Source organism: Podarcis melisellensis (genome assembly GCF_964234715.1).
Source record: "Podarcis melisellensis genome assembly, chromosome: 14".
Lineage (NCBI taxonomy): Eukaryota > Metazoa > Chordata > Lepidosauria > Squamata > Lacertidae > Podarcis > Podarcis melisellensis.
Window position 1 is genome coordinate 12,102,328 of NC_138546.1, and position 133,857 is coordinate 12,236,184.

General features: G+C 44.6%; 1 protein-coding gene across 3 annotated transcripts; it reads right to left on the reverse strand.

Moving 5' to 3' along the window:
- Positions 1-55,377: 55,377 nt before the first annotated feature.
- Positions 55,378-118,308, reverse strand: PDGFA (platelet derived growth factor subunit A). 3 transcript variants are annotated; one of them, XM_081889369.1, is made up of 7 exons: positions 117,605-118,308; positions 115,194-115,290; positions 78,657-78,761; positions 77,014-77,201; positions 60,191-60,317; positions 58,039-58,115; positions 55,378-56,243 (listed from the first exon to the last, which is right to left on the reverse strand). In XM_081889369.1, exons 1-6 carry the CDS (start codon positions 117,665-117,667, stop codon positions 58,060-58,062), a joined length of 636 nt encoding a protein of 211 aa, XP_081745495.1. In that variant the 5' UTR covers positions 117,668-118,308; the 3' UTR covers positions 55,378-56,243; positions 58,039-58,059. The 3 variants fall into 3 exon arrangements, with proteins under 3 accessions (XP_081745495.1, XP_081745493.1, XP_081745494.1); XM_081889367.1 differs by lacking the exon at positions 117,605-118,308 and adding an exon at positions 115,827-117,567; XM_081889368.1 differs by lacking the exons at positions 58,039-58,115; positions 117,605-118,308 and adding an exon at positions 115,827-117,563.
- Between the last annotated feature and the right edge of the window lie 15,549 nt (positions 118,309-133,857).

A 133,857-nucleotide genomic window follows, 5' to 3' on the forward strand; every position in this document is an offset into this window, starting at 1 on the left:
ATTTATATTTCAATTGGCTCAGCCACATTATTAAAAAAATATATCTCCACCCATTGGTTGGCGGTTGGCGCATTCCAAATTTAAGTAGCTATTATGAAGCAAGCCATATGGTGGGAATTGGTGTCCACCAATAAGAGAACCCAGTGGTCAACTGTGCTATACATAGAAATTGATGGTTTTCCTATAGGGGTAATAGCATTAATGGAAAGATAAGCTTCGATCTACATGTGCCAGGTTCTGCCCAACTTTGCCTCTCAGTCCTACTCAGAAGCCATGGCCCAGCCAACTACTTTGTGGTCCATCAGGCCACAGCCTCTCCAAGCTCGTCTGCCTTAAACCAACATTCACATGGCTTTCTTCTCACTTGCAGCCTATCCAGCGCATGGCACTGCCTGTCTGCTTCCTCTTCCGAAGAAGAAGAAGAAGAAGAAGAAGAAGAAGAAGAAGAAGAAGAAGAAGAGGAGGAGGAGGAGGAGGAGGAGGAGGAGGAGGAGGAGTTTGGATTTGATATCCCACTTTATCACTACCCTAAGGAGTCTCAAAGCAGCTAACAATCTCCTTTCCCTTCCTCCCCCACAACAAACACTCTGTGAGGTGAGTGGGGCTGAGAGACTTCAAAGAAGTGTGACTATCCCAAGGTCACCCAGCAGCTGCATGTGGAGGAGCAGGGAATCGAACCCGGTTCACCAGATTACGAGTCCACTGTTCTTAACCACTATACCACGCTGGCTCTCTAAGTCTTGATGTTGCTCCTATCACAGCAGGGGGAGCCCAAAAGCATTCAAGAAGCATTTGCATTGGAATAGTGTAGCACCACCTACTGGCTGGAGGTGTTGCATACATCACCCCATGAATTTCCCTTTTTCTCCCCCAGGCTGGTGTAGAAGATCATTATATAGATTCACTGGTGGAAAAACAGTTCTGTGACACTTTTTTTAAAAGCCCAGATGGGAGGGACCTCTTTTAGAGGGGGAAAGCCAGTGGACCTACCCACAGAGTGAACCTAAAAAGTGATTTCCAGCCCTTTGACTTTATGATAGAAACTCAAAATATGAGGAGAAACACCTCCTGGCATCCGGATAACTGCTGTGATTGATGGTAAGTTCCTTCTCAAAGAGTAAACCTAAGTACACATCTCACTTTGGCTAACAGGAACTGTCTGTTGAAGCTTTTCAAGTTCCCAAGGAGTTACACTCTTTCACCTGTGCAAACACCCCACAACCTTCCATTTCAGTGGGGTGGGCTGGGTGTCTAAACATTAGTAAGTTTAAAATCAGAACCATCCCAAGAGGTTCCAGATGCAGAAAATGTGCCCCTACTATAGACAAAAGAATAGCAAACAAACCCATAGTCATTTGCTTTCTTTTTATGGTGTCCAGAATCATTTGCATGGCAGAAAGTGTAAGGAGTTCAACCTACACTCAAGTAGGACCCTGGCAGAGACACATGCCCAACTGGCATGTTCTCTCCCTCCTGGTCGATCGTTCAGGAGCTTCATAAACTTCCTTCAGCCCAAACATCACAGCAACCGATGCCAACCGTCACCGGCACACTTAGGGATCCGCAGAGTTTGCACATCATGTGTGACAGACCTCGGCAACTCAGCATTTTGGCTAATCTACTTCATATACATATAAACACACACAGAGCAGTGCAACATGGCTCCCTCTCTCTCTAGCATCAGACAGCAAAGAGAAAAAGAACGAAGGACAATAGTCCCACTTCACGGAACACAGTAACACAAATATCCTGTCTCTGTCATTTCCCACTCTGTGAAGTCAAAACATATATCGTCATGTGATAGATAAAAATCCTATGACTGCAATAACGGAGCCAGGAATTCTAACAGAAAGATCTTCATCTTCCTCGTGACAAGTTGAAGGGAGCACCTAGGCCCCACCTGAACTAGACATTTGAAGAAGTATCATGCTGCTTTAGACAGTCATGGTTTCCCCAAAGAATTTTGGGAATTGTAGTTTCCTGAGAGTTGCTTGGCTTTCATAGATGGACTTGATGTTGGGGGGAGGGGGGTCTGAAAGGCGTCGCTTTGTCCTGGATCTTTGGCAAGTCTGATTTTTTAAAATTGTGAGTTTTGGGCATTTTTGTAAAGAAAAGCTCAACAATGTTGAGCCTTTCCTTTAAAAAGCTCAACAATATTGGGGTCCTCCTAAAAACAGCTGAACAACTTTCAGGGTGTCCTGGTTTTTACTTTTTGAAAGATGGCAACCCTATGTTAGGATACCCCTATTCCCCTCACAGAGTTACAATTCCAGAGCAGTTTAGCAATCTATCCCTCTGGGAAACGACGACTGGCGATTATAAGCCATGTGTTGGGAATGCAGAAAGAACAGTGAGATCTTCTGACCACAGAGTCACAGATGGTGGGCGTTTGTCCTTCCAGACAAGTCTCTCAGCCACCACAAGTGCTCACAAGGTCCACTTCTGTGGCCCATGTGTTAGTCTCCACATGACAAGAATATAATTTAAGTGTGCATGAACATCCACAACTATCAACAGTTTTCCCCAGAACAATGTTAACAACGTTAACATGGACAATAATTTCTAACCAGAAAGAAGACACCACAGTACATCCATCCCTCTGGAAAGTCCTCTTCTTGTGATACCAGAACTTCTCCCCTCAAATGCCTGTCCCCTATACAAACACATATACACACAATAGACACATTTCAAGTCACTTATCCCTTTGTGTCTTGTCTCCCTGGTATCTCCTAGTCACCCTGCCTTCTCCTACAACTTCTTCTCTTGCTGTAGGTGCCCAGAAGTAGGTACAGATATGTCTACAAACTACTTGGAGCTGGTCCCTAGACAAGCCATTCCAACTGGGTCCTTGCTTAGTGAAAGAAGGCATGGATTCTTTTGCCAGGATGACTCAGAGTGCCACTGAACAGTACTTAATGGGAGCAGGAGAGGAAGGAAGTTCAAATGACTCACACTTCCTGTTTGAATGCTTCTTTGGGCCAATGTCAACTTGAAGAATCAGTGACTCACATATCCTTGCTGCTCTTTACACTTCCGGATCACACCTAGGTGGCAATGTGTGACTTGGCTGTGAGTCTTGGAAGACCAGCTCCCTGCCTCACAGGCCTTTCCCCACCTGGCCTAGGATGGTGCAGAATGGACTGACTCCAACTACAAAAGCTGAGGCTGCTGAACAGACACTTGGGTTGGGCTGTTGTTTGCGGGGCTTTGTTGAAAAAGAAAGCCAATAGACAAATCCCATTTCTGCAAAGGAATGAGAGGAAAAGAGGGAAAGAAATGTGGCTTTGTTGCCATGCGTGGCTTCTACTCACATGAACTGGACACCCCTGGGACACAGCTCCCTATATTTTCCCCTGGTTTAATGGCTGGCGTGTGATTTGCGTGGTTCGTTTCTTTCCCCCACTCCTTCCAAGTTATCCCTAATCTTAATTTAATTTGTCATGAAAGTGTGGAACTTTTGGAAACTCAACATTAATCTCCAAAGATTAAGAAACTTTCTATGGGGAAAACTTTCAAGGGCCAAAGAAAAAGAGGGGAGGGGAATCCATCTAACCCCTGTAATTACACACTAGCGTGTTTTTCAAAGGCCTATTGGAAAGGAGGTTTAAAAGGAGATAAATTCAGACTTAAAAAATAAATACATGAAAAATGACTTAAGGAATATGTCAATGTGATTTAAAGAACGTTTTTAATGTGGGCTGCAGAGTTCCCAATTGGGAGGGGGGGTCCTTTGCCATTTCCACTGAAGTTGCTGGAAACTGGGGGGGGGGGCTAAGTAGGGGGATATCTGAGCCAATCCTTTATTCCTTATCCTAAGGGCACAAAATGCCTTTCATGTGGCTATTGGCCCAGTGAAGCTTCTATCTGCTCATATGAAACCACCAAGCTGGCAGTTCCACGAAAACCCCGAGCAAATAACACTTCTTCATGTTTTCGCTACTGATGTCCAAAAGTGACATATGAAAGGACTTCAGCGCACGGCTTGAGGGTCATGGAGGAAGAGATGAAGCGATCAGCGGAGGAGTAGAAGCCACAGAGGCCAGGGTAGTTATCCAAAGTTCAAATAGTTTCAGGCCGGGCTCTCTGAGGCCATATCCCCATGATACATTTAAAGAACTCATTGTACCACTTAGACAGTCATGGCTTCCCCCAAAGCATCATGGGAACCTGTAAGGTGCTGAGAGTGCTTAAGAGACTCCTATTCCCCTAACAGAGCTATGATTTCGATACTCTTAACAGACTACAGTTCCCAGGATTCTCAGGGGGAAGCAATGTGCTCTAAATGTATGGTTTGGGTGTGACCCAAGCCCAGGGCGACATGTTCATCTATGCACACATCCCTCTCTATCCTCCATCCAAGCAAGAAAGCAGCTTTGCCAGAGTTCAAGGACATACTCCTGCCAGACAAAAACATGCAAGGGGGACATAAGGCAAAGTCGGTGAGGGGTGTTTGGCTGGGGGGAGAGTCCTGAGGACCAGAACTCCACAGCCAATCAGAGCATGTGCTGCCTCAGTAGATGATCATGCCACTCTATCTGGTTGCTAAGCAACACTTCTACCCACCCACCCTTTTGGCTGGTTGAGTTACTGATAACAGAATTAACCCTTGGAGTGCAAACTGAATGCTCCCTGCTGTTGCATTTCCAATGGCAACAAGAGAACACATTGGATGGTCACGGGATTGTCCTCAAGTTGCTTCCCCCAGGACAAAGCTAAGCTGTGTCTTCAGCTATTAAATAATCACATCCTTGTTGTGTGCGGTTGCCTTAAATAAGTAGCTGCTGCAGGAGGAGGGTTTTATACATTTGGTCCCCTGGCTAAAATCCAAACTTATTCACAACTATGCTAGAAAACATTTCCATGGGCTTGATTCATCTCTGTTATATGTCACGCTTTAAAAACAAACAAAAAACAAACTACAACATTCAAATGCACCCATAGCTCAATCACACAAAAACCATGCATGCTTGAATATCTAATAATTCAAATACTTGCAGTGTTAAAATGAATGCTTAACAAGTGGTCAGCTTTCACCATATGGCTGCTGTCAGCAAAGGGCTTCCCACATCCCTTTTCTCCTTATTGAAATGAAATGACAAGTGTAGTCTATTTTTACATCACATATATCTATATCTATATATACAACCATCTGCATCTCAAAATAGAAACATCAAGCCAGAGTGATCAATTTACATTTAGAACAAATATTTCTTTAACTTGGGTTTGAGTGAGCAGCTATAAACATCGCAGCAGTCCTCTCTCACCTCTAGAAAAATCGGAGAATTGTAAGGCTGCAAGTCAGGGCTGTGGGGACTAAAACCTCTGACATCCCTGGTCACTGGCCAGTCTGGCTGGGCTGATGTGGGTTTGGAAGCCCAGCAAGATCTAGAACAGGCATAGGCAACCTCGGCCCTCCAGAGGACTAAAACTCCCATGATCTCTAGCTAACAGGACCAGTGGTCAGGGATGATGGGAACTGTAGTCCCAAAACAGCTGGAGGGCCGAGGTTGCCTATGCCTGATCTAGAGGGTCACAAATACCCAAATACCCCTGCTTACTACAGTAAGCAGGGGAGGCGCTCCTAGTGAACACACACAACCCTGCAGGAATATTCCATACACAAGTTAAGCAAGCCTCCTGTTCCATTGTGACGACTCCTCTATCTACTGTTACCTCCTTGGGCAGAAACTTTTCTCATTGAAAACGCTGCTCTGCAAAGCACCAGCTATTCTATTAATAATAATAATAATAATAATAATAATAATAATAATAATAATAATTTATACCCCTGCCCATCTGGCTGGGTTTCCCCAGCCACCCTGGGCTGCTTCCAACAAAAACCAAAAATACACTAAAATGTCACACATTAAAAACTTCCCTGAACAGGGCTACCTTCAGATGTCTTCTGAATGTCAGGTAGTTGTTTATCTCTTTGACATCTGATGGGAGGGCATTCCACAGGGTGGGTGCCACTACCAAGAAGTCCCTCTGCCTGGTTCCCTGTAGCTTTGCTTCTCGCAATGAGGGAACCGCCAGAAGGAGCTGGACCTCAGTGTCCGGGCTGAACGATGGGGGTGGAGATGCTCCTTCAGGTATACAGGACTGAGGCCTTTTAGGGCTTTAAAGGTCAACACCAACACTTTGAATTGTGCTTGGAAACGTACTGGGAGCCAATGTATACAATAGTTGTATACATTGGGTTGTAGCCTATTATGATGATTATTATTTATTACATTCATATCCCGCCTTTCTTCCAAGGAGCTCAAGGTGGTATGCCCACATCTCCTTCTCCCAAATTTTATCCTCACAACAACCCTGTGAGGTAGGTCAGGCCCAAAGCCACCCAGTGAACCTTCATGACCGATGTGGTCCAAGGGAAAGCAGAGCAAGGCGTTTGGCACCAGTTGGGCCACAGGAGTTGACGGAAGGGGGCATACAAGGCGTCATCCAACCATCTTAAGGGCACCACTCTGGATTTGTGTAGGGTTCACTCCTGAGCTTTTTCTTCTCCTGAAGATATCCCACAAGGCAGTGGAGGTTTAGGATCAGATATTTCCTTCTCCTTGATGGGCTACCTTCCCAGGTGGACGAGCCCCATCTGCCCCTCACTTCCCTCTACAGCATGTGCAGAAACTGCCATCTTGATCATTGGACCCACCTTTGGCCTCGTTCACTCAATCCACCAGGGCTTGTTTCTGCATGTAGGGGAAGTCCCTATCTCACTAAGCATTTGAGACCCATCAGCTGACCGCACCTGGTTTAGCCGGCCAGTCGAAGCCGTTCCCTGGGATGTGGCTGTTTCACATGTTGTCAGCTTTTAGGAACCACAAATGAGAGATGAGTGCAGGATAGGGACCAAAGGTGGACAGACTACCCCAAAAGGGGCATGACATGTCCCCCAGCAGAGATACTACTCCTCCCCTAACAACCCATACACCCTGGTAGACTTAGGCATTCAGATCTGTCTGCATTATAGCAGGGATGTCCAGTTTACAAGAGACTGTGATCTACTCCCACTATAAAAAAAACTGCCAGTGATCTACCCCCATTGGATTGACAAAAGTTGTTGAGCTTTTTTTTAGGGACCCAAAGTTGTTGAGCTTTATTGGGGGAGGGATATCGCAATTGACCCTGATCTACCATGGACCCACTGTGATCGACCAGTAGATCGCGATCCACCTGTTGGACATCCCTGCATTATAGCAACGATCAAGCAAAAAACCATCATAAATAGAGTTTTTGCTTCTCTCTTTTTTGTCATTTGCAGCAGGGTACGTGGGGCTTCTGAGGAATTCCTGAAGGGATGAGTCATTGAGCAGACATATAAATTAAGCAGCAAAAATCACGACAGATTAGAATTAATAGCACCGTTAAAGGATTTAAACACTCAGGCAGGCTGATACAAAACTTTTCCAGAAAGCCCATCAGCCCTTAACAGGATCATACGCCGCAGAACACAGGGGGTGAGATGCCTGCTACTGTAAATTGTTTAATTGGGAAATCAGAAAGACTGCTTAGATGTCTTCTTTTGGTGTGGGGAGGGGGATGTAACAAAGCAACCACTGTTTGGACTACTGACAACAAAGGCATGAAGATGAATGATAAGTAACGTCTATGTGATTTCTTTTATGGGGAGCTTTGCTTAAAAGGCAGCGTTCTTGAAGCAATAGCTTTCCCAAAGTCTCTATAAACATAGAGAGAAAGAGGGAAGGCTTGGAACTTGGTGAAGCCATGGCTGTAATCCAATCCTCCATGTAGATCAGGGATGAGGAACATCAAGCCTGAGAGCCAAATGCAGCCTCCCCTGAGGCTCTCTGTCTGGTCCACAGGGGCAACCCCAGGCCACAGCCCTCCCTGGTCCTGATTTGCATCCTTCTTGAGTGTTTTTCCCCCAGGCTGGAATGCGTCCTTGAACTCTGATTGTGCTTCTTGTTTGTCTGGAATACTTTGTCCAATTCTGGGCACCACAATTTTAAAAGGATGTTGACAAGCTGAAACGTGTGCAGAGGAAGGAAACCAAAATGATGAAGGGTCTGGAAACCAAGCCTGATGAAGAAGAAGAGAAGAGTTTGGATTTGATATCCCGCTTTATCACTACCCTAAGGAGTCTCAAAGCGGCTAACAATCTCCTTTCCCTTCCTCCCCACAACAAACACTCTGTGAGGTGAGTGAGACTGAGAGACTTCAGAGAAGTGTGACTAGCCCAAGCAGCTGCATGTGGAGGAGTGGAGACGGGAACCCGGTTCACCAGATTACGAGTCTACCGCTCTTAACCACTACACCACACTGGTTCTGGATGAGGAAAGGTTGAAGGATCTGGGTATGCCTAGCCTGGAAAAGAGGAGGCTGACAGTAGATACGATAGCCATCTTCAAATATCTAAAGGGCTGTCAAATGGAAAACAGAGCAAGCTTGTTTTCTCCTGCTCCAGAGGGCAGGACTCGAACCAATGGATTCAAGTTACAAGAAAAGAGATTCCGACTAAACATACAGAAAAGGCTTTCTGACAATAAGAGCTGTTTGACAGCGGTACAGTCTCCCTCGGAAGGTTGGGGACTCTCCTTCCTTGGAGGTTTCTAAGCAAAGGTTGAATGGCTATCTGTCATGTATGATCAAGGGGGTTGGACTAGATGACCCTTGGTGTACCTTCCAGTTCTACAATTCTAGGATTCGTGGGTTCAGCCTCAAGTTGGGCAAAAGATTCTTCCATTGCAAATATTCCTGTATTGGAGAGAATTGGACAAGATGGCCTTCAGGGCCCCTTCCAATTCTACGATTCTAAGAGAGCTCAGTGTTATTATCTATAATCAAGTAAATGATCATAATTACATCTAAATCTACATCTCTCTATATAAAGTAGCATATGCAGATTGCATGCAAATCTGTGTCCTCTTCTGCCTTTACTGTGTGTGCATGAAGGGTGCATTTTGCATACTGCCCAACAGTCCCTATTTGAGTGGGACATCCTGAAATTACAGAAGCCGTCCCGGATTGAATCCAGGAATGTCCCAGTTTTTGGTCCAGTGCTTTGATGCAAGTTAGCTGGCTTTCGCCAAAGCGCCTGGCCAAAAGACACTTGTTTTTTCGTCTTTCTACCTCCCACAAGAGCTCAGGACCAAAAAATAAAAAAATGAGCATTTTGATCAGCAAGGTGTTGCAAGATATGATTTCCTCTCTTTTGGCAATACCTAAATGGCCCTCCTACACAGGACTGGACTCTTCCAGCTGCATTTGATAGGTGCCTCTAGGAAAGTAAAAGAGCTAAACTTGTGCCAGGTAAGATGATATTGGTGGCCGAGCAGGAATTCCTGGCAACCCTATAGGTGGAGCCTTGTTCTTTGTGGCTTCAGAAGGTTGGATAAGACCCCTCCTCCTCCTCATGCCCTAATACCCCTTTTGCCTGTCAGAGCGGCTGTAACATGGAAGTCACACTGACCAGAGCCATGCTTAGATAGGGAGCTTTGCGGAGATACAGGCCCCATCTGCACTGTGCATTTTGAAGCAGTATCATACCACTTCAAACAGCCATGGCTTCCTGCAAAGAACCCTGGGAAGAAGGATTGATTGCTAAACCACTGTGGGAATTGTAGCTCTGTGGGCAGGAATAGGGAATCTCCCAACAACCCTCAGCACCCTTAAGAAACTACACTGCCCAGGATTGGGGCCTCAATGTGCAAATTTAAAGTTCCGCTATGCGCTTGTCTCCCTCCTGTAGAATATGGACAGTCCGGAAGCACCTTTAGTAGCCTGCAAATTAGCACAGGTTGTTCCTCTTGAGGTACGCACTTAATTTGATTCCTGGAGCTGAACCAGACCCCTTTCCTCCATTTCCTTTAGCTCCCCTTACATCTGTCCGTGTTACAGTCTGTGGAACGCTGAAACGGCATGCCGTGAGCAGGGAGTGTCCAAGATGACTTAATAGGTCAGCCCTATCTTTAAGCTTTGCTCTTCAAAATAGAAACAAGCCTCTCGTCAAAGCCTTTTGAAGGTTGCAAAAAAAAAAAAAAAAGATGGAGAGTTCACTAACCTTTCCTATTCTTGTGGGGTTCCTCTTCTGCCACCATCAGAGTATTTCAAGAAATCCAATGTGACAGATCCAGGCACTTAAGTTGTCGGGAAAGGTCATAATCTCCCCAAAACAGAGAATGCGGCACTTCCAAAAACTCTTATTGAATCCCTTGCAGCATATTTCAATTTTTTAAAAAACCTCTTTGTATCTCAAGGGCCACCAACCAAGCCAACAATATCTCTGGGGATCTTTTTTGAGGGGGGCTTGGGAGAGAGAACCATTGTTGCATGCAGATAAACGAGACCCTAGTAATATGTTAGACCCTCCAAGTATCCCTATTTTCCAGGGACAGTCTCAGATTTACAGAAGCCGTCCTGGTTTCTGATTTGATTCCGGAATGTCCCACTTTTCTTTTGGATGCCCGTATTTTCATTGGAGAAATGTTGGAAGGGTATGATATGTTCAAAGCACAGTTCCTATGCGTGTTTACTCAGAACTAAGGTCCACTAAGTTTTATGGGGCTGACTCTCAGGAGAGTCTAGGATTGCAGCCTTACAATGATTAAGTGAGACAGTTTTCAGATCTGCTTCACATGAGACAGCAAGCCAAACGACGGCTCACTGAGACCACACAACTGTGAGAGCTCCCACAGAGGAGCTGGCACTCATTTGGGTCCTCCTCAGACCTTTGTAAGATTCTGCCGTGCTGAGCTGAGCCAGAGTTTGCCTTAGCGTGTCACCTGAACCAGAACTCTAGTTAGCTTCTCTGCTCACCAGCTTGCTTTGTTCTTAACTAGAACTGGAGAGCTTAACTACAGCTTAACCTTTGGCCTAGCTCAGCACATTACTAAGGAACAAAGCAGTCATCATCACCACCATCATCATCATTCTTATTAATTTTATACTTCCTTTCATCACAAGAGGTTCACAGGGTAAAAATACAATGTAAAAACACAAGTAAATAGTTAAAAGAAAAACAATACAACAATAATCTCCCCTCCTTCAAACATATTTAAAAGGCTGTAGAATATTAATCAGCCAAAGGCCTGGTTAAAGAGGAACATTTTGCCTGGTGCCTAAAGAGATATAATGAAGGTGCCAGGCAAATCTCCCTGGGGAGAGCATTCCACAAACGGGGAGCCACTGCAGAAAAGGCCTGTTTTTTTGTGGCCATCCTTCAGACCTCACGTGAAGGGGGCACATGAAGAAGGGCCTCAGAGGATGGACGTAGAGTCCAGGTCAGTTTATATGGGGAGAGGTAGCCCTTGAGGTACTGCGGTCCTGGCTTCCATCCAGGTAACTAATGGTTTCCCCTGGGAGGTGTAGTTAAAGGGGATAGAGAATTGATATGAGGCCTCTCTTCCCCTCCCAAGGCTACAATTCCCAGAGTTCCCTATAAAGAGGGATTTATGGCTAGAGCATTCTGAGAACTGAAGCTGTGTAAGGGGAATAGGGATCTCCTTAGCATCTTTAACAAGCTATAGCTCCCAGATTTCTTTGGGGGAAGCCATGACTGTTTAAAGTGGTACCATAGCCGTTTTTCTCAAACTTGGGTCCCTAGCTGTTGTAGGACTACAACACTCATCATCCCTGACCACTGGTCTTGCTAGGTAGGGATGATGGGAGTTGTAGTCCAACAACAGCTGGGGACCCAAGTTTGAGAAACGCTGCATAGTGCGAATGTGACCACAGTATTGAACCCGGCTTACCGGGTTGTCCTAACCAGGCCTAGGTCCAGCAACTATATCTCCAGCTGATCTCCATGGGCTCATTTCTGCCTTTGCTGGTGATGAAACTTGAGGTGAAGAAGAGAATTTAGGAGTCATAAGCCAGCCAACAGGCTCTCTTCCTTCCTCCTCTTCTGAGGGAGGCTCTCTCACCCCACCAACTGTCTCTGGCTTTCATTCCTCGCCTCTCCTTTTTTGGAGGAGAAGCCTCTCCAGGCTAAGAGGAGGCTTCTAACCACAACCTGTTTGAGCAGTTTTCCACCTGACCTGTGTGCCGTGTTTTCCTTTTCCGTTTTTAGCACCTAAAGCCTATTCAGATACAAGTGAAGAGGGAAAGTCCATCCTAGACCTGGCAACTCTTGTGCCATGTGAGGGAGACTTTGTCAATGGAAACCTTCAAGTGTGGTCTAGCATAGGGTCCCCCTGGAGGATCACCTCAGGCTGGTTCTTCTACCACAGCCTAATGAAAAACAAAGCAAATTTGCCAAATACACCAGTAAACTCCAGTGTACTCTCATCCAAAGCAAGCTAACCACCCCATGACACTGTCCCTAGAATTTCTCACCACTTGGAAGTGGGGAACATGCATATAGTCCTGGGAAAAGCCCTGCTGGGTCAGCTAGTCTTGTACAGCAACCTGTTCTCACAGCGGCCAACTAGATGATGATGATGATGATGATGATGATGATGATGATGATGATAATAATAATAATTTATTATTTGTACCCCGCCCATCTGGCTGGGTTTCCCCAGCCATTCTGGGCAGCTTTCAACAAAGATTAAAAATACATCAAAATGTCACACATTAAAAACTTCCCTAAACAGGGCTGCCTTCAGATATTTTCTAAATGTCAGTTTACAGTGGTACTTCAGGTTAAGAACTTAATTCGTTCTGCAGGTCCGTTCATAACCTGAAACTGTTCTGAACCTGAAGCACCACTTTAGCTAATGGGGCCTCCTGCTGCCGCCGCGCAATTTCTGTTCTCATCCTGAAGCAAAGTTCTTAACCCAAGGTACTATTTCTGGGTTAGCGGAGTCTGTAACCTGAAGCATCTGTAACCTGAAGCGTCTGTAACCAGGGGTACCACTGGAGTTGTTTATCTCCTTGACATCTGATGGGAGGGCGTTCCACAGGGCGGGCGCCACTACCGAGAAGGCCCTCTGCCTGGTTCCCTGTAACTTTGCTTCTCGCAGTGAGGGAACTACCAGAAAGCCTTCAGCACTGGACCTCAGCATCTGGGCAGAATGATGGGGGTGGAGGAAGCAGGATTCAGCAAAAGAGCATGCTCCCTTCCAGTGGTTTCCAGCAACTGGTACTCAGAAGTATTACTGGCACCAACTGTGGTGGCCGAGTTTAGCCATCGGGGCAGACCCTCCAAGTGTCCCTATTTTCCAGTGACATTCCTGGAGCACCACCACCTCTGGCGACAGAGGCAGAACACAGCCAACATAGCTAGTAGCCTTGGCCTCCATGGATTTGTTTACCCCTCTTTTAAATGCCGCCCAAGTTGGTGGCCATCACGGCCTCCCGTGAGAGCAAATCCCATAGTTTAACTATAAAACGTTGTCTGTCCTGAATCTTCCAAGGTTTAGCTTTGCTGGATGCAACAATACTCAACATTACATTGGTCCATCTACTGTAGCTCAGGGTTGTCTGCAACAGAGATGGGGAAATTGTGACCCTTCCGTTGTTGCTAGACTACAACACCCATTGATCCCAGTCAGCATGACCAATGGTAAGGGATTATGGGAGCTGTAGTTCAACAACACAGGCCCCTTAGTCTGTGTTGAATTGCGGTAGCTCTATGGGGCTTCAGTCAAGGGTTTTTCCCGACCCTGCATGGGGATGCCAGTAACTGAACTTATGACCTTCTGAATGCAAAGTATGTGCTCTATGGATAATCCCTAGCTTTTCCCTTAAGCATTTGATAGCATTTCTATATTATAGGTATTGTTTCAGTCGTGCTGGAGAAGTAAAACTCTGATTCTAAACCTCTGCTACCTTGAGGCTATACTCATTTGTGAGAAAGGTTTTAGGAGTAAACCCTGATGAAAAACCTGTACCTGCTGCCTTGCGGGACACCTTTGGGAGAAGAAAAGGCTAAGGAGTAAAGACTACAGAAATCTAGACTGGAGTCGCTAAGGTGCTTGGATAACGTCTTGTATAACTCCTTCCAGGATTGCTGCAGTCAAGCTCGTGCGAAAGGTACAGGCAACAACTGATTTTTATGCACGTCCATTTGATATTGCAGCAACCCAGAAGTGGCCAGGAAAGAGGGCAGGGCAGGGCAGGGCAGGGATGCAATGGGGTGTAATGGGACAGGCCAGGCTTATGTGCACTCTGCTGTCTCATACAATGACCCAAAATGCAACCTCCGCACGAATCGAGGGTTGCTTGTATTGCTCTCCTTTCCTTTGGACCACATCAGTGAGGCAGTGAGTCATAATGTGAACAGCCCAGGACCTCCATACACACTGCCCTGCCTTGCGTCCCAGAGAGGTTTCTTTGGTATGCTAACACAGCAAAAACATGGGAGGCAGCAGTTATGAGTTACTGATCTCTGCAGCCACAGCAGGCGCTGTGATTCTCCAGCGGTTTGACTTCACTCCCGGAGACACACTCCAGTGTCTCTCAAGACAGACAGATGCCAACAACAGAATTTCAGCCATCCTTACAATTGCCCTGCCTAACAGCTGTAAAGGTAAAGGTAAAGGGACCCCTGACCATTAGGTCCAGTCATGGCCGACTCTGGGGTTGCGGTGCTCATCTCGCTTTATTGGCCGAGGGAGCCAGCGTACAGCTTCCGGGTCATGTGGCCAGCATGACTAAGCCACTTCTGACGAACCAGAGCAGCGCACGGAAACACCCACCAGAGTGGTACCTATTTATCTACTTGCACTTTGACATGCTTTCAAACTGCTAGGTGGGCAGGAGCAGGGACCGAGCAACAGGAGCTCACCCCGTTGCAGGGGTTCGTACCGCCAACCTTCTGATCGGCAAGCCCTAGGCTCTGTGGTTTAACCCACAGCGCCACCCGCGTCCCTTCCTAGCAGCTGTAAGGCAACTGAAAAAATTATTATCTAGAGAAGTTGTGGAATCTCCTTCCTGGGAGCTTTTCAGACATACACACACAAAATTTTGGACAGATATATGCTGGCAGTTGGTGGTGCTTTAAGGTTCAAGACACTTCATTTTGTGATTGAATCCTTTCCAGTTTTCTTCAGCCAAAATCTAAGATGAAGGCAGAAGAACCAATGTGAAACCCGAACTGCATTATCCAGAGTGTTGAAGTTATCTTCCAGCCAGCTGAAGTAGCCCCACCAGAAGGTCCATATTCAATCTATATTGTAGCTTGACAGACAACCACATCTTCCTCTGGACCAAGTCCAGACCCACAAAAGGGGCGGGGTGGGAAGATGAGTGTAGGGGTTTGCCAACTGGCACCCAGCTCATGTGAGCGGTGGGCAGAGAGATACGGCTGGCAAAGAAGAATATGTGCTGGCAGAGAGCCTTCCTTTCACATCTCAGACAACGAGTGAGGAGGCACATTTCCCACTGAGGTCGCCGTTCGGTCAGGGGGATACCAGTTTCTATAAACATGCTCACAAATAGCTACGCAGCGACTAAATTAGCCTGCTCATCAGTCAGCAGGCCCAACGGCAGCATATCTGCTTACTGAGGGAGAAGGGAGAGGGAGGGATTGCTTAAATTCTTCCAGGGAGGTTCCCTTGACAGAATTGCTGTTTTATAGGGTGGGAGGATTCCCCCTCCCCCCCCCCATCTTGAGGGTGCATTCCTTTAGGCATGGTGTTATGTACTAAGCTTGGATCCTAGAACAATAGGAAAGTAGGATCCTAGAATGCAACAACTGATTGGCCTGCAGGAAAAGACCAATCAGGCTCCAGGAGGGAAGCAGAATCAGCCAATCAGATGGGACTCATTGTGTAAATAAAGTATATAAAAGTGAAATATATTCGGAGTCGAGTGTGGATTTCATGCTCTTTATTCAGCTCATAGTAGTGAGGAATGAAAGTTTCCCCAAAATATCTGTTTTATATACATTATTTACGCAATGGGCCGCACGTGATTGGCTAATTCTGAGATTCTCCTGTAGGCCAATCAGGTTGCGGATTCACTTCCACCTGGAGCTGGATTGGGTGGCTCCTGCGGACCAATCATACTGCTGCATTGTTCTAGGACCAATCAGACTGCTGCATTCTGAACCCTATTGTTCTAGGACTAATCAGACTGCTGCATTCTGGACCCTATTGTTATAGGGCCAATCAGACTGCTGCCTTTTGGATCCTATTCAACTCAGTACATAACAAAAAGCCTGAGGTTTAGGGGACAATTCAATCACTGTTTTACAAGCTGCAATAAAGAGCATGAAATCACTACAGGACTCCGAGTATATTTCACATAATCTGTTTCAGAGTGCTTGGTGGCTGTGGGTGGGGCTGAAGCCAGTGGTGGGCAGGGCCAGAGCAAAAGTAGGTGGGGCTACTCATTTTCTCTCCCTTTCCTTTTTCTGCCTCCTCTTCTCTCTCTCTCTCTCTCTCTCTCTCTCCAGCATAACATTTCCATCTCCTTCTCTCTGACACCCACATCCTTTATCACCTACTCTGTCTCCCTCTTTTCTCCTCACACATCAGGCTGCCATAGGAAGGAATACGGGTTTGTGAGCAGACCCTAAACCAGGAGTGATCAGCAGCACCACACCTCGCTCCATCGCTCTCTCTTTTTGCTCCCTAATGTGGGAGAAGACTAGATTAAAATGTAAGAAGACCCCTGCGCTCCATCCTGTTTCCCACAGCATCCAATCAGATGCCTTTGGAGAGCCCACAGGCAGGGCTGGACCACCCTTCCCTGCCGCCACTGTTATTCTTCTTACATAACAGCCCTTGGCCAGCCTGTTGGGTTGGGCCATTGGCCCGCATCCTGTTTTCACAGAGGCCAACCAGATGCCTGTGGAAAACCCACAAGACAGATGGGATTATAGCAGTCCTCGCCACACATAACGTCTCTGACAGTGGAGACAGAACATAACCACAGTGGCTAGTAGCCAGAGAGAGCCTTGCCCTCTGTGAATTTGTCCAATCCCCTTTCAAAGCCATCCAAGTTGGTGGCCATCACTGCCTTCTGTGAGAAACTATGGAACATCTGCTCATATTCCATAGTTTTACTATGTGTGGCATGCAGAAGTATTTTCTTTTATCTTCCAACATTTAGCTTTATTGGAGGCCCACAAATTCTAGAGGGAGGACTTGTCACTATCCACTGTCTTGCCAACATGCATAATTTTACAAACTTCTATGATGTCATCCCTTCCTCACTTTTTCTCTAAACCGAAAAGTCCCCAACACTGCAATTTTTCCTCATACAGGAGTTGCTTCAGCCCTTGATCATTTTGGCTGCTCTGCTCAATCTGGCCCTGGTATATAGTTATCATGGCCAATACCCACAGTTAGATTTCTCCAATCCCATCTGAAGGCATCTAAGCCCAAAACATCTTGTGGCAGCCAATACCATCAATTGATAGCTTTGTTGTCGTCATCAATAAGTACTTTCTTTTGGTCCAACCTGAATCTACTGCCTAGGAAATTGCCTTGTATTAGAAGAGACTATTTGTCCACCTGGCCCAGTATTGTCTACTCCGACTAACAGTAGCTCTCCAAGGTAGCAGGTAGAGAGGTCTTTCGTGTAAACCAGTGATGGGAAACTTAGGACCCTCCAGACATTGCTGGACTTCAGTTCCCACCAGCCCCAATCAACATGGCCAGGGCTGATGGGAGTTGTAGTTCAACAATATCTGGAAGGATACAGCGTCTCCATCCCTGATATAATCTCTTCCCCTGAACATTATGTTAGCTGGCAAATATCATTAACTATTGTATTTTAATATTTTGTTGGAAGCCGTCCAGGGTGGCTGGGGAAACCCAGCCAGATGGGCAGGGTATAAATAAAGTATTATTATTATTATTATTATTAGACTTTATTGTTTTTGCTGGAGGTGTCAGGGTTTGAACTTGAGACCTTTTTACATGCAAAGCATACAGTACTCTAATTACTGAGCTATGACTCCTGCTGAGCCTAACTTGTTGCTGCTGTGTCAAGCTCAGCCCCATACCAGGAGGCCAATAAAGCCATGCCATTGGACCATCTAGCTCAGAATTGTCTTCAATGACTGGCAGAGGCTCTCCAGGATTTCAAACAAGGTTCTCCTCCAGTCCTACCTGGGATTGAACCTGGGACCTTCTGTTTGCAAAGCACACTTACTTCATGAGTAACTGATGGTTTCTTCATAGAATCATAGAGTTGGAAGAGACCACAGGGATCATCTACCCCATCTACTTTTGCCCAACTGGACCCTGAGATTAAGAGTTTCATTCTCTACCAACTGAGCTATCAAGGGTTGCTCTCAAGCCCAAGAGAATGGGGTCTAATATGCACAAGATCTAAGCCTCCCTTTTCACCGTCTCCAAAAGTTAAACGCTATGGCAGGAAAGTCAATCAGGTGGATTTAACTATTCTATAATTGGCAAATGTTTCAAGCACGCTGGAATGGATTCTGAGACGGAAGAAGATGTGCTGTTATGAAAAGAGCGGGGAGAATAAATTCAGCCATCTCCAACACTGATATTTCATTTAATAGCTTTTCTCCGAACTGGTCTTTCTTGCCTATAAGAGATAATTTCCACAAAGCCATCTCGATTTACCCCACATCCCGAAAAACCGAGCAAACGGGAGATGAATTGTTCAAGCTACCTTTTTCGAAATGTATTAGAAGTCATCTAGGTTGCTGAGCCGTGAGAGATGTGTGATAAAATTTAATAGTATGAAAATGGATCACATCTGTACCTCATTTTCCACTGCGGTAAATATTATATCTGCAGGTAGCAATTTAATGGCAATGGACATCTTATTTTTGTGCTCAAGGAAAGTGGGGGAAAGAACATCAAAAACTAGCTGGCACCTGCTGTGGTTAAGATAGCAGAAGGGGGTGTGTGTGAAATTTTCCCATGAATATTATTTACCAGGGCTGCAGGCTTTAAAGTGCTAGCCCATGCATATTTATTCGGAAATGAGTCTTGCTGTGTTCAATTGGACTTGCTCCCAGGTATGTGAGCACAGAGCTGCAACCATGGTTAGTTAATAGTTAGATTAAAATTAAAAACCTTTCGGCTGAGGGGCGGGGGAAGTGCCCCTGATTAGAATATTAGAATTACAGGGCTGGAAAAGGACTTCAGGAATCATCAGATCCTACCCCCTGCTAATGCAGAAATTCCTCTGCAACAACTTTCTTGATAAGTGGCCACCCAGCTTCCACTGATACCCCTCTAACAAAGATAAATGTTTTGCTCAATGGTACAGAAAGGAGAGGCTCAAAGGCAAGGTGGGACTGGTTCCTGGGAAGCTGCTCCAGTAAGAGGAAGCTGGACAAGTAGGGAGTGCCCAGCTCTGCCTGGGTATTTTTTAGAAACCCTAAAATATTGTCATCTTTAAATGGATATTGTGATTCGCCCCGCACAGAGCGCCCAGCCGTGGGGTAATAACAAGAGCCATAATGAAGCCTATATTTAAGGCTTCCTTAAGGCACCACGCGGGTGGTGCTGTGGGTTAAACCACAGAGCCTAGGACTTGCCGATCAGAAGGTCGGTGGTTTGAATCCCTGCGACGGGGTGAGCTCCCGTTGTTCAGTCCCTGCTCCTGCCAACCTAGCAGTTCGAAAGCACGTCAAAGCGCAAGTAGATAAATAGGTACCGCTCTGGCGGGAAGGTAAACGGCATTTCCGTGCGCTGCTCTGGTTCGCCAGAACCACATGACCACATGACCCGGAAGCTGTACGCCGGCTCCCTCAACCAATAAAGCGAGATGAGTGCTGCAACCCCAGAGTCCGCCACAACTGGACCTAATGGTCAGGGGTCAGTAGATGTGGACTAGGTAACCTATGAATGTCTATTCTAGGCATAGGCAAACTCGGCCTTCCAGATGCTTTGGGACTACAACTCCCATCATCCCTGACCACTGGTCCTGTTAGCTAGGGATGATGGGAGTTGTAGTCCTAAAACATCTTGGAGGGCCGAGTTTGCCTGTGGCTGGTCTATCCCAATCCTACAATTCTACGATCTTGGTTTTCATATAGATCAAATCCATCTTCTCGCACACTCCACAGCATTCCATCAATTACACAACAGCAGCAACTTAAGAAAAATCAGGTTTCATTGTTTCTCAACTGAGGTGAAGGGAGGCCAGGCACACAGCAGCTGTAGAAAGTGTGGAGTGAGTCGTTAAGCACTTGGTTGGTATCAATAGCCATAGAAAAGTCCGTGAAATTAGTGGGGTTTCCATGGCTCCATAGCCAAGCATCAGAGAAGGCGAAGAGCTTGCCATGTGGCTCAGAACAGCATTTCTTGTGTGTACGGGAAGAATGAACCCTCATCTTGAATGCCATTAATGACCGTAATCCCTACATGCTCTGGGGTGCATATGAGAGCTGGTGTAGCACAGCAGCTAAGAGAGCGAGATGCAAATTCAGTGGTTAAGTTCAGCCATGTTTTACATGTAGAAGGTCCTCAGGGTCAATCCTGGCATGTCCAGGTTTAGCTGAGAGGGACCCCCGTCTGAAATCCTGAAGCGCTGCTGCCCCTCAATGTAGATGAGCTAGTTGCACCAATGATCTCATCCAATACAAGGTAGCTACCAAAAATCGCAATGTAAAAACAAAATGTCTTATAGCAGGGGTCAGCAAACTTTTTCAGCAGGGGGCCGGTCCACTGTCCCTCAGACCTTGTGGCGGGCCACACTATGTTTGGGAGGGGGGATGAATGAATTCCTATGCCCCACAAAGAGACACATCTTAAATAAAAGGACACATTCTACTCATGTAAAAACACACTGATTCCCGGACCGTCCGCAGGCCGGATTTAGAAAGTGATTGGGCTGGATACGGCCCCCCAGGCCTTAGTTTGCCTACCCATGTCTTACAGCTTCCTAGATTGTGCTACTACCTACCTGCGCTTCTTGACAAGCTAATTAGCTGTCAATATTATAGCTAATTGGTCTGCCACATTTTCCATTACATAGTAGCTCAGCATCTATGTGTGGTAATTAGCATGAACACACCCATTTCTTGGCCCTGAATGAAACTCACCTGTCCAGAGCAGCTAGATTAAAGCAGCGTCCTCTGTCATTAAGTTCTGCCCACTGATTTTAAGATTACCAGCAACTTGAATTGTCAAGGGACTCTGGTTCTGCAGTAGTGTACGTATTTCTGCAGCCTGCAAATTTCTCCTGCCTTCTTTTCACAACTGCCTGGCAACAACCCCGTCTGCCAGGGAAGTTAAAGGCTTGGATCTAACAATGAAGTAAAAAATGGTGATTGTGTCATTTAAAAACTTAAATCCTTTAATTCTTCGGGCCACTGAAAAAGTTCATGGAACAGCTGCCTTTTTTTCCAGACCACTAAGATGTGTTCCTTCTTATAGGCATTTTCCACTGCATTACATATCCTGCTATGGATGGAGGAGAAATTTGATTCAGTTCAGGTTTTCACATGAGTCTTCCTAATTTGCACCATCTGAAACAGTACAAGAACTGATAGGTAACCAGCCTCGAATAGCCAACAAGCTTAAGTCTAATTAATGCATAAAGGGGTTAAGACCATAGAGTAAGCTGTCCAGCCAGGCTTAGCTCATCTTGGGAGGAACTAAGTAACCCTTGTCCCCCACACCAGTCTACCTGAGAAGCTCAGTGTGTGAAGAAACTAAGTTAGTTGGTCCAGCTTAGCCACGTGGCTCTCACAAGCCACTCTTGAGTTCCTGTACCAATAATTTAGGAGCTTTCACCACTTTGCAGTGAAGCCAAGTTTTACTGCCTGTGAAACTTTTCTGACTGATGTATGGAAGAAGCTGACCTTTGAAGGGTGTGTAGGTAAACCATTTTTAAACTTATCAAATGTGTAAGTTTCCTATGCTGGGGGAAGAGGAGGGTTTGGGAACTCTGAAGGGCATATTTTAAAGGTCTAATAGCCTATGTTTTCATGCTTTACTTTGTTACACGTTTTATGATTTTAGATCTCTGCTGGGGTTTTCTCACCAAAGACCACTTGTCCCAGCCTAGATCTTGGCATCCAGGGAGTTCTCCTTTTCATACCTATTTTTTCCTTAAAGCAATATTTTAAAATCATATTTCTACAAATGTTACAATGTTGTTGTCCAACCCAGTAATGTATACAAAAATGCAAGTATTAGGGAAATGCATGAATATATTACTGAGAATAATGCAGAAAGATGCATTGCATTACAGAGCACTTCCTTGCAAAAAATCTCCATGTTAAGCAAAATCACATTAAAAATGTATATATTAGAAGGAATTTGCATAAAATGTTGCTTACAATCCCTACATATCACCCAGTAGTGGCTAGGAATGGAGGAGGCATTTTATTCTGTTCCCATTTAAGGGCAAATCTACCTAAATGGCAGGCAGAGCCGTCCATTCAAATCTTCACTTTTCTGGATTTTGCAGTGAAGTTCTTCATCTAAGCAACGTGTATGAAAACACATTAGTGAAACATATTAGTGGAAAAAATACATAGATGCACTGTCTTGGGGGTATTTGCTTTGCAAAAATGTGCGTACTGGGGGAAATTGCCTACAAAAATGTGCATGATCAGGGGAAAAACATTAAAATGCTGTTTCCCATCTTTTCACCTGCCTCCCTCATTAGCAACTTTCAAAGAAATTAATAATAATTTCCTGTTTATTCAGGCATTTACTGCCCATGGCAACCATGAAATGAACACCTGTGGGGATGTGTGGTTTCTTTTAACTGTTTTTAGATGTTCTAAAAATGTTTTTAGACAGTTTAAAAAAATGTTTTAAAATGTATTTTTTCAATGGTTTTAAATTGCACTGTTTTAATAGTTTGCCTTTTGTCACCCTGCGCTCCTGGGAGGTGGGGAGGAAGAGTGGGATACAAATTTAAGGAATAAAGATTACCAAGCATTTGAAAACACTCAAAAGTGCAACTCAGGAGCTACATTTACCATATTTGGCAAAAAAGGAAAACACAGAGGAGAACAATAGTGAGAGCTTTAAAGGCCAGTGAGTGTTGGTCAGATTTCCCACACACAAACGCACACACAAACACCTTGGCCCATTGTGTTTAAACCAGAGTTTTGAAAGCAGGATGCTGAGTAAATTACACAGGCCTCCAGAAGGCAGGTCAGATTTGGAAATAAATGGTGCCTTTGGCTCCAGTGCCAGGTGACTCTACTCATTTGGCAAATAGGAGCGGTTGCATAACACTTCCTAGAAGACTCCACATTCAAATTTGGCCTGGGAATTATTATTATTTAAATCAGAAGCTAAAATGAGCTGGGAATAAACAATATCCGTACAATAGAGTTGGGCAAGCAGGAGATCAGGATCTACTGGCAGTTCATATGGTTTGCAGTAGATCAACAAGGGCCTCCTCTGACTCCCAATTGTTTAGCAAGAGCCGCAACGAGAGCAAAGTCACTTTCACCCCCAGCCGTCCTAGTTTGTCAGAATCTCTGCTCTGTAGTAGCTCCAGTGTATATTTCCGCTTGCATATGGAAGTGGGCTCAGATAGGACTCCTGTAATGATAGTCCATTAGAAAGAGTGGGGCCAGGGAGAAGAAAGGGAGGGAGGCACAGCCTAGCCAACCACAGACTGTCTGTCCTGCGCCAGCCCCCACCTGCCTGCCTTCCTCCTTCCAACCAGATCAAGGCATGCCACTGCCTGCCAGCTTCCTCCTCTAAGTGTTGCCTTAAAATCATAGAGTTGTAGAGTTGGAAGGGACATTGAGGGCCATCTAGTCCAACCCTCTGCAACGCAGGAATATTAAACCTGTGACCTTGATGCTATCAACACCATGCTCTAAGGTCCATGAATAATCATAGTTTAGATGTCCCGGGCCCTAAGGAAGTCAGATTATCCTCCACCAGGGCCAGGGCCTTCTCAGTGATGGCTCCGACCTGGTGGAATGCTCTGTCCCGTGAGACCAGGGCCTTGCAGGATTTAATTTCCTTCTGCAGGGTCTGGAAGACAGAGCTATTCTGCCTGGCTTTCAATTTGAACTTAGCCTGATCTTTTATTCCCCTTCCTTCCTTCCCTTCCCTCCCCCTCTCCTTTTTATGAAGATTACCCACTCTGGGATCCCACAGCTAATTCTCCCCTGGCCTAAATAGGACCAATATAGCCAGCTAGCCCTGGTGATCATCTAATGTTTATTGGATGGATTTCCCCCCTAAATTGATTTTTGAATTCTGAATTTATTGTTATTCACGTTTCATACTGTATTTTATGCTGTTTTTTGTTGCATCAATTAAGTGTTTTAAATTTGTTGTTAGCCGCCCCGAGCCCAGTTTTCTGAACCAGGAAGGGTGGGGTATAAATAAAAAATTATTATTATTATTAATAACCCAACTGAGCTAACGGAGTCCTTTGTAGAACTGAACAGGGGGGAGGAGGAGGACAAAACCATCCTGGCTCCCATCCCAATGTTTCCACGGAGCCTGTGTGTAAGTAAGCTGTATCCAGGTCAGATTACACATATGGATTAATAAGGCATAACTGTAGCGTTCAAGAATGACGTCAGGGGCCTGAGACAGGCCAAAAGTATATCTGTCCAGTATATCTGAAGGAGTGTCTGCACCCCCATCATTTTGCCCAGACACTGAGGTCCAGCACCGAGGGCCTTCTGGTGGTTCCCTCACTGCGAGAAGCCAAGTTACAGGGAACCAGGCAGAGGGCCTTCTCGGTAATGGCGCCCGCCCTGTGGAACGCCCTCCCACCAGACGTCAAAGAGAACAACAACTACCAGGCTTTTAGAAGACATCTGAAGGCAGCCCTGTTTAGGGAAGCTTTTAATGTTTGATGTATTGCAGTGTTTTAATATTTTATTTTATTTTTGAAGCCTCCCAGAGTGGCTGGGGAAGCCCAGCCAGATGGGCGGGGTACAAATAAATTATTATTATTATTATTATTATTATTATTATTATTATTATTATTATTAAAAGCTTCCAAGATGTCGCCATGACTAGTCACAACCACACCCGCCAGCTTTTAAAGGGGAGACAGGTGTACTCATTTGCAATACCTTCCCTTCCTTCAAGACTAGTGTGTTTGGAGACATCCGAGTTCCCAAGGGACTTGTGTCTGTTGCCAACAGTAAAGTTTCCCAATTTGTAGCTGTTTGCTATATGGGACTGGCAGAAATGACTGGCAGAATCCGAGACCAGGGGAGAGAGACAGCAGAAGAAGATTGGAAGAAATTTAAGGACTATCTTAAGAAACATTGTAAAATTAATGAATGTTAGAATGACGTTGGTTTAGAAATTACGTGGTTTCCAGCGGTAATGGATAAGTAAAATGAAAAGAAAGGCTAAAAATTAAATGAAAAACAAGGGAAAGGATTTGCTGAATTAATAAATTAGAAATTGGAATACAGAGAGGGGAGGTATGAGGAAGTCGGGGAAGTAAGTTATAAGAAAAAAAGGGATTGAAATTATACTTGTCTTTTATTTTTGTCTGTTTTTATTATTGTTTTGTTTTGTTATTATACAACTTTTGAAAACTTAATAAAAATCTTTTAAAAAAAGTTTGTAGCTGTTTGCATGGGTTTCATTTATTGCTCCGCTTTCCACCTTGCTAGCATACTGCTGTTGCTGTCCTGTAGATGCCCATTATAATTCACATACAGCACCAGTCTTCCAGTCCACGGATACATTTGCCCTCAAGGGGAAATTGCACTTGAAACCATTGGCTGCAGATGCCATTGTACCGAGAATATTTTATCAATGGGTAGAATGAAGCTCGGTGCTCATCTAATTTGAACTCCGGAGGCAAACTGAGCTGTTTTTCCAATTCTCCCGATTCCTTATATGGCAAAATGTTGGAAAATGGGGAGTTATTTATATCACACTTTTTGGGGTTTTGGAGGGGAGGCTGGAATGTTTGCAGTTCAACCGAAGTATCACGAATGACATGGAAATCTTCAAACAGCAGTTGCTTTAGTCCCATAACGTGGTGAATTGCCATCTCTGTGGTAATTAAAATGTTTGTGGTCATGGCTCTGAATACTTTAAAAGTACAAATCATAGGCTATATAGATAGGCAGGGAATATGATTTATTTGCATGCTTTTCGAATTTTATGCTTTCTTCTTTTCTCGTAAGAGACATTAGAAGGAACATGTTTTGCAAAGGGTTCTTGGTTCCATATGGACGTAATACTGGCTCCCTGTAAACCATGGTTTGCAAATCAGGAGGGGACTCTCAAACATGCTTTAGCAACACATCTGCTCTGATGCAAACCATGGTTAGGGGAAGGACCATAGCTCAGCAGTAGAACATCTGCTTTGCATCCACAAAGTCCCAGTCCAAAATCCTGGAGAGCCACTAGCAGTCAGAGTAGACACTATTGAACGAAATGAACCAATGGTCTCATTCAGTATAAGGCAGCTTCTTATCTTCTTATGTTCCAAATGCCAACCAGGGTTTCCTGCCTAACCTGAATTTGGAAAAAGCGGTTTTTAATGTGTTTTCAGAGTCCCCAACCTCAGTTTCAAAGGAGCTTAAAATATTTCAGCTGTCTACTAGTGCTGGACCTGAGGGGTCCCTCTGCTCCTGTTTATTACAGTCTTTTTTGTGAAATCAGTTTCAGAAACAAACTTTATTTTCAGCGGGTGGGGGAATCTCGTGGGGTTTATATTTTATATTTTTTTAAAAAAAAAAAACCCTCATCATATTTACTTGAATAGAAACCAGTGACCTTTTCTTTAATAGCAAGAGATTTATCGAAGCCGACTTCGAGGGCATGGTCTCAGAAGGTTCCAGAAACCGCTGCCCAGTTACCCTTTCCAAATGTCAGCGACTTTCTGCTTCATGAGAAAATAGCTCTGTAGGGCGAGGGAAATGTATTCTCCGTAGAGTTTCTACTCAGCCTAGATTTTTCATTGTCAGAAAGGGTAAGGTGGAACTACATCTATGCAATGTTAAGTTGCGCCCATTGTCTGTTGCGCACAATTCAAGGTGTTTGAGGCTTCCAGATGTTCTTGGGCTCCCAATTCCCACCAGCCCCAACTCCCATAGGCAATGATCAGGCATGATGGGAGTTGGAGTTCGGCCACATCTAGAGGGCCACAAGGAATGCCAGCATGCTGCCCTCCAGATGTAGTTGACTCCCATCAGCCCTAATTGGTATATAGCTTGTTTTGAGAGTCCAGAGTGCTTTGAACTCATTATCCCAGTAAGTAGGAAACTCTGAGATGTTTATACCAGCAACCAACCACCTGGGTGCCAGCTGTATCTTTGCAGAAGATTCCAGGTTCAGTCCCTGACATCTCTCAACAGAGCTGGGAAAGCAGTTCCCCTGAAAACAATGCATTTCTGTATGTTATTTTCACCAATGTTTTAATTTATTAATTATTTAATTTAATTTTTTTTAAAAAAAATTATCTTTATTGTCATTGCCCCCTCTCGGGGACAACGAAATTACTTGGCTGCTCCATCCACCCAGGTAGGGCACTCCACACAAAATCAAAACAACTATAAAAACACTAATTAAAACAATACAGTATAATACAGCAAGGAAGATTAGATGACTTTCAAAGTCCAGGCTTCCCATTCCGGGCCGAGATCGCTCTGGAGAAGAAGCTATTCTTAAGACGGCTTGTTCTTGTCTTCATCGTCCTGTATCTCCGTCCTGACGGCAGGAGCTCGAAGAGACAGTGACCAGGATGCGATGGATCTTTTACTATGTCCAGTGCCTTCCAATGGCACCTTGTGGCATAAATCTGCTCTAAGGTGGAGAGTGGGCAGCCAACAATGCTCTCTGCTGCCTTAACAACTCTGTTTGCCCTTAACAACTCTGTTTGCCCTTTTATGGGCACTACCCCCAATATAAACATTTTTGTACTGGGGAATTGTACTGCAAAGTTCAGAGAGTTGATGGTTTTGAATGATGGCTGTGTTTTGGTTCATGCATTGCCTTGGGAAAGGTGGATTCTGTAGGTTCACTTTTAAATGTGGAATGAGTCAGGATATGCCCCCCACCCACCCACCCACAATAAACAGCTTTTATTGGAAGGGCTGTGGACAAGCAAGAAGCCAAGGTGCAGAGTCTCCCCAGTCCCAAAGTGAGCCCTGGGCACTGCAATATATGGCAACATCCTTGTCATTCCTGATTTACACTCAGTTCCTCTTGGCATTACGATTCCTGCATCCTGTTTTCCTTTCCCCACCGCAGCTGTGTGTTAAGGTGAGAGCCCAGTGATTATTTTTCAACCCAAGAATAACTCATGGAAGCATTTTTGGTGTCAGTGTGTTGCAGTCTCTCTCTCTCTCTTTCTCTCTCTATATATAAAGCACATATTTCCAGCTGGATTAACAGACAGGAAAGGGAACATAGCCTCACCAATGACCCAGTAGACATCGAATTCACTGGACCTCTTCAAAACAGGCTAGGGCATTGGCCTTTTAACTGGTGGGTGGGAACACAACTGGCTCATGATCTGATCTAAGTTGGGTCATAATAGCAGCATCATACAAATGGATGGAGGGCAATGGGTCCCCCAATGGATGTTTGTGTAAACAGTCCTGCTAGATCTGAAATAGTGGAACCCAGCGCATGGGAATCCAGGGGGCAAGGGGACAGGGGCTCTCCCACTCCCAAATTAAGCATAACCCTCAGATTTCCAGCTTGCTTTTGGTTTAAGTACATTTCCAGCATTTGTAAAACCTAAGAAGTAAGGTAAAATGTGCAGTCACTTTTATTCTCATTTTTGGTGAGAAATTAGCCAAGGTGACATATGGGGGAATAATGTGGGATAAGAACATAAGCAGTCAAATACAACATTTCCTGTTTGCCTAGAGTGGACATGCAGGGGGATGTTGGTCCAGCCAGTTGAACTTCCTGTTACACCTGGTCTGGAGCATCCTTCTTATGCATGTGACCAGGTAGGTGGGCATGACCCTTGCAGACCCCACAAAATGGGCCAGTCACGCAGCCATCTCCCTCTCTTGACTCATGCTTTAGCTTTGCCTTTCTCCCTCCATGTCCCACATCCTTCTGGTGCAGGTGCAAGTGCCTGCCCATTGGTGGTAAGGGCTGGAGGAGTGCCAAAGGTAAAGGGCACCCTCTGCACTCTCTCAGCCCTCGCCGCCAATGGGCAGGCACTTGTGGGCACAGAGAGTGCTACACACACACACCCAACCCTCACTGCCAGAGCCAAGCAAGGCACAATAAGGATCTCTGTGGGGAGCACCTGGTTCATGCCCCCCCCCATTTTTCACCTGGGGACACAGCCCCCCGCCCACACACACACACACACTATACCCCTGATCTGACATGTTAATTATGGTGTTTCTGTCATATGCTGAAGATGTAGCTCTTTACCCTGGCTTTTGACATTTTTTTTACAACTTTAATATTTTTGGACCCACCTGGTTCTTCTGAAGGTGATTTACTTTAAATCAATTTTAAGGTTTTATTTTAAATTGTTGGGACCTACCCTGGGACCTCGGAGTTGAAAGACAGGTAAATCATCGTTTCATACAGGACTCGGCAAAGGCTGAGTTCCTCACACATTTCCACACACACAGAATCCATTGATCCATCTCTGAGATGATGGGGTCTTTTCATAAAACGGCCCACACTGTTAGTGCATTAGGCATATTGACGTAGTTCCATGTTCAGAAGGCCTTGAGATAACTTGCAAAACTTCTATATCTGATTCAAATCAAACTGAGAAATTCATGGGCCTTCCCTGCCCCTCCGAGCTCCCTTCAAACAACAGTAATAAATAAAGTATGTTGCCAGCTAGTCCTCAGGGATGTCTCCGTTTTTCCATGAACATAACCTTTGCCATGTTGGGATATACACTGTTTGCCTTGGCAGCCTGAGAAGTCTGCAATTTCACCATGGTAACCATTATTTTATTTTATTTTTAGTTTGGGTCTGGAGATTTGGATTGTTTTGTTTTGGCTGCCTCGTGGCATTGGGACAAATCCAAGCGCACCTCTTCATCTGCATGGACCAATCGATTCGGAAGAATTGAACTCTGGCCTCAGTCTGTAGCTTGAGCTGTGTACACCCCATACAGTGGTACCTCTGGTTACGAACTTAATTCGTTCCGGAGGTCCGCTGAAACCGTTCTTATCCTGAGGCACACTTTTGCTAATGGGGCCTCCTGCAGCGTGCAATTTCCATTTGCATCCTGGGGCAAAGTTCGCAACCAGGAGCAGCTACGTCCGGGTTAGTGGAGTTCATAACCCGAAGCGTTTGTAACCAGAAGCGTTTGTAACCAGAGATACCACTGTACATTTAAATGATGTTACTCCCCCCCCCCAAAAAAAATCCCAGATTTTGGTCAAGGACAACCTCCACAAAAAAATGCTCAACAACTCAGGGTGATCTCCCCTCTCTTAATTTTGGGTTTTTTAAAAAATAGGGGTCATACGTGGGGGCATCTTATACACAGAAAAATACATCTCTAACACACACACACACACACACACAACATCTCTCCAGCCCATATGGTTGTGGAACTTCAAGAGTTATACCAATACATTTGATTGAACCAATAGCAAAGTGGTTTCCAATCTAGTGCTATAAAGCAGGGGGTCTCAACCCTGGAGACCTCCAATGATTTTAACACAGCCTTAAGACCAGCGACCATAGCCTGGGGCAAAATATACACTTGTAAGATTAAAGTGTCTAGGAATTTGTTCTGAGCACCAGAACTGATTGGAGCTCACAGTCTTTCCACAACACAAACGTAAGCACATACAAAACTCCTAGTAAACACCACCACCCCTTCCATTGGGGAGGGGGGATTGTTTTTGCTGGTCTTCTTAAACTAATGCAAATCAGAAATCTTTCCTGAGCAACTTCAGGTCCCTCAGAGATTTATCAGTAGCTCTCAATCTCCTTCCTACTGCAAAGGACACCTTTGCCTTAAGGTGCGCAGAACGGTTTTGATAAACAACATTCTACTCCATCGAAGTTGCCTGCTTTGCTGCTAATTAAGTGCACAGCAAAAAAGCAATTTTGTGAAGTGGCGTTGGGAGCACCATGAAATGAGCACATCGTTCCACCGTATTGGGTGGACTTATTTAACCACTTGTATTTTTAGAACCACCGGCATGCTCGGTCAGGTTATGCTTGTGTGTTTTAATTGCCTCGGTTCTACCATCACGAGCACATGATTTCTCTGGGCTGATCTATCTTCCTTTCATTTCAGATTTGCTGCTCGCCGATAAGCAAATAAATAAACACAGCTAATAAACGGCAAATGCTCCATGCTGTTGTCTATGCTCCCTTTTGTTTAGGGAACTGCAATCCCCAATCTGCAGGCTTCAAAACATGTTGCCATGGGAATGATGATTGTGCTGGTGTAACTTTAAAAAAAAAGTATTGCAGGATCATTGGGACTGAAGAGTAAACAAGGAGAGAGATTCGGTGCTGGCAGCAGGATGTGGGTATGATACATGGAAATCTTGGAACAGCCAGGATATGCTGAAAGATAAACCCAATGTGTGTTTGTGTATGTGTTTTTATAAGTTATCATCAAGGTCCACTGGAAATAAAGGGAGCATTGGTGCTGGGTGCAGAGCAAAAAACCCTCTTTTTAAAAAAATGCGAACACATTTTTAGAAAGTATTTCCTCTTAGCAACGATGAGATGGTTTACAAGAAATGATGCCCTGTCTGCGCTAACAACAATATCATTGCTTCAGATAATTAAGCCAGAGTAGTTGAATATAAGCCACTGTAGCCTATGGACAGGCAAATCTGTCGATTTCAGTTTCTCTCAGTTTCTGATTGTTCCAATCTTGAATTCAGTGTTCCACATTTCCAATCAGCTTTAAAATAAAATAAAAAGTCTTCATGGAAATGAAGGAGGCCAGCACAATTTGCCCAGACAGCTTCCCAGACCTGGAACTGGCACTAGTCACTGGTTTGGACTTTAGCATCCCTGACGCACTTCCAGTGCCTGTCTGCTTTTGAGGTAAGGGAAGGTACATTCATGTTTCCCTCCTTGCTGTCTGGAGTGTCAGTTGGTGTCAATCAATCAATCTCTTTATTACAGTCAGTGATCAGTATTTCGAAGAAACTTTGTACAAATACATAAAACAATACGCAACAGATCAAAAGAGAGAACCATACAAGTAAAAATTGCAAATAACTATATTGTACCATATAACGCCAGGCACAAAAAACAAAATGATAACTTTACTAAAATTAGACTGTGGAGAATTGACCCTCATGGTCCCTTCCAGCTCTACAATTCTATGATTCTAATTTTACATGCAGCTGCACGGTATTTTGCTTCCTTGGAAGATATGGGTGTTTTCTGATCTGAAAGGAGTAAAAAGTTATAAAATGCACCTAATCATCTTGGGAACTTCTATATTTCACAATAAAAAGAGCAATACAAAAGAACACAAGTTATCACTTTTACCTTTCCAGATTCACATGGGCATTTCTGTTGAATGTGGAGGGTTTTTTGAAACCTCTCGTCCAGAACTGCTCATGGGATAATATTTAAATGCGCCAGAGTAAAGTCTCTGCAATGTTTTTGAACAGAGAGCGTGTAAAGATAGTTTATAGCGCTGAAGTGCGGTTGGGTCAGTTGGTGCCATCACCTCGGTGCCTTGATTGTGCGCGAAAGGATGGAAAAACAAAGCTTCAAAGCTTATCCTAACCAAAATGATAGATGTTGTGGGACATTTCCTGACTTCCTTCCTGGGCCAGTGGCAGAGTTAGGCGGAGATGGACAAGGGAAGCCACAAGCTTACAGCCTGTTGCCAAAAATACTTAGTGTATAAATCATCCCAATCAATACCAAACAAATGTTGTTTAGGAAGCTGCCTCTCCTGCAACCCATTAGCTGGTTGGATGCTGAACCAACTGCCCTGACAGACAGGCATCTCACATCACCCTGATTCTGCTCCCCTTCAGACCTTCTCTAGCTGGTGCTATAAATGGACCCTTAACATTGGGAAGTTTCTCACTCCTGGTCTGTCATTGCAGCAGGTCAGAGTTCTCAAGAGCAAGGTTTTCGATTCTCATTCACAAGAAAGGTGTGTGTGCCTACGAGATGCCATTTGAGAAGCCGTGAATGAGAAATGAATCAGATGCTCAGATGTGTTTACAAAAGCACCCTCCTGCATGAGAAGGGGCAGAAAGGGAAGGGAAGGGGGAAAGGGGTGTTGTGCAACTATTGAGAAGAAGGAATTGCTGTGATTTGGCGCTTGGAAGGGCAAACAGACCTCTGTGGGTTTAAACAACCTATGCAATGATTTTAGCCTGTTGCTAAGGAACCGTAAGGCATCTTACATTAAGGTGAACACTCCTCTGCCTTTACCAAAGCTGACCAATACGAAAGAGGCAGAGAGAGAAGACAGAATCATTGTGAACAGAGGAGCCCCTGCATTGATTTATGTTTGCATTTTTTAAATGGGAGGCATTTCTACTAAAGTTTCCTGACGTAGGTGACCCCCAAAGCAGTGCTAATACTATAATGGCATGATAGCAATTACGAATAATGGTTTAAAATCAATTGAAAAGCATTTCTTTCGGGGGGTGTAGAAAAGCAGCAGCATGTAAAATAATAAGAGGGAAAGAGCCTAACTATTCCACAGACCAACAGGAAGACCTTGACAGAGCTGCAAGAAACCATCAGTGAAGGAACAAGGTGGTCCTCTTTCAAGACGGAGATCCCAAACCTGGGTGCAGCCACACATAAGGCCCTGTCCTGTATTTTGGCTCAATTATCACCCACCAGTGGCAGGGCATGGTGAAGCTGGTTCATCTGGGAAGAGATGGTCCTTCAACTTTGTCTGGACAGGTTCATCTGGGAAGAAATGGGTTCATCTGCCAACCTGGATGGCTTTAAAAGAGGACTAGGCAAATTCATGGGCAATCAGTGGCTGCTAACACAAATGACTGTGGTCTCTCTCCACTGCCAAAGGCAATATGCTACGGAATACCACTTGCTGCAAAGAGTGCTATTGAGAAATCAGCCCTGAGTGCTCACTGGAAGGACAGATCCTGAAGCTGAGGCTCCAATACTTTGGCCATGTCATGAGAAGAGAAGACTCCATGGAAAAGACCCTGGTGTTGGGAAAGATGGAGGGCACAAGGAGAAGGGGACAATAGAGGACAAGATGGTTGGACAGTGTTCTCAAAGCTACCAGCATGAGTTTGCCCAAACTGTGGGAGGCATTGGAAGACAGGAGTGCCTGGCGTGCTCTGGTCCATGGGGTCACAAAGAGTCGGACACGACTAAACAACAACATTTGGTAGAGTGCATGCTTTGTATTCAGAAGTTCCCCTGTTCTGGGGAGTGGGGAATCTGTGGCCTCTGGATATTGATGGACTCCAGCTCTCATCAGCCCATCAAGAAAGCTGCTAATGGCTTCTAGCTACATGGCAGTCGGAGGCATTGTGCTTATGAAACCCACTTGAAGAAAACTATAGGAGCGGGTCCTGCATGTGGGCATCCCATAGACATCTGGTTGGCTACTGTGAGAACAGACTGCTGGACTAGATGAGCCATTGGCCAGATCCAGCAAGATTCTCTTACATTCTTATGTTCCTAAGCCTTTTGGGGTTTTCATATCCAGCACTTTGAATCGGGATGAGAAGCAGATCGGAAGTCAATTATATGTGTACATTAGGAAGAACTGTATGTAAAATTGTGTGTACTGGAATGCTGATAAAGTCTTAAGAGGACTTTTATTTAAGGAAAAGAAATGGGAAGTGTAAAGAACTGACCTTTCGAGAAAGTGAGAAAAACCTGAAACGGACAGGTTTGCTTGTTGCTTATTCACTCAAGAGACTGAAGCCAGTTTGGACCTTTGATCAGTTTGGACCTTTGATAAAAGGGACTTGTCTGTCCTTCTTCAGATAAAAAAGGGAGGGAGGGTGTGAGAGAGAAGAGGGGGAGAAGGAGGAAATTATTTTGGCTCTGGCCTCACCAATCACTGGCTTATTTCCCACCCTTTGATATCACATGGCCTATGACATCAAATTGCCCCACCCACTTCGGCTTCTCCCCGTTCACAGAAAAAAACAAACGTGGGCTATCCCAGGATAAAATTTTATGAATTAATTTCTCAAAGCAGCAAGGCACTGTATCTCCCCCCCCCCCAGCAGACTATTATACCTATGCTACAATTATCCAGCACTAAGCATTTCCTGCCACGGTGCATTTGAAATGCTCTCCTTGTATGTATTAATAACTGTTCTCTGCTTCAACATCCTCTCCTGCCAACTCTGCTGCCATAAGATTCATGTTTGTTTGACAATCATGTAAATGAATCCCTTTCACTCAAATGAAGCAATTAATATCGTTTGGTACTTGAAAGGGAGGCCTTTTTTGCATTAAAAAGAAAAAAAAGTCTGCAGATGAGTTCATTATTCTGACAAGATGAGGTGGCAGCTTTGTGAAAGCAATCTTTGCTTAGCTCATAGTTCTTTCTCCCCCCGACAGCGAGCAAACATGAAAGATTAAAAACATTTCATGGATTATAATAATAGAACGTTGGTTTGCAGCAGAACTGCTTTTGCCCTTCAAAACATTTAATAAACATTACAGAGCAAATTGAGAATCCGGATTATTGACCTCCTAAGAACTGCCCAGTTTTCTTCAGCTCAAAGAGCAGCTGGAGGAAGAGGAGAGGACTGAGGAGGAAGAAATAGCTATGAGAGGAGGGAGGCCCTCTCCCCATCCTCTGGGCCCTCCAGGAAACTCAACAAACATGCTGCACCTGCAACTGGGCCTGGAAAGTATACCTGAATGAGAAATTGCTGTGGGCTACTTGAGGCAGTGGGGACGTGGGTGGCGCTGTGGTCTAAACCACAGATCCTAGGGCTTGCCGATCAGAAGGTTGGTGGTTCGAATCCCCACAATGGGTTGAGCTCCCATTGCTCAGTCCCTCCTGCCAACCCAGCAGTTCGAAAGCACAAACGTGCAAGTAGATAAGTAGGTACCACTCCGGCGGGAAGGTAAACGGCATTTCTGTGCGCTGCTCTGGTTCGCCAGAAGCGGCTTAGTCATGCTGGCCACATGACCTGGAAGCTGTCTGCAGACAAACGCCAGCTCCCTCGGCCTGTAAAGCAAAATGAGCGTCACAACCCCCCAAGTCGTTCACAACTGGACTTGAATGTCAGGGGTACCTTTACCTTTACCTGAGGAAGTACCTATCCTCTTGCGCCTGCCTGTAAAAAGCAAGTCTGGAGTGAGAGACTAGAGTGAGGTCCACTGTCTCCAGGAACACTTCGCATTGTGAGATATTTGTAGGTGAGCTGAGAATTCGTTTGAACCCTGGACATGTAGAAAGGTAAACAATATTGGGAAATGATTCATAATGAGTTGGAGGGGAAATGTTTAAATTTACCTTCCCAAAAAACCGGGGGGGGGGAGGGAATTTGTTTGAACTCTGGGTGAGAACCTAGAGACTGAGAGGGAGGATGTGTCAGAAGAAAAATGAATTGAATAACTGAGAAACTTTTTGTAATAGATAAAGATATAATGCAGTAGAAAACCCTGTGGGAAGTCCATTTATGAAACAATGTAACTATTTGATAGGAAGATTATTGTGAAATTGTTTGGAAAATTTAATAAAAAGTATTATACAGAGAAAGAAAACGAATTGGTCTTAGTAACTTTTGTACCCGTGTATCCACATTTTTATATGTAACTGTATTTTTGTTATATTTTGTTTAAGTTGTCTGTTGTTGCTTCAGTTTTGTGTACACTGCTTAGATACATTTTTAATATATTAAGCAGTATAGAAATTTAATAATCAATCAATACCTTGAGAATGTCCACCAATCTTGCAAGGTGGTTCATATCAGCCCTAGTACTGAGAAGAAGAAAAGCTGAAAGCTTCTTAAAATGAGCTGCTTAAATTATTACTGCTGACTGTGATCATGAAGAATATGAACTAACTTTCTCCAGCTCGATTCCTAGGAGTTCTGCCAATTGGCAGCAAACTGTTTGATTTTTCCATCCATACATAAACATTTTTGCCATAAAAGGATATAATAAAGATAATGAGATGTGTTTAAAGCACGCTATTAGCTCTCTCTTCCCCCACCATGCTAATTGCAGTTCCTATCAATCCACTAGTAAAGATTTGTCTACCAGTATCACACACTCACAAAACAGTCGACTCTCATTTGAACTTGCCCAAATGTTAAGTGTGTCCTTTGAGGTCCTTGTCCCGACCCCTCACCCTCTGAGACTAGACTAGTTCTCCCCAGCCTGGTGCGTTCCAACAGCCAGCCAAGTTATAGGAAGGGCCATGGGAGTACTTGCTTTGCATCCTGAAGATCCTAGGTTAAATCTCCAGCATCTCCAGATAGGGCTAAGACTATCCACAGTCCAAAACCCTCCAGAGCTGCTGCCAGTCTGTGTAGACAATACTGAGTCAGTTGGACTGGTCATGTTGTGCGGATGCCTGATGATCGTCTTCCAAAGCAACTACTCTATTCCGAACTTAAAAATGGAAAGTGTAATGCTGGTGGTCAACAAAAGAGGTTCAAAGACTGTCTCAAGGCAAATCTTTAAAAATGTAGTATAAACACTGGCAATTGGCAAACAATGGTCTGTGAGCGCTCCAGTTGGAGAACAGCCTTTACCAAAGGTGTCATGGGCTTTGAAGACACTCAAACTCAGGACGAAAGGGAGAAACGTGCTAAGAGGAAGGCACGTTTCGCAAATCCTCACTGTGATCAACTGCTGCCCGGAAACCAATGTCCCCACTGTGGAAGGACATGTGGATCCAGAATTGGCCTCCACGGCCACTTACAGACTTATTGTTAAAAATGTGTTTATGGAAGACAATCTTACTTGGCTACAAGTGATAGAAGAAAATGAAGAAGAAGAAGAAGAAGAAGAAGAAGAAGAAGAAGAAGAAGAAGAAGAAGAAGAAGAAGAAGAAGAAGAAGAAGAAGAAGAAGAAGAAGAAGAAGAAGAAGAAGAAGAAGAAGAAGAGATGGACCAATGGTCTGACTTGATACATGGCAGTTTCCTATGTTCCTGACTGGGACTGATGGGAGTTGTGATATAGATTGGGTTGAATGACTGGTGACTGTGAAGATAGATTTTTCACTGATGCCTCATTTATGGAATGTTCTCCTTTGGGAGACTCACCAAGTGCTGAATCTTGTGTCGTTCTGGCTTCAGTTTTGTTTAACCAGTCTTTTTATAATAGGGGGGATATGGAGTCATGACAGCTAGATCTGCTCTCTGGTGACAACATGCCCATGAAATGTTACACTGCCTTTGGGACTTCCAAATCACATGGGGTTGTGGTGTGGATAAGAAATAGTTTTAAATCTGTGGAGAAAGAGGTTAAGAAAGACTCCGATGGAAATAGACATTTTTAAAAGGGGTGGTTGGAGAGAAAGTAATTGTGTTGGGGAATACATTTTGTCCACATGTAGATCTATTGCCATTTGTAGAAAAGACGTTAATGGTTTTTGGAAGACTTTCACGTTGGTGAAATAATTTTGGATGCCATCCTAAACCTAATAATAGATTCCAAACTTGACAGGACAGAGCCTGTACCAAAATGTATGCAATGACAAGGGAAGAGACTAAAAATTATGCCCCAGTGGTTTGGTTATAACTGATGTGTGGTATGCAGTTCTTCCTGGTCAGCGAGTAGGAGAACTCATGTATACACTAGAATTGATTTATGTCTTAACATTTGATTCTAAGGTTTCCCATCTTAAAACACTTAGAGATAGATTCCATAATAATTCCTTTTTTTTCCAAAAAAACAACCACTTTATTAAACTTTTTGAAAAAATCAAAACAAGAGAAAACAAGTGCAGAAGAGTGAGTTCCTGTCGCTGCTACAGATGGGTGAAACTGTCAGTTTTTCTTTCTTTCACTTTTTCATTTTCCCAGTCTTCAGTTCTCCACGCTAAGTTTGCAACTGAAAGGAGAAAAATCTCATGAGATTTCACCAACATTTTAGTGTGAATTTATCCTAACATGCATATTTTGGCATGCAATTTTGCCTAAACATTGTGCAAAGCAATTTCCCCTCATAGAATGCATTTTGGTAGGCTATTTTCACCAATATATGCATTCTTATGCTCACTTTCCCTCGTCGTACATGTAGCTTGGCTGGAGAATGGCATTACAAAATTCAAATGATTGCGAATTTTTAAGGATTGCTGTGTTTTGGTTCATGCATTGTTTAAGAAAGTGAGACCTGGGTAGGTTCACCTTTAAATACAAACTGAATTGAAATTCACCACCACCACCACATCTGTAATTCTTTCCCATCCCCTGCTTGCCTCAGTGTGTCACATTCCCAGCCACACCCCTCACCAGGATCCTCTTCTTACTCCCTGTCATCCTACCAGTTTATGACACCCATGTGGTATAAGGGTCAAAGTGCTGGACTATGACCTGGGAGACTGGGGTTCGAATCCCCACATAGTCACAAAGCTTACTGGGTGACCTTGAGCCAGTCAATGCATCTCAGCTGAATCAACCTCAGAGGGTTGTTGGGAAGATAAAATAGGGAGAGGTGAACCACGCACACCAGCTTGAGCTCCTTTGGCAAAAAGGGTGGTATATAAATCTCATTAATAAACAAACAAAATAATTGCCATTCTACTGTGTGATCTGGATTGGGTGGTGGTGCAAGGCGAACAAAACTCCATTCCACCTGCCCCCGTACTGTGGGTGTTGTGGGTGGCGCTGTGGTCTAAACCACTGAGCCTCTTGGGCTTGCCGATCAGAAAGTCGGTGGTTCGATTCCCTGCGACGGGGTGAGCTCCCATTGCTCTGTCCTAGCTCCTGCCAACCTAGCAGTTCAAAAGCACACCAGTGCAAGTAGATAAATAGGTACCGCTGTGGCACGAAGGTAAACGGTGTTTCCATGCGCTCTGGCTTCCGCCACAGTGCCCCATTGCGCCAGAAGCTGTCTGGGGACAAACGCCGGCTCCCTTGGCCTGAAAGCAAGATGAGCGCTGCAACCCCTTAGTCGCCTTTGACTGGACTAAACCATCCAGGGGTCCCTTACCTATACTGTGGCCCAGATCTGCCCCAATCAGGACTGTCCAAAGCTGCTTTTACAGAAATAAAAGATTACTCTGGGCTGCTCTGAACACGGAGGTCCGATGGAACAAATCATTTGGCTCTTTTGTTGAGACCTCTGGCTTCTGTGTGCATTCAGAATGGTGGCTGAGGGGAAAAGGAGGCAACACACACTTTTATTTCCCAAGTGATTTTTTGTTTTGTTTCCAGAGACAAAACCATAGCATACTAATGGAACATAGTCAACACCAAAGGCATGAAATTCTGATTACATAAAGAGCAGACAGCTGCATGTTCTGATAAAACAGGCCTTTATGGGGATTTCCTCCTCCCCATTTGCTTTCATGTTGCCTCTGTGTGCAAAAGAATATAATTTCTTTTATTGGCAGCAAGCACAACAATAATTTGGCAAGTCACATTAGACAAAAGAAAAACTGTCACAGAAGAATAACTTGGAGTAAATTAACTCAGTTTTCATAAGTGCTGGATTCCGTGCCATAGGCTAGCTTTGGAACACAGGAACCTGCCTTATACTATGTCAGACCTTTGATTCCTCTGGCTCAGTGTTGTCTGCACTGATTGGCAGCTGTTGTCTAGGATTTTAGGCAAGGAACATTCCTGGTCCTACCCAGGGATGCTGGAGACTGAAACTGGGAGCTTTAGCTTGCTCAATTGCCTGACAGTCTCTTGTTATGCTGGAGTTGGTGCGGCCACCTATAGGTGGTTGTGGGAACTGCAAGCTGACAGCCTTACATTTTTATGTATATAGGAAGAAAGAGCAAATGATTTGCTGTCCATTCATAAAATCTGGGGAGGGGAGGGAATGTTCCTGTGGCAGCTGCCTCTCTTTGCCTAATAGTATTTATTTGTTTACTTGTCTATCCAGTCACATAGCTTCTCCTCAAGTCACATTTCTCCAGAATGTTTTTTGCCTAGCTGAAATATGTCCTTGAACTCTGATAATGCATCTTGCTTGGCTGGATGAAGGCTAGAGAAGGCTGTGTAAATGTGTGTAGAAACTACAGTTTACTAATCTATTCAGAAATGGGTGGGGAAGAAATGAAAAACAATTGTTGCCTGAAATAATGGTGAACACAACCCCTTTCACAAAACACCTCCAACGCCCATTCTTTCCCTCAAAGAATATTGACCCTGTAGTTTACCCTTAAGGCCCCAACAACTCTTAACTAACTACAACGCCCAGAATTCTCTGAGGGGGGGGAGATAAGCTGTGAATGTGCTTTAAGTGTGCTATAATCCCAAAACTATTAATTTGAGGAAAGGATGAAAAGGCCATTCTGTCTGTGGCTGTCAAAGGTCTCAGGCGGCCAATTCACTCAGCCGTTTCTCTCTGTTTTCCACAAGGGAGTTTTGGCAATCAGCTTGAGGAGAGTTTCTCATTTGTCATGTGGACAAATAAAGACATGAGTAACGAGGGCAGAGAGAAGCCTGACAGCTTGGAAATTGGAAATGCTCTTCTCGGTGGAAGGGGCAACCCAGCGATCCCTCCTTGCTCTGCAAATGTCACATCAGTTCCACAATTCTTGATCCCTCCCCTCCACCACCCACATCATCTAAGGCAGCGGTTCTCAACCTGTGGGTCCCCAGATGTTGTTGGACTACAACTCCCATCATCTCTGAGCTCTGGCCTTGCTAGCTAGGGGTGCTGGGAATTGTAGTTCAACAACATCTGGGGACCCACAGGTTGAGAAGGGCTGATTTAAGGGATCGTATTCTGTCACTGGAAGGACAGATCCTGAAGCTGAGACTCCAATACTTTGGCCACCTCATGAGAAGAGAAGACTCCCTGGAAAAGACCCTGATGTTGGGAAAGATGGAGGGCACAAGGAGAAGGAGACGACAGAGAACGAGATGGTTGGACAGTGTTCTCAAAGTGACCAACATGAGTTTGACCAAACTGTGGAAGACAGGAGTGCCTGGCGTGCTCTGGTCCAGGGGTCACGAAGAGTCAGACACGACTAAACAACATTATCACAAAGTATCCACCTTATATTTAAAGCATACTACAAAGAATCCTGGGGTAAATTGGAAATGGCTCTGGATTAGTTAGCATCTCAGGATCCTTTAAGGTAAAGGAAAAGGACCCCTGACAGTTAAGTCCAGCCTTGAACGACTCTGGGGTTGTGGCACTCATCTCGCTTTACTGGCCGAGGGAGCTGGGGTTTGTCCGTAGAGTTTTTCTGTGTCATAACTAAGCCGCTTCTGGCGAAACCAGAGCAGCGCACAGAAACGCCGTTTACCTTCCCACCAGAGCGGTACCTATTTATCTACTTGCACTGGTGTGCTTTCGAACTGCTAGGTTGGCAGGAGCTGGGACCGAGCAACGGAAGCTCACCCAGTCATGGGGATTCAAACCACCAACCTTCCGATCGGCAAGCCCAAGAGGCTCAGTGGTTTAGACCACAGCGCCACCTGCGTCCCCCAGGGTCCCTTTAACACGGCATAAAAACCAAGATACGAGCTCACTGGCGATGCCAATACTGTGCAATGCTGCTGCTCAATTAAGCGAACTCCACCTTGCAAAGTTTGCAAGTGTCTGCTATGACCCTGTGAATTTTGCCCGTAGCATCAGCAAATGCTTAACGCCACATTTAAATAGATCGTTCCATGAAAGGCAAACAAATACTGGAGGAAACAGGAATCAGAGGTATTCCCCCCCCCCCCAGTTATTAGGCAAAGGTCAGGAAAAGTTCACAAGTGTAAAATGCTTCTATGAGATATGAAATTACACCAAGTGGGTAGTCTTCATGTTGTAGCCCTGAAAGCAGATGGCGATTGCAGCGGCAGTGACACGGCAACAAGTTACGGCAAGCCTCTCCCTCTCTGGGACCTTCAGATTTTTTGCTCTACAAGAAGTCGATGATCATTGCAATCCTCTGGGGGCGGCTTCACACACTATTCTTTTCCTACACTGGAAGAAGTAGGAAGTAATGTGAAGCTAATTAGTAGACTGACTCATCTGACAATCCCTGGTGGATTTCTCTGGCTTCCCAGATATTGTTGGACTACAACTCCCATTATCCCTGGAGAGTGACTATGCAGCCCGAGTCCAACAACGCTGACAAGGAGCTATGTCTTGCCCACCTCTGTGCTTCCCTTATGCTACCCCAATTGGCCACAGTTTCCCTGTATTTAGGGAAGGCAGAGAAATTCAATTCAGTTCATATCTGAAGCCGAATCTTTCAAATTCTCACTTTCCAATACGAGAGCCAAAAAAACACAGTCATTCTTTGAAATTTGCACTTTTACGAATTTTGCAATGTGGTTATCCCACCCCACTGTGTCTACTAAAATGTATACATTAGCTACAATTTTCAGAGTGGTTTAACAATCAATCCCTCTTCACAGGGAACTCTGAGAACTGTAGCTCTACAAAGGCGGTAAGGGCTTTCGGAGGACTCTGAGCACCCTTAACGAACTACAGTTCCCATAATTATTTTGGAGGTGGTTGAGTGATATTTGGCACCCCCCCAAAAAAAGCTCAAAAACTGTGGGCAATCCCCTCCAAAAAAGCTCAAGAACTCTGGGCCATCTTCCCCATTTTATTAAATCAGAGTTCCCAAAAATAAGGGGTGTCTTATACATGGGGGTGTCTTATAGACAAAAAAAAATACAGTATTTACACTGCTGAATTTATCTTAATGCTACCAGCGTTTTTCAAACTTACACAATTTTCACTGATATATTCAGTAAACATTTTCCAGTCTTCTTTAAACGTGCATTCTTCTTGTTCTCTTATTCTATAAGTCTGCAAGCTGTGTGTATTCCCTCAGTTGCCGTTCTTCTTTGGTTGGGACCTCACTTATTTTCCATTTTTGGGCTAACAAAACATGGGCTGTGGTACTAGCATACATAAATAGCCTTTTTTGACATCTGGGAATTTCCCTCTGAATTATCCCCAACAAAAAGGATTCTGTTTTTTTGGAAATGTACGTTTAAACATTTCCCCCCAATTCATTATATATCACATTCCAATACTCTTTTACCCTTTTACAAGTCCACCACATATGATAAAACGTACCCTCAACCTCTCTACATCTCCAACATATATCTGATTCAGACTTACACATTTTAGCAAGTCTAGGTAAAGGTAAAGGTACCCCTGACAGTTAGGTCCAGTCGCGGACGACTCTGGGGTTGCAGCGCTCATCTCGCTTTACTGGCCAAGGGAGCCAGTGTACAGCTTCTGGGTCATGTGGCCAGCATGACTAAGCCGCTTCTGGCGAACCAGAGCAGCGCACGGAAACGCTGTTTACCTTCCTGCTGGAGCAGCACCTATTTATCTACTTGCACTTTGATGTGCTTTTGAACTGCTAGGTTGGCAGGAGCAGGGACCGAGCAACGGGAGCTTACCCCGTTGCGGGGATTTGAACCACCGACCTTCTGATCAGCAAGCCCTAGGCTCTGTGGTTTAAACCACAGTGCCACCCGCGTCTACTTGGAGTTAAATACCATCTGAAAATTATTTTCAGGTTGTTCTCCTTCAAAGAAGAGCATGCTGTGAACTTCAAATCACTCTTCCAGTTTTTCCCAGAGGTTCAAATCTATATTATGTCCTATATCTATTGCACTCTTGTGGGTTTTCTGGTTTGCTTGTTTTTTTAGGCTGACAGTGGTGGTTAACTAGCATTGCTCGAAAGGCATGCCTCTTTGCACACAGAAGGTGCACAAGGCGAAGCTTTCTGAGCTGCAGGCGAGCTCCTTGCTACCTCATTAACATCTGCTGATACTTCAGGGGAGCCAATGTCACACAGAGAAACTGCTCACTGGTGGCTGGTGTTAATGAGCCCTGCTGAAGGCAACTGGCCAGGATCTGAACAAACTTCCCTTAAACTGCTGCTTGCAACCATCTGACTTTTAGACAGCTATACATCCATCTGAGCTGTGAGCTGCATGGATATTCAATTGGTAAAGGTAAAGGGACCCCTGACCGTTAAGTCCAGTCACAGATGAGCACTGAAGGGGGGGAGCTTCAGTGCTCTATAGGGTAGACTCTTTCTCATCAGTAGGGATGGACAAATCTGTCAATTTTGCAACTCTCAGTGTCTCAATGTTCCAATCTTAAATTCTCCGCTTTCCTGCAGCAGCTTGTGATTTAAAAATAAAATAAATCCATCATAAAAATTCTTCAGCATTTTAGTGTGAATTTCTTCTAATAAACACATTTATGTGCAGTTTTGGCTAACATACACATTTTTGCAAGCAACTTCTCGTAAAGTAATACTCTTTTATATTATTTTCACCGATATATTCATTTTTATGCACAATTTCCCCTGATATATGCATTTAGGCAAACCTGGAGTGGAGGACTGCCAAATGTGAAGTAAATGCAGATTTCAAAGGGTGACTATGTTTCGGTTTTCATATTGTTGTGGAAAGTGTGCGTTTCATAGTTTCGGCCTTAAATGTGAACTGAATCAGAACTCTTCCCCCATCCTTACCCATCACCCAAAAAGAGGACAGAAAAATCACCTGTGCAAATTTAGAAAGAATTAAGGTAATTTCAGTAGAGATGCATCTCCCCATAGTAGGGGGACCTGCTGCGCTGTGTGCCCTCATCACTCTACTGTCCTCATCCTAATGGCTGGTAGACAACTTCAAAGTGCCTGCTTTCTTCTCCTGAGGCTTCTTTATCTTTAAACTGTACATGGGTTGGAGAGCCCTTTGGACAGAGGACTCCTTCAAACAGAGGACATGAGAAGGGCCTGTTGGATCAGGCCAATGGTCCATCAAGCCCATCATCCTGTCCTCACATTGGCCAACCAGTTGTCTGTGGGAAACCCACAAGCAGGACCAGAGAGTAAGAGACCTCTCCTCTTCTGTTTCTAGATTCCAAGCAACTAGTTTTCAGAAGCGTGGCTGCCTCCAACTTTGAAGCGGAGCAGAGACATCATGGCCAGCAGCCACCGACAACCCTCTCCTCCATGAATTTGTCCCATCATCCTTTAAAGCCATATAGTAAAGGTAAAGGGACCCCTGACCATTAGTGTCAGGGCTGGTCGTTGTCCTCTTCAGATCACCACACAAACGCTTCTTGTTCTTTTATAAAACTTTTTATTGCGCATTAACAAAACAATCTTATAAACTGTTATTCCTTAAATATTATTCCTCAGAGTCACTTCTTTCAGATACCTTCTGAGCTCTGCTTCTCCATGACCAGCCACCCTCAAAATGGCGAAGGCGCCTTTCCCTTCGTTTTCCCCCCCTTTCTTTTTCTAACCTCCTGGCTAGAGCTGGCTTGTATCTCCCCTCCTGCGAATCTGAGCTAGAACTTAGCCCTTTCCTTTCCTGGGAACAGCCGGTCCCTCCCTGTTGTTCCTCTTGCTCCCTTCTATTAGATTCACTGCTCTCCTTCCCCCCTTGGGGAATGCTTTCTCCCTCTGATAAACCGGGGACTTCTAACTCTTCCCTGACAATTAGGTCCAGTCGTGACCAACTCTGCAGTTGCAGCACTCATCTCACTTTATTGGCCGAGGGAGCCGGCGTACAGCTTCCGGGTCATGTGGCCAGCATGACTAAGCCGCTTCTGGTGAACCAGAGCAGTGCACGGAAACGCCATTTACCTTCCTGCCGGAGCGGTCCCTATTCATCTACTTTCACTTTGACGTGCTTTTGAACTGCTAGGTTGGCAGGAGCAGGGACCGAGCAACGGGAGCTCACCCCGTCATGGGGATTCGAACCACCGACTTTCTGATCGGCAAGTCCTAGGCTCTGTGGTTTAACCCACAGCGCCACTCGCGTCCCTTTAAAGCCATATAGGTTGGTGGAAATGACTGCCTCCTGTGGGTGACAGTTCCACACGGGTGCCAAGGCACCACACCACTGAAGGCAGCAAACAGAGGGACACTGGAAGCTGCCTTATATTGATTCAGTTGGTCCACCATTAATCTACACCCTTTGGCTCTCCAGGGCCTCGGACAGGGAAGGTCTCCCAGCCCTGCCGGGAGATTCCTGGGATTGAACCTGGAGCCTTCTGCATGCGATGCAGTGCATATTTTGTTCTGTTGACAGCAGACTGCAGCACAGTTACGCGGTTGTTGTTTTTCCAAACGTTCTCTTTAACCAAATTAAGTTGGCTTTTAAATCCACAGAGAGGGCAGACCAATGCACCATAAAGCTGGCAACATAGATCCTGGGGAGTGATCCTTGGTGTGGGAATTGTGAGTGTTAAAAGCACATTCCTGCTTTCATCTGTGAAATGTGGGAGGTTGTGAGGGAATCTGTAGCTCCTCGGTGGATGGTTGGGGCTGTGAAGGAGAATTCAGCTGGCCAGCCTGAGTATTGAGGGGACGTAACAGGGAGCCCTGTAACTTGAGCTCCACAGGCCCGGCCTGTCTCTGTGGAAATAAATTCTTATTTCACACGGGATACGCGGAATGTATTTATATTCATTCCGCCCTTGGAAGCAAAACAAACCCATTTTCACGAGTTATTCTACTCGCTAATTGGGACAAACGTCTGATAAGAAATACTTAACATATTTTACAAAGCAAAATACGTCCTGACCCAAAGTAGATGAGCTTTTCATGTTTTGTTTAATTTGTTGAGTAAAAAAGACACAATTTCCCCCTCCATGTTGGTCTCATGCCATTATATTTACCAGGGCAATTCAGCTTCAAGAAAGCCTTTGTGGGAAGCTGTCTTTCTGGAAGAATTACGCATTGCTGTTTGAACGGGTCCAGGAAATAAATCTATTTTTATAGCACTAATAATATCACAATAATAAAAAGAGGGGATTGTTTTTAAGCAGATGCCGAAAAAGAATTAAAGGCTTGAGGGTTTTATGGTGCAGACTGCATTCCTAAAGAAATGTGATATTTGCGTTCTATCCTTCCTGTAAAAAGATTAGGGAGGTATATATAGGGGGATATCCCATTTTCTTCTCACAACAACCCTGTGAGGCTGGTTAGGGTGAATGATAAGAAATGGCTCAAGGCCAGCAAGTAGACTACATGGGAAAGCAGGGACCTGAACAATGTTCTCCACATCTGGGGGAGTCAACCTGGAGTTTTCCAGATGTTGTTGAACTCCATCAACCCTGGTCAGCATGGCCAATGGGAGATGCAGTTCAGCAAATGTCCAGAGAGCCACAGGTTCCCCATTCCTGCACTACATAAAAAAGCAAAGTTGTTTTTTAAGCCGTCTCTCACACTGACTTCCAATGGTACAGCTTTGGAATGTAAAAAAATAATTAAATTAGTTGTGAGAAGAGAGTTGTTAGGAGACCCCCCTTAATCCCCTCACAGACCTACAATTTACAGAACTGTTCAAGAATCATTTTCTCTTCAAGGGGAATTCTGAAAACTGTAGCTCTGGGAAGGGAATGGGGGTCTCCTAACAACTTCTCAGTGCCCTTAACAAACTACAGCTCCCAGAATTCTTTGGGGGGGGGGTTGCACAATCATCTGGGTGGCCATGGGCCTGATCCAGCTGGCTTTTTCTTATGTCTTTACATCCCTTCTAACAGACAACACCTTCAAAGAGAAGGCAGTCTATATACAGTGGTATCATAGTGTTTTCAATGTGTGTTGTGACTGTGGCCTATGAGACTCTGTCTTAGAAGCGTTCAGTGGTTTTTTGCTGGGATTGTATTATGTATAATTTGACCTTGCTGCTTCATATGCCTTAATTGGGCCCACGATGGATTGACAACACGGAATAGAATAAACAATGTATGTCAATACATCACATCATCCTACAATACAAAAAACCAAAACAGTTATGTAGACCAAGGTATGCATCAGTTTGAGGAAGGATGGCATAATGCGCCCAGTGATGGGCTCTTTGCAAGGGACACCCGTTTGGATGAACCACGCAAAGATTAATTTCTTGCCAATCCAAATATCACCGCTTTCTTTGCATTCTGTTTCTCAAGCATGAAGTTGACAGGAGGCAATGAAGAATTGCTCGGGGGTGTGTCTCTCTCTGTGTGTGTGTGTGTCTGTGTGTGTGTTCAATACTGTCTCTGATGAATTGCTGGCAATTCCCATGAGACGCGTGAGTCTGAATCTGCTGAATCGGTGCTGCCTCTGCATACTCCACTGCCATGGGAGTCATGGGAGACTGGATATTTTGATGTGCAGGAAATGACTATCTGGCGATAGCATAACAGACTTGTTTCTCCCCAGCGCTATTTATTTGTTATGAGAAATGGGCCAAACTCTGGATTTTCATCAAGACCATCAGGATGATTCATAGGAATGTTGAGATACCAGTTGGTTTCCGTGGTGGATATGTGAAGGTTTTGTGCATGTTCTTGTGGCTGCTTAGAACAGTTTATTGTTTCAATCTATGCAAAATTATTTTTAATATCTGTTAAGATACCTGTTTTTATATGTGCTAAGTCCATTGCATATATTTCTACATTTAGGCACCAGGCAAAAAATGTTTCTTTTTAACAGGTTTCAGAGTATTTCAATATTTGTGGCCTCTTTGAAGAAGAGGGATGTGTTAGACCTGCCTTTTGTAGGTATGGTTAATTTTCTCTTTTAGCTTTAAACTGGTTTAAAATTTTGTACTGTTTTGTAAGTCTATTTGAGATACATTTGGTAAAAGGGAGGGGGCAACTAATAAATCCAACACAGTGGTACCTTGGTTCTCAAATGCCTTGGAACTCAAACAACTTGGAACCCAAACACTGCAAACCCAGAAGTGATCCGGTTTGCGAACTTTTTTCAGAAGCCGAACATGCTCCGCTTTGAGTGTTACGCTTCCGTTTTGAGCGCCACACTTCCAATTTGAGTGTTTCGCTGAGGTCTGTCTGTCTTTGCTATTTTGCATTTTTGTTTTTGTGGCTATTTTTTTGTTTTGATTTTGTAACTGTGTGGAACCCAGTTCAGCTACTGATTGATTGTGTGACTGCAGTACATTGTTTATTACTTTCATTTTATGGATCAATGGTCTTGTTAGATAGTAAAAATTCATGTTAAATTGCTGTTTTAGGGGCTGTTTTTTAAAGTCTGGAACGGATCAATCCATTTTGCATTACTTTCTATGGGAAAGCGCACCTTGGTTTTGGAACTGACTTCCGGAATGGATTGAGAACCAAGGTACCGCTGTAAATGCATCACTTCTAGAAGCCCTACAGGTAGTGATTCATAAAGAGAATAATAATAATCAGTGTCAGGTGATTTGCAGAATCAGAGGAAAAGAGGAAAGCTCGCAGGATCAGGGGAGGAGAAAGACATGAAGTCTAGCATGCTATGCCCTGCAATGGCCCAACCGGTTGCCTCCAGGAAGCTCGCAAGTTTGAGGCATGAAGGCAATATCCTTTCTCTGTTGACTTCCCACAAATAGCTGGGATTCACTGACGTTCTGCCTCCAAATCTGAGCAGTCCCCATCTCCAAGCCAGCCTCTCTTCACAGAGGCGCCCAAAGGCTTTCACAGTTTTTGAAGAGGTGCATCAAATTTGTGCTTTTTCCAGCTGGTGCTGCAGGGTTAGAAGCCACAGCTGTCGCTAAGTTTCCTTCTAATATAAAGCACTCTGGAGTACAACCACTGATGCACACCCCAAGCCCCTGGACTTTGGTTGGCTCCACACAGGCAGTGGGATGTCACGGTAGAATGGACTGGGTCACTTCAAACTACAGCGGAGGGTGCTGCTGCTGAATGGCCCCAAATATCTAGAACACAAAACAAAACCTAACAGAACAACAGATTTAATGCAACTCTGTATACACACCATAGTATGCAACTAGACAGGAATGCCAAAAGGCTTCAACGTGTCTTTTTCTTTGGATGGTGGCCTCAAAAGGACAAATTAGGCCATTCTGGGATGTTGCCCAGGCACAACAATTGCCCTCAATGTCAAGGGGCCACATTAGGGGCCGCCACACAATGATGGTTTGAGTAAGCTCCATGGATGACCAGCCTGCAATATTTCTGGGTTGAGAAAGTTGCTTTGCTTATCGGCAAACCAGCGATTGACTTGAAAGGAACCTGCTGGAAGCTTTGCTGTGGACTTCCAAGCGCTCCAGAGGGCTTTAGGCTTCTCTTTAAGATATGGTGGTACTGAAATTGCCTTCAGGCTGCAAGTCTCAGACGCATAATTACTGAAAAGCTCTTCATCCAGTCTTCAATTTCCCATCCTTTGAAGGCAAAAAATTTGGACTAGTGCTGATAAAATGCATGTCTCCACTTGCTTGTGTGTGCTTGGAAGGGGGATCTCCTTCTGCATAAGGCTGCAGTCCTACATCCACTTTCCTAGGGGTAAGTCCTACTGAACTCAATGGGATTTACTTTTGAGTAGACATGTATGGGATTGTGCTGCAAATCCGCTAGCATCCACAGCTCTCAGTGGCTGGGGACACATTTTGGGAACTTCTTCCACTGGAATATATCCTACTGAACTCCGACAGGAATTCCAGATACTTCTGCTATCTGCTGTTGAGTACTGTTACCACACAGTTTATCTCCCCCAAATGAAGGTGTGTGGGTTGGTCCAGTTAGCACTGGTTTTCCCAGAAATCAACAGTGCTGACAAACACCAGCAATATTCACTCTGACTAGTTAAAAGGAAGGTGTCTTCCTTTCCGGTTCGGTTTCTATCTTGCCCACATAATGCAACGGAATCATGGACAATCTCAGAAATCTGCAAGTCCACAAGCGGCAACGGAATCTTTTCAAACCAGTGAAATCTACAATTGTCACCAGTATATGAAATCTATTAAAATATAGTGGCACCTCGATTTTCGAAGGTAATCCATTCTGGAAGACTGTTTGACTTCTGAAACATTTGAAAACCGAGGCACAAAGGGTGGCCTGCAAATTTAATGGAGAAACACTCAGCGGAAGCTGTTTGACTTCTGAGGCACGTTCGAAAACAAGCATTTACTTCCGGGTTTTCGGCATTTGAAAACTGAAATGTTTGACTTTGTTTGAAAACCGAGGTACCACTGTATTTTCTTTTTTAGATGGGAGGGGTGAAAGGGAATCAAGATTGAAGCAATATCACTGCCACACCCCACTCAGACATAAATATATAAATTACACTTTATACATTTCTTTTTTCAGTAGACACATACATTCATGTGCATAACATTGTGAGACTGTTACACTCAGTGGTAGACAAGCACAGACACTTTAAAGTACAATTCTTCCTATCCACACCACTGGGGAAGATGCTTTTCAGCCAACAGGACTGTGGCTTTAAAGTCTGAACACCCCAAAGCCAGGAATACCTCTCCCATTTTTTTCATTCATTTTTCATTCATTCATGCACAAGAGGGATGGAGCAAAAGGAGGAAAAACAAATAAGTGCCGGAAAACATAAGCAGGAACCATAAGCAGATTCTGGCTACAATGAAATCAAGAGCAAATCACCCTTATTGACATCAATGAGAAATGTCCTTCCTTTCCCTTTTCTTAGATGTAGTTTTTACTTCTGAAAATGAGACAGATCAGTCAACACTGCACACACGAAAGCATATCCACATTTGAATGCACAGATTAAAGACAGTGACATTATCTTCGCCGTACCTCGTGGTCCGTACCTATGAGATGTGAGGAAAAGGCTATTTCTTTGGAAACTTGTTTTGTAAATAATTCCAGTTTTATTTTACACGATCGGTATAACAAAAAAAAAAGTGGGGCACGGGAGGGAGGGAAATAATCATTTTGGGGAGAACTGTACTTCTCCCAGGCTCCTTGTTATCCAGATTCATTGTGGACCACTTGCCACATCGTCAATTTATGTAGTCCACTTGCCACACTTTATGTACTCCCAAGTGCTCCTATGTAAGGCCATGCGTATTCTGCAAGTGTGAAGCTGCAGAGCTTGGAAGTCTTGACACACATGCTGCCAAAATGAAAAAACCTCAACTCTTCTTCGAAGCAAGTTTGCAATTCTTACGAGAAGGGAGACAACCCAAAAAACAGACAAGTTAAGCAAGATCTTCTTGTGTTCTAAGTGCTTGGCATAGCAAATGCTGTTCCTCCACATTCAGCAGGAACAGACTAAAAATGATGCCAAACAAGAATATGTTTTCTAAAAGAAGCAAGAAGGTTTTACTCCCATTTCAGAATGTGGTCTGTCCTGATGTGGGGTTTGGGTAATCCTAGTCCAGAATTTGCATTTTGGGTTGAATGTGCATGAAACCCTAGTTGCCTGGAAACGTAACAGGGGAAGTATGAATACAATGTGCTTTCAGTTTAAATTCGGACACATCTCACAGTGCCCAAATCCATAACCAGGAGTCCCTTATGTATTGAGGGTCCCCATGACCAGTGCTTGGAAGGAATGATCTACGTGGACATTGAGCTGTTTGCTCTTCCACAGCCAACAGTCTGATCCAAACTGATGGTTCACAGCCTAGGAAGACAAGGTGAGGACCAGTGTGTAGGATTACTCCTTTGATAAAAATTCAAAATGTGTGAAAGGAACCTCTGGGTCCTCACCGAGTCAGTGTAAGCAGCACTTAGACTTAGCCTGACCTGACAACAAACACTTGAACTTGAACAGCCTGGGGAAGAGAAGATGCTGTACCGTAAGCTAAGGCATGAAAGGGAACTTAGTAGGCAAGTTGGCCAACTGGGCTACCATAAAACAGCTTGCATAGTCCTATATTCTCAAAGGGTCAAATCAGGTGGTCTGAGGCAACATTGAAGGTGGTCCAGTTCTGGAAGTACTTAGACATGGGCCAATCCTGTTCCCATCAAGGCAGGAAGGAACTCTGTGCATTTCACAGAAATGAGTACATGGGCATAAGCCCTAGAATGGCAGCAGTTACTGCCTGTGTCCTACGGCAAGGGTGGGTAGAGAGTAGATCAGATTATCGGTGGATCTCTGGGGGATTTGGAGTAGATTTCTGACCCTGAGTTGTTGTCGTTTTTCCCAGAAGCAGGATGATGGAAAGAAGAAACCTCGTGGGGGAGCAGGGGGAGACCAGGAATTGGTTTTTTTATTCTTATACTAAAAGCTCAGATCTGGTACCAAAAGCAAAACCCTGGGTGTACACTTAACCACGGCTTGATTGTAAGTGTATGCTCACTCTTCTAAAACACAGTTTTTCACTTGGTGGACTTTGGGGTTCAGAGCGGGGAGATAAATTAGATTTTACAAGCTTGAAGTGCCCTCAGGAATTGCACTGTGCCTATGGAATTATTTAGAGAAGGTTGGAACATAAAATGTTGTCCTTTGAGCATACAGGACAGCACCACCACCCAGAGTCTGGTGCCCTCCAGATGTTGTTGGACTACAACTCCCATCATCCTTGACTATAGGCAATGCTGGTTGTGGCTGATGGGAGTTGAAGTCCCACAAGGTCCAGAGGAGATCCCAGCTTGGGGGTGGATGCTGCAAGGGGAGAGGCCTAAGTCTTTTCATTTACCCTGCTACAATGAAAAGAGTATTTAAAATTATATGGACTATTAATGGCGGCTAGAAAAACACACCCACAATATGCATTCCCTGACCCCCCACCCTTGTGCTCTTTTTTCCTTCTTCAAGAAAACATAGCAGGCTTTCTCGGGTATATAAATCCATTAATTTTAGATTTTAAAAAATACAAACTTCACCTTTACAAAATAAACCACTTATTTTGTTGAATACACTTAAAGCATAACTTTTTTTTTAATACCAAAAATAAAGAAATTTAGGCTTTTCGGCAGGGTCACCCCCGTGCCACAGTGACATCATACAATACGGATAACAAGAAGAGTTTGTACATCTCACATAGATTAAACATGTGAAATAGTAAGAGGGATTTGTCTATGGAGAGGCATGGCAATTGCTACAACATCACTGATCAGCAACTGGTGTCTTCCCCCCACCCCAAACACACACACACACACACAAACAAACAAACTGCTCGCATATAGCCAAAGGTTGCTTATGCACATCAGGGAGTTGTGGTGCTGGGTTTTTTGTCTCTAAAAACAAACAAACACACAGTGACTTTCAAACTGCTTCCCCTCAGGAAGGTCTGTTGACCTGTCTTGTTGAGGGAACTCTGGGCATCAGCCACAAAATTCTTGCATGTTGCTGAGGATTCTGGGTACAGCGGACGCTTGGGTTGCAAACGTGATCCATGTGGGAAGCACGTCCGCAACCCGCAGCACCACATCTGCGCACGTGTGGGTCGCGATTTGGTGCTTCTGAGCATGCGCCGAAACCCGGAAGTAACCCGTTCTGGTACTTCCAGGTTGGGCGCTGTGCACAACCTGAAATCGCGTAACCCGAAGCGTCTGTAACCCGAGGTATGACTGTATATTCTCGGGCATCCTTTGACACACACAAGGGCCAATACTATTGGGCCTTGCCGTTGCCTCATGTTAACGAAAATGCATTCAAGAATCCACCCCACCTCCACCTGATCTCTTCTCTGTGGCTGTACATGGCAGAGGAAGATCAGCAGGACCAAACCTTCCATCATTACAATCCTTTTCGCCGACAAAAAGCAAACAAACCCTGGCAACACTTTTGAAAAGCCACTGTTTTAAATAACGTGTGCGGGAATGGAGGAGGTTGGGGGGTGGGGGCGGGGAGGAGAGAGGAAACGGGACATAAACCAAGAAACATTTAGAAAATTATGCATAGGTATACCATTTTTATTTTAATACATCTCATTAGTTTGCATCCCACTAGGAGAAATTCCATACTTGTCTGTGTGTCCCGTTTCGCCATCGCTACAGCAGTCTTCTATATGGGTTATTGGTAAATGTAGTCCAAAAAAGGATAATAAAAAGCTAGGCAAAGAGTAAAAAGAAAGCTTAATAATAACTTTATGGTGTAAAAAACAAAAAACAAAAACAAAATAAACCAAAACATCCACTTAAGGCGCCCCAGAAGGATTTTTTTTGTTTTTGTATAGACGTTAAAATACCGTCAAGCAAAATCGCACTGCTTCTATTAAGTGTCTGCTGTGGCATTTGATACATTCCTGCTCTTTTTTTTCTCTTTTTTTTGTATGTGTGCCTAAACTCCATCAGTGTCCATCCATCTTCATCAAGAATGCAGGCACATTTCTTGACAGAAACAAACAGAAAAGAAAGCACCATTGACTGCTCTTCTCAGAGGAAATCTGTTCTTCACTTAATTTAGCATTGTCTTTTATTGTGTTGCCAGGGTACTTTTGGTTTTCCTCTACCAATGCCATTTTGTCTTCTTGGGTTGTTGTTGTTGTTTTGGACAGGGAAACTTCGTATTGTTTCATAGAGTGCTACAATACTTGCTTTGATGTCGTATTAAACAAATGTACATTGTCTCTTTCTTCTTGTGAAGTCTCTCTCTCTCTTTCTCTCTCTTTCTTTAAGACAATTTCCCCCCCAACGTAGGAGAATGAATGAAGTATACAGTCATTAAAGCACCATACACAGTAGGTTCAGGAATGTAACAAACAATGTACATCCATGTCCCAGAGAGAAATGTTTTCTAGCTTATTTTCACCTGACATCTGCAAAAGAGAAAAGGGATGGGGAGCACAAGGCAATTGTACGGTTAGAAGATTGAACTTCCTTCTTAAGATCATTTGGGGGGGGGAACCCCCTCCTCATTCCTGACTAAAAAGTTACTTACGTGGCTTTTATATGACATAACAGGGGTACTGGGAGTGGCTTTCTCACACTTTAATTCAGGGGTTGCTAACTTGCGGCCTTACGGAGATGGTCAGTCTCCAATTGCAAGCCAGAATGGCCAAGGGTCAGGGATGGTGCGAGATGGAGGCAAAATGGGGGGAGCAAGGGGCAGGAGGAGGCAGCTTACCACCCTTGCTTTTAAAAAAAATAGGCATTAAAATGCTAGCACCACAGGAGTTTTCCACACTCCATTCCCTGAATGGATATGGGAAGGACCCATGGGATTGGCTCCATCAGAAATGGAGCTGAACCTTTCAACATCTTGGCAGTGCCGTGAGATGAATCATATTTATGTAGAATCACAGAGTCCCATAACCTTGTCACTATCAGCACCACACTCTAACCAACTGAGCTGTCCAATGGTCACAGAAAAGTGGTGCCCATGCCCCTTCTGCATGATGATGATGATGATGATGATCATCATCATCATCATCATCAAGTTTATATACTGCCCTTCATCCGAGGATCTCAGGGCTATTCAAAACATAAAAATACAGGATAAAAACACAAAATGTGCAGGGTTCCTAAATCCAGCCAAGAAACTACTCGCTGTTGTTCTCTTTTGACTGTGTCGCATGCTTAGATTTAACCTGCCCAAACCTTTGCTTATATAATACAGTTCCCACAAATTCTGGGCTCACCTGGAAGACAGGACTTGCAGCAGACCAGAGTACTATCCTTAGCAATCCCCCCCCCAGTAGTTCATAAAGACTATCCAGTTGACATAGAATACATTCGGTTCCTTTACACATATAATTTGCGCAGTGCGTTAAATAATTCAGCTTTTTCAGTGCAACACCGAGGAACTTTTGCCTTCATCTCGACTACGCTAATGGAGATTTCTTGTGTGGGGCATGCCTGGTGATGTAGATCTTCTTACAGCAAAACTCTACACCCTCGGTTCCTAATATATCCCTGAAGACTAGGGCCACGTTCAAATCTGGTGCAAGCCTGTTGGAAATAGGAATAGAAGTGGCAGGCCGTATTTTATTGATGGTGTGTGTTTGAGGGCCAGAATGTTTGAGGGCCAGTGTGGTGTAGTGATTAGAGTGCCAGACTTAAACCTTGGAGACCAGGGTTCAAATCCCCTCTTGGCCACGAAGGGTGACCTCGGGCCATTTGTTGCCTCTCAGCCTAACCTACCTCACAGGGTTGTTGTGGGGTTTAAGTGAGGAGAGGGAGAACTGTGTCCCCACCCCCTCGAGCTCCTTGGAGAGAAGGGTGTTATATAAATGCAACAAATATCAAGCAATTAAGGATCCTTGTTCAATAGCATTTCAGTATTATCACAGAACACCTGAACCACCCTTGGAAATCAACGGCAATTCAAAAATAGCAGGGAGCTGCAGATTGCAAGAGTTTCATATTAATCCCTCCAAAATTAAATTATGGAAAGGAAAGGAAAGAAAGGATGTGAGGTGCTTGCAGCAACAAGCATAGCTGTCAAGGGGAAAGAAACTCGTGAAAAGAATTATCTGAGCCAATCATTTCTGATTTCTTGGCTGCTCCACGTGTAAAGATTTTTCAACAGTGATTAGGTGGGAGAGTGAGAATAGCTGATTATATTTTCAGTTGCTTGTGGTATTAAGGGTAGTTTCAGCAGACAGGTCCTACCTGGTCAGCGGCAGTATTTTTTTATGAGGGTTTTAACTTTTTTCTTTTCCGTTTTTTACCTTTCCCCCCAGGCCTTCCTGTTGACACAAGGGCAGGGATGGCGTAAAAAGAAGAAGAAGCAAACACCCAAAGGAAATGCATTTATTGATTTTAAAAAATTCAACCGTTTCCATTATTCCTTCTCCAAAAAAAATAAAAGAACAGTAATTTGTTCCACCTGGTTAAGGTGTTTAGTTTTACCTCTCCAAGGTATTACCTGCCGAGTGCAGAAATTGCATTGCATTTGGGACAGGACCATTCAGATATCACATGAAACTGATGTAAAAAGAAGAGTGGGATCAAGACCACTCGTATCTCTTGCCCCCATACCATTTATGTACGAACCTGTACACTCCATCAGCCCCAATCAGCATCTCTGGTGGGGGGAAGGCACCATAACTGGACACAACATTGGTTAACCCTGGGGTACAGGCTCTGTACCCGCAACTGGGTATCTTGGGGTACAGGTTCTTTCAAGCTCTATGCATATATTGCACCTGAGAGTAGGGAAAGTACCACACAGCCCCACTCCCTCCTCTCTAAGAGTGTTCAGAATGATAACTGAACAGCCAAAGGAACACTGGAAGCTGTCTTAAATTGTATGAGTCAGGCCACTGGGTCTGTTTAGTTCAATAGTTGTCTACATTGACAGGTAGATGCTCTTCATGTTATCTGGCAGGGAGCGATTCTCAAAACTGCCTGGAGATGCCGGGAATGGAATGAAAAGACTCCATGACTGAACAAACGGCCCTTTCCCATTAATCCTTACCATTACTCAAATTTGCCAGCAAAACAGCAGCAACAAGTGTGAGCCAAATCTAAAACAGTACTTGATTTTTAGAGATTTCTTTCGTAATCTGTCTGTTGCCCTTTCACCTCTGCTTATACTATATAGTCATACCTCAGAAGTCGAACGGACTCCGTTCCGGAAGTCCATTCGACTTCCAAAATGTTCGGAAACCAAGGCACGGCTCCTGCAGCCAATCAGAAGCCCTGTCGGACGTTCGGGTTCCAAACAACGTTCACAAACCGGAACAACCACTTCCGGGTTTGTGGCGTTTGGTAGCCAAAACGTTTGTCTCTCAAGGTGTACGACTTCCGAGGTATGACAGTACTCTGCTTTGCCCTTTATACAACTCGCCTAGTGATCGATCCCTTCCCTTAAAAAAATAAATATTAAAAATTCTACAAGGGAGCTATTTAAAAATTAGATGGTCGTTGGCCGATGTCAACAAGTTTGTTACCTGTAATAGGGTAGCTTTGCATGGGCTGGCAGTGAGGAATCACACTGGCTGCCAAGGGGATTTTTAATTTGTTTAATTGATAAAAGGATCTCGACAAGGTAAAAAAGCAAAAACAAAAAAACCCCAACAACCCACATTTCTGAACATTTGCGTGTTACCTTCCTCTGGGTGTTTTGTGAATTATATTGTAGCGGCCATTAGCTATAAACAATGCAAATCTGACTGACTGCACCCTCCTGATATAAAGCCAGGACAAGGCATGGATTCCTGGCCACTACACCTGGCTGAGTTGCCTAGAGGAAGGGGAGGACTTCAAAGTTAACTAAGGAGACTCGCCACACTCCCTCTCTGAAGGCCTTTCGTCACTTTACGAAGAGCTTAGGCATTTGGTCTGCCCAGATGGTAATTTTAGCTCTCCTAGCATGTGAATCCTCGGTTTTAAGTTACGCCGTTGTAGCCAGCTAAGTAACACACACACAGCGGCCAATCGAGATGAATTTAAATCCACTGATTTCAGTGGGTCTACTCTAAGTAAGATTTAATTGGCCACAACCCAAAATCTGCCACCTATTGCTGCTTTTTATCGCCGAATTAGTGTTTTATTGTATTGTATTGTATTGTATTCCAATACTGCGCTGCAAGCCGCCTTGAACGTTTTATCAGAAAGGAGTGATATAAGAATATTTAAGTAAACGAGTAAAGCACAGTTCCAAATGCTGTGATTGGAACTTCTCAACACCACCTGTTCTCCTCTCCTGGTTTTAAGTGCTTGAGACCCCTCCCCGCTCCCCAGAGAACTTCAAGAGCCACATTGTACCCAGACGTTCCAGCTTAAATTAAAGCCCATCCCCACCCGAATGTCAACATACCCGTTTCTTCTTCTCGAAAATCTGAATTAGAATTTGACGACGTACAGGTGCATTCCATATGCTCTTCTAGCTTCACCAAGACTTCTTTTAATTTTGGCTTTTTTCTAACATATTCCACTTTTGCCACCTGCATTAGAAACATACGGGCGTTAAAGGCTTGTTAATGCATTAGGTCAGCAAAGAACAAAGTTTTAAGCGTCCGGTTATGCAAGACCATCCCAATCCTGCTAGGAGAGGTGGGTCATTTGCATGTACACACACACAGAAGCAAGTGCCCTAGAGAGGCATCCTTTTAGCTGGATGATGAATAGCACAAACTTCACCGGCAGTGACTCCTCTGCTCGAGTTGAGAGCTAATGCAGAGCTTCCAGGGTATGGTTTTAAAAAGCAGAGACAAGCCAAATGCGAATCAGGGTATATTGGTTTGCTAGAGGGTTTGTAGAAGACCACCAAGGATTTCTGGCTGCTAATTTTGAAACAATTATCGGCAACGAAAAGACCTCTCCACACACATACCAAGAAAAATATTGGGCTGTTAGAATCTCTGTTCTGCAGCATCTCAGATGTAGATTTGCACTGCCAAGCAAGTTCTGTGCCTGAAACCCAGGATTGGGAGAGGCAACTGGCTCTGCCCCATAAGCCAGCATGTTGGGTCTGGCTCCTTGAACCACTGTTTTGCCGCTGGCTCCTGCTGGTGAGCCTTGGGTGTTCTAGCGCAAACCCATGAAGATCTTGCACGTCTGACATCTGCCCACACCTGGCTTCAAGGCACATGGCTCAGCAACCTTCCTGAAGCGAAGGAAATCCGGATGCTGTCGTTGCCTGCTAAAGCGACCACCTGGGAACCCTACAAATACTGCCTTGGGCTCAAATTATAGAAGGCAGGCCGGATGTAAATTTAATAAATAAAATTGGCAACGGTACAGGGGAGCTGTTCAGGAACCGGATTTGGGCCTCATCGTCACTCGGCTCTCCCTGCCAAATTGGCACTGCGGCCGATTTTCTGACAGGGTGTGTACGCAGCTGGACTGAGGCTTGTGGGTGTTTTTGTGTATCCCGTTCTGCAGCAGAAAAGCATTGTTACTTCCGAGCGGGGAGAAGTTTGAGGTGTAGTGCTGCCGAATGGGTTTTGCTTCCTTTGAAAAGGGGTCAAAAGCTTACGGAGTCTTTCTAATAGCTGCTTTCTTTACAAATATATACAAGCCAAGCATGAGTACAGACAGACAGACTTTCCTACTGCAAGGAGTATAAGGGCCCCAAGAGGTTACTGGGCATCTCTCGTCAGCAACTCCAGCTGGAAACCTTCTGACCTGCTGTTCCTCAAATCTAAATCTGCCTGCCTGTGCCATTCCTACAGGTGATCTGTCCATTCAAACAGGCCTAGCATCATCATCAGGAAGAGGGGGGGGGTTGGCTACAGCATTTGGGGCAGCAAAGAGAGGTGATGGGTTGGGATGCTGCGTTTTGTGCCATGTGGGGCCTATCCTGCACCCTGTGCCCTAGTTTAGTGTCCTCAGGTACAGTGGAGGCTCCTGCCCTGTAGCCAGGCATAAAGTAAGGTTTGATTTCCAGGCCAGTTAACTTCTGTACAGTGATACCTTGGTTCTCCAGCACCTTGGTACTCAAACAACTTGGAACCCAAACACTGCAAACCCAGAAGTAAGTGTTCCAGTTTGCAAACCCTTTTCAGAAGCTGAACATGCTCCGTTTTGAGTGTTACGCTTCTGATTTGAGTGCCACACTTCCGTTTTGAGTGTTATGCTGAGGTCTGTTTTTGCTATTTATTTTGTGTTTATGTTTTTGCGACTCTTTTTGTTTTTGTGACTGTGTGGAACCCAGTTCAGCTACTGATTGATTGAATGATTGTGTGACTGCAGTACATTGTTTATTGCTTTCATTTTATGGATCAATAGTCTCGTTAGGTAGTAAAATTCATGTTAAATTGCTGTTTTAGGGTTTGTTTTTAAAAGTCTGCACCAGATTAATCCATTTTGCATTACTTTCTATGGGAAAGTGCGCCTTGGTTTTAGAACGGACTTCTGGAACGGATTAAGTTTGAAAACCAAGGTACCACTGTACATGGAATTGGAGGTGCCCATCTCTGGCCCCATCTACACTATCAAAACACTATGATACCACTTTTAGCAGACACGGCTTCCCACGAAGAATCTTGGGAAATGGAGTTCGTTAAGGGTCTGAGAGTTGCTAAGAGACCCCCTGTTTCCCTCACAGAGGTACAGTTCCCAGAATTCCATGGGAAGAGGAGTTAATTGTTACACAGCTCTGAAAATTTTGAGGGGAATAGGGGTATCCTAGCAACTCTCAGCATCCTTAACAAACTCCATTTCCCAGGATTCTTTGGGGGAAACCATTGCTCTTTAAAGTGGCACTACAGTGCTTTTAATGCATAGTGCAGATGGGGCCTTTCTCTCAGGCAGCAAAAGGCCTCAAGATGGCTCCGCAGTCAGGAAACATCCACAAATATTGAATAATATTTAAGGAGTGGGTGTTTCCTTCCCTAACATCCCAGACTCCAATCCAGAGTCACTTTAGTTTACTCATTCATTGATTTATTTTGCACATTTAGACCACCTTTCATCCTGAAGGGTCTCAGAGCATTGAACAGTTCAGATGAAACCATGGCAATAGTCTCATTCACAGTAATCAGACCGTAAACACCCAACGGTATTTACATTCCTATTTTATTGCTTAAGGTAAAAAGAAAGAAAGAAAGGATTGCTAAAGGTCTTATTCTCTGGGCCTCAGTGGTTTACATTTCTGCTGTCTTTCCAAGAGCTAAGAATAAAATACTGTTGGCTTCCCATCTACCAAGTTTCAAGCGAGTCTACATTTTGGGATCTTCTGTTATAAGGACCGGTGGTGCCTTCTTCGTTTGTTTCCAAAAAAAAAAGTATAAAATACACACTCAAGTATAAAACACGCCTGCCAAAATACCCCCAGATGCAAAAGCAGGACATTTTAAAACAAGCAAGCCCACAAGGGAAGTCATGCTATGCTGGGAACCCAGGTCTGAGTAGTATTTGGCCAGGAGCCACTCATATTATAAATGCTTGTCCAACTATCTTGGATAACTTCCGGCTGATGAAAGATGCTGCCTTTCTTTTCGAGAAGAATTTCACCTACTCCCTTGGCAGGAGGGAAGCCGGAGTCTATTGCTCTCACGCAGGCAAGGGCTCCTCCTCTTGCTATTAGAGCTCGAGAGCCCTTCCCCTCTGGCTTGTTCCTCTTCCTTTGCCAACAAAAGCCCTGCTGGTATGCAAACCCCCTTTGATCATTTCTGCCAGCCCATATTACAAAGCAGCAAAACGTCAACAAAAGTCTCCCAAACCCCTGTTTCGGTTTGAAAGATCTCTGTCTCGGGCAGCTATTATTATTACATTGTCATCACCGACTGCAGCTACTACCACAACTATTAATATTTAACACTGATAAAGCACCTGATTTATTTTTATTTTTTAAGTACTGTGGTATTAAAAGACAAGACAGCCCACAGGATCACTAAACAGAGGCAATGAAAAAGGAATAGGGGTGGGGGGAGAGGAGAGCCAACATTAGCACAGCTGCTCCTTCATGGCCACGTTGGTCTCCCCTTTCCCATGATATTTTGCTCTGGGGTGCAGTCTTGGCACCCTGGCTGATAGCAGAGGCCAGTGTGTGTCTCCCTGTAGTCCTGCAACCCTCTGATAACTGGCAGAGAGGGGGTTAATTTAAAAAATGTTGCCTCTACGCCTCTGGATTGAAATTCTCTCCACTTAGCAGCAGCAGCAGAAGAAGAAGAATAGTTTGGATTTGATATCCCGCTTTATCACTACCCGAAGGAGTCTCAAAGCGGCTAACATTCTCCTTTCCCTTCCTCCCCCACAACAAACACTCTGTGAGGTGAGTGAGGCTAAGAGACTTCAAAGAAGTGTGACTGGCCCAAGGTCACCCAGCAGCTGCATGTGGAGGACTGGAGACGTGAACCCGGTTCACCAGATTACTAATCTACCGCTCCTAACCACTACACCACACTGGCACCAGCACTGAACTATCTAATCATAGGCTTGCTGTGACATCAGAGCAGGCAAGCCAATGGCACAGAGAGGCATTGCTTTTGCCTGCAAAGCCTCACTGTGGCCTCAGAGTATCCAGCAGCACCCAAAGAAGTGGGGCGAAGAGAAACCAGCAAAGAACATTTTATGAAAGGACAAAAATAGAGCCCGTCATGTTAACAGGGCTTCCCCACAAGAGCTGGAAGGATCTTAAAGGCCATCTCGCCCAAACCTCGTACCCAAAAGACAAGACTCACAGATCAACCAATCTGGCATATCCAGGAAGTCCATTCCCAACTGAACTTGGAGAAGGGGTGTATGTGGAGAATGGAAGACAACCAAGTCCCAGGGTGAGTTATGAGCCTATCAAGCTAATTCCTGGCATCTGTGGACTACAAGGCACTAAAAATAAGAACAAGAGTCCTGCTAGATCAGACCAAAGGTTTATCTAGTCCAACATCCTGTTTCCCACAGTGGATAATCAGATACCTCTGGGAAGCCCAAGGGCAGGACTCCTCTGTTGTTGTTCCCCAGAGACTGCTACTCAGAGGCACGCTGCCATCCATCGTAGCCATCAAGATTTGCAATCAGACAAAGACACAAGACAATTCGTAGGTCTTTCAGGCACTCTCATTTTGCCCCAGGGACTGAGGGGACCGAGGACAATGTCAACCCAAATCTAGTCCTTTGGCTGTCAAGAGACTTCGGTAACATGGATTGACTGTGCAACCTTACAATCAGCAGCTTTTTGAAGTTCATTTGTTCCATATTTTAAAGCGAGCAACAGGTAAATAAGCAGGTAGTGGAAGTGATTTATCTCCTGCATAGTCTATATTTTCTGTTTATATTTTTTGCACTGACATGGCAAAAAACTCTTCCAAGGAACAAAAAACAGGACTGTCCTGTAAGAAGAGAGTTGTCAGAGCACCCAGGGAAGCAGGGTCTAACGAAGTATACAGCTGCACACATGCTCAACAGCTGAAACATGCTATTCATCCAAGCTGAGAAGCACATTGCATTATTGCTTTGAGAGCACATGATGAGTCCAGCTTCCTATAGCCCAGTTTTCCATCTAGCCACCACCCCTCGGTACTGTCTGCATTGCCCGGCACCAGATGTCCAAGATCTCAGGTGAAGTCTTTTCCAGCCTGGCTACCAGAAATCATTTGGTGCTCTCCAACTATTGGTAATGGTGGCTGAGTCTAATTGGTGTTGAAGCCCAACAGCATCTGGAAAGCCATAAATCCCATATCCCTGTTCTACATGCAAGGCATGAGCCCTGCTGAGCCCTTCTACTTCCTGTACCCAAGCATGATATTTCCACTAATCCAAAATCTCTATGGAATTAATTCATAGTACCCAAAATGTTTTTTTTCATTAGTACGTAAGAATTACCATGTCAAGGCATCTGAAGGACAGGGGGGAAAGCTCCCAAAATTTATTTCTTAGAGGTTCAAGCAAGTTGAAATACTTTATTGTCACTTGTACAACTTGTATACAGTGAAATGACACAATTTATCACAGATAAATAAGATAAATAATTAGAAGTTATCACAGATGCTTTGGGAGGTGAAGATCTTTCTAGGGTTAGCACTGGCCACCGTTTTTTTGTCCACAGACGTCATGTCTGAAACGTTCGCATTTGCAACATTTTCCAAGGCTGACTGTTTTCCAAGATAGATTTACAGCAGGCTACGACTCGTAAGAATGCTTTGCTCGAAAGGTCACCCATGGGTTGAAGCAATACGCTCCGAGCCTCCTCTGGCATGGTCTAAATTCTAACCAAGTGCAAAGTTTGAAGGAAAACGTATGGCAAATCTGAGTCACCCGGCATCAAAGGATGACTAAGCTGGTCGCATTCACAACAACAAAACACAGATTAAGACCTTTGTAATCAAAGATACAGACAAGAATGCCAGCAATAATGGAACAACTTTCATATTGGCTGCACTTATTTCAGACGTTGGAATGAATCAGCAATGGGGGAAATTACATGTGTCAGAAATAAACTGTAATCAAAAAAAAATAAAATTCCCCTCCAGTGCAGATAAAGTATAAACCAAGAGCACACATACTCCTCAAGCTAAGCATACTATACACGTATGATAACGAAGTGTTTTGGGGATTCCGTAACGATAGTACTGAGTCAATTAGCAGGTACAGTCAACTCTATAAATGTTTGACCCAAGTAATGTCTCACAACAAATGTAACTGATCTGTAGAAAACACAACCTGAAAAAAGAGGAAATGCATGTGCTTTTGTAAACTAAGAAAACCTTTAATAAAAATTATTTTAAAAGCAAACAAACAAACCCCTGACCATTAGGTCCAGTTGCGGCCAACTCTGGGGTCTCACTTTATTGGCTTAGGGAGCCGGGGTACAGCTTCCGGGTCATGTGGCCAGCATGACTAACAGCATGGAAACACCGTTTACCTTCCCGCCGGAGCGGTGCCTATTTATCTACTTGCACTTTGGCGTGCTTTCGAACTGCTAGGTTGGCAGGAGCTGGGACCAAACAACGGGAGCTCACCCCATTGCGGGGATTCGAACCGCCGGCCTTCTGATCGGCAAGTCCTAGGCTCTGTGGTTTAACCCACAGCGCCACCCGCGTCCCCATGTCTTACATGTAGTCAGTCCATTGTTCCACCTAGCTCAGTACTGTCTACACTGGCTGGCAGCAGCTTTCCAGGATTTCATGCACAGTATCTCTCCCAGCCCCACCTGGAGATGACAGGGGTTGAACCTGGGGAACTTCTGCGTGCAAAGCAAATACTCTGACATTGAGCTACATAGACATGCTCGGCTTTCAGGTATTCCACTTCAGGTGGCTGATCGATGGTCACCTCAGCATCGAATGATTGCCCTGTCCTCCAAAAAAATCAGCATAGTAAACCACCCAACATTGTGCCAATATGGTGGCATCTAGTGTTTATCTCGATTCTTTCATGCTCCAAGACACCAAAAGCCAAAACTTGTCCTCTCTTTGCTTGGCCACTGCCCATCCTAGTTCTTGCCATTGGCTTCTCACAAAGCTTGCCTTTTTGTTCTCAAGAATTTTCTTGTATGCTGCTCTGCTCCTTCCCATGTTTTCCTTGTTGATTTCAGAAGGTTTTCCCCGATAGATTCTAAAAGCCCTTAGCAGATCTCTCTCTGCATCCTTGCATTGCCCATCAAACCAGCCTCTTTGATTTCTCTGTGTGCTGTTTGTAGTATTGGGCTTGGCTAAATAAGGTCTGGAGAGCGTGCTGATTTGTAGGAAATCCAAAACTGGGTTTGCTGAGATGTTTATGAGACGATATGTAGGTGTATATATAAGTATATATAAGTCAGATATATAAGCTAGGTGGCCAAATGGCTCCTTCAATTGGCGTTACAGTCGCCAAAACAAAACACCCAGTAGCCATTTGGGGGCCAAGCAGCTTGAAAGTTGTGTTTTTCAATATGACTTTTTGGTTCCTGAAATTCGTTCTGGTTGCGGAGATAAAAAAAAAATCATGGATACATTTCTACAGGGTTCATTGCTAATGCATAAAAACAGTCAAGATCCACGGATCCCCAGGCACACACCAGATGGTGGAGACGTGAGACGCCATCCTGGGACCTGGGCATATTCCTTTGGTCACAAGCGACCAATAAAAGGTAAAGGGACCCCTGACCATTAGGTCCAGTCGTGACCACCTCTGGGGTTGCGGTGCTCATCTCGCTTTACTGGCTGAGGGAGCCGGCGTACAGCTTCCGGGTCATGTGGCCAGCATGACTAAGCCACTTCTGGCGAACCAGAGCAGCACACGAAAACGCCGTTTATCTTCCCGCCGAAACGGTACCTATTTATCCACTTGCACTTTGACGTGCTTTCGAACTGCTAGGTTGGCAGGAGCAGGGACCGAGCAACGGGAGCTCACCCCGTTGTGGGGATTCGAACCGCCAACCTTCTGATCAGCAAGCCCTAGGCTCTGTGGTTTAACCCACAGTGCCACCTGCGACCAATAGCCAGGTTCAAAATGCACCTGGTAAATTTAAAATGCTGCTGATCCCCTATTATTATTCCCTGCACAAAACCTTTTCTCTTTATCTTTAGATAGATTTTAAAAAATATTTCAAATCCGTCAAAAAGAATCCATGTTATATATTGGCAGATCTTGTTTAATAATGTAAAAATTAATTGCGGGGAGAACTTTCTGCATAAACTTTTCACTAGTCATTAAAAAGAAAAAAGAAAAAAATTCTTGAAGAGCTCCCACATGATGGAATGCCTTTTGGAACGGGAGTCACGTTTCTCAAAGGACATTTATTTGCTGCAGCTCTCAAGTGGATTAGCAACAGTGCGATGGAATGGCGGCCGATGGAAGTGGTCCATATCCCCAAAGGGCCGCAAGGGTCAGGCTAGAGCGCTGGGATACAGGTCTGGCATTCTGTTGGGGTTTAAATAGACAACACAAAAGCCAGCAGGACAGAAAAGTGACAGCTGAGAGACCAAGAATGTTTGCACAAAGTGGCTCAAGAAGCGATAGCTGGATTATGCTTCAGGGGGAAAGGAATTAATGGATGGGGCTTTTTGGAAGGCAAAGTGGATTTACAACATTCATCCATCCTACTGGAAACGCCGAACAGAAGACAGCATCTTCTTAACTACATGACAAGGGAGAAAGGCTGTCCGGGTGGACAGAGAAGATATGTGGAGATCAAATTACAAAAGGGCAATTTGGTAAATGGAAGGCATTCATTTGTTTAGTCACCAGCAGCCTAATGCCAAGATGGGTTCAATACTACAGCACTTCACACAAGGCACAGCAACGGCTACACCATGCAGTTAATTCAGTAGAAGTTAACATTTAAAGGCTACTGGACTCCGTATGAATACGGGAGGGAAGGGGAAGATTGCCAGAATGTATGAGTAAAGATGCAGATTGATAGTACATGATTTAGATGTTTCAGTTTGGCGATTCTTTGGTGTGGCAGAAGTCCAGGAAGCAAACTGAATGTTGCTGGTGTGTAACCAAATCTCTTTTTTTGTTCAGAGACATGCTCAAACTTACTTATTGTAAGTTAAGTCTGCTGCAACTGGATTTCTTATGGACAGTGCCAATCCTGACTGTATGGGATTTGTGACCATTTGCCTTCAGTAGCAGTAAGGCTCTGCTGGATGAAACACAATTGCCTCTGGTCCATTTTGGGGGAATCCTGCAACGTGTTTAAGTTTTCATTCTGCTAACTATACACTGGAGTTCTCCTCTGGATCAATGTTGAGTAGAATTCCATGACATTGGAATTATTCTGAAATATGGGAAGTCAAGGTGGGAATCAACATGGCTGACTTTTTAGGATTAGGCTAAAATCCTTTAAAATATTTCTTTTTAAAAAATGCAACGGCATGAAACCAGATTAATACTCCAGAAAAGGTAACACTCCAGAACAGGCAGTCAACCAGGCAGACTATATAAGGAACCAGGAAATCAAGATACGATTTGGCTAAAGCTAATTGCGCTTCCTGATGATGAACATTAAGAATAGTTGATTAAAAAAGAAATGTTTAATTATTACCACTCACTCTATCGGATGTGCTGTGAGAGCATCAGACTGCCTCAGTGGGAGAGACAGGAAGCAGGGCTCATTTTACCAGCTTTGCTGGGAGCCCAGCCCCATCAGGCCCCATCTGCCCCTGAAAGTCTGCCAACTGTTTAGAAAGCGACGCCCAAGTTTTATTTTCATGTTCCTCTTCCCTCCCTGTCCCTCTTCCCTTGCGTGCCATGCTTTCCTTTTTCTTCTTCTGAAGTCTGTAAGCCTGTAGGCAGTGGGTGTCTTGTGAAAAGCAGGGTACAGTTGCTCTTAAAAAAAATAATTGTTGGATGCTAACATTGGGAAAGGACTGGAACAGAGCAAGGTATGGAATGGACAGCTGCGATTTTGACTGCTACACAGAAAAGGCCAATCAGGACATCACCACCAGCGGAACGGCGTGAAATCAACATGGAGCCACCATGACAGCAATAATAATAATAATAATAATAATAATAATAATAATTTTAAAGCATTCACAAATGGGGCATTAAATAAGGAATGCAAAGAACTATTCTTCCCCCTCCACTAGTTCCAGCTGCATGACCTGGCTCATTCACCATGCATGTACCATCTGAGATGAATATTGTGATACTGGAGCAATACAATCCAGCTTTCTAGGGCAGTTGATCCTGCTCATTTGGCAGCATTCTCCAGCAACCAGCCAAGGGAGGAGAGGCTAGCAAAATGGCACCATGTCCCTGGCTCAAGACAGGCAGTGCATTTGACTTCCCGATGCTCTCGTCAGTCTCTTGGCCTCTGCTGTCCTTGCATCCTACACAGTGACCTCTCCACTAACTGGATAAACTTGCAGTCAGAGGGGGCTTATTAGGGAAGGCGCGATGATCTCACCATCTTGTCAATAAAGCACGGGTGAGAAATGGAGGTCTTTTTCAGTGTCAACCCCAAAAGGGGGCCTTTTATATAAGCTTGACATCATGGAAGCAGAACAAGGGAGCCTCTCAACTCCGTTCTGGGAATAAGCAAAACAGATCCCATCCTCCAGCCCTCGCCACCTTCCGTGTGACCCCCAAAGAGGATCTTCTGGATTATGATACACTCAAGCCATTCATCTCCGCAACATGGGAATTCCCAAGAGCTTGAGAAACAATTAATTATATCAAAGAGAGAAAGAGAGTACATCTGACGCAGGAGGAAATAAATATGGATTTTCTTGTTTGGAGACTACTGGTGTGGTGTGGTGGGGGTCAGGCAGCCCTCCTCTACAAAGAACACACTGCTCCAAAGCGACTCCTCGTTTTTAATTAACGTTTTGAAGGGGGAGGATTTTCTCAAGACCTCTGGAGCACAACATTTAAAAAACAGTGGGCATGGGTCACAACGTGATGTCACTTCTTAATCTAAGTGGCTAACACCAGCAGATAAGAATTATCCAGTTTCTCAAGAGCAGCGATGATTCAAATCCAAAGAACTGTACAAACAAAAGGGGGCTTTAAAATGTTTTACAGGCAACTCCCCGTGTGCGTGTGTTCGAGTCATGGGCGACCACGTACATACGCACTGCCACAAAATAAATCAAACCCCAAAGTGGCCCTCAAACAGTGTGAAAACAGCTTCAAGAAATCCCATGAGCCTTTTCCATTGCAATCCCACGAGCCTTTGCACCAACCTTTGAGGTCTGTGGAGGGTTGGAGTTTGGAGGAAGTCTAGTAAGTGCTGATGGTTTTTGAAAGGGTTTTACCAAGGTGTGTTTCCAGAGCTGGACCTCAGTGTCCGGACTGAACGATGTGGGTTCCAGACACTCCTTCAGGTACAAAGGGCTGGAGCCATTTATGGTTTTAAAGGACAGCACCAGCACTTTGAATTGTGCTCGGAAACATGTAGACCTTTTAGGACCAGCTTTTTGCATGTTTCCCTTTTTCTACTGTTGGGGAAATTCATGCTCTGCCATCATGAGCCAGAGCAAGTTGTGTATTAATGCTGACCCATGCGTCAGGTAACAAATGCTCACCTATGACTAACCGGGAAGATGCTTCGACGCAAAGCTGCTATTGCTTCCCAGAACCACATGATTTCCCAGGACCCACGAAATTCTTGGTTATAGCACTCGAGTGATCTGGTTCCAAGTGCCTGCGTTTCCGTTCTCAAGCCCAGGGGTCACCAACCTTTTTGGCCCAATGGGCACATTTCAATTTTGGAGAGCATGCTGCGGGTGCCAGTCAAAAATTAGCTGCAAAACAATTGATGGGTGTGACCATGGGAAGTGAGCTTTGCCCTGCTGGTCCTGATTGTGGAGACCACACTTTATTGACTTCACACACCAGGCCCGGATTTAGGTTTGATGAGGCCCTAAGCTACTGAAGGTAATGGGGCCCTTTACATGTCCAGCTGTCCTTTGTCAACAACAAATTGTCACTGTTCTTTGTGTTGGATATATGCTATGTGGTAATTTATGGATCTAATTACATTATAGGAGCCAACACAACACAAAATACTGTTGCTGTATGTAGGTTTTATCTTATATTTTCGAAATGTACATCCAGTTTTTTTTTCTTTAAATGTTTTTGCAGCCCCCAAGAGAGTGGGGCCCTAAGCTACAGCTTGTTTAGCTTACACACACACACAGAGAGAGAGAGAGAGAGAGAGAGAGAGAGAGAGAGAGAGAGAGAGAGAGAGAGATGGATGCTGTCTAATAGCAACAGGGAGCATTCCTCAGTACCTGGAAAAATATACAAGGTGGCTGCAATACACTCTCACAGAAATTGCTTTGAAGGCACCGGCACAATTCACCCCATAACTTTCTTTCTAGGACAGCTAGAGACTTACTTTTTAAGAAAAGAAGCTTTCCCAAGCATCATGGCACCCGCTGACTCCTAGCTGGCGCCCCCTGCTCTAAACATTTTCATGGCACACTGCAACTTCAACAAGAACCTCCGGCCTTCCCCACCCCAAGCAACTGCCCCCAAATGCCTCAAGGAGGCCCAAGTTAAATGATGCTCAACTCTGGCAAGTCAAAACCACTTCCAGGCTTATCTGCAGTGCAGAGTTACCTTTGAGGACCCCAATCATCTCTCCGCATCAGAAGGAGCAACGCAATCTCCATCCACCATAAATACTGCAGCAGCAGGCAGCTCATGTTTGCTAAACAGCTGTGTTTGTTCTTGAGGCTGCAGGTTAATTAGATTTGTCTCTGATCCTCCTTTGCTTTTAAAATTAATGTTTGCCAAGCGTATTGAGGAGCTATATATATGTATTTAAGGACTCACTTGAAAATAGAATTGGTTCCGGGAAGCCTGATGAAGGTTGCGTGCAGCAACAACATCTGAATATCAAGACTGCACTGCGCCCTTTCCCAAAGTGGTTTGTTTTCAATTTAAGATTAACACAAGTGGGTGAGAGAGAATCGCAGAATTGCTGAGTTGGAAGATGCATTTGGATCGATGTGGTGCTGTGCTACCTTAGTTGCAAAGTAGCGTTGCTTTCTCCCAGACACACCTGCCCAGGTATTTCGAATCTTCTCCAGAAGCCCTTCTATAGGTTCTTCCATTTATTTAACTGCCAATGCTACTTATCAACACAAGTTATAGGACAGGACAGGATAGGGTCTCCTGAGTACAACCGCACCCCCCAGCCCAGCCTATGGAATTTTGTCCTGCAGGAGATGCATATGGCCTCTTCAGCAAAGGTGAATAAATACATATCTTTTCACCTAGACTTTCAGAAAGAAATGAAGATTTAGGACAGGGTTACTAAGAGGACCACTGAAGTATTTATATGACGAATGAACAACAACAATTTTGGATTGTTACTTTTTAATGTTTAACTGATTGCTTGCTTCATCTGGAATTTTAATAATAATAATAATAATAATAATAATGTTTTATTTATATCCCGCCCTCCCCAGCCGGTCTCAGAGCGGCTAACAACAGTAAAAGTAACACAGTTTACATATAATCACAATCAATTAATTAAAATACATATTAATTTGAATGTTATGGTTTTAATAGATTGATTTGCTTTGTTTTGGTGGTTTTATCACAAATTGTATTTGGGTGGGGGTTTCTTTTAATGGAAATTGCCCAAAGAACTTATACAAATGTAATAAAGCAAGTAGAAGATAAAAGAAAGTAATCCGATGATAGCAATCTCCAGGCTATTAGGAAAGGAAACCCAAGTATGTGTGGGCAGGTGAGATAGCTATATTTTATGAGCTATTAACCAGGGAAGTTCAATTACAGATGTCTCCAGCTAAAAAAAAATGATCTTGGGGAGCAAGTGCCCAGGACCATGGACAGCTGCTGCTGCTGCTGCTGCTAGCCAGAGGTTTAGATGCTCCTGTAGATGGGCCAGTAGTGTGACTCCGTATAAGGCAGTCCACACTTCTAATGAGAAAACACAGCCACCTGGTCTCCTTCCTGACATAATGGCTTTCTACGTACAGGGAACATTATTGTGCAAAGGTGAATTCTATCATATTGAAATCTTGGCACCAATTTAAAATAAAGGAGTTATCAGCGCCAGCTGAAAAGCCTACCTCTTTGCCCAGCAAAAAAAGGAAAACAACCCAGGCAGGCAATATCTTATCAATTACTACAATAACATTGCTCCAGCTAAATTGTATCTTGATATTTTTACTGGAGCTTTTCGTGTTAAAAAACTTCCTTCCCCACTGATAAAGCTCTTTCACAGGAACTTACTATTGTACGAAATTTGCTTCTCTGTTATATAATACAGATTACCGGTACTTATCTATTTCGCATTATTCACTTCTTCAGCTATACGTCTGCACAAAACATATACATAATAGCTCCCATCAATGACCAGTTTTCCTCCTTCATAAACCCAAAGACCCTAGACTTGTTGCTGACCCGATGAGGAGCACTAAGTATACATGTGCTGACACTTAAAATGTGCAGATTAAATTAATAAAGTTGATACAAACCTCTTCCTATTCTTTTTCATGCAAAACAACACCAGTATTCAAAATATATTTGAATAAATACTTTCTTTTCATAGCCTTTATCTATTTGCCCAGGTCTTGGGAGGAGTTTCCTGAATTTGTTGTTTATGTGTTTTACTTTTCATGGAATCATAGAATTGTGAAGATGGAAGGTGTGTGTGTGTGTGTGTGTGTGTGTGTGTGTGTGTGCCGCAGGTGCATTGGCAAATGGGTGCTGCTGATTTGAACCAGCATAGAGTTAACAGGGGGACCAAGTCCAACCTAACAAACAAATACCACTCCTTTCCCAAAATGTCTGTTTGATAGATTGTGGCAAGCAGAAAAAATGGATTTCGCCTAATGAGTAAATGTGGAATCAAGCCATAAGGAATCTCAAATCCCAGGAGATGAGAATATATGAAACACATTTCCCTCCCACCAGCAGATCAAAAACACTGTATTTCCACAAATAAAAGCCCAATTTAGCCTACATAATATTTAATTAAGGAAACATGACTGTACAAGGATTTTTACATTCAAAATGTCCCCTGAGTCATTTTATCATTTAAAATCAAGAACAAGGCTGTGGGAGTTTGTGGGAAAGGCATAATCAGGCCTGTTTGCTTGTTAATGCTATTTAGCATTCCTACACATTTGGGGTCATAACTGACCCCAGTGGGGGATAAAACAAAACAAAAAAATATTTTATTTTTTTAAACAAAACACCACCCCTAATCTGTGCCACTTCATTCTTTACATACTTCCCTGCAAAAAGGCGAGGGGTTGTTTAGTGCGTTCCAGGCCACACTCGCAGTGTGAGCACGGATGTTTTAATTTTCAGGGTTTCTCTAAAAGGTAGTACACAGTGTTTGAATGCAAAATGTCTTCAGGAAGAGCTGAGAGAGCCTTGTCTGAAAACCTGGAGAACCACTAAGCCAGAAAGACAAATGGCCTGATGACTAAGGGCTTGTTTACACTGACACTTGTCCTGTGTCTAGAAAACTGGGTCCGAAAGGTGTGTTTTTTTTCTCCTCCCACTGCTTTCTCTAGGAAAACCCGCTGTTGGCCACTGAATTGGAACCCATGTCCATCAGACAGAAAAACCAATTGATGTCTGCTCTGATTAAGCGGCAAGCAGTGTATTTTCCTGGGGGGAAATGGCAGGACAAACCAAATTGTTGGAAGGGACCACAAGGGCCATCCAGATTAAGATTCTGATGCTCTACTGACTGAGCTATCCCAACTCAAATGTGGATGAGCCCTCAGCATAAAGCAGCATCCTAGGTTGTAAACAGCTAAATGGGCCAGTTTGCTCTTGCTTATAATGTGAGAGAAATAAAAGCACTGCACACCGAAAGTCACTACACTCAGAGCTCATCCACACTTTGTTTGTCCCCCACCTAGGAAGCCTGGGTTTGAGTGGTTTTCTGCTTGTTCCATACTTTCTAGGCATGTTTCTAAGTGGTTTTCCATTTGCTCCACCACTTTACCCTGGAAATCCCACTCTTTTAACACTGAATCGGAGCAAATCTCTAGTGGAAATGTGGGAGAGCCCTCATTTATCACCACAAAAGCTAATTCACTTAGCTATTCTTTAAAGTGTTTACCATCAGCACTGCTTGCAGTGCACTTCCAGAAAAAAAAGTTTAACTAAAAGGCAGCTTTCCCCAATTTAGGTGTCATCCAGTCATTTAGTACCACTACTGGCCAAACCAACAAAGGGGGATGAGACTTGCAGTATGAAATCAGCTGCAAGTACAGTAGCACCTTGGTTCTCGAACGCCTTGGTACTCAAACGTCTTGGCTCCCGAACACCACAAACCCGGAAGTGAGTGTTTCCGTTTGCAAATGTTTTTTGGAAGCTGAACGTCCAACACGGCTTCTGATTGGGTGCAGAAAGCTCCTGCAGCCAATCGGAAGCCACACCTTGGTTTTCCAACGTTTTCTTCCGGAACAGATTACATTCAAGAACGAAGGTATGACTGTACCCAGTATAAGAAAGGCTGAGCAAAGTTGTAACCAAGTGAGAACCAGTAGGAATTCACACTGAGGGATGATAGTGATGATTTTAAAAAAATATTATTCAATTTGCATACCACCCTATACCGGCAGGTCTCGGGGGGGCGGGCGGGTTCACGGGATAAAATCACAGAATACATGACCAAAATCCAAACAGAAACAACTGAATAACCTCCCATGGCTGCCAAGGCGAGAAAAATGAAAACGACAGGATCCGAACAAAATGCTGAACCACCTCTTCCCTCAAAACACCCACCCGCCTGCCCCGCTGCACCTGAGTTCCATTTCTCCTCACCTTGACGCTTCTGTGGTGTATCCGTGACGGCTGGCATTTCACACTGCTGGTGTTGCAACAGCCCGTGCAACGCTTCACCTCCACGCACGGCGGCCATATCAGAAAGTTAGCAGACGTCGGGTCGATCTGACTCCGAGGTATCTCGTATATAACGGTTCGCGTTTTGCAGACGGCAGGAATGGCTTCCTCTGCAGAGGGGGAAATGGTGTACCCAGATAAGCGACGGCCTCTGCTTTGAAACAAGCCTGCTAGCTGTGTGCCAGACCCCTGGTCTGCGTGTGGCAATGCTAGGGGGAACCCCTCTCCCTGCTCTTGCAATATATAATAAACAAGAACCGTTGCAAGCATATTGGGATGTCCTTGCATTCTTCACCCATAAGGGCATTCAGGACATCATGAACGAAAGGCTATATTGGCACACTGTACAGATAGCATGCAAGAATATCCTCTAACCAAGGAGATCTCTCTAAAGTCCACCATGGGACTGTAGGGAGTCTATTCTTCTTGTCCTGTGTGAGATATAAATGATTGTCACCGTATTTCTGCCTTCTGATCACACCTGAAATAACACACCAGCCTAGCTGTGATGGAGCTCTGCGTTTTGGCTTAAAAGGGGGGGTATTTCAAATAAATAAATAAGCAGCACACAGTCCACAATGACTCAGGAACAATAAATGCAAAAATAAAGAGCAAAAGCAGTGCAGCTTTCAGTGGGCAGTCCTGGGTAGCAATCTAGGTCTACCTGATAGCGAAACAGGCTCCAGACGATAGCAATTCTGCTCTGTTTTAAAAGCAGCCTTCTGTTCCGATAGTTCAGATATTATATTTGATCTGGCAGAGGGTATCTTCAGAGCAAGCAGGTTGTAACAATGCACGTTCATAAAACACAGCTGTTTAAGGTCAATTAGTACCCATTTAATTCTAACACCCTTGCTTCTGCCAGAACATTACTATTAACAGCACTGTTTATTAGGGTGAAGATTGATGTAATATTTTAAAATAAAATGCAGCGACGTCCTCCCAGCTCTGCAGTTTGTATGATACATTTTGTTAAGTTAAAGGCTGTGTATGATACATTTTGTTAAGTTGAAGGCTGCGTTGGGCATCAGCTTAGCCCTTAGGCTTTCCATTATTTAATTAACTCTTCCCAACGTGATCTCAGGGTTGCACCAATCTGTGGCTGGCGCCTAATCTGACAACGACTGAAAAGCACAGACACTGTACTGCATTTCCTAACTCACATTTCCACATGAGCATCCTGCAGCAAAAGAAATAATTTTCTGGATGAGCTACCCCACTAGACGTTGACTGACTTGTGCAAAAGAGCAGAAAATAAGAATAAAAAAGTGTATGGGGGGGTGTTCTCCTTGGGTTTATAACAGGCATAGGCAAACTCGGCCCGCCAGATGTTTTGGGACTACAACTCCCATCATCCCTAGCTAACAGGACAAGTGGTCAGGGATGATGGGAATTGTAGTCTCAAAACATCTGGAGGGACGAGTTTGCCTATGCCTGGTTTATAAGGTCGTTTTTCTTTCTGCCCTTAAAAAAAGACTCATTTTTCAGGACCAGTCCTTCTATCCCAACCTTGTGGCATTTTTTTATTTTTTTTTAAATATATGTTTGGTTTTCCCATTCCTTACCAACACTTCTTTTCCTGCGAATAGGTCTGGGACGATTTTCTTGCCCGTGTTTGACAGAGTGAATGCTATGTGGTATCAAGTTTGTCTCTGACGGATCATCATATCCTAAAAACGAGACAACAAAACAGTCAGCCCTGTTTGTTATTATTTATTTGGCTATTATTTATTTATTTAAAAGAACCTACTTCATTTGAATATACATTTTTTCCAATTACAAAGGAGCAATACATTAACCAACATTAGATTAAGCCTTCATTAAGTCTTTTACACACATGCACTTTAAAAGAGTCATTCTAAGCCAGAAACAAGAACCACTTTCCTAGGAAATCATCCTTGAAATTATTTGTTTTATATACATCGTTTATACCTCTCCCTTCCAGCTCTACCATTCGGGAAGTGGCTTAGCAGCAATAAACTCCATTACATTTTTTTAAAAAAAAATCTAACACATACCTTTCCAAGAAATATCAGGAAACTTATTTTATGTCTACAGGCAAGAAACAGATTATTTGCAAAGTACTTGGGAGTCAAATTCCAAACTAAGGGAAGCAAAATTAACTGCTCTAACCACAAAACTTCAGGATGCAATTCAGGCCTGGAGGCCAGAGATTATTTCCATAATGAATAAACTCTCAAGCTCCAATCAGAATCATCTTTTTTTTTTCTTTCTAGAATGGTTGAATATTGGGCACTGATTCTGTTTTGCTACAAGAAGGATTCATACTCACATGTAGTATGCCAAGTTTCATTAAAAACAATAAACATTAAAACATAAAAGTCAAAAATGACAACATGAAAACATAAACAAGACCACAGGGCAAGCAATTTTGTGCGGGCTCAAGTACCCTCTGAAACAGTCATATCTTAACCAGCTAGCTGGGATGCTACCACTGAAAACGTGCTACAATGGAAAGAAGCACTTATTATTATTATTATTAATCATTTTTACTATTATTTATTAAATTTGCATACCATCCTTCACCCACAGATCTCAGGGAGCTACACGGCATAAAAACACAATATAAAAACACAAAATGCAGAATAAAAACAAAACAATAACCCTCTTTCTCACAACCACATTTTGAATAAAATAGGATATTAATCAGCCAAAGGCCTGGTTGAAGAGGAACCTTTTCATCTGCCATCTAAAAGTTTATTTAAAAAAATAAACAAAAATAAAAATAAAGGTTTATAAGGAAGGTACCAGGCAGGCCTCCCTGGGGCAAGCATTCCACTAGCAACGGAAGAAAAGGCCTGGGCCATATGTCACACTAAGACAAGCCTTGGCTTAGCGCAAATGCGCCCGCTCCCAGAAATGTGCCTGCAGCTGCTTTGATCCTCCCCAGGTCTTCCGTGCCTATCTATTTCCTGTTTTTCAGCTTGCGGTTAGTCTGGAGAGACCTGAACCACAAGCCTGGATGCAATGCCAAACCTTAGTCCTAGCAGACCAGCGAGCAGCAAAGCATTTGCAAACGGCTCTCCAGGAACCTACGCACTGGCTCACTGTAGCAGAGCATCACTCCTTTGCTTTCCTTGTCCCATGAGACTAGGGCCCTTCAGGATTTGACCTCCTTCCGTCGGGCCTGTAAGACAGAGCTATTCCGCCTGGCCTTTCATTTGAATTCAGCCTGATCTTTTATTTCCCTTCTCTTCTTTTCCCACTCCCCTTTTATGAAGATCACCCGCTCTGAGACCCCAGGGAGTCTAATTCTGAGACCCGCTCTAATTCTCCCCTGGCCTCCTCGCTGGCCCAAGTAGGACCAATTCAGCCAGCTAGCCCTGGGGATTATCTACAGTGGTGCCTCGCAAGACGAAAAGAATCCGTTCCGCGAGTCTCCTTGTCTTGCAGTTTTTTCGTCTTGCGAAGCAAGCCCATTAGCGGCTTAGCGCTATTAGCGGCCTAGCGGGATTTAGCGGCTCAGCTGATAAGCGGCTTAGCGGATCAGGTGTTAAGCGGCTTAGCGGCTCAGCTGATAAGCGGCTTAGCGGCTTGGGGAAAAGGGGGGGGGAAGGGGAAAAAACCCGCAGGAACTTGCAAGACATTTTCGCAAGCCCATATGAAATTCGTTTTGCGAAGCACCTCCAAAACGGAAAACCCTTTCGTCTAGCGGGTTTTCCGTCTTGCGAGGCATTCGTCTTGCGGGGCACCACTGTAATTGGTTTTTGAATTTTATTGTTATTCATGTCTTTATACTGTATTTTATGCTGCTTTTATAATTAAATGTTATGTTTTAAATCTGTTGTTAGCCACCCTGAGTCCGGTTTTCGAACCGGGAAGGGCGGGGTATAAATAAAAAAATTGTTGTTGCTGCTGTTGTTGTTGTCAATTACCCCAGCAGCTTTGCACTCATGGAACAGAGCACTGGAAGGTGGGAATAGGTTTGCTTCTTCCTAATGGCTAATTGTGAAGAAGATGCTCTAAACCAGGGGTCGGCAAACTTTTCCGCCAGCAGGCCGGATCACCTGAGCGCGTGAGCATGCTATGCCCCCCAATCATTCCTCGCTGGCTTTCGGAGCCATGGTGGGGGAGGAGGTGGTGTCTGTGGCTTCCTATTGGCTGCAGGAGCTTCCTGCAGCCAATAGGAAGCTGTGGCTGCGTCCCAGAAGTCAGTCCCTGTGCAGAGCTAAACCGGTGCGCCGCGATGGTTTAGCTCCATGGGGGGACTGACTGAGCGGACGCCAAGGGACGGTTTAACAACCCCCTCAGGCCGTATCTGGCTCGCAGACCGTAGTTTGCCGACCCCTGCTCTAAATATTTTCCTTTCATCTTGTGGGATGTAACGTCACAGAAAGCAGTCAAAAAGTGGACACACAGGGAGATGTTACTCCAGCCAGGAGGACTTCCTGTGACACTGGTCTGGTCCTCCCCCGTGTGACCAGGCAGATAAGTGTGACCCTGTGAGACCCCATAAAAGGGCTGGTCACACAGCCATCTTCCTCTCCTGATACTTTTGCTGTCTGCTGGCTCTCAGCCAGCAGCACATGGGCTCAATCCCCACGTGGGATTAACCCACACTTTCTTCTGTAGCTACAAGCTAAAGCCTGCCTTCAGGGAACCTACTGTGAACTGAATGTAAGTAAACTTCTCATTACTTTCAAGAGAAGACTGTTGTGTCTTTATTCTTTTTAAGAGGGAATTAAAGGCGAATTGACCAGGAACAAATCCAATCTGGACAAGCTAGACTGTATGCCTTAACTCGAGAGATTCAAATGAATCTACCAACTAGCTTCCTGCAATATACAGGGGAATGTACTCTGCTACAAGCTCACTAGGCGTGAGTGAGGAAGAATAATATTTAATCAATATATCCTCTCCTGGTATCCACAACATTCCAACTTATCTCATTATTTAAAAGGCCCAAAGACTTTCTTTTTCACCCTGCAGCTATTGTCCAGTAACCCTGACTCCTCCACCCCATTAAAAAGATGTCATCACAGAGAAATACACAACAGAGAGAACATTCTATCCCCTGGCCATGTTTTTGCATGGAGGTTGGGAACGGGATATGAGATTGTAGCTGTTTGGGGATATCCTGTGCACCGCTATGCAACTGCATAGTGGATAGGGTGCATCTAAACCTTCTGGCTCTGTCAGTGCTCTCATGTGCTCTCACAGCCAACACCCCACCCCCGGGGGGAAAAGAGAAAATAATGGAGTGAGCCTATGAACATGCAACACTTCCCCGAATATACAGACAAAGAAGGTGAGGCCAGGAAGCACAACTTCTTCTCCCTCTCCACACAGTCATAATCATACAAATAAGAATAATTTATTATTTAGACCCCACCCATCTGGCTGGGTTTCCCAACAAAATATTAAAAACACAGTCAAACATCAAACATTAAAAACTTCCCTAAACAGGGTTGCCTTCAGATGTCTTCTAAAAGTCAGATAGTTGTTTATTTCCTTGACATCTGATGGGAGGCCATTCTACAGGGTGGGCGCCACTACCGAAAAGGCCCTCTGAATGGAAATGTGTGAAAAAGCTTGGCTGTTCTTGTATGGCCTTTTGCCTGCACAATTTACTCTCCCACCCATACGCACACTCGTGATCATTGATTCTAGTCAACTGATCAGAATACTTTACACTCCTGAGAATACCCCATTTATTTATGTCAAAATAAATTCAGGTTTAAGGCAACAACTAATGCCCTGCAATTCAGGAATCCCAGCTAAAGCATCAGCTAAAGGAACAGATGACCATTCAACCTCTGCTTAAAAACCTATGAAGGAAATGTTTTGGACTACTAGGTCACTGATGTGCCACAGATATGCTAAGACAGGCTGGCTAGTAAACATTTTCTATGGGCAACTAACTTTTGCAGACTTATTTGCAAGGCTCTTATGCAACCTGTCCATAACGTAGGAAATGCCAGCTTCCATATGAAAGCACACAGAGTTCATGAAAGCCTACAGATTCAGCCTTGTTCCTGCTTCCATCAGCAGCCTACGGTAAACTTCACAGAAGAACAGGGTGTTCGTGGCAATCCCTCCCAAGAGATGCCAGCCTGCAAATTTACTTGTTTAAAAATGTACTTGTTTAGACAGGTATTTGCATACAACTCTCCATAAAAGCTGGGTTTTATGGAACTTAGTGGCACGATTACAGCATGTTACGCTGTTTTACATGAGATTCATGTTTTTTATTGTTCTGTGAGTGGCACAAAACACTCTGGTCTTCCTTTTGGAAAGGCAAGTCAGAAATACTGCATTAAACACAAGTGTGCATTTTTTTCTTGTCTCTTTAATGTAGATCAGATGGGTAAGGCTGTCTTTCTTATAGGGAAGGCTCATCTACATCTAGCCTGACATTCTGTTCTCACAGAGGCTAACCAGATGCCCGTGAGAAGCCCATGAAGCAGAACATGACTGCAGCAGCACTCTCCTACTGTTGCCCCCCAGCGACTGGTACCCTGGGGAAATAATACACAAACCATTGTGTTTGGTAACCATAATGACTAATGGCCATTGTTAAACGTAAAAAAGGTAAAGGACCCCTGGACAGTTAAGTCCAGTCAAAGGCGACTATGGGGTGTGGCGCTCATCTCGCTTTCAGGCCGAGGGAGCCGGCGTTTGTCCACAGACAGCTTTCCAGGTCATGTGGCTAGCAGGACTAAACTGCTTCTGGCACAACAGGGCACCATGATGGAAACCAGAGCGCAAGGAAACACTGTTTAACTTCCTGCTGCAGAGGTACCTATTTATCTACTTTCACTGGCGTGCTTTCATGACTTACCCACTTTTAAAGTCATGCAAGGTAGTGACCAGTGGGAGCAAATTCCAGAAATGCTTCCTTTCATCTGCCCTATATCTGTCCCCAAGGCCACTTTAAGTCCTGAGGGTTTCCTCTGATCCGAAAGTCAACTTAACCCCACAATGCTACTCCTGGAACTGAGGAAGTGCATAAATATATGAAGATGGGACACTATACCTTTAAAGCACATCTCCCCCCCCCCTCAAGAATTCTGGGCAATGTAGTTTGTTAAGGATATGGTGTATATGCATTTGAAAGTTCCTGCTTTTCCAGCCAATGAGATTTTATTTTTTTTAACTGGAGGGGTTGGGGATTAAACTATGGACCTTCTACATGCACAGCATGTGGTTCTACCTGAGTTATGGGCCCTCTCCAAAACAAACAGTTAATAGCAGTGCGGAAGTGTGCATTTATCCAATGTACAGTTATCAAGGAGAGTGTTGAACAAACAAACTCTTATCAACACACATCCGGGGTCACTTGAGGCAGATTTCAGAGGCAGCAACACCCTTTTAGGAATGAGTGGGGCCAACCTTCTTGTTTCAGGAGCTTCAATATTTGTGACCAAGTCACTCTCTCTACACATCCAGTACTTTTTATATACAATTAAATGGGCTCTGAGGTTTGAAACCTAACAACATTTTTATGATGCATGAAACACAATCGCCAAAATCCACTGGTGTGTTTCCTTGCAATATAGCCTTGAAAGTCGGCTATATATTTGATCTTCACAAGATGATGACTTTCTCCACTCCCATGAATGAGATCGCACCAACATTTGTCCTACCACCCTCATGAGTGGTGTTCATTAGTTCCAAGATGCACAGAAGTATATTCAACAATCATAGAGGACAATTTGGATCCCAGCCAAAGCTTATTGAACCCAGTTCAAACAGATAAAATTCTCAGTAGCCATGCATCTTTCCGCTGGTCCATATCACTGAACTGAAATCCAGACACGCCTCAGTGTTTGATACTGCAATGCTGGTCTTTGATAGGCTGTGCTTAATAAAATGGTTCTGTAGAACCATCCAGGTTGTTCTACATTTCAGCCTTCAATATTGAGCAAACTGTTAAGCTTTCTAGGCTCAGAAGAATACAGTGCTCAGAAGAATACAGTGAAGGACTCGAGGACAGCAGATACTTTTAGCACAATTCAGTTAAGCACAGAAGTGGGTATTTGCAATCAATTTGGAATAAACACTGGCTGCCTCTTAGCCATCAATCCTAGTTTTAAGATTCTGCTACTTGCATAGTAAAGTAAAGGTAAAGGGACCCATGACCATTAGGTCCAGTCGTGACTGACTCTGGGGTTGCAGCACTCATCTCATTGGCCGAGGGAGCCGGCATACAGCTTCCGGGTCATGTGGCCAGCATGACTAAGCCGCTTCTGGCGAACCAGAGCAGCGCATGGAAACGCTGTTTACCTTCCCGCCAGAGCAGTACCTAATTATCTACTTGCACTTGGACGTGCTTTCGAACTGCTAGGTTTGCAGGAGCAGGGACCGAGCAACGAGAGCTCACCCCGTCGTGGGGATTTGAACCGCTGACCTTCTGATCGGCAAGTCCTAGGCACTGTGGTTTAACCCACAGTGCCACCCGCATCCCCTTGCTACTTGCATACAAAGCCTTAAATAACTCTACTCCAGGGGTCAGCAACCTTTTCCAGCTGTGGGCCAGTCCACCGTCCCTTTGACTATGTGGTGGGCCAGACTATATGGTTTTTTTTTGGGGGGGGGGGGAATATGCACGAATTCCTATCCCCCACAAATAACCCAGAGAGGCATTTTAAATAAAAGCGCACATTCTACTCATGTAAAAACACACTGATTCCCGGACCGTCCGCGGGCCGGATTGAGAAGGCGATTGGCCCACTTCCGGCCCCCGGGCCTTAGGTTCCCTACCCCTGCTCTACACTGCCTGCTAAGGTGCAATATGATTGGCTAATGCAACCCAGGTGGTTTTGCCACAGCCTTATTATTATCTGCTTGTGGTTAACACAGAAGCAGGGCTTTCTCACCAGTGGCCCCAGTGTTGTGTAATGCCCTCTCTGCTGAAACAACAGCATCTCCATCAGCGTTGGAATTCCACCAGCTGCTGAAGAAAACTCCTCTTTACACAAGCATCCTATGCCCTCAAACACCCTGAAGCCCAAATCCGGGGCTCCATCTTCCCATTTTTTTTTATCACAAGAGCACAGCGGCCATTTTGGTTGCTGTGATCTCTTCACACCGCAGTCCTGCCCCCCCAAAGTACTTTTTCAGGCACAGCACCCATAAATACGCATTCTGGGGCACTGTGCAAGATCACAGCCCTGAAAAGCACTTTTTTGGAGGGGGGGGGGCGAAATTGTGTACGATCGTGGGTGGAGTGGAGTAGACAGGACCTCAGTTGTCAAACAGGAGGTGGGCACACACTAGAAAGCCAGTATGGTATAACAGTTACAGCATGAACAGGTGAGACCCAGTTTCAAATCCTCATAAAACTCATTGGAGTACCACAGTCCCACTATGATCTCTCAGCCTACTCCATCCCAGAGAATTCTTGGGAGGATAAAGAACTATTTACATGGCCTTCAGATCCTTGGAAGAAGAAAAAATAGAATATAAATGTGAGAAATATATAAGAAGGACGTTAATTCTGGCAGATTTTCAGAATGAAAGCCTGGAAGGCAGTGCCTTGTGATGTTTAATTATCATTGCACAGCACCTAGCATAAATTTGATGATTGCAGCTCCCCCTCTGCGTAGTAACAATGCTGCCTCTATAAACTATAAACTCTTCTGACTATTTTTAATAATAATAAAACTCAAATAATTTGAGAACAAGAAGCAACTCGTTGGGTTTTCCTTTTCAGCCTCTCTGTTGCAGAACCAATCTTTTACAGAGAGCCTTAACCTTTCAGAGTGGCATCTGAAACAACTGCAGACTCTGGGACTGCATCCAGACATGTCCTGTTCCTTAAATAATCCAACCACATGGTTCAAGGGCCATGAGAAAAAGCAAAGATAGAAAACTTGGCATTTTGCTTATCGGAAGACAATGAAGCAGTTGGAGAGAATGGCCAGGCAACCGAAAGCTAGAATGCGGGGAAAGAGATGGGAGTGAAATTAGCAAGATGCCAGCGCATTAAGAGCTCTTATTATCAATGTTGTGGTTTGCAAAAATGCCATTTGCAGCAAAATGGGGAATTTCAACATGACGATGCTTAGGGAATGCAACTGGCTGAGACTGGCTGTGGGCTCAAATCCGATTATCTTGATGCACAGAAGTTTCATAGGGAAAGTTGGGACAACTTGGTAGCAATTTATAAGTAAAATGAGAAACTAACAAGAAGCCTGAATGTATGTATCTTGTGGGGGAACCAAACCCTTGTGATTTCTCAAACGTATCTTGTGATTTTGGGGAGTTGATTCATCATGTTGAACATTTTCAATACCTGATCACCCTCAAGTGGGTGGAAGGCTGACTCATCATGCGATATGTTTATAACATGATAACGGGATCATTTATATCTGGAGCAATAAAGCAGCCAGAATAAAAAGCATGCATGATGCAGCAAAAAAAAGAATATTAAGAAGTGAAGCAGGAGCCAATGGAGAGAACAAAAAAATTACTATTGTCATTTTATATGCTGGCCATTAACCACACATATCCTCTGGGCAGTTCACCAAAAAAAGGGAAGAACAATCTATTATGAAACAGAATAAGGCAATATGAATAAGGCTGATACAAATATCCACATAAAACAGCATCAACAGAAAAAAAACCTTCTAAAAATCATTAAAACGCAGCTAAAAATAGTATGGATTAAAGCACAGTTGCACTGAAGCATAATTTAAAAGGATCAAAGGGTGTGAATCTGGATGGACTATTGAACAATTGAGAAAGCTGGTATGTGGTTAGAGAGAAAGATTAGGGCTGGAATAAGCTTGTGTTCAAATCCCTGCTCAACCATGAAGCTACTAGCTGCATAATTTACTTATATGGTTGCGCTTTTTTTTTTTGCCACGGCACCTCAACGCAGCCTGCCATTATTTTAAACAAATAAATACAGACGGACATTAAAACCAGCATTCAAACAAAAAAACATCGACCTGATCATGTGGGATCTGCTAATGTTCTTAAGAGCCTCTGCCAGCCAGTGTAGTCAATACTGAGGAAGATGGACCAGTGTTGTGACTCAGCGTAAGGCAGTTGCCTAAGGTGACTGTGAGAACAGGACGCTAAGACTAGATGGGGCCGTTGGTCTGATCCAGGAGGGCTGTTCTTATTATCTTTCTGTTCATTCATTCCCCCACCTTTTTCTCCAAGGAACTCAATGTGGCATGCATCGTTTTCCCTCCCTCCTAATTTAATCTCAACAACAACCCTGTGAGGTAGGTTAGGCTGAGAGGAAGTGAGCGGGCCTAAGGTCACTCAGTGAGTTTCATGGCCAAGTGAGAACTTGAGCCCTAGTCTCCCAGGTCCTAATCTAACAAGCTAACCACTATACCTGCCAGCTCTCAACAAATTAAAGGTAAAGGGACCCCTGACCATTAGGTCCAGTTGTGACCGACTCTGGGGTTGTGGCACTCATCTTTCTTTATTGGCCGAGGGAGCCGGTGTACAGCTTCTGGGTCATGTGGCCAGCATGACTATGCCGCTTCTGGTGAACCAGAGCAGCGCATGGAAATGCCGTTTACCTTCCCGCCAGAGTGGTACCTATTTATCTACTTGCACTCCGACGTGTTTTCGAACTGCTAGGTTGGCAGGAGCAGGGACCGAGCAACGGGAGCTCACCCCATCGTGGGGATTCGAACCGCTGACCTTATGATCGGCAAGTCCTAGGCTCTGTGGTTTAACCCACAGTGCCAAATTATTTGCACGTAATTAGAATTGCAGAGGGCAGAATTGTTTCCTGATACAGTTGGTTGAGGTGTAGTTTATTCTCTGGCTGACAGCAGTTCTCCACGGTCTTTCCCCAAACCTGCTACCTGAACTTTTCCCCATCTGGAGGCAGCAGAATTGGGAGTTTTCTGCATGAAAAGCAATATTAAAAGGGTCCCCTTCCAGCTCTACAAAAAGAGACACAATACTCGAGCAAAAAGACAAAAGAAGCCATGCTGGATCAAGGATGGGGGTGGGCACGTGTGTGGAGGGGCATCCAAAAATCTACGGGCAGCCAACACCTTTTAGGAGCAACCCAAATGCCACAACAGGTAGTGGGCTTGAAATTTCTCCAGAACTCTTCATCAGGCCGGATGTTGAACAAAGCTGAACGGAAGGGGAGGAAAAGACAGGCTGGGCGCTGCAGCCACGGAGTCACAGTCTTACATTAAGATGGGAACAGGGTGGGGAGACAGATTTCTTTCTATTAGGTGCTGCTAAGCAGGTTTTGGAGGAGACTCTTGAGAGTCCCATGGACTGCAAGAAGATCAAACCTATCCATTCTGAAGGAAATCAGCCCTGAGTGCTCACTGGAAGGACAGATCCTGAAGCTGAGCTTCCAATACTTTGGCCACCTCATGAGAAGAGAAGACTCCCTGGAAAAGACCCTGATGTTGGGAAAGACTGAGGGTACAAGGAGAAGGGGGCGACAGAGGACGAGATGGTTGGACAGTGCTGTCGAAGCCACCAGCATGAATTTGACCAAGCTGTGGGAGGCAGTGGAAGACAGGAGTGCTTGGCATGCTCTGGTCCATGTGGTCACGAAGAGTGGGACACAACTAAACAACAACAACAAAGCAGGTTTCAGACTGCACCTAAGCCTGTCCCAGGACTGCTGGGACTAATGCAGATAAAGGGGGCAGATCCCCCACTTCCGAAATATAAATCCACCCGTTAGTAACACATATAAGGGATGCAGGTAGCGCTGTGGGTTAAGCCACAGAGCCTAGGACTTGCCGATCAGAAGGTCGGCGGTTCGAATCCCCATGACGGGGTGAGCTCCCGTTGCTCGGTCCCTGCTCCTGCCAACCTAGCAGTTTGAAAGCACGTCAAAGTGCAAGTAGATAAATAGGTACCACTCCAGCAGGAAGGTAAACAGCCTTTCCGTGCGCTGCTCTGGTTTGCCAGAAACGGCTTAGTCATGCTGGCCACATGACCTGGAAGCTGTACGCCGGCTCCCTCAGCCAATAAAGCTAGATGAGCGGCCGAAACCCCAGAGTCGGCCACGACTGGACCTAATGGTCAGGGGTCCCTTTACCCTTTACCTTTAGTAACACATATAGGCTAGGACGGTGCCTTACACCAAGTAATACCCTTAGGCCCATCTCACTACTGTCTACTCTACACTAACAGGCAGGAGCTCTCCAAAATGTCAGCCAGCAGGTCTTCCCCAGTTTGGAGAAGCTGGGGACTGAGACTCATGGAATGAAAAAGTTTATCTACCACAGAGCTATGACCTCTGACTCAACAGGGGAGATAAGCTTTCCTGAAAGACCCATGACTACTGATCTTTACCTGCAAACCACAGCTGTAGGCCAGCATGCAAAATGCTCTAGGGTATTATGTTCAAGCTGGATCTCTACGTGCAGCAGAATTTGATGGGAACCAGGTAGCAGAATGTGCTGTGATACTTCAGAATCATATTATTTGGAACACCAGTTGATAATTGAGACTAAAATTGAAAATCTCTCCTTAGCTGGCTTCTTGAAGGGTGGTTTTGTTTTCTGTTTTTTGGATAATGTGAAGTAGCATTTTTTAAAAAAATGCATTCAGTGTGAATTCCTCAGGATTCTAGTACCTCATTTCAGGACATTTGAAGCTCAGGTTTCAGTTAAAGCAGGGCAACTGTGATGCCCAAAGGGTATTACCGTTATTAGTCATTTAATTTATTACCCACCCTCAGGCCCCAGGGCAGGTGACAATAATGTAAAACTCAACGCTGAAAACAGATTAAAAGGAACGGGTCACAAAAGTAGGGTGGGTCCTAAAAATATACAATTCAGTTATCAGAGGCCAAGATAAACAACATTCGCTGAAAACTGTACTTTGAAGGTGCCAGACTCACCTCTGCACTGAGGGAATTTAATAACTGAGAGAATGCAAGAGAATGGCCTCTTCTGGGCCGCCAACACACAACTTTCTGAAGGCAGTGGAAATACCAAGAGTCCCCTCTGCTGATCTTAACACCCAAGAGGGTCTGTAGGGAAGGAGGTGTTATTTCCAATATCTGGAGCCTAAGTCACTTGGGGCTTTAAACACTAATGTGAGCATTTGAACTGGGCCTGGAACTGGGCCTGGAACAACCAATGCAGCTCTTTTAAAAGAGAGGTAGACTTGGACCACACCTCATAATGCAGCATATTTCATTGTTGAACTGCTCTTACAACCACCAAGTTCCTCCCAGTGTTTAGCCTCCATCCATCTCCCGGTAGACAAAAACCCACGTCTTCCTGTCCTCCCCCTCTGAGTAGGTGGATGGACGTTTGCTTGCCTTATTTTTATTCATGATGAACAGATAGGAGAGTTGGCTGCAGCTACACTACATTCCCACGGCCTGTTTTAATTTCAGAGCTTCTGCAAACACATTAAAGGAGAATGGGTAACATGCATTAAAAATTGCCAAGTGGGTGGCCGTCAAGAAAATGAAGAGAAAAAAGGAAAACAAAATCAATTACACTCTGCTGGTTAAGAGAGCATGTAATGATCTCCCTGTTTCTCCGCCTTTTTGCTGTCCTAAAACTTTGCACCTCTTACTTTTAACCCATCCGCATACAGATTTCACAAGGCCTTTGTATTAGGTCATGCCCTGTTTGGCGTCTGACTTATGTTAACAGCAGAGCTCACACCCAACAGCTCGGTAAACAAACCAACCCCTTTCCTTTTACTTTCTCGAGGAATCACACCCAACCAGAGCCTGCGGTCATGAAATCATTTCATGCCTCAGGTGTACAGTAAGATGAATAGACGCAAGCCAGGTGCCTGAAGTACCTTTAAAACGAACCATGTGACTCTCCTGGGTTGGAATGCATCATTGTGTTGCCGTTCTCGTTTCAAAACAAGTTGTGGTTTTGTTGTCAACATGCATGCAAAATTAACTGCCCCTCCAAGTCCTTAGTAAGCCATGACTTATACACCTTTTCTGAGCAAGTCTTATTATTTTAAGACTTTACCTAATTGAATGTTTGCTTTTTAGTTGACTGCTCATCTGCATTTAAACATTTTTTAAAAAAGCAACGTGGTAGCACTGACCTCATGTAGCTCCCATAAACCTGATCTGTTTACAAATGCATTTCTCCATTTCTCACATTTATTAATTGCTCACCTGTAGCCATACAGGTAGATTTCTGGAGCAATTCGATAAACTAATGTGATACCATCTTTATTTCTTTTCCTCATTTCTGGAGCAAGAGACCTGCATTTGTTTTGTTGTTATTGTTATTGTTACTCTATGGTAAGATTTAGACTGTACAAAACTTGATGAACACTTTTTTATATTAAAAAAATGCAGATCTTTTGGACAGCGTCTCTTATCATTGCTAATTGGGGCTGAGGGAGCTGGACTCTGAACTGGATTCCAATGTAGGATTTGAAAGATGGAAGGGGGAAAAATATGTGCCATCACGCCTGTGGTTTGGTGTGTACTTGACCAGGAGAGGAGCAAAAAACCCTTGAATTGGTGGTGGTGCTTGCAAGCAATATCAAAACAATAAAAGTTAAAACACTTCAAAAGCTAGCACCATGTGGATTTGAATTTACAATGTCTTACAGGAGCAACTTAAAACAACAGTTACATTTATAAAAAGGGTTACTGGTTTTAAACTAAGTCAACATAAATAAATGCCTTTTTTGAGATGCTAAAGGAAACATGACTTAAACATACAGCTTAATAATAAACCCCTTTCTCAGAGGGTCATTTTTAACAATTCACAGAATCATAAAATTGTAGCTCATCTAGTCCAACTCCCTGCAATGCAAGAATCTCAACTAGATTGTACATGACAGATGTCCACCCAACCTCTGCTTTAAAAATCTCCAAGGAAGGAGAGTCTACCACCTTCCGAGGGAGACCGTTTCATGGTCAATCGGCTCTTACTGGGACACAATATCCTGTCTTTTAACTTGAATCCACTGGTTCAGGTCCTATTCTCTAGAGCAGGTGAAAACAAGCTTGTTCCCTCTTCCATGTGACAGACCTTGAGATATTTGAAGATAGCTATCTCATATCCTCTCCATCCTCTCTTCTTCAGGCTAAACATCCCCAATTCCCTCAACCGTTTGGTTTCCAGACTCTTGATCACCTTGGTCGCCCTCCTCTGCAAACGTTCCTGCTTGCCAATCTCCTTCTTAAATTGTGGTGCCCAGAACTGTACGCAGTATTCCAGCAGTGGTATTACTACATAGTAACTTCAATAGGCATGGCACAATGGAGAAGAACAGCCAAAACAAAACCAAAAACCCAGGCGCTGCCCCAATGAGCTTATAATCCGTATCAAGCCAACCTCAAAAATAATCAAATGCCCTTATCTTCAGCCCCACCAATTACAATTGGGTCCTATCAGTTAACTAACTAGAGCGCCCATGAACTCACAGCCCTTATTAATAGTTATCCACACACTGTTAATTATATCATCTGCATGTGTTTCATATGCAGAATTAAATTTTTGAGTTTCAAAAGTAATACATGATGCAATCCTCACTTGGCCTTCACTCTTACTTTCTCCCCAAACCCCAGAACTCAGAGCAAGATGGGCCTTTGGGCCTGATCCAGCGACTAATGTTCAGTTGGGAATCTAGCCCAGTGGTTTTTAAATTACAGTTCTGGAGTCTCCTTTGAAGTAAATGGGACTAGAAAGTGGTTTTGATCTTAAATAGCCTTTAATGATCCACTGTAACATGGGGTTTTTTCTCTCCTCCGGACTTGTGGCTACTTTCTTTGCCTCAGCATACTCAATCATTCTCCAAAGAAAGATGCATTGATTTTTCTCACATAAGATCCTAGCTCAGCATATGAACCTTTCTTACTTAGGGTTTTAAAAATAAACTTTAAAACAATCTGTTAAAAAAAACAAAAATCCACATGAACAACCTGATTCTTGAATCTCATTGTATTTTAACAACCTCCGTATTTTAAACTGGAACAAATAAAGGTCAAAATGTGTATCATCCATAGGTTCTAAATGTTTCCTACATACAATATCCCAATCCTAAAATCCTAGCTCAATCCCCAAGATTGTGCAGATTGAGTCCTACTAGTTGTCCCCCTGATACAAGAGGTCCAGCCAACCTGCACCGGAAGACAGGCATCTAGCATCACTAACTCCATGCTGTCAAATGCTTTTCCTGCAGAGATGCTGCAGGCATCCTCACTTTCCAAGAATCTCTTGGAAGAATGTTTTTGCTAACTAGCCAGCCATCTTAATGACGATCTTGTGCTGTTTTTAACGGTGCTTTATGTTTAAATGTATACATACCGTGGTACATCGCCCAGATATTTTATGAGATGGAGGCTTTGGACTGGACTAGTTTTGCTTTACATCTTATGTTAATAAGGCAGGCTGTTCCAACAGCAGCACCCACAGTTCTTTATGACAAGACTTTGCTGGGTTAAAAACTGTAGACTCCATGATGCACATATCTAAAATTGGCTGGTACCACTGCTAACACCTGCTTCGTTTGTTATCTGTATTTTGCTTTATTTGTTATCTGCGGTTTTTGAACATCTGAATTAAGGTATTTGGAGAGAGGGGAAACTCTTATTCAGGTTGGATAGTAAACAAAGAACAGTGCAGGATTGGATTCAAAATCAGTATTACTTAAAGTCCCATTTATGTCAATGGGTGTACTCTTTAAGATAGAAATTCTTAACATAGACTTGTGGTGTAATACAGGTAAAATGTAAAGGACCCCTGGACGGTTAAGTCCAGTCAAAGGCGACTATGGGGTTGTGGCGCTCATCTGGCTTTCAGGCTGAGGGAGCCGGCGTTTGTCCACAGACAGCTTTCCAGGTCATGCGGCCAACATGACTAAACCGCTTCTGGCGCAATGGAACACCGTGACGGAAACAAGAGCACATGGAAACGCTGTTTACCTTCCCACCGCAGTAGTACCTATTTATCTACTTGCACTAGCGTGCTTTTGAACTGCTAGGTTGGCAGGAGCTGGGACAGAGCAACGGGAGCTCACATGTTCGTGGGGATTCGAACCGCCGATCTTCTGATAGGCAAGCCCAAGAAGCTCAGTGGTTTAGACCACAGCATTTGGGTTACTCCCAATGTCTTCAATGGGTTTACACTCTAAGAAGTGTATATAGTACTTTATCACTCCAACATCAACTGATGACATGAACAAAATGGGCCGTCGCAGACTTAATACCGAAGACCAGAGGTCCACCTAGTTCAGCATCCTGTCCCCCCACAATGGCCAGATGCCTCCAAGGAAGCCCATGGGCAAGGCACTGTTGCTACTCCACAGCAAGAAGCTATGCCCTGCAGATGTTGTTGCACAACAACTCCCATCACCCTGACCCCCGGCCATGTTGGCTGCAGCTAATGGAGTACAAAGGGGGCGGGGTTTACAGAGACGCCTGCCCGTTGCACTAGAGAAAGATCCCAACTACTCCGCCTTGACAAAAGAAACATTTGACTCAGCCATAGACCAGGGTGTCTCCAACTTTGCCGTAGCAAATGAAATTCCACCGAAACTCCAATATGCTCTCAATTTTTTGTTGATGCTGTTCGTAAGGAAAATGAAAACAGAGATGTCATCTATATGAGCAGATACGCATGGATGCAGACAGCAAGCGCCTTTGACAGTCGTTTTTATTCCTTTCAGCAGCTGAAGCCTGGAGTGAGCCTGGCTAAAATCAATAAAGGTTTATACTGTGCTCCTGAGATTACAACCATAAAATCATGAATAATCGTTTCGGAGTCAGGTCTGCAAACACGAGAGCTGTGTTGTGCCACCCAGTTTGCAACCAACTTTACACTCCGGAATAAACACTAAAAGATTTTCGTTTTTGCCCTTTTACAGTGCAAACAAATACGGCATTTGAAGGGCTCTCACAGATTCAGAAGATTTGCTTTCTGTGGGACCCAAACAAATGAGTTCAAACTACAATAGGGAGGATTTTGATCTAATATTAGGAAGACCTTGTCAACAGCAACAGCTGTCCAACAGTAGGAAAGACTGCGCTGGAAGCTGATGGACTCTCCCACAATAGAGGATTTAACCTAAGGCTGAGTTGCTACTTCTCCAGGATGCTATAGTACAGGATTTCCTACACCGTCAGAAGGTTGACAAAATGAGCTTTTAAGAGTTCAACACTGGCCCCATCGGCACCACACATTTAAAGCAGTATCATGCAACTTTCAACAGCCAAGGCTTCACCCAAGGAATCCTGGCAACTGTCGTTTGTCAAGGGTGTTGAGAGTTGTTAAGAGACACTCTCAGAGCTACAATTCCCAGAGTGGTTTTGACAGTCATTCCCTCATAGGGGGAAAAAAACCCAAGAAAAATTGTAGTGAGGTGGGGTGGAATTTTTTCCTAGGCCTTCACATCACTAAGCGTGGCATCCAAATCCAGAAAGTCAGAATCGAAACTCCAGTAACAAATCTTGATTTAAGTCTGGATAGCAATCCTGGCATGTCAGGGAAACAAACTATCAATCTCACGTCATTCCTGTTTGGGTGTCACATTAAACTAGTTTACCTGCTTGAACCACGGCTTACTGTTACGTCTAAACACAGGTCATGATCCCTAGTATTAAGAATGTAAGAACTGCCTTGCTAAATGAGACAAGGGTTCATTCCCACCTGCATTCTAGTCTCTAAAGCAGCTACCCAATTGTCCCCAGACACTCACAAAAATACGGCACCTCTGCTGTTTATGCCCAGCACCCAGAACTGAAAGATAAGCTGCCTCTGTATGAGGAAGTTCCATTCAAATGTCATGATTAACAACCCTTGACAGACCGATCCAAGAACATCCTCCATGAATTAAAAAGCTGAATAATCCCTTTTTAACACCATCGTTCCATCCCTTGCAAGCCGGTTCCACAACTTAATTCAGGCGCAATTGAAAAAGTGCTGACTTTTGTCCGTCCTCAGCACACAGCCACGGTTTCTAAACATGGCACCAATCGAATGTGGTCTCTGGACAAACAACTAGCCTCCTCAACATATGATTCCCTGGGGTGACCAGCAACTGCCTCAAGGGGAGCAAACACACAAGAGGCAAAACTGACCCAGCCTCTTATCACAGCCTCAGTATCACCTGTACGTTTTTCATTTTTTTGAGTGCTGGTTTATTTCCCCCCTGAAATCCTCATCATGTTATTGAGCTCTGTGTAAAATTTCAATGAAATCTGATCATTGGTTATGGTGGGAGGGGGGGAAATAAAATGTACACAAGGCTGAGGATCTCAAAAGGGACAGAAACGCAGAGTTCACGAAACTGTGAAGTGCTATAAAATTAAAACTGTTTGAGATAGAGGGGAAAAATTAAGGGGGTTTCTTTCAACCATAAGGGAAGGGTGTATACCAAGATTCATTAAAATCCAAGATGGTGGGTGACGAAAGCCTTGTTTTTTGCATTGATTTGATGGAATGACCACTTTATAGTAGGGAACATTCCAACCATGCAAAAATTGGATAACTCAGTTGGTTAGAATGTGGTGCTGATAACAAGGTTGCAGCTTCAATCGCTGCATGGGACAGCTGCATGATCCTCGGGGTCATTCCCAACTCTACAATTCTATCATTGCAATCAGGGAAAAGCAAAACAACAACCACCAGGGGTGACCCTGGAGAAGGCCATTGAGGGTGGATGATTTAGAGAGAGTCCCAGATAGAAACACTTCGGAGTGGCACATTTGTCCCCTGGGTCAGAGGTTCTTCGCCCCATCTCCTTTGTAACAGGGGGATCTGAGCAAGTACAGTGGCACCTTGGTTCTCAAACTTAATCTGTTCCTGAAGCCTGTTCCAAAACCAAAGCGTTCCAAAACCAAGGCGCGCTTTCCCATAGAGTAATGCAAAATGGTTGTTCCAGACTTTTAAAAACAACCCCTAAAACAGCAAGTTAACATGAATTTTACTATATAATGAGACCATTGATCCATAAAATTAAAGCAATCAACCAATCAGTAGCTGAATTGGGTCCCATACAGTCACAAAAACAAAAACGCAAAATAAATAGCAAAAACAGACAGACCTCAACATAAACACTCAAAACAGAGCACGTTCGGCTTCTGAAAAATGTTCGCAAACCGGAACACTTACTTCCAGGTTTGCAGTGTTTGGGTTCCAAGTTGTTTGAGAACCAGGGCGTTTGAGAACCAAGGTACCACTGTATCTCTTTCTTCCTCCCTTTCAAAACAACATGGTGCTGCTTCCTCCTTTCTGGGATTGCTGTGACACTTCAGAAGGGGGGAAATCACATTACCTCCCCCTCACTTGAAAAAATAGGAAGCTGCCAACAAAGCAGGGAGAAGTCAAGGCTACCGCCGTTCTTCCCCATATGCATTAACTTTCCCAGGGCAAGAAATCTTTAATTTGAGGTTTAAGTGTTCCCCACATTTGGAGAAGGGTAGCATATCTTGTACCCAGAAGGCCTGCATTCATTCCCAGACTCTTATAGGTATGACTGAGAGACCTGTCTAAATTCCTGGACAGCCACTGCCCATCAAGATAATGCTGAGAGCAGTGTTAGAAACAGATATGAAAGCTAGGAGCTAATACGGCACCTTAAACCTAGGTTACGGGAGCAACCACGGAATGTCTAGGTGCACTTTTTTAATAACAAGAATACAAAGCTGAAAATGAACGAACTGCAGATAAAATATTATGTTCGTTTTTCACAAGGTCTACCCTACAAGGTCTGCCCACCCCCTCCCCCCAATATTCTGAAGAGGGTCTCCCCTCCAGTCTTCAAAGAGTAGCTGGAAGTGAGGAAGCAGATAACAGGTCCTCCTTCATTCCACTCTGCAGTTTTAATCTGAAATCTTCAGCGCAGTATCGTGCCCAGAGCTCAGAAACTGCTTGCCCTAGTGAAATGGGAGTTTTGAACACTGGCTGAGAGCTAGAAGGACCAAGGGTCTGTATCATTATAAAGTGACTTTCTATGTTCCTATGATCACTTGACTCTCCACCTGCATTAAATAAACATGTTTTTGGATCAGCGACGTGTCAACTTATTTGCTGGGCTGCTGAACCTCTTCATTCCCACATTAAAACAAAATCTCTCTCTCACACAGGTCAGACTTGTGGGGAAGGTTCAGGCTCACACTCCTCATAACTTCAGATCCCTGCCCCCAGTAGAGTTGCTCAGCTTCTGAACCCATTTTTTTTTAAGTTACTCACACAGCATTCCTTTCTGATGCAGAATACCCCTTGCAGCATCTAAGCTAAGTCATCTCTGCATCATTGCGCCCAAACAACCAACAAATAGCCCATGCACGCACTGTTCTTATCAAGGCTTTGAAAGGGACAGGGGGTGGGGTGGAGAATTTCAGTTTTGGGAGGAATAAGGAGGAAAGATGTCTAGCGAGTCAGCTTTCAGTCAGGCGAGTCCAAGAAGGGAACGTTAATATAGTAGGAACTGGGTTTAGAATGAGAGAAATACTTCAAATTCTTGCAAGAGGAAATTCGGGTTCTTAGAAGCATGTATCAAATACAGGCAACTCCTCATTTACACACATTCTGGGCATGTGCAACTGTACATGGACCTGTCGCCGCAAACCCGGAAGTGGCATAAGAAGGGGCAAAAACAGCCCTAAAAGAACTTGAAAACGGCAAAAATGGCACAGAAACAGCATCTAGCAATTTCACGAACCTTTGCAAGTGCAATCCCAGGAGCCCTTGCACCAACCTTTGAGGCTTGTAGAGAGTTGGAGTTTGAGTGAGGAAGTTATTGAGGCGTTTGAAGGCTTTTTTCAATGGTGTTCCCAATATACGCGATTTCACTTAAATGTGCGTTGCCTCAGAACGTACTTGAAGGCTAGCCCTCTGCAGATGAGTAGCAAACACCTTTAAGGAGAAATTCTGTCTTAAAAGTAAATGCATCTTCCGATATGATGCTTCCCATCTGCCATTTTTTATAAATATTTGCATTTAAAAAAATTATGAGTCTTTTCTAATCCGCTGCTACCTGATGAAGCACGTGACTTTACTATTTTTTCTAAAATAAATCAACCATTTTTTAACAGCTGCAATCCTAAACACACTTATCAGGGAGGTGAAGCCTATTGAACTTACTTGTGAGTAGAACACATATAGGAGAACTGAGGCCACTCAGTGTAGACAATACTGTGCCAGAATCTTTCTAGAGTGGATCTCCTGGTACATCTTGGGAGAAAGCAGAGAAGTGGGACCTCCTGGCTATGGGATGCTTTTCTTAGAGAAGCCCACCTGGTACCCAAACTGCTGCCTTTTGGGCTCCAGATTGAGACTTTAAGTTCTCCATGGCCTTTTAAGGTGGTTTTAAAGCTAGTATTTTATGACTGTTTTAGTTCTGGGCTGCAAATAATATTTTCAATTTGATGGTTTTGTATTTGGAGTATTATGTTGGTAGCATGTTAATCTTATTGTGGATTCAATATACAGTGGTATCTCGGGTTACATACGCTTCAGGTTACATACGCTTCAGGGTACAGACTCTGCTAACCCAGAAATAGTACCTCGGGTTAAGAACTTTGCTTCAGGATGAGAACAGAAATCGTGCTCCGGCGGCGCGGCGGCAGCGGGAGGCCCTATTAGCTAAAGTTTTGCTTCAGGTTAAGAACAGTTTCAGGTTAAGAACGGACCTCTGGAATGAATTAAGTACGTAACCAGAGGTACCACTGTAATGCGGTTTTATACTATACACACACACACATATATATGCATATGTAAAATATAATTAATATATATATAGTATTAAAATATAATTAATATATATATAGTACAACACCTAGAGAATTTATTTTATGAGGTGGCTCACAGATATAATATATAAATAATCAATTGCCTTTCTTTTCTTTTTTTAATGGATTTTCCCCAGCAGCTAGCTAACAAAACAAGTTTTCTTTTTCATCTCTCAGGCTTTGCTTTACTGACATTTTTGTTATGAAAGATCTCACATCTCAAGCAATTTGTCCTACTTTGTCCATTAATGTAGCTAAATTTGTTTTTCGTTTTGCTTTCTTCTTCTGCCAGGCTGGGGTTGTTGTTGTTTTTGTTGCTCCTCCATCATGTCATTGACTCGCTAATACATAAATAGATGAAGAGGCTTTTTCGGATACAGTGCCAATGAGAAATTGCTCCTCAGTCTAATGGAAAGGGCCCGGGGAGCAGGCCTCCCGTTGAATAAACAGGTCAATTTGCGAAGTGCACCATCATTACCTCTCTATTTCTCTCTGCGGCAATTTGACACAGGAAAATGAGACAGGCTAGCTGTATGACAAGTCAACAAGAGGCATTCGAATTATGACAATGCACAGGGCTAAGGGCCACAAAAGGCAGACAAAAGACCCACTGTTAACTCCAACCAGGAAAAACAGGGCCTGTTGTTTTGTACCAACCTTCTCCTTCTCTCTCTAGGGTGGCCAGATAGCAAGGAGGACAGGGGCCATCTAACTAATGCAAGGATGGGGAACCTACAAACACTGTCGGACTACAATTCCCATCACCCTTGACTGCTGGCCTTGCTATTTAGGGCTAATAGGAGTTTGAGAGTCAAATAATCTACGGAGGCCACAGTTCCCCCACTTACAGCTTTCATCATCTGCCAGGTCCAGACACAACACAGCTAAGCCACAGTTCCACAAATGGGGAGCAACTGCAGAACAGGTTATTCTTCTATTGATCCCCAAAATCTCTCACTAGCAGCTGCAAGGACAGATTCTATTCAATGGGTTTTGTATTATAACCTCCTGCAGGATCTCCTATAAACAGGAGAGCTAAGGGGAGAAATCTCTGCTTGCATTTTTTTTTTTTAACAGAACAAGTCAAACACATCATCTTGCACTTTCGCAGCTTCAGAGTGAACTGTATTGGACCACACAGACCAATGGTTTGGCTCAGGGAGGGCAAGAGAGGGTGGAAAATCTCAGATTTGAGCCCCAGCATCTCTAGGTAGCAGCTGCCCAAAATCCTGGCAAGCTTGTGCGACCCCTGAGCCAAGGAGATAAGTAACTATACAACCTTTAGAAGACATCTGAAGGCAGTCCTGTACAGGGTAGTTGTAAAAAAATATTTAATGTTTTATTATGAAACTGCTCAGAGTGACTGGGGCAATCAAGTCAGATGGGTGGAGTATTATTATTATTATTATTATTATTATTATTATTATTATTATTGAATAGAGCGTCCCTATTTTCATTGGAGAAATGCTGGAGTGTATGCTACTGCCAGTTTTACTGAGCTGGGCAGATCAACGGCTTTCGATATACCCCAGATTCCCACATCTCACTAAAAGACAGCTCCTTCATATTCTCCAAAGCTAACCAGGTCATCCACTTCCACAAAGGCTGATGACTAATCCCAAAAACGTTTTAAGTGCAGCGTTCAAAACAGACACTAAATAAACGTTTACACTCAAGATGTCACGAGTGTGTATATTTTCATGGGCAACGAAACTGTATCTTCACTCCACAGATACAAAAGTGGTTCAGAGAAACTCCCATTAGGAAGATGCCATAATGAAATGCTGCTGTGGGGAATTATAATGGCAGCTAGACCTAGTCTCCTGTCATTGATTAAAAAAAAAAAAAAGTTTAGGAGGGGCTGCAGGGCAGGCATTAGTGGTGGGCCTGCCAGGCAGCTAGGGTCTTAACAAGTGCCAAAATATTGCCAAGTGATGCCCACAGCTTTGATCTGGGCCCCTCACATGCACCTAATTCTCTTGATTCTGCATCTGGCATCTTCCCCATACAAATTTTGGCGAATACTGAAAACACACCTGTCAGAGCTGCCCTTCGGTCCCAGCTCACAGAGGACCAACGCCAGGCTGTGTTTATGTACAAAGGTCTTTATTGAAGTTCAGTTTCCATTTCAAAGCCGCAGCGCGCAGCTCTACGTCCTAAACCCTAGACCGGCGAAGTCCCGTCTGAGTCTCCTCCCCTCTGACACCAGTTTAATATCCTAGCCCTGCTCCACCTTTTCCGCTGCTCTCTCTTTCTCTGGGTCCTTCTGCCCATTGGTGCATTCCCCTTTCTAGACTCCTCTGACGCTGAGTCGCTTAGCTCCTCCCCTGCCTCCGGCGAGCTTTGGGACCCGGCTCCCAGTCCTCCTCCTCTGCGGTCCCGCGCTCCTGTACATTTGAACTTGCTTCTCGCACCAATCCAGTGACCTTCCTCCTAACCGTTACACTACTCCTGTCACTGCTTCCCTCTTCCGGAATACTGGCCGGATCTGACCTCCCCTCCGTTGTCCGACTCTCCGATGGAGGCGTGGTCAGCCCTGCCTCGTCTTCTCTCCCTGGTGGGGAATCCACTGGCCCTGATACTTGGGACTTTTCCCCCTCACTATGCTCTGGTGGGGAAGCTGGTCCTGATTTCCAACTGCTGCTCTGGGAGTCCCTGCTCCCCCCTTGCTCCTGGGGCGTTCCCCTTGGGAACCCTCTACCCCTGGCCACTGGCGCCCCCTTCTGCGAGTCTTCCGATTCGCTGGAGAGACTCATGGAATCCCTTGGGCCACTGTCATATTCTCCTACGCTCCCCTCAGATTCTTCCCCTTCGCTCTCCATCTCCTCTTTTCCTTGTGCCTCTCCTCCTGAGCCCCTGACAACACCTCTTTACCCTGGTTCTTTGACATATGACATGTGTGTTTTGAGAACCCAGCCTATTCCTGCGCCTGTAATCTGTTTTAACTTTTGGAATACTGGACTTTAATTTGTTGTAACCCAGCCCGGGACCTGCTGGTGAAAGGCAGGCAATAGATTTATTACTAAGAGTAATAGCAATACTTGAGGCCTGTATTTAGGCCTAGCCTTTATAACTAGGCCTCTAGGCTTACAACAGGGGCAGTGGGCATAGCCCCAAACACAAAGGCCAATGGTCAGAAACAATCCATCTAGTTCAGTCCCTCATCATTTTCTTGGTCAACAAATGCATGCTGTTGTTTTAGGGAGCTGAGGGTGGTTTAGCAGACCCTTATTCCCCGCCCAGAACTATAGTTTTCAAACAATCCCTCTTCACAATCCCTCTGGGAACTGTAGTTCTGTGGAATCGGGGTCTCATAACAAACTTAACACTTAACAAACTACAGCTCCCAGAATCCTTTGGTGGAAGCCATGTCGTATGTATTTAAAGCAGTATCATGATGCTTTAAAGATGTGGGATGAATGCAGCCTGTGTATCCGATTAATAAATCCATTAGGCAGACATATCTCGCTGCTTGCTTTGGACTCAATGAATATTCACAGATACCAGAATCCCCCTTGAAGCTGAGCATAGTTCATAACAGGAACCTCAGTCCAAAAAAGAAAATTGTGCCTGGGGAAAGGGGGCTCTCATACAATGTCATTTGGATTCCAGAGCTCTGGGAGCAGTTACCATGCTGCTTGAAGCCGAACAGCAATACTGTAAGCAGCCTTTCTCAACCTGTGAGTCCCCAGATGTTGTTGGACTGCAACTCCCATCATCCCTAGCTAGCAAGGCCAGAGCTCAGGGATGATGGGAGTTGTAGTCCAACAACATCTGGGGATCCACAGGTTGAGAACCGCTGCAGTGTAAGGGATGCTGCTAACATCTGGAAGCAACCCAGCTGCCAAGGAAGCTTCATTATTTAGGCAGAAATTCAGCAGACAAGAGACAATAGCTGCTGTACTTACTCAAAGCAAACAATGTCACATAGAGGAGGGAGAAAGGTTGTTTTCTGCTGCTCCAGAGAAGCGGACACGGAGCAATGGATCCAAACTACAAGAAAGAAGACTCCACCTAAACATTAGGAAGAACTTCCTGACAGTAAGAGCTGTTCGACAGTGGAATTTGCTGCCAAGGAGTGTGGTGGAGTCTCCTTCTTTGGAGGTCTTTAAGCAGAGGCTTGACAACCATATGTCAGGAGTGCTCTGATGGTGTTTCCTGCTTGGCAGGGGGTTGGACTCGATGGCCCTTGTGGTCTCTTCCAACTCTATGATTCTATGATTCTAATTGGGAGGCTTGCAAGGTGGAGGGCTTGTGCGCAAAAACAAAGCCTCGAGGGTCCTTAGATGCCATGCTCATGTTATGAAATTCTTGACTTTTGCCTTCAAATAATTCAGCCAAACAGAGCCCAGTGGATTTCCCACAAATACCCTCAACAAAGCCTTGGGTAAGAGCAGTCACTCTGAGTTGGCATTGTAGATTTTTAAAGAAATGCACCCAACTTGCCCCTAACTCAGTGATCCATTACATTGAACTTATAATCTAATAATAATATCACAATAGCAAAAGTACATTGCATCTATCTAGTGTTATTCAGTCAATGACTTAACCAGAAAGAATACCATGATAGCATGTAAGCATTCCTGACTATGCCTGGAGGCAGGGAGTAAAAATACAGAGGTTTGCTCTAAAAACTGACAGTTTCCAGGTGGCTCACGAGAAGATGCTATCGTACCATTCTTACACATTACCTCTTTGAGGAATTGCCTGATCTACTACCTCTCTACCCAGGTTTAAATCAGCAAAGGACTGCAATGCATTAGATTTCCAAAATACTAGGCACACTCTCTGATTTTGGTGGGTGAGCAAGATGCCCAAGAGTGGCAATGAAGAATGAACAAGCTTAAGTCAGAGGGCAGAAAATGTTCAAACCTCTCCGGGTGGGAGGGGGGCTCCCTCTATCAACACGCATACATGCTGCACATGAAAATCTCTTGTGAGAGCAATAGTCATGCAGCTGGGGTCCAAGAAAGCCAGGTTCCAAATTAGAATTGCAAACTTTGTTTCCAAAAACCTATTATTATTATTTCCACAAGCCATGTACAGAGTGCCCCCTAGGAAAGCAGCCAATATTGGGTTGGGTTTCTGTTTTCGATGGAGAGGGTTAAGCCTCCACCATCGGAGCACAATCAAGTTGTCATTATTTTTAAAACAACTGTTTCTTTTTCCAGAAAATAGTGAACTACTGAGAATGCTAAGCAAACCAATTAATTGTGTTTTTACATCTCCTGTGGTGGCAAACAGCCAGGAGGATGGAATTCTGGACTGCCTCCATAAGTCACCTTGAAGAATCTTTTTTCTTCCTTTTTTTAAAATTAAATAAATAAACAACGTTAGCAGAAATAGCAGCAACTACTCCACCAAAGGGGAGGGTGCTGATGTAGCTTCAGGGTCAGATCAGGATTGTGCCCGGCTGAGGGGAGCTTGGGAATACTGTCTGCTATATTCTGAACAGTAGGCACACTGTTTTTGAAGATTAAAAGAGGTCATAGTAACAGCATGCGATCTTCGTTTTGGGGGACGAGGTGTGTGTTTGTTACTAACAGCCCACATGAAAAGTAGACCATACAGAACCACCACACATGCCTGCAAGTACCCATGGAACATTTTCAGTGCAATAGCTCTGCCTTTATCTTGCAAATATCCCTTCACACAAGGCTGGTGGCCCTCAGGTGACAACAGAGAAATATCTGAGGGAAGGGACCCTGACAAGCCATCTAGTCCAGCAAAAGGAGCTAGTGAAAAACAAGGAGGAGGCAAGCAAGACGGTCCAACTCATGGCATTTTCATATTCTTCTTTTGAAGTCATTCTCAATGATTTCTTTGAAGAATTGGCCCACACAATGGACGTAAACAAGTCCATAATCTGTACATCACTTTGTGAACCACATTGATCAATGCAGAAGGTCCACTGGTTGCTGTCTGGCAACAAGAGTCCCAGATGTGTAAAAGAAGAAGAGTTTGGATTTGATATCCCGCTTTATCACTACCCTAAGGAGTCTCAAAGCGGCTAACAATCTCCTTTCCCTTCCTCCCCCACAACAAACCCTCTCTGAGGTGTGTGAGGCTGAGAGACCTCAGAGAAGTGTGACTAGCCCAAGGTCACCCAGCAGCTGCATGTGGAGGAGTGGGGAAGCGAACCTGGTTCACCAGATTACGAGTCCGCTGCTCTGAACCACTACACCACACTGGTACAGCCATTACATTAATTTCTTGCTACTTATTTAATTCTATTTGCTATCCTGCAAGGAAGCTGTGATGTAATTTCTGTACGCAGCCTTGCAATGGTCACACACAAAAGGCAGTATAGTTTGAATGAGTAATGAGAGTTGGCAAGGATTCATAGTGGCCATCAGAGCTGAAGAGTTTTCCCGCAGATGAATCCTGTGCAACAAGTTGTTCTTATCAATCAGCACTATGGAAAGCTATAACTCATCAAGCAGTGATTCTGTAATGCTACTCTCTGCCCAACTTTCTTGCCTTCTCTTCCTCTGTCCATTGCTATTGTGAATGCCCAGGTTGCAGTCACCATATGAGACAGCTTACTGTAAAGAGATATATTTACTTTCTCCAGCTGCTCCTTCCCCTCCTCCATTTCTCACACCTCTTCACTCTGCCAAACTCCTCCTTGACCTCTTAGTTCTCTTATCGCCCTGCCTCTCTTGATGATGTGATTGGCTAATCAGCTCTTATGTCACAGTGAGCCTGGGCAGCTGCCATTGGCTTAGCTGCTCTGATGTCACAGAAAGGAGGTGGTGAAGAGCGATCCAGCATTAGGCAGCGACATGCTCGGAAGTTGGGAGGAATACTTGTTGAATTTGAACTCTTAATTCCCTAGATATGATGGGATTTCAGATGATAAGAAAAAAACTCTGCTGAATCAGACTAAATGCCCAAGAAATCCAGCATCCTGTTTCACACAGTGGTCAACCAAAAAGCTACAGTGATGAACAGAAAAAATGATTGCGAGTGACCGGTATACAATAATCATTCTAAGCAAACAGAACACTACCCACATAATGCTCTGCTGGATGAGACAGTAGTTAACTCTGCCCAAAACCCAAATCTTCCTGTTAAAACTCCAACGAGAGTTTCCATTGTTTTACAAGACCAGACCGTAAAAGAACAATCTGGCCTTTTTGCGATAAAAAAAAGTCAGAAAGATTGATTAAAGCGCTGTGTTGCTGATTATTCTTAACATGATGGCAGATGATCTGGGGGTGTGGTTTCTAATTTTATGAAAAGGCATTATCAGCCGTTCATCCTCTAAAATGCAGCATCAGAATCTGTTGCAAAGCAAGAGAAAACTCTTTCACCCAAAGAGAAAGGGGCTGTTTTTAAAAACAATTCTCCTTCCTGAATTCCATAAAGCGAGACACTCCTGTTGAAGAACAGGAGGCTCCTTGGGACAGCCAGGGAATGAGAGGGCACCAACAAATCAATAATAATAAGAAGAAGAATTTTATTATTTATACCCCACCCATCTGGCTGGGTCTCCCCAGCCACTCTGGGCGGCTCCCAAAAGAGGACTAAAAACAGAATAAAATTTCAAACATTAAACTTCCCTGTACAGGGCTGCCTTCAGATGTCTTCTAAAAGTCAAATTGTTGTTTATTTCCTTGATATCTGATGGGAGGGCGTTCCACAGGGCAGGTACCACTACCGAGAAGGCCCTCTGCTTGGTTCCCTGTAGCTTCACTTCTCGCAGTGAGGAAACCACCAGAAGGCCCTCAGCGCTGGAACTCAGTGTCTGGGCAGAACGATGTGGGTGGAGACGCTCCTTCTATGTAGTCTCGGCAGCCACTCTCAGTCACCAATCTAGCTGTCAATTCTGGATTAGTTGCAGTATCCAGGTCACCTTCAAAGGTAGCCCCACGTAGAACACATTGCAGTAGTCCAAGCAGGTGATAACTAGAGCATGCACCACTTTGGCGAGACAGTCCACGGGCAGGTAGGGTCTCAGCCTGCCTACCAGATGGAGCTGGTAGTCAGTTGCCCTGGACACAGAACTGACCTGCATTTAGGACAGATGAGATTCCAAAATGACTCCCAGGCTGCGCACCTGGTCTTTCAGGGGCACAATTACCCCATTCAGGACCACCACCATCGTTTATTGCCCATCCTTCATGCAATGGTCCCAGGGGCAGGTAATAACAATTAAAACACAATATTAAATCCATCCTTAAGAAACCAGTGTTTCCTCACATGAGTACCTCCAATAAATGAAAGGGACCATTCAGTTGACAAGAGTCTAGTCGTACTGGAAATTTAATGAAGAAATTTGTGGTGGGGATAGGCATTTATCCCAACCTGGCTGGCACATCAAGGTCTATAGAATCTGAGACTATCACTAGGTTCAGAAGCCCAAACCCAACAGAACACAACGTAATTGACAGACTACGTTCTTTGCCGTTTACGTGGTTTTTTTAAAAAAAAAAAATTTAAAAATTGTACACACACTTGAGTCTGCGTGGATAATTTGTGATATGCAGTTTTAAAAGGGAGATGTAAAAAACCTAAACTCTCTGGACATTCCCAAGCTTCTGAGCTTGCTCCTCAGATGGCAAGCAAAAACTACAGAAATGTCACAAGGGGCAGAATCAGATCTTGGCAACTCAAGAAGACCTTCTCGTCCTGATCTACAGCTGCACAATAAAATACTCCTGGCTTCTCACAAATTATGAATCAAAGCTGTCCGCTTGCAAAGCATCCTTTGTTCCAAAATACCATCCCAGTCCAAGGAATGCCTTATGCCTTTCATAAACACGCGGAACCTACACAAGAATTCCTTCAAAGCAGCCCACACAGTATTTTCAGCGCCAATTCCTACCAACCCTGACAGTAGGATGGTGCCACAGGATAGCACTGTCAGGCTAAGGCCCCACAAGAATGATGATATCACAGCCCTGTCAGATCAGGAAGGCTCAACAAAGACGTGAACAACTCGACTTGAGTACGTATGGAAACAGGTAAAATAAAATACAGTGGTACCTCGGGTTAAGTACTTAATTCGTTCCAGAGGTCCGTTCTTAACTTGAAACTGTTCTTAACCTGAGGTACCACTTTAGCTAATGGGGTCTCCCATGTGATTTCTGTTCTCATCCTGAAGCAAAGTTCTTAACCCGAGGTATTATTTCTGGGTTAGCGGAGTCTGTAACCTGAAGCGTCTGTAACCCGAGGTACCACTGTACTTCCTTCGCACAGAGCAAGGTTAACTATGGAACTTGCTCCCATGGGAAACAGTGATGGCCACCAACTAGTCACAAAGGCTATGTTCTGCTTCCAGCTGCAGGCAGCAATGCTCCCAAATGCCGTTGCCGAAAACTACAGGAGGGGAGACTGCTCTCGTCCTCAGGATCTGCTTGTGGGTTTCCCGCAGACATCTGGTTGGCCACTGTGAGAACAGGAAGCTGGACTCGATGGGTCACTGGCCGGATCCAGCAACTTCTCTTTATGGTCTCATGCATGCAAAAGTTGAGGGCTGTTACCTTCACACCCTGCTTGTAGACTTCCGAAAATATTTTGTCAGACGCAGTGGTCAAGCGGCTGAGGCCAGCCCCCACATAAGGAAAGTTTGCAACATTTGGGGCTTCTTGGTTAACAACAAAATAAAAGAGGCAAATAGGAGAGGGCAGAGAATCATGGAATGGCAGAGCTGGAAGGGACCCTGAAGGTCATCCAGCCCAACCCCTGCAATGCAGGAACATGCAGCTGTCTTGAACCTGCAACCTTGGTCTTATCAGCACCATGCTCTAACCAACGGAGCTATTGGGGACATGATGGGGGCAGGTAAAAATATGCATGAAGTGAGTGGAGATCACACAGTTTGCTTCATGACTGAGTGGAGATTTGAATCCTGGCCACTAACCAAAGGTAAAAGTTAAAGGACCCCTGGATGGTGAACACATTGCAGTAGTGTTTCAGGCAGAGGGAACCAGCATTTGTCCACAGACAGCTTTCCGAGTCATGTGGCCAGCATGACTAAACCACTTCTGGTGCAACGGAACACCGTGACGGAAACCAGAGCGCATGGAAATGCCATTTACCTTCCCACCGCAGTGGTACCTATTTATCTACTCGCACCGGTGTGCTTTCGAATTGCTAGGTTGGCAGGAGCTGGGACGGAGCAATGGGAGCTCACCCCGTCACAGGGATTCGAACTGCTGACCTTCTTATCAGCAAGCCCAAGAGGCTCATTATTTTGTTCTTACATCCTACATACAAGGAACCCAAAGAAGTGTACATGTAGTTCCTAGGCGGTCACCCATCCAGACACTGACCAGACCCAGACCTGCTTAGCTTCAGCAAGGTGGTGGCTTCATGTTCCTTCAGACAATACCTTCAGTATCAGGGACAGTAAGTCCCTAATATCTGATGCTGGGGAACATGAGCAGGAAAGGGCAAGGACATTGTGCTCATGTCCTGCTTTTGGGCTTTCCACATGCCTCTGACTGATCACTGGGAGAACTGGGTACTGGACTGAATGGCCCTTTGGTCCTGTTTCAGCTGGGTTCTTCTTATGCACTTCAGGAGACCCTGCTAGGACACTCAGTGAGTTCAAGGGCAAGGTGAGATGTGCAATCTAAGCGCACTTTCCATTATGAGACTTACTTCCACACCAACATACATAACACTGTAGTGTTAAAGCAGAGATGCTCTCGGTTCAGCCACTATGTTACACCTGCTCCTTAATCCTAACTGAAGTGAGGAGTTACTTAGGGGTGTGGGGAGGGAACTTTGCATATTGGCTTAGCGGCAGCTTCACTTGCTCCAGGTCACAACTCTTTGGATTAAAAGAAGATTGCACTACCGTAACTACTGGGTTGAATAAGTCTCTCAAAACCATAGAATCATCTGGAACCTGAGTGGGAACAGTGTTCCTACCTTGCTTGTAGACTGCCCATCAGCATCTGACTGGTCACTTTAAGAACAGGATCACTGGACAAGATGACCTCTGGACTGAGTCAGCAAGACTCTTCTTATAACAATTCTAATAAGCAGCTTGGTGGGCTAGACAGATCTCTGAGGGTCTTGACATAGGATTCTAAAGGCCCACCTAATCCTGCTTCCTAACCAGACTAGTCTAGGAAATCCAGAGGAGGCTATGAAGGCAATGAAGACTGTTGCCCATCTCTTACCTCCTGGTGGTATACTGCCCTTGAACATGGAGGTTCTATGTAGCTATTAGGGTTCCTTGGATTCGATCCAACATTAATCATGCTCCAAGCAGACCCATTAAAAACAATGACCTTAACTTGCTTGGGCCCATTCATTTCAATGGGTCTACTCTTGAGTATGACTAACACTGGAATACAACCCTATATATAGTAAGTCTGGGGGACTTTTAGCCCTTCCAAGTGCCGTGGAACTACAACTCCCATCTTCCTTAACCAACAAAAGCACGCTTGCCAAGGTTGATGGGAATTGTAGTTCAGCAACATCGAGAGACCCCAAAGTTCCCTACATCTGCTATGCAGTTATCATGGCTAGCAACCAGTCACAGGCCTCTTTCCCCCCAAATTTGTCTGATCTCCTGTTAAAGACCTGAAGACGGTGGTCTTGATACATTCATTAGAAGTTGGGTGAAGACTTGCTTTGTTTTACCCAAACTTTCTAACATTCGGATTCATTAAGTTTTCCATTTCACAACCGGCGTGGAGCAGGTGTTACACAGCAAGGAAGGAAGCCGCCCTTATGTTGCCGGGACTACATCTCCCATCATCCTTGACAACTGGCCATGCTGTCTTTGGCTGATGGGAGCTGCAATCCAACAACATGCTGAGGACCACAGGTGGGCCACTCCTGCTCTATCATACTCTTCCATGGGCTTCACACTTAGCTGGGACCAACTCCCATTGAACCCAGCAGGGCTGACCTCACAACAGATATTGCAACAGGATTGTGCTGTTAGTGGTCTTCCTCCTGCCCCACTCCCCCAAATGCTCTGAACTGCCCTTGCAGGGTAAGACATGGTCATTTTGGTTGCAACTTCTGCAGCTCTATGGAAGTAAGACTTGCCAAGGAAAACTGTTCCCAGTGGATCCTGCCTTTTGGATGCAAACTTGATGCTATGTCCCCTAGAGTAGGCCCACTGAAATTAGAGTGCTCCTCCTGAAGCGGGGAGGAATGTATCTGTGAAGTAACTCAGGAGGAACTTTCAAAGGGCCCCTGCAATTTTATTTTTTTGGAAGGAAAAAAAAGCATAGCAACTATGCAGTCTTTGTTTAAATGGAGCAGCTCCACTATTAACAACACAAGCAGTGACATGCCAGATTCCTGACTCAGGATACAAGATTGGTAGAGACTTCCCTTGCCTTTAAAAGAATAAATAAATAAATATGCCATTTTTTTCCTCCCCTTTCATATTTTTTTGCAAAATAAACAAAGCAATCACTCCCGGCATAGTACATAATCGTGAAATCTGCTTGGACCCAACAATGACAACTGTGAGAGATCAGCTTTAATAGCAGGATGGGTCTGTTGCAGTTCAGAAATATTAGCAAATTGCACGTTTGCCCTTCGAAGCATTTGTAGATCTAATGATGCAGAAAATAACCTTGGGCTATTTAATTAAAAATAAAAAATGTGAATGCTAATTGTTTGGAAGCTCAATGGAGCAGGCTTTCTGTTTAAAGTCAAAAGGAAGGAGTTTATTTTTCCTTTCACTGGAGAAGAAGAAGAAAGCAGCCACCACCATCTTGTAGAGACATGACTTCATTCATAAACACGACTTGGAATATTTTTTTACAAATGAACCCAAGGCAATAGATCTTGAAGATAACACAGTGGCATGAATTAGAGGCAATGTGGTGGGAGTTCTTCCTGGCTAGGGAAATTATCTTGAACATATAAAAGTCACAGCCACCTACAACACTGCTGGATTGTGGGGAGGTTTAAATTATGAGGCTATATTGAAGCTGCATTGCTGATCATGCAAAGCGTAGAGTTCTGACACACAGGTATAATATCTTGCAATAGAAGGCCAGTTGGGAACTCTACACACAAATAAATATCCCATTTTTACATTAGGAAAGAACCACCACGTCCACAGGATCCCCTATCGAAGTTTGCCTGTGGCACCTGAAATTCCATGGTTCACCCAGACCCATTCATCACTTGATGACTGCAACATCAGCTAACATGGCAGACAGAATTTCCGTATTGACTCAATCCAAACACAATACTTTTGGGTGGAACTTCACACATTAAGCCAGCAGCCCTCAGGTAATCTTCTGCATGCCTACTCACAGGTAGGCCTCCCTACAATGGGGCTTACTTCCAGGAAAGGATTGCCTGCTGAATGGAGGAAAATCACGTGATGGTAAAAGCATGGGTGAACCAACACTAAATCTGTCCAATCAAAAGTAGGGGAACATTTTGATTTTATAGATGGGCAGAATGCTTGCATCCAACTAAGTCCTACTCTGAGTTGCACCACTGAAATCAGTGGGCCAACGAGAACTGTGTTGATTAATTTTAATCTGAGTGGGACAAACATTGGGTGCAACCCTGTGAGTTCAAAGTCCAACTTAGTTAGGCCTTAGCTGTCATCCTCATTAACAAAACAAAACAAAAACCTGCACAACACAAACTAAGATTACTGCACATGTGAACCCAATGAAGAGTATAAAGTACATTTTCCACATTTTGTGCCATATAAATGAAAAGTCACAGTAGAATTTCACAATTCTTGCTTTGAAGAAAGGCAAGGCACAAATGCCAAAAAATTAAAACAACTACAGCAGCAGAAGTTCTTTGCTCATGCAGACCACCGAAAGCAGGAGTTCCGTCACTGGATGTCAAACACAATCACAGCCACACAACCAACAATTCAAAAGCATGAGCACAACTGATCTGGTCAGACACGCAAGCGCTGCTAGCCATAATGGCAAAGCAGGGGGCCAAGCTCCAAAGGCTCTGGACTGCAGAATTCAGGCTGCCTGGGGAGCAACCTTCTGGGGAAGGCGAATGCTTCAAACCGTTTGTAGAAGCACCCAGGAAAAGGCCAATAAACGAAGCCAGACCACTCCTTCCTTCAATCCAGCAAGGTTGCCATGTTTTTTAAGATGCATCCCCTATACACACAGACGTGCAGGAACTCAAAATACAACGCTGGGCCGGGCTGGAAGCAGTGACTCTCTGTCCTGAGGCCGAAATGTTCCCGCGGCTCGGGAAAAATGCCTGACTCAGCCTGCATCCCTGAAAGCTGACCTTTGGGTTCCATCTGCCTGCCCAAAGCAGGAGCGAATTTAAGAGTGGACAGAAGACATTTGGAAAGCATCGGTCCCATGTGCAGAGCTGCCGGTGACGTTTTTAAGGAAAACGCATCACTCCCCAAAGCAGTATCTCTCTCTTTTTCTCTTTGACCGTTTCGTAAGATGACATGGATTTAACTGGCAATTCGTTTATCATCTCAAAAAAGCAGAAAGTAAGGGGGAAAAGCATGGAAATAATTTACCTACGGAGTCAATCTCCAGGAGGCGCTGCAGGTCACGGATGCTGTGGATCTCGCTGTGAGCCAGCCTTTCAATCACCTCTTGAGGGATCTCAGCTTCCTTAAAAAAAGAAAACAGACAGACAGACACAGGCTGATCGCTCTCTCTTCTCACTCCAAAAACACTTTCTGAGTACAGCCTGTAGGGTTGCGTCTTGTGGCCACTGAAGCCATCTACTCTCCCCCCTTCCTCCAACTGCTAAAGGGCAATTTACATCATCATCATCATCATTTTGAAGCCGTATCCAGCATTGCACCAAGCAACACAAATCCTTGCCATGAAACTCTGCTTCTATCTGGCAGGTGCCTACATTTTGCCTGCATTCGCCAGGAGGTTGGAAACTGTTTGGGTCCCCACCTGATTGTGAGGAGGGGATCAGAAAGACTGTGTTTCTCACCCAGGGAATTTCGCTTCCTTGATTTCGGAGGAAGTCCAGCAAGTTTGAAAGGCAAAAAAAAGGGGGGGAACACTGGTTGGTTGGTTTTTGACTCACATCCCAAGCACACTTCATTGGAAGTAAATCCTATTGAATTCTGCAGGAATTAGTAACCGTATACAGGTACAGGCTGCTCAGCTGCCATTTCACGCACACTTACTTGGGAGTAAGTCCTGTGCAAAATGAACAGAACTGATTCCTGAGTAACCCTGTTTAGGATTGGGCTGTTGGGGCAGGGAGAAGGGTGTCCCTGGGCACCATCGTTAAAAAAAAACCCCACGGCATGAGATAGATCAAGTTTAAAGGCAGCACAGCTCAGTAACCCAGCCAACTCCTGGGAGCCTTTCCAAGAAGGCAATCCTATGAGCTCTCCCTGGGGAGTAAGTCCTCTTGAACTCAGACAGGGCTTTGCAAACATGCATTGGATCAGACCAGGAAGGACTTTCCTCCTCCTCCTCCTACGTATGTACTTGAAAATCGCCTCTCTTTCTTAATTACACACACTGGGTTTGCAGCGTAAGAGATATTTATCCATGCATTTCTTTTTAGCAGCAGGAAAGTTAGCACAGTAATAAAGTTTTAGGTTGGCATTGGTGTCAGCTTAGTACTTAACTCCCCCTCCCTTAAAAAAAAATATCTGTCTGGTTGGGAATGCGAAGGAAGGGGGAGACAGAGAGAGACAGAGGGAGGGGGAGATTATAGATCCAGAACTAATACGATCCTACAGGTTTCCCACGTCGGAAGACTGCAAAAAAGCTGCTTTGGGAGCTATAATTTTACACATCACAGTGTTTACAAGCAAGGTCAATCCAGTGTACCTTTTAAAAGAGACGTCCTTCCTTATAAGTCATTTAATTCCCACATCTCTTTCCCCCAGAAATGGCCACCTGTAATAATCCTCAAAATTGGAAGAGAAGGAGAGGGAGAGATTTTATCAAATCCAAAACTCTGCCCGAGGAAATCCAAAATATGCCCATAAAGAGCAATAAACAGGCTTAGATGGAACTCATACTTTTTCCCCAAATAAAGCCGAAATCCTAAACAGTGCAGCTACTTTGGTCAGGGCAGGTGGACCCACTGAACTCAGTGGGATACGCTTCCAAGTACATAAACACGCTATGATTTTATCTCTTCTGACCTTATAAAGTGAATTCCTAAGGTGGATGGAGGTAACGCGCCGCTCCCTCCGGAATGCCAAAGCAAGGCTCTGCTACCTCAATTAGAAACCCACTAGCCTAATTGCTTCATTATTATTCTATTTTAGCAGATTCATGTTAGCTTCTCATTAACAGGAAACCGCGCTATTAAAATCCCTCTTCCCAACTCGCCTCCCCACCCCGCTCGCCAGGCGGCACTCGCGCCGACCCAGGGCGCCGTTTGCAAACCGTTCCAGGGGACTTGCAACGCGCGTTCGAACGCTCGCACGTTTTACACGCGTGTAAGGGCACACACAGCAAGCAGTGCAACCTCCCGCCTCCATGCCAGCCCCGGGGAAACCAGCGTGCTGCACGATCTTAATTCGGATCGCAGCCATGCATCTTAACGTGACAAGCGGCTCTCCACCACCACTACCACCACTCCCTCACTACTTGATCTTTTGCAAGATTTTAGAAGCGAGTCTCTCTCTCTCTCCTTTTCCCCTCCCTCCTTCATCCAGGGCGAAGCTAAAGCCATCCATGGTATTGCAAACATAGTAGGTCTTCCGACTTGGGCTTGGGGGGGGGGCGGTTTGGAGAGATCAGCCTCTCTCATGCAAAACATTAAGAAGCAAAGGGGAAGAAGGGAGAATTACACTTGTCATGCAAAACTATAGAAATAGTTCAGGCTTAAGGAAAATAAAATAAAGACAGGGATGTTGAGCCTGCTACTGCCGCCGCCGCCCGGATCTCTGCCCCCCACCACCTCCAGACCCCCGATTTCCAACGGCGAAGCACCTACCTCCGCCAGCACGAGGGCCAGGTAGCACAAGCCTATGAGCCAAAATCCTGCCCAGGTCCTCATCGCGGTCTCATGCACTGTAGCCAGGAATACAATTCAACGGGGCTGCGAAGGAGGAGCACCAGCCCGCCTCCCTGGGCTGGGAAAATAACAACCATCCCTCAGAGGGATCGCCACACCGGTGTGGAGTTCTCTCCGGCTTGGGCGCTGATCGGGGTGGCGGCGGGGAGGGTGGGGGGGCGCTGCTCTCTTTGGATTTATTGATTTCACAGAGGATCGATCGGGGTCTCCTTTTGCGCGCGGGTGTTTCTCTCCTCGGGTAGAGGCGCCACGGGGAGAAGGAAGGAAGAAGAGGCTTACAAGGGGGTGGCGGTTCTTGGTTTCCCCCCACCACCCCACCCCGCTTCGCTCTCCAAAAAATAAAAAACGCGGGTGGTGGGGGGGGGGAAAGGGGGCTTTGCAGCTGATCGCTGTCGCTCCTCTCGCTCGCTCGCTCGCTTCTCCTGCGCGTTGCCTCCCTTGGCTTTCGCAGGACTAAACCAGCCGGTACTTCTGCATATTTGCTTAGATCGCAGCGAAGTGAAACCCTAGCAGGCCGCCGAAACGCCCATCACCTGTGTCTGGAGACAGCTCGCCCCCTTCCAGACATGCGGAGAGTTACCAGTCCCTCCTTCTCAATCGCTCTTCCTCTCTCCACCCCCCCAACCCGCTTTCTAAATACCCACCCACCCCGCAGCGAGATGGGAAAAGGAGAGAGGGGAGAGATCGCTAGCAAATGCACCCTTCTCTGCAAGGCGCATCCACGCCCCTTTAATAATATTAGATTCGCATGTATATACTGTACTTCTGTTGGAGCGGGAGGGGGGGGGGGAGAGAAATAATAAAGGATCAACGTCCTTTCTGCAAGTGTGCACCCTTCTTCCGCGAAGGAAACAGGAATCTTCTTGCTCGTTTGCTTTTTCGGGGGGAGAGGAAGGGGGAAAGACCAAAATATTAAAAGGACCGGAAGATTTGCTAGAGGAAACGGAGCCACTTTGGGCACGGATTCTTTGCAAAAAATATATAGAATAGTCACTGTGGTTTTTAATTTAAAAAGCAAAAAATCCAGCAAGGTTGATCAGGCGGAGACATGAGGGCGCACGGACTCCGGCGTCCCTTTTTGGAGTCTCCAAAATGTTCCCCAGACGGCGCGGTGCGGGGTCCCGTCCCTGCCCAGGCACCAGCTCATTCTCCCCCCCCCAAAAAAAAAACCTCCGCCCTACACCGTGGTGGGCTCCCGGCAGGCGGCCCTAGACTCGTGTAGGTCTGCCGCTTCCGAGCCGAGAGGGAGAGTCTAGGGCGCCCGGCGTACCGCACTGCCAGCGCCGAGCTGCACCACGCCGCACCGGCGTCCGCGCCACCTCGCGCCCCCCACCCCCAAATATATATAAAAATAAAAGAGGCGGAGGTGGAAGGAGCAAAGGGATTGGAGATCGGAGCCCGAGGGCTGGGCGGGAAGAGGGCGATCTTCCGGCAAGCGCCCCGCAACTCTCCGGCATTGCTTTATATCAATGGTTTGGGGGGGGTCCCTTTTTCGCCTCCTTGCCGCCGCCACCAGCGCTGCCTTGTCACCTCGCCCCGGGTTTCTCTGCGGCACTGGGGAGGGAGGAGGGAGGGAAGGAGGGATCAACAGCCGACGAGGCTTCTGCGCAGATCCCCCGTTGTAACCTTAAGGAATCCACCTTGTACTTTATTTATAAGGCGAAAGGGAATCGCCATGATTAAGCAAAAGCACGCCCTCTGCCTCCCAGCAGCTGGGTTCAGGGGCGAGGATTGTATGGGAGCATGCATAGAAATAGATACAGAGATCTAGATACACACACACACTTACATTACATATAATTATGTACTCAAACGTACTTGACTTGCTTTTAGCTGCAAAGGAGAGGAAAGGGTTGCTCTCCTCATTTTAGTCTTGACTGCAAAACAGCCCAGACCTTACACGTGTCTCTGTGCCAAAGGGGATCCCACTGAGCTCAATGGGACTTACTGCCAGATAAACAGGGAGGAGGAGTTCAGCCTTTAAAGATCGCATTTCCACGTTGGTCTCACCAAGTCAGAAGTTTACATCATTATTATTATTATGACACATTCATAGTCTGCCTTTCTCCCAAGGTGCTCAATGTGGCAAACATGGCTCTCCCTCCACCCACGCTGTTTTTATCCTCACAACAACCCAGTGAGGTAGGACAGGCTGAGAGTCTGCAGCTGGCCCAAGTTCACCCAGCGATCTTGGGTGAGGATTTGAGCTCTGGTGTCCCCAGGCCTAGCTAAAAACCATAGAACTGTATAAAGGGACCCTGAGGGATCTTTTGCCCAACACGCAGCTTGAACCCACGGCCCTCAGATTAGGAATCGCATGCTTTACCGACAGCTATCCAGCTATGCCTCGGATGGGGTGACTTGTTTTGCTTACCTGCAGCGTTCGCCAGCTTGGTGGCTTCCAGGTGTTGCTGGACTACAACCCAAAGTGACTTAACAGAAACAATCCTGTCTTCTTAGCGAAATAAAAAAATAAATATATTTAAAGTATTTCTATCTCGCCTTTACCTCCAGGAAGTGTGGATAGCTCCTCTTATTTCAGTGACAGTCTTACAAATGGCTCCCATTTTGCTGCCTGAGGGGAAGGAAAAGATGGCGGCTCTCCCCCTTGGGCTGGCAGATGGAGTTTTTGCCTCAGGGACCAAAAAGTCATCCGATTCACAGAATTGTCCTGGTTGCAATGTACATCCTGTCCATTGAAAGCCCATTCTTCCCACCCCGTTGTCAGAATCCCGGGAACTGTAGTTTGCGAAGGGTGCTGGGAACTTTGGCTCTGTGAGGGATAAACTACAGTTCCCAAGTTATTGGGAGTGGGTGCTTTAATTGTATGGTTGTGTACATAACCACTTTTTAAATAAACCCTTCTTGGTATTAAGGACACGGTTTGGGGTTAAGGCCTGTTCTGTCCTGCTCTCCAGTGGCAAAGTATGGGCCAAGCCCATTGTTTTGATAATATGATAACACTTGCAACCTACAAGCAGACTGCTTACAAACATAGACTCTGCTCGGATAAATATGACAATATTAGGAACTAATCTATACAAAACGTAGTAGACTATTAATATTCCTATTAGTATTAGGATAATGATATCAAATTTACAAAAAAATGTATGGGTTAGGGTATTTTTTGTATATATTCATATAATGAGTCCTTCCCCCCTCCCCGGCTTTACACAGTTCTGTGTTTTGTTCTTTCCCCCTTTTTCTTCCTTTTGTGTCACTTTACTGCTTTACATTTGATTTCCCCCCCAATAAAATAACAATTAATAAATGGAGAAGAAAAGTATGGGTCTAGCCATGCATAGACCTGGCTTAGTTGTATCTATTGATCTCCTCCTGTAGGGCCTGTAAGAGAGCTATTCCGCCTGGCCTTCAATCTGAACTAGCCTGATCCTCTATTCCCTTTTCCCCTTTCCTCTTCTATGAAGAAACCCTTCCCCCCCCATGCCCCCTGAATTTTTGAATTTTATTGATATTGATGCTGCATTTTATATTGTATTTTATGCTGCTTATGCTGTTTTTAAGTCGCATTCGAATCAATGTTTTGTATTTGCTGTTAGCCGCCCTGAGACTGGGGTTTTTAAACCAGGAAGGCCAGGGTATAAATAAAAATTTATTATTATTATTACTAACTTGGAGATATATAATACAGATTCCACACCCAGTGCAGCTACTGCTGAGAGCCAGAGTGTCAGATTAGGTAGGATTTGGGAAACCAGGATTCACTTCCCTGCTTGATGACCTTCAGCAAGTCATCATCTTGGCCTAGCCTCCCTGGAGGAAAAAGTGGTATATAAATGCAACAAATAAATAACACAATCATAATTTTTAAAAACCTCATTTTATGTAACATAATTAAACAATCCACCTCTCAAAACAATGTACATAAAATAAAGGAAAAAACTAAAGCGAATCATATTTTAAAAATGCATGAAGATACAACATCAGAATGCAACACCATGAAAATATGTACTGTACAGTGGTACCTCCGGTTACATACACTTCAGGTTACATACACTTCAGGTTACACACTCCGCTAACCCAGAAATAGTGCTTCGGGTTAAGAACTTTGCTTCAGGATGAGAACAGAAATCGTGCTCCGGCGGTACAGCAGCAGCGAGAGGCCCCATTAGCTAAAGTGGTGCTTCAGGTTAAGAACAGTTTCAGGTTAAGTACGGACCTCCGGAACGAATTAAGTACTTAACCTGAGGTACCACTGTATCTTTAAAAAGAAGAAAAAGAAGAGCCTCACATGTAATAATGCAAATCAGGAATTCAGGAACCGTGGTGCTCTTATAACCACCTCACTCTCCTTATAGCCTCCTGATCATTCCATCCAGTCCAACCTCACTTCCATAAAACAGCCAAATGGTCCCCAACCAACAAACAGGCCAACAACAGGTGAAAAGCCAAATGAAAGCAGCCATTTCCATCCCATGGATGAGACTTAATAACTACTATTCAATTACTCCTCAGAGTAATTGGTTAGAAAGTTTATAGTCAATGCTTGGATTATTCTCCTCTATTATTATTATTATTATTATTATTATTATTATTATTATTATTATTACTGTATTATTATTATTATTATTATTATTATTATTATTATTATTATTATTATTTTATATACTGCTCAGCACCAAAATAGATTCCTGCTTTGCATTTTTAACACAAGTGTTTATGCAAACAGGAGATCGCAAGTGCCATTTTATGGCTGCATTCAGACCTGGGGTTTATTGTGTTAGTTTTCCTGGTTATAATCCTCGCGCTTCTGTCCCAATTTCAAACATTCCCTTTTGCGCTGCAGCAGCAGCAGCAACACCTGTTGCATTATGGAACAGTGGCTTTTTAAACAGTGGGAAAGAACTGCATGCCAGGATACCGCCCCAAATTTCTCCCCTGAAAACACAGTGCAACATTCCTGCGATTTTCTAAATTAACAAGATTGCAAATAGTTTTTATTATTATTATTATTTTTAAAAAAGAATCAGATGGAAATGACACCTCTTAAAGTTGTGTGAAAGATCCCATTAAAAGGCAGAAATTATCAGGTCAGGAAATGTCGGGAGAATGGAATAAAACAGGCATATCCAAAGTCCGTTTTGGGGGTGCAATCCGGCCCCTGTGGCAGTTTAATCCGGCCCCTGTGGCAGTTTATTTTTTATTTCCCTAAAAAAAGCTCAACAACTTTGGGCTAAAATCATTAAAAAAACAACTTCAACCCACAGCTGTCTACTTTTCCCTGTTCTTGCAAGGAATCCTATTCGGAATAAGGGAATTTCACTTAACAAAAGGGAAAAGTTGACAGCTATGCTTCAATCCTTTTTTTAAAAAAGTCAACAACTTTGGTCGGCCCCGACAAGCCCTTCACTTCATCAAATCTGGCCCTCCTTGGAAAAAGTTTGGACACCACTGGTCTAAAAGAAGTGTTTGCCCTTACCATGTGCCCTACTCTATGCATACACACCTGGCAAATTTTGTACAGATCTCTGCCCTCTTGCCCTATCTTTTGGGGATGCATTTTCTCTTTTTCCAGGGTCCCTTCAGCTTCCACCCTGCCTCTCATACACAGGGCAAACGCTTCTTTCAAGTTAGTGCCTGCCTCAAGACCTGTGTGCACCTTCTAGAAACAAAGGAAATGTCGCTTCCCGATTCAGATGCATTACATTTACACAGCTGAGATAAAGTCAGGTGATTAAATTGTTTGACATTTCTTGACTTAAGTTGCGGCCATGGAAGTAGGGTGGAGTTTCGCGGACAGGGAGACTTTGCTAGGCACTGCTAGAGCTGCCTGGGTTTCCGTCTTCCAGGGTATATTTGAGACAGGGCCGGGAGAAGTTCAAAGTCAACATCACAGCCTTTGAGTTACACATTAAACCCATCTCCTATTGATTCAGCCCCTCCTTGGCCTTCTAGAAGCCAAGAACCCAGTCGGAGTTTACGCAACCGAACTGGTACAGCTGTCCAATTGACTTCCATGCAACCCTGTTAAAGATTAATGTTTACTCACTTTCTCTAGAAGCAAGAGGTGCTTTCCATGCTCTGCTTCCTCCCAGGGATGAGATATACATTTCCGATTCCTCCGTCTCATGCACAAGCGCTAACTCACACATCGGTGTTACTGATGAATAACCGCAGGAATAAATACCGTATTTTTCGCCCTATAGGACGCACCGGCCCATAGGACACACCTAATTTTTTGGGGGGGGGGAATAAAGGGGAAAAAATTATTTTCCCCCCCCCCAGCCGCAGGGGAAGCCCGAGCTTTTAAAAATGCACCTACCATAGTTTTTAGAGGAGAAAAGGATATCTGCCCGAAGCGCAGGGCGCTCTGCTTCAGCGCGCCCCACGCTCTGGGCAGCAGGCTGCTATCCGCAGCCTAGGGAGCCCTGAGGGAACTCCTGCAGGGCTCCCTCAGCTGCGGATATCTGCCCGAAGCTCAGGGCATTCTGCTTCAGAGCGCCCAGCGCTCCGGGCGGCAGGCTGCGGATATCTGCCCGAAGCTTCCTGAAGCCTGGAGAGCGAGAGGGTCGGTGTGCACCGACCCCTCTCGCTCTCCAAGCTTCAGCGAAAGCCTGCATTCGCCCCATAGGACGCACACAGATTTCCCCTTCATTTTTGGAGGGGAAAAAGTGCGTCCTATAGGGCGAAAAATACGGTATGCTGCGAAATGAAAATTGGTACAGATCAGAAATTGTTCTTATATGCAACAACGTTGGCGAGGTTATTATTAGCCCAGGTTTGGAAACAACAGCAACTGCCAACAGTAGAAGAATGGCGACAGAAGGTCATGGAATACGCTGAAATAGCTAAATTAACGGGGGGAATTTGACAACAGGGCTATGAAACATTTCAAAAAGAAAGGGAAAATTTTATGTTGTACATAGGAAAGATAAGGTGAAATAGTGAAACCAGTAGAACTGAAACAAACCTCATAATGTGAAATATAAAGAAATTTATTGGATAATAAAAACAATAAGAAGTAGAAAGTATAATGTGACTAATGTAACTGATAGTAGCTGTAAATGAATATAGACAGACAACAAGAAGTGTGTGTGTGTGTGTGTGTGTGTGTGTGTGTGTGTATATATGGATTTATTTGTTTATAGATATTCTATGGACAAATATGGAAGAAGAACAATATACAAAATGGATGGAGACAATGCAGAAAATTTAGATGCAATATAAAAAAGCCAGAAGAAGGAAGAAGGGAAGCCAGCTCTTAGGAGCAAGTATAAATGTAAAGTGCAATACAATATGTATATGTGGAATATGTAACTGAAAAACCAATAGAGAGCATAAAAAAAAGAAAATTGGTACATGTGTTTTATTGTTAGTAAAGCTATATTACCTGGTTGTTTTTTTAAAAAAATAATTAGCTGATTAATAAAATCCAATGAGTTTTAATCAGTTTAAATCTGACTAAATGATTTCTTCGCTGAATATAGTGGGTCTTGGGTTGGTATCCAACTAGCATAGTCCATCACTACAAAGATTTCCACTTTCATGGGGGAATTCTCACTTGTACACACCTTGCACTCTCCCCTATTCTCTGGAGGGTTGGGGAAATCTTTAGGGGGCACACGGGGGGAGAAGAGAGGGGGTTCCATTGCACAAGCAGAAATCCTTACAATGGTGGAATGAGTTACTTGGACGTCACCCTGTGTTCCAATTAAATATGTATAGGATTCGGCTGTAAATCTGCATAATATATGACGAAGTGTTTTGGAAGGGGGTGCCTGCTTAAAGAAAATATGTTCCAAATACATGTTGGAGCAGAAGGCTCCATCTTAGAATATTACCTCCTGCGTGGAGGACATGGGAAGCTGCCTTACCCTGCCTGAGTCAAAACACTGGTCCATCTAGCTTCGCAATGTCTAAACCAGGGGTCAGCAAAGGAGTAATTTTACCGCAATAGCCACATTAGAAATTATTACATTTACTCAAGTACTCGAAGTGTTCAGAGTGAGGGCAAGGCAAGGAGGAAGGGCAAAAAATATAATTGCACACTTTTGCACTACAGTGTGAGAAGGATGGGAAGCTTCTCCTGCATTTCATTGTGTGTCTCCACCCCTATCGTTCAGCTTGGACACTAAGATCCAGCTCCGAAGGCCTTCTGGTGGTTCCCTCACTGCGGGACGTGAAGCTACAGGGAACCAGGCAGAGGGCCTTCTCAGTAGTGGTACCCACCCTGTGGAATGCCCTCCCATCAGATGTCAAGGAGATAAACAAGTATTTGACTTTTAGAAGACATTTGAAGGCCAGTTTTTTTAATGTTTGAGGTTTTATTGTGTTTTTATATTTTGCTGGAAGACACCCAGAGCGGTTGGGCGTATTATTATTGTTATTGTTATTACACTTAGTTGCCAGCATAGCATTCTTGGTCTCCTATGGCAACCAGCCCAGTACTGAAAACCTTAAAATACAAGCCTGACCTAACAAATTAATCAGTGCAGATTTGCAACCCTGATCTTTAATGGTACGCTGTTGTCATCTGGTATTTTGCTCTGCTTTTCCATCGAGGCAACACACACATCCCCCACCCCGCCTCTGGATTCCCCAAAAGTCCGTGCATTTTTCAATATGTGGCATTTGCCTGGATTTCAGATCACGAAATGTCAAATGTGAATGCACAGGCAAAGTCTTTAGGTCCAGAGCAAAGATGCATAGGGCGATATAAATAGCTTGACGGTAACGTATACGTTTGGCATGTGTCAATCTCGGGTGTCGGGGTGGGGTAAGATCTCTGCACAACATGACCCTGCAGAGCAGCTGAGAAAAGCTGGATTCTGCAGTTGGCATCAATTATGCAACGCAAGCCAGGCAGCCTCTCATACATTTGCTTGATTGAACATCCTTTCTCCTGCTACATCTGCTAAGTCCATGGACAGCAAGAAAGTCTGAATCAGTGATAATCCTGCTCTCTGCTTCCCACTCCCTTCCTGATCTCCTAAGATTTTTCTATTTATTGTGGGAATGTTCAGGGAGGCAGGAGAGGATATATTGTTTATTAATATCCTTCCTAACTTGCGCTAACAAGTTCCTTTACTTAGCAGAGTTTCACATTCCCCTTTTAAACACACAGCAGGTAGCTGGTTTCTTGTGTAAGCTTCTCACTAGTAGGTTCCTGGTAGGTTCCCTTATATCCCTCTTGAAAGAATCAACATGCCACAATCTTGTGTAATGTATATAAAAAGCAGTTTACTCACATTCAGTTCACAGTTGGATCCCTGAAAGCAGACTTAGTTACAAAGTATATACAGTGGTACCTCAGGTTAAGTACTTAATTTGTTCCGGAGGTCCGTTCTTAACCTGAAACTGTTCTTAACCTGAAGCACCACTTTAGCTAATGGGGCCCCCTGCTGCCACTACGCCGCCGGAGCACGACTTCTGTTCTCATCCTGAAGCAAAGTTCTTAACCCGAGGTAATATTTCTGGGTTAGCGGAGTCTGTAACCTGAAGCGTATGTAACCTGAAGCGTATGTAACCCGAGGTACCACTGTACATGTGGAGCTATCCCATATGCGGATAATCCCAGTGTCTAAAAGCTGCTCCAACAATGGAGGAAGTCCTGGACCATAGTCACATGCAAAAGGAAGGATGCTCCAGCCCAGAAGGAAACAGGAAGTGTTCGACTGGCTGGACCAAACATCCCCTTGCATGTGCACTCTAGGAAAACAAAGAATGCTGTATTTGACTGCTCCCAGTGGATTACATCCCACATTTATCACACACGTTTCAGCCTGTTTCTCCACAGGCTTGAGGACTAGAGACTTGTTGGGGAGTGTTTAATGAAAACCAGTTTGCGGGGGGGGGGGTTCTAAGGAGCAGCTGCACCAAAATAGTTAAAAGAACTGCGCTGGAAGCATCTCTGGTTAAAAGTACAGTGCATTACGCATGTTCATTTGGAAGTAATTCCCACTAAGTTCAATGGAAAGTGCACATGAGATGGCATTGTACATCTCACCTCAGAACCGAACTTAGTGTGTGTCCTTAGCAACCTCCTTTCTCAGTCCTCACTGCCCAACTGCAATATACTATAAAGGTAAAGGGACCCCTGACCATTAGGTCCAGTTGTGGCTGACTCTGGGGTTGCGGCGCTCATCTCCCTTTATTGGTCAAGGAAGCTGGCGTACAGCTTCCGGGTCATGTGGCCAGCATGACTAAGCCGCTTCTGGCGAACCAGAGCAGCACATGGAAACGCCGGAGTGGTACCTATTTACTGTATCTACTTGCACTTTGACGTGCTTTCGAAGTGCTAGGTTGGCAGGAGCTGGGACTGAGCAACGGGAGCTCACCCTGTTGCGGGGATTTGAACTGCCGACCTTCTGATTGGCAAGTCCTAGGCTCTGTGGTTTAACCTACATGGAAGTGACTTCGAGCCTTTAAGCACTGCATGAATACATACAGAACGGTAATCCTGGGGAGGCCAAAGAGCATCTCGGGCCAGGCGGACATAAGCCCCGGCACCTCTCTTTTACTGTAGAAATTAAGCACCGCAGCTATGTACCCTCCCCACCCACGCCGCCGTCTCGCTGAGCTCCCAGTGGGTTTTTTAAACAACAGGCCTTTTCTCTTTCTAAACAAAGCATGTTAATAGAAGGAGCAAGGAATTCAGCTGCGGGTCTGACAATCCCAAAGGCATTTAACTGGATTAACTGCAATAACACAACCGGGGAGTGATAACTAGCCTTTGGGCGAGACAATTGACTGTAAAATGCACAACCCAGAGCTTTCATCTACAGCAGCTTTGCACCAGTATGTTAGGAAAAGGGGGGGGGGTGAGGGAGTTCTCAAATGGGGCTTGCCAGTTTGAAAGCTTGCAATGCTTAGACATGTTCTCCCTTGCTCTCCCTCCCTCCCCCCTTTTAAAAAAAAGTGTGCTTTTAATGGGCCACTTTGCAAATTCCCACCAAAACACAAGTGGTCTTTTCAAGTGCCCCATGATGTCATCCAGCCTTACAGGGTGGTCTTGGGGAAGAAGCAAGGAGGATGTTGAAGCCTCGGGTCTTAAAAGGACAAGTCGCCAGCCTCCAAGTGTTTCCAAGCGGGGTTTTACGTTTGGGGTGGGAGAAGGCCTTGCAGAGAGCTGTTGCCTCTTGCAATTTTGACAGCGAAATCCTTGAGGTTCCGGGCCACGACCTGAAGCTTGATGAAGCTCAGCAGGGCCACATTCATACAACACATTCCATACCCTCTGACATTCCTCCGATGGAAATACTGGCGTCCCATCCCATAATGATAAGTTTACTATTTACACACATACCCCACATCTTACTGGGTTGCTCCAGTCACTCTGGGCAGCTTCCAACATATATAAAAACATAATGAAACATTAAACTTTAAAAAAAAAAATCCTTCCTTATGCAGTGGTACCTTGGGTTACGTATCCTTCGGGTTACATACGCTTCAGGTTACAGACTCTGCTAACACAGAAATATTACCTTGGGTTAAGAACTTTGCTTCAGGATGAGAACAGAAATCACACACCAGCGGCGCGGCAGCAGCGGGAGGCCCCATTAGCTAAAGTGGTGCTTCAGGTTAAGAACAGTTTCAGGTTAAGAACGGACCTCCGAAACAAATTAAGTACTTAACCCGAGGTACCACTTTAGTAGAATTGTAAATATATGGTGTGAATGTGGCCAAGGTCTGGGCTGGTCAGTGCTTCAGTGTGTGGCCCTCTGAATATACCACAGCCGCTGGCCTTGAGCTACCTGGCAAAACTGTGATATCATCATCATCAATTTATTTATTTATTTATCACTTTATTAATTAAATTTGTATGCCCCCCCTATACCTGTAGATCACAGAACATAAAATCACAATATAAAAAGTAGTAAATGAGCGGAAAGCATATGGAGAGGGCTGTACCTTGCTGAAAAATAGAATAAAAAATGCAGCTTAGCTCAGTTGGTTAGAGCATGGTGTTGACGACCCCAAGGTCACAGGTTCAATCCCCATACGGGACAGCTGCACATTCCTGCATTGCAGGGGGTTGGACTAGATGACCCTCAGGGTCTCTTCCAACTCTACAATTCTGTGACTCTAAGAGCAAAAATATGCACCCTGCATAAATTGAGGAAATGGGCTTTTTAACTAGTTACGGGGGAGAGAGAGGGGTGGAAAGAGGAGCATCAGGGCACTGAAGCTTTGGCCTCTGGCACTTAATGAGAAGCATTTTTAGTAAATATGGTATTGTGGGGGGGGGAAGGGTCCTGGGTCAGTGGCGGAGTATCTGGTTTGTGTGCAGAGGGTCCCAATTTCAAACACTGGCTGGCATCTCCAGGTAGAGCAACAAGAGACTCAATGGAACTCAATGGAGAGACCACTGAAACTGATGAACATGACTAAGTTCAGCCAATTGATTTCAGCAGGTCTACTCTGAGTATAACTTAATTTGACCCAGTACCAAGGCTGCTCCCTGCATTCCCATATGAAGTTTTGCCGTCCGTATCAATTAAGTTCAATAACTCTTGCTGGTGGAAGAGGAACGCTTTGACGGAACATTGCCAGACAGACGGGCAGTTATCACCTTTCTCTCCCACCAAAAGGAAACAGATGACATCACCCAGCCAGCAAAAAATGATTAATGTTTAAGATGTCTGACCAACTGCAATAGTTCTCCAGGGTTAAACGGTCCCGTCCCCCCCCCCCCCCAAAAAAATTATGATTAGGGTTGTCATAGCAATAACAACAACAGGCACTCCTTCAAACAAGACCTTGACTATTTTCATAATAGGAATCTCATGGAACAATGATTCTTCCCCCACACTAGTTCATTGGCAGGGGCTTATCTATAAATGAAGTTTGCTGGAAACCAAACAAGAAGGTGGTAGTTGTAGGGGGAAAGTGGTGGTTTCTATTAAAATAACATGTAAAAGAACGAGTGGACACAGCTGAAACCAACTTTGCTTTTTTAATCCCAGTCTTCAATTTAAAGAAGTATTGGGGGGCGGGGAGGTTTCTAACCCTCATGATTGCGGAGAGAACCTCAAATGTCTGATGAAATAATAATAATAATAATAATAATAATAATTTATTATTTATACCCCGCCCATCTGGCTGGGCTCCCCAGCCACTCTGGGCGGCTTCCAAAAAAAAATTAAAATACTGTGATACATCACACATTAAAAGCTTCCCTAAACAGAGCTGCCTTCAGATGTCTTCTAAATGTCTGGTAGTTGTTGTTCTCTTTGACATCTGGTGGGAGGGCGTTCCACAGGGCGGGTGCCACTACCGAGAAGGCCCTCTGCCTGGTTCCCTGTAACTTGGCTTCTCGCAGTGAGGGAACCGCCAGAAGGCCCTCGGTGCTGGACCTCAGTGTCCAGGTAGAACGAGGAGCCAGAGAGATGCTCAGTAAAGAATTCCTAATTTCCAGGATGCAAGGTTTTTCATGCACCTTGTCCCTCCCTGTAGCTAGCAGAATAAATTATGCAAAGTTGGCAAGGGTATTTGTATACCTTAATTCAGAGTGTAGATTTTGGGTTTCCATGGTAGAGAATGGATGGGGGCGGCAGTCACAAAGCACACGCAGTTCTGTTGAAGTGTCACCCAGATAACATTTCGCTTTGTGGTGTCATGTTTTATAATGCTTTTCTCTTTCACAACGCAAAAGAAAAAGGGGGAAAGAACTGGCTGTAAAGCACATTTACTTCAAAATTACGGTCTGCAGAGAGTTTTGTACCTTGAGATGCTAATGCAAAATAATAACAGTAATAAGCTTATTTATTTGTTGCATTTATATTGTTGCATGCCACCCCCTAAACTCTGAGAGGAGCGAGATTCCAGGAGTTCCAGGTATTCAGCTAGGGTTCTTTTTTCCTTTTGGGAATGAGGCACAGTGGAGAATGTTGTGTCTTTAGGATATATGGTTTATTTTCACATACAGTGGTACCTCGGTTTATGAACTTAATCTGTTCCGGAAGTCCATTCTTAAACCAAAACCATTCTTAAACCAAGGTGCGCTTTCCCTAATGAGGCCTCCCGCCGCCGGTGCCCTTCCACTGTTTGGATTCCGTTCTTAGACCAAGGTAAAGTTCTCAAACCAAGACACTACTTCTGGTTTTGCAGAGTTTGTAAAGCAAATCTTTCTTAAACCGGACTGTTCTTAAACCGAGGGACCACTGTATATACCACCTGAACCTACAATGGAGGAGCTCCCAGCATTAATATCCCAGAAAAGGCTGGTTTCTCCCATAGCCATAGCCTTAGATTCAAGCATACATCAGCCATGATGTGCTCTCTCTCTCTCTCCCTCTCTCTGTCTCTCTCTGCCTTTCCATCATGGAGGTTTTTTCTCCAGGACACATCACAGCATACTCCTACTCTCAAACTCTGGCTTTGTCCTTCCAAGTATCTAAGAGGGGCCCCACCCATTTTTATCTGGCACAGAATCCCCTTTCCTTTGTTATCTTAATGGCCCATCACCCAGGAAGCTAGCCTTGCTTATTTAGCTTTTAACACTTAAAAGGATTATAGGGGTCTGGTACCCACAAACTCATAACAATATACACTTTCCTCCAAGGACCTCTAGGTGGTTCTTCTCTCCCCCTTTTGATCCTCTCAACAACCTTGTGAGGTAGACCAGTCTGTGAGAGGCAGTGACTGGACCAAGCTCAACCAAGTGAGGTTCATAGTGTTATTGATTATGGTTGTCTCTAACTCCCATTATACTCAGAGTAGACCCATTGAAATTACTGGACCTAACATGCCAATGGCCATTAATTTCAATAAGTTTACTTTGAGCAGGGATAACATTGACTACAATACAATACAGTAATACTTTCCCTAAGGGGCCATTTATAATGGCATAAATTCCGGCGTTTGGGGTGCCCTGGATTCGGCAGTGCAGGATCTTCCTCTGGTCTCTGCTTCAGACTCTTTTGGTTCCTTTTCTCTTTTGGAGAAAACCCTGCTCCCACCACACTTGCTTTGGCAGTGAAAACGAAGGGAAGAGAAGAAACAGGAGCGGCAGAAATGTCTACAAGGAGCAGCAGGTGGTCTTCCCAGATTGATGCTGCGGATGAGGAAGTTCAGCAGGGCCTGCGGTTGAGCACACCCCAAAGGTGAGAGAATTTGCTCTGCTGTGGAGATGCCACCACCCTGGCCAGCTTCCACAGGGAATATTTTGTCTGTGCATAATTCGGCCTTTCAGCTGGGAAGAGAAGAACCTGCCTTTCACCCACCTCTAGCCCTGTATTGTCTGTTTGGACTGGGAACAGCTGTCCCAGACACCAGCTGTTTCTAAGCACATGGCTTCCGCGCAAGAATCCTAACAACTGTAGTTTACCGCCCACAGAACTACAATTCCCAACACCCTTAACAAACTACAGTTCCCATGATTCTTTTTTTGGGGGGGACCACATGAATTAACTGCGCTTTAAATGGGTGATGTGTACTCAGTTCTCAGTTTTCCTTCCAATGCATGTGTTTTCTCTCAGTGGACCTTGGGGTCGTGTTGTGGACATGTTTCAAAAAGCCGCAGTCAGATCAAAGAGAGGCTGCGACCATTCCTCATCCTGTCCCTTTAGGGAACCCTCTAGGCAAAGCCACCACAAACATTCGTAAAGTACTGGATGTGCTCTTCTGTTATTTCTTCTCACTTTCTGAAGAAGAAAAAAGAGGAGAAAAGATTTTTCATTCTTTCCAAGTATTGTGAGAACAGGAATTTCCCCATTTTAGCCAATTCCACATACTTTTTGTCATCAGAGAGGACGCGGACTGAAGGGTTTAGCAGAGGCTAAAACAGGGGAACCGCAGGGTATATTCTGGTAGCAGATCAAGCAAACACAAAGTAATTGAAAAGGCCAGAAAGAAGGAAGAAAAAGTAGTTTAACGCCAGCTCCAGGCAGCGTTGGAGTAAAGGCCATGAAGGGATCTATTGTGAGGAATAGCAAGCTGGTAGAGCAGGTGATCCCAAGCTATGCCATGAGAAATAAATTCAATTAAGGGCTCCAGTGAGCCAGAAACACCATCCATGGCGGAGGAGGGTACCCGTTGTCCCTCTGCATGAGCTACTGTTCTAGATTTTGCTTCCCTTCTCATCAGCCTCGGCTGTGGAGTAGGCGATTCCTTTGCATCAGATCATTCACCATTCTCCTAATGAATAGCAGATTGACTCTCTCTCAGAGGATGCTGCCTGTTGCTTCTCTGCTGATGCTCTGCGTTGATGC

Bases quoted from the DNA above. Each gene is read 5' to 3' on its own strand.
- PDGFA (XM_081889367.1), bottom strand. From the start codon at position 116,084: ATGTTTGCAAAGCCCTGTCTGAGTTCAAGAGGACTTACTCCCCAGGGA. The intron at 78,762-115,193 runs GTAAATTATTTC...TCTCGTTTTTAG, and splicing joins CCTGGAGATTGACTCCGTAG to GATATGATGATCCGTCAGAG. The intron at 77,202-78,656 runs GTAAGGAATGGG...CCCCCTCTGCAG, and splicing joins TCGCAGGAAAAGAAGTGTTG to AGGAAGCCATTCCTGCCGTC.